Raw genomic sequence first — 144,179 nt, 5'->3', positions numbered from 1 at the left:
TAGTCATCTTCCTAGAGTGCTGTTTATATTTCCATACAGTTGCCGATTTGCATCGTTAGTTGATGTATCTTTCGGCGTTAAAATAATTTATGTGTTGTATCAACCTAACTTTGATGCAATTCATATGAGGTAGGATTTCTAGGAAACATACACAAACAAGGATTGTATCAATATAGGCTTTCGTAAATTTTTGCTTTTGGTATTACTTTAATATTGAAAAAATTCATCTCTTGATTCTTTTGTATATTATGTGTTATCCAGATAATTAAATCACTAAGGTGTTTCTATATGTGTAGGTTATAGCCAATAACAAAGTTGTAATAAGAAGATGGCAAAGTGCAGCCTTTCTACTTCCGATAATTTTTTATTTGTTCAGAGTTTGAGCTTTTGTACAATACTATAGTTCCCATATCATATTGCTGTTCCTTTCAATTCAAATTATTTCAATATCAATGAAGTTTACTTATTTAAAATGCAACATTTAAATAACTGAAATATCAAAATATAGATTGTTTAGTAAAACCCGTGAGATCACAGGTCATTAACATGTACATTGTAAAAGCCACTCTAAAATAACTACTACTTCACTAGTAGGCTATCATTAGATAAAACAAAACAAAAAAAATTAATATAGTTTTAAAGATGAATATACCTGGTATTTTTTGCAAGTAGCAATAATCCCAAAATAGTTGCAAAATAACCCATCTGTATATCTCCTCCATAGAAAAATTGATACTCCATATATGATAGACATTTATTCCGAGGCTAAATCTCCTAAAAACATAAATTTGGAAAATATAAGTGGTATTACTAACATTAAAATACAAGTGATATTAAAACCTAGAAGGTAAAGCCCAATAGTCACCAATGAAAGACTTTTAAGTGAGCACCATTCTTTAGCCAAAACAACAACAACAACAATACCCAATCCCGCAAGTGCGAGGTATGGGGGAGGTGAGATGTAGACAATCCTACCTCTACCCTATAGTAGAAGAGAAGTCATTTCTCCGTCCACAGGCAGGACCCGTGTTCGAAGAAAGTCGTCCCTCTCTGTACTCGAGAGTAGAGAGATTGCTTCCGGTGGACCTCCGGCCAGAACTGTAACAATACTAAAAACAGAAAGCGAACTAAGCATTCAGAAAACGTCCTTCCTGTTTCAATTAACCAACAAGAGTAATTTATCCATGGAGTAATAATAATTCAAATTTTAAATATTAATATTATTATTTTATTTTATAATATCAAATAAAAAAATTTAAAACATAATTCATCTCATCTAACCATACTCCAAATACCATACCATTAACTTTTTATTTTGCATATGTAAAATAGATCTAACACTTGAACTGCTATTTAGATTGAAACAATAAACAATCATCATCAAAGTATTGCAAGATCTAAAACAAAGAAAACATAAGATGTTATTTAATTCCCAGACCAAACTTGTTCGGTTCGGTTCAGTTCCGAATCCCAATTTGAAGCAAAAACATGGACCGAGGACCGGACCAAATAATATCAGTTCATTTCGGTACGGTTCAAGTATTTTTAGTGTTTTTTCGGTTTTGGTCCGGACCAAAGACCGGAAACCCGTAAAATTATGGACCAAGGACCGGACCGAAAAACCTTGGTTCGGTTCGAAATCGGTTCAGTCCGGTACGGTATTCAGTTCTTCCAACTTCCTGTACCAGGCACACCCCTATTGGCTAAACAAAGCGATAAGCTACACTATAAATTGGATATAAAATTTTTCAGAACAAAAATAAATATACCTTGTATTGTTTCCCCCTTCCATATTGTAAATGTCCTTCATAACAACTTTTTATTCAAAGTCTATCTATTCTTCTTGATTGGATGAAAATCAGCAATACATCCTCTCTATACATTGTATAAAATAAACCAAAAAAAAATAAACAATTACAAGTCATTTATAAAATGGAAAAACAAATGTACTTATGAGAGACGAACTATCTTACTTTTGTGTTAAAACACTTCAATTGTAGAACCCAACTCTGAGCACCACTTGGAATAAAGTTATGATTCAAAATATCACTAAATATTAACCCTCTTCCCTGTTTCAGTTTACAAAATAAAAAGGACAAAATCAAACACAAATTTTATCCACTTAAATCTATCAATAAGTGATGTTACCGAGTACAAATATTAAAAGAATATATATCAAATAAAAAAATTTAACAAATAATTCACCCATCCATATGATAAACCAAACCAAAGACCATGAAATTTTTATTTTGAATATGTATCATAGATCTAACACTTGTTTTGCTATATAGATTGAACCGATTAACAATTGCCATCAAAAGATTGCAAGATCTAAAACTAAGAACATAGATGTTGTTAACTTTGTTACAAGGAGAAAATTAATAGTGTAATTACAAAAATCCCTCGATCTGATCTGTAGTATTTCGATTGTTAGAAAAACATAACCAGATCCATACATAAACAAATCTTTATACTAATATACGATTATACTATACTGGATAAATCAAAAAATATATATATATATATAAAAAGAGAGAAAGAGAGAGGAGGATATGATTTACCTTAAAGGTGAAGAAGAAGAAGAAGAAGGATGGTGTATATATTAGATAAAGATAAAGATCTATAACGGTGAGGTCAAAGATCGGGAACCGGAACGGCAGGAGGGAGGGAGGGAGGGAGAGAGGAAGGTAAGTGTGTATACAAAGTCCAAGGAAAACACGTTTATTAGATTACATTAGATTGATAGGGTTAGAGTAGGTGTCAGACGCTTCAAAGTACATCACGGTATATTACGGAGTAGAAAATTAATTAAATTAAAATTTAAATAATATTATTATAATAATATTATAATATAAAAATAAAGAAATATAAATATACATACATATAAATATACATACATATAAATATAAATACAAATACAAGTAGTAAATAAATGAATATATACATATAATATAATGATAATAAATAATAAATAATAATAATAATAATAATAATCACTTCACTCCACTCTATCACTCTTCACTCTTCACTCTTCACTCTTCACTTCACTCTATACATTAAAATAGAGTAATTATTAAGTAATAAATTATTAAGAAATTGCCTTAATCACCATTAGATTAAAAAAATACTTGATAATACCCCTTAATCTAATAACCATTAATTATAATCTAAAATTATTAGGTAATAAAACATCACTGGCTAAGTTATCTGTCGATAATAACCTTCTAATTAAAATAAACACTGGATATCTACATAGTCAATTAGATTCGTGAAACCCTAAATATTCATTCAAGCTTTTTTTTCTCTCCCAAACTCACTAATTCTTTTTTTCGACGATATATCTTCTTCAAATTCAATGACACCAAATTCCAATCTCTGGAACCTGTAACAGTTACGTCACAACCTTTACTTTTTCGACTAGGTTTTCATAACCTAAATTGAAAGAATTTCAATTCCTATATGATAAGCAACGTATTTTTTTGTCAAGTCTTAATAAGACTTTGGATATTCATAAACATTTTTATGAAAATGTACCTAAACTCGAATCCATACCGTGACTACGATAAAATATTTAACACTTATATATATAGTTTATATATATATATATATATATATATATATATATATATATATATATATATATATATATATATATATATGTATATATATATATATATGTAAATAAGCATTTATAAATATTTATTAAGTAAAAATACAAGACTTTATTTGTTAAAATAGAAGTAAACTATATACATACACACATTAACCTTAATCAAAAACTAGTACACACACACACATTAAGCCATAAACACCACCATTAACCTTAAGTTTATGATGACTAGCACCATTAACACCTTAATCACTTTTGCATGGGATTAACACCCGATTACCTCTCACCTAATTTCATGAAAGACCAAACTCACCAAACCATTAATGTATGCATAAGAAAAAGATTCTTGCCCCCCCCTCCCCCTTTTACTCCCTTGGCCTTCCTATTTATACACATGCACATTCACCACACTTTATTTTACAACATTTTCTCTCTAATTCTCAAGAACACTTTCATACATCTTCATCCCATCTTCATCTTCTTCATCAAGAACACCATCAAAAATTGTAAGAACTATCTCAAATACATATGATTTTCTTTATGATTCCTAGTCCATTTTATGTTAGCAGGGATGTAAATGCCAAAAACATAGTGTGTTATCAACACACAAGGATTGTTCAAGAGCTTTTCCACTATCTTAACATTAAAAGGGCCGAGATCATTCATTTACAAGTTTTATTTTAGTTATTACATTAAGTTATAACAAGGGTCTTCATCAACTAGATCCTAATGAATATAAAAGCTAAAACATAATGTTTCAAACACCATGATTGTTCATAAGGCCTATTATTGATCTAGCATGATGAGACTTCAAAACATAAAGTTTAATATGTAATAAGACTAATAACTAATTTAACTTATAGATCTATACAATTAAAATCAAGAGAAAATAGTTAACACTCAAGAACACACATTTTCTTAAAATAGTCTAAAATTACTACTTTAAGTTCATGACTTAAATACTAACTTATACTTGGTTTCAGGAACTCATATTTTGATATGTTGTTCATATATATGTTCATGACTTCCAATACAATTTTCATGAATTTTCTCAAAGAAAAAGTCATTTTTCAATTTTATTTTGTGACTCAAGTTCAGATTTGAGCCAATCTGACAAAGGTCCAAAAGAACATGTGTAAACCAAAATATAAGATAGATTTGGAAATATAGGCTTATGATTTGAAATGTATACATAATAAGAAAAATATGGCAAGTTGAATCATCAAAATCCATTAAGTAATCATTGAGAAATAGTCCCAACAACTTGATACAAGATTTTGTTCTAATCAGATTTGAGTCAAAAAGAACATTATTAAAACTTATGTTAAAAGCAACCTGGGAATAATTCCTTTTTCATATGTCTTTATTAGTATCATAATAATCCTCTGTAAAAAATATTAAAGGAAACAAATGAATTTTGCTACTCCTTTCGTCCCAATTTAATTGTCCCCGAACAAAAAACACACAGTTTAAGGAAATGTCATAAAAGTACTGTACTTTCTGTTTACTTTCCAGTATTACCCTTACTTTTTCTTTCTCCTTTAATCCTATTCACATACATTAAGGGCATAATAGAACATAATCTTCTTATTATTTTCTATTTATGGAAGTGGACAATTAATTTGGGACATCCTAAAATGGAATATTGGACTATAGATTTGGGACGGAGGTAGTATTTTTAAGCTTGTTTCGAAGCTTATAGTGTAAAACAAGACTGTTTTGCACACTCATGAAAATGGTCATTTTAACTAACTTTTACTTAGAATTAAGATACCACACTTACATGGATGTTTAGAGAACTCATAAATCTAACTTTGAGAAGTGGAATCAACTGATATAAGTAATAACTCGATGATTTATGCTTGTGGGAAGTTCGTATTTCAAATCATAATACTTAAGAATGATGACTATAAGGCTAAAGTAAAATAATAAATCGAGAACGTGAATACGTAAAACTCATAAACTCAGTTTATAAACTTAATAAAACACTATATTTGTGTATAGTATAGCCTCTGACTATGACCTATTATCTAGGTCCCGAACCCAGATCACCGCAAACTGCTTAAACTGCACATTCCGAGCTTACATCGTATTTCATCACTAGTGAGTTTGTAGTCCCACATTTTAAATAATTTTATCTTATGGTATGAGAAAATGCTTGTTTATTGTTTTACATTATGGACTCAAGTACATTAATCATATTCTATGTTAGAGTAACTAAGGTCATTTGAAAGCCCGATTCTGATATCGTTAATTACTTGTGATGGTAAACGCGAATACTAAGGATGGATCTATTTGAGGGTGACTCCTCATATCAGGATAGGCCTTTTAGGCTATCGGATGCATAACTTTCGACTTTTGACTTAGACCTTAAGTGACGCTTGTTTTCGGTTAGTTATTATCGTTAACGTTCGATATCGGAAGCTCATTAACTAGAATATATTTTTACTGTTTTGTAGTTAAATCTTGAGGTCCATTAACATTACTCTTATAACTAAACCTATGAACTCACCAATATTTATATTGACTTTTTAAGCATTTTTCTCATGTACCTAAACATTTTCAGGAGCATAACAGGTCGGGCATCGTGAGTCTAAAAGTCCAAATGCATTTAACTAGTGTAGTATAAACTAGTTGACATACTTTGATGTATTTTGTAATGTATTTTGGGATGTATTTTCTACCAACATTGTACCAAAAACTAAAACAGAGACCGCGATTTAGTAATGTTTAAAACGTTTTCGCTACTTGTTACTTATAACCTCGGATACTAAGTTCATGCCACGTCTCGGGAAATTAAGTTGGTGGTCGTTACAGACTTGGTATCAGAGCCTAGGTTATAGGGAACCATGATTGCATTAGTGTGTCTAACCCGATTACTAGGATGCATTAGTGAGTCTGGCCTATAACCGAGTCGTTTTCCGGTCTCTCTTTTTCGAGTCATGTTTATTATTTTTACTTGTCGGAAATTATAAGTACTAACTTGTATGTTGTGTGTGTTTCTTCATGGGTTTTATAGAATTGATTTGTGTTTAAGATATAATTGAGAGGTGAACATCAGTTGTTTGATAAAAGTTTTTCTCTACTCTACATAAAAGTGATGACTTTGGTCATGTAAAATTAAATCAAATCAACTCGCACATCAAATATCTATTAAAGTATTGATGCTGCCTTTGTAGCTTTGTTATCGACATTGGTAACTTCTGATTCTGTAACTTTATTGTTATTATTTTTGTCAATAGTTGTATGATATATGACATCAGAATAGCTCCATCTTTTTTTATCAACAGGTCAACAACTTTTTTTGTACTTCTAACATATCAGTTCAACTACAGTCCTTTGATATATATGGATTGAGGTTCGTGGGTGAAATCCCTTGCATTCTTGGCACATCATTTTGGCATTTTTAGTTCAAGGGTCAAATGACTTGTATAATTTGTAACAGACTGAAACGGGGTTAGAAGTAAGATTACTAAATTACCCTTAGGTTTATATTTGTGTTTAAAATATACTTTTATTTTAATAATATGTTTATTATTAATTGAATATGTGTTTAAGACTAGTTTGTGACAAGGGTCACAGAAATGATTTGTTTGTTGAATTTGGACTCTGTTAGGGTTGCCAAATTAAGTACGAAAGATATTAGACAACTGATAAATACACGTGTGTTATGGGGTGTGGGTTTATAACCCACATAAGTGTGTAATATCTGGATGTTTCCATCCATTTCTTCAAACTTCCAAAGAAGCTCGTATCTACTTCACACCTTCACAAAACCCTAATCTAATCCAAGCTAGAAATTGAATCAAGAGGCTTTAGGAACTGAATCATATCATCCTTGTGATCATTTATCCAGGTTTGATTGATTGAATTCGTGCTTTAATTCATAAAAATTGGGTTTTGGGTGTAAATGGGTTTTTGATGAATTTTGAGCTTGAATCTTCATGATTTGTGTTAGTTATGCTTAATTGATGTTAGAAATAGTTGCTATATAGTTTAAATGATGTTTTTGAAGTGGTTTTGGTGTTAGAACTTACAAAAATCAAGATTTGGAGTCAAAAACGCGAAAAACAGCGAGTTGTAGCTGTTCATCAGCTCCCACACGTTTGAGGGCTCAACCACGCGGTTGAGAATGCGTTTGAGGCTCAACCACGCGGTTAAGGACTCATCCGCGCGAGTGAGCACTGGTCAGCGTTTAGTAAAATTGAAAAGGGCGTAACTTTCGAACCGTAACTCCGTTTTCAGTGAATAAACTATCGTTGGAATTTTCTTGAGATTTACTTTCCAATGATATAGTTTTAAGAATCCAGATCAAACTTTATTTTGGTCAAAAAAAGAGGTTTTAGTGCGTATATCTTTCGTAACATGCATTTATATGTCACTATTGATGGAGATTATGATATAGACTTATCAATTAGTGATAGTATGATTGTATGATGTGATTTAGAACTTGATATTATGACCTTGGGTGATTTTAGGTTAAAAAATCATCATAACAGCTGTTGTTGTTGTTCTTCTCCACCCGCACGAGTGAACCTTCACATGTACGGTTGAGGCGGTCAACCGCATGGTGAACCACACGAGTGAATAGTTACTTGAACTGTTATATTTTCTAGTTGGATCCTACGTTTGAGATGTGACTCGTACGAGTCATATGTCACTCGTATGGTCAACCGTACGGATCTACTGTTGTCTAATTAGATATTTGGCCAAGGACCAAACGTGCGAGTGAGGTATCAACCGCACGGTTGAGGTTTCTCAGATGTGCGGGTGAGTGTCACTCGTACAGTTGACAGGTCAGGTTGATTAAGTGTTCAAGTACTTGTTTATTGATGCTATTGTCTTGTTATTGGGATGATATCAAGACATGATTACTGACTTGATTATGTCTATTATCAGGTGGAAAAGAGAAAGAGAAGACTCAGAAAATTAGACCTCTGAGAATCTTCAGTTGCTGGTAATTGTTAATTTAGGTTTGTTTAATTGCACAAGTTTTAGTTGTTAGTTAATATCAATCAACCCCCCCCCCCAGTCAAACAAACCCTAGGACAATTGTTAGTTTCAAATAACCAACTTACATCGCTTCTCTTGGGACGAACTTGATAAGAATACTTACATTAAAGTGCTATAATAACCGGGTTTTAAGTGTTCTTTAGTTTTATGTGCTTGATTGTAGTGTTTAAGTCAAATATAAATTTAGAGGGTAAAAAGATGTATTGTAACGCACACATCAGGTTTCCCCTGACACGCAGGCCAAAACCGAAATTTGAAACTTCGGATATGGCAAAACCGAAGTTTCAAACTTCGATTTTACCATTTTTGTAACGAATTTTGTAAAATTTCTATTTTTGCAAGATACTTTAATAAAATTACTATTTTAAAAAAAAAATCTTACAAAATGTATACATTACTAAAAAATATGTAACATAAAATCACCAAAAATCATCGTTTCCGGTCGCTGGTGAAAGCAATTGCCGAGCTCTGTTGCCGGTAACCATCAACATCCAACAGATCGGTCGTGGAAACCATCAAGACCACCACATACAGTGACAGAAACCAACAATGTGACGATCGCTCCAAATTCATATGGACGAATACGTCATTCATCGATTTCAATGCGAGGTATTTGACCTCTATATGATACGTTTTATAAACATCGCATTCTTTGGAAAAGGCATGCCATAATGAATATTTAAATCCAAGGTTTTCGACATCTGATGATTTCTACATATAGACAATCACCGTAAATAATAGTTTACAATAATACTTCCGTTGACAATGCAGTCAAAATAGATACATGATGATGGTTTTGTGAATGCAACGTTTTCTTGAATAAATTGTCTAACATATAAGCAAACAGCAGAAGACTTCTAGGGAACCTGAGAATAAACATGCTAACAAGTGTCAACACAAAGGTTAGTGAGTTCATAGTTTTAATGTATCGTATAATCTGTATATAAAGGTGGATCACAAGATTTCAGTTGTTTCATCCTGAAATGTTTATCAAAATATTCTAGGAAATTGAGCACCCTGGTAACTAAACTTAACGTATATATAATTTGTACCCTTTGTATAATCATCTTAATAATACACACAAACCAACGTGTACGCTTCTCAAATAGCATACGTCCGTTAAAAGGCTAGCGCTCTAGCTCGGATGGGGATATCAAGCCCTATGGATCCATATACTACTACTCGCGCCCACCAGTTCTTATAACCGGCAGTTACTAGTTACCAAAGCTAAGGGATTTTCGGTTCAAACTCAGTATAGAATTTAGTATGTACTTGTGTCCATTGTTTTTAAAATAAAGTGCATGTATTCTCAGCCCAAAAATATATATTGCAAAATCATTTAAAAAGGGAGCAAATGAAACTCACCTTAGCAGCATATAAAGTCGTTCACCGAAATGTGACCGAAACTCGGAATACCAAATAACCGTAGATCTCAACCTAGAGAACATATGTTGGTCAATAAATGTCTATCAAGCTAGGTCTGGTCATAGTGTATCACAATCCTAATGCTCGAGATCGACATACAAAAGTTATCAAAAGTCGTTTCAAAAAGTCAATCTGACTCAATACTATAGTTGAATGATCAGGGCAATCGAAACATTTTAACATTTCACATAGTTTCCCAATTCTTATAAAATTAAACTATAGTTTTTGTAAGGCTTTAAAATATGATAAGACAATCAATTTTGACAATTGTTCAACAAAACGAGACGTGCCTTATATATAAATTCATTTACTCGATTAGTAATATCTAAAATTCCAATTTATCAATCTCATAGACAAGTTGTTTAAATATTAATTTCAGATTCAAAAGTAATTCCAATTAACGTTGATCATAATTCAGTTGCCCATATCTTTAAATTCGTTCATCGAAATTTCGCGATTTCTAAATGAAAAGTTATTGATTTTTCGCCAGCTTTCCAAAAACATGCATATCATATACCTTTTATCAGTAATATATGTATTAATTCGTGATTCATCATAAACTGTTTAACGACGAAATTTAGCATACTAGCATGCATAAACATATATACTCGAGCACTAGACATGTATACACTATTAATATATAAAAGATAAGATATGAATGCTTACGTATCAATATTGTGATTCAATATTGCAGGAAAGTACGTAGACGCAACGGAGATGATAAACACTAGTTTGACTTACGAGCAATACCCCCGAATAATACCCATCACCTCCTTAGCTATAACTCATAATTTCCTTAGCTCTTTCTCGCTCGAAAAATCATTTAGAAATCATTTGAACATAACCTCATCGTAGTATTTTATGTATAATACTAATAATTATTATACTACTGATAATAATAATAAGATTAATAATAATATTAATCTTAATAATAATAATAATAATAATAATAATAATTAAAATATATATAAATTAGAGAGACAGAGAGATTGAGATGAGATTGATGATATGAACTGGCCAAAAATGATCGAGCTTTATAGTTGTCTTCTGTCCCCAGCATCCATGCGATCGCATGGGAAATGTGAGGGGAACCCATGCGATCGCATGAGCCCCAGTTCCAGCTCACATCTATTTTGTTTCTTTGTTCGTCGACATAATTTTATATAATATATATAATATATTTAATTTATATAATTAATTATATATTATATTATATTCACGTGCATAGTTGACTTGTAATTTCTGGTCCGTTGACTCGTACGTTGTCACTCGACTTATGTCCCGGTTCCAGTTTCTCGAATGCATTTTCGTACGCTTAGAAAACTAGTACTTTTCGTTACGCAACGTGTACCTTTATCAAAAATTAAACTTAATCATTGATAAACTATGTCACTCGAAGTGTAGCTTTAATCAATTAAGTGTTTTGGTTATTTTCTTCTATAAATCATCGTCTCGTGTATATACATATATATATATATATATATATATATATATATATATATACATACATACATACATACATATTCATTTTAAAATAGTGTTTTACTGTAGCAAAGTTCTTGTAGCAAAGTTTTTTTTACTGTAGCAAATAGTGATTTTCGAAAACACTGTAGCTTTTCGGGTACTGTAGAAATTCGAAAATACTGTAGTAAATTAGTGTTTTACTGGTTCATCTTAAACGTTTTAGTTAACTTATCTAAATATCAATCGAATCAATAATCGAATGTTACTATCGTTTACTAAATAACTTGAAATCATATATATATATATATATATATATATATATATATATATATATATATATATATATATATATATATATATATATATATATATATATATATATATGCACATTAAGTTATATATATATTGTTCGTGAATCTTCGAGAACAGTCAAAGAATAATTGATTACATGAATATAGTTCCAAAACTTTCGTGACTCAACATTACAGACTTTGCTTATCGTGTCGAAAACATTAAATCATTTAAAGATAAAGTTTAAATTTGGTCAAAAATTTCCGAGTTGTCACAGTACCTACCCGTTAAAGAAATTTCGTCCCAAAATTTGGTTGGGATGGTCATGGATGACAATAAGTATGTTTTCATGACTCATACGAGTTGAAAATTAGAGTTTTATCATCATTGAGTAATATGGATAAAACAATTTGTTTATGTGAAGTGTACGAGTGAATTTATCACAAAAGAGTGAAATGAGAAAAAGTAAGTTTCGTCATATCTTTTGACGTAGATGGGTTGATTTCCGGAGTTCAAGAGATTTGGAGAAAATCTTCGTAATAAGATTTGATTCTTCGGTAATTAAGGAAATTATTGTAGTGACCCGAACTTTTCCATGTTTATATATATTAAATGAAATTGATATTTACATGATTAAGTGTTTCCAACATGTTAAGCAATCAAACTTGTTAAGACTTGATTAATTGAAATAGGTTTTATATAGACAATTGACCACCCAAGTTGACCGGTGATTCACGAACGTTAAAACTTGTAAAAACTATATGATGACATATATATGATTATATATATAGTTAACATGATATTATGATAAGTAAGTATCCCATTAGGTATTTTAACAATGAGTTATATACATAAAATTGAGTTTATTGAATTAAGAAACTCGAAACGATATATATAACGATTATCGTTATAACAACGTCTTACTAAATACATATGAATCATATTAAGATATTGTTACACTATGTTTAATCATGATAAATGATAAGTAAACATGTCATTATGTATAATAACGATGAACTACATATGTAAAAACAAGACTACTAACTTAAGAATTTCAAAACGAGGCATATATGTAACGATTATCGTTGTATCGACATTTTAATGTATATATATCATATTAAGATATATTAATATATCATAATATTATGATAATATAATAATTTAACATCTCATTAGATATAATAAACATTGGGTTAACAACATTTAACATGATCGTTAACTTAAAGGTTTCAAATCTACAATTACATGTAACGACTAATGATGACTTAACGACTCAGTTAAAATGTATATACATATAGTGTTTTAATATGTATTTATACACTTTTGAAAGACTTTAAGACACTTATCAAAATACTTCTACTTAACAAAAATTCTTACAATTACATCCTCGTTTAGTTTCATCAACAATTCCACTCGTATACACCCGTATTCGTACTCGTACAATACACAACTTTTAGATGTATGTACTATTGGTATATACATTCAATCATCTGATCTTAGCAGCCCTAAATGACTCATCATCCATTATAACAACATGTAGGGATCATCCTTTGTCATTTACCATGAATGATTAAGCTAAATTACAAACTAATGAATCCTTTATCTATATCTAAAGTTCACGTGAACTTTCATCACCACAAACACATTTTCATTCAACTTACTTGCATCAAATTACTCTCTCTAAATTACTCTATTAGTGTTCTAAGTGTTCTTCATCTTGTTCTTCATAATCTAGCTCAATCTAGTTCAATCTAGGTAACCTAGATCAACATACAAAACCACTACTCAAGAACACACCAACAACACTTCCAAGTTTTCTAGCTTACTTCCAATCTTGTAAAGTGATCATCCAATCTCATGAAATCTTTCTTATTTACAGTAATATATCTTTCTAATACAAGGTAATACTCATATTCAAACTTTGGTTCAATTTCTATAACTATAACAATCTTATTTCAAATGATGATCTTACTTGAACTTGTTTTCGTGTCATGATTCTGCTTCAAGAACTTTCAAGCTATCCAAGGATCCTTTGAAGCTAGATCCATTTTTCTCATTTCTATTAGGTTTATCCACAAAACATGAGGTAGTAATGATGTTCATAACATCATTCGATTCATACATTTAAAGCTATCTTATTCGAAGGTTTAAACTTGTAATCACTAGAACATAGTTTAGTTAACTCTAAACTTGTTCGCAAATAAAAGTTAATCCTTCTAACTTGACTTTTAAAATTAACTAAACACATGTTCTATATCTATATGATATTCTAACTTAATGATTTAAAACCTGGAAACACGATGAACACCGTAAAACCGGACATACGCCGTTGTAGTAACACCGCGGGCTTTTTTGGGTTAGTTAATTAAAAACTATGATAAACTTTAATTTAAAAGTTGTTCTTCTGGGAAAATGATTTTTATTATGAACATGAAACTATATCCAAAAATCATGGTTAAACTCAAAGTGGAAGTCTGTTTTTCAAAATGGTCATCAAGACGTCGTTCTTTCGACTGAAATGACTACCTCTTACAAAAATGACTTGTAACTTATATTTCTGACCATAAACCTATACTTTTTATGTTTAGATTCATAAAATAGAGTTCAATATAAAACCATAGCAATTTGATTCACTCAAAACGGATTTAAAACAAAGAAGTTATGGGTAAAACAAGATTGGATATTTTTGATTGTTGTAGGTACGGGAAATATTGTAACAATTCTATACAAATCATATCCTAGCTAAATCATATTGTATCACATGTATTCTAATATATTATGTAATCTTGGGATACCATAGACACGTATGCAAATGTTTTGACATATCATATCGACCCATGTATATATATTATTTGGAACAACCATAGACACTCTATATGCAGTAATGTTGGAGTTAGCTATACAGGGTTGAGGTTGATTCCAAAAATATATATACTTTGAGTTGTGATCTAGCCTGAGACGTGTATACACTGGGTCGTGGATTGATTTAAGATAATATATATTGATTTATTTCTGTACATCTAATTGTGGACAACTAGTTGTAGGTTACTAACGAGGACAGCTGACTTAATAAACTTAAAACATAAAAATGTATTAAAAGTGTTGCAAATATATTTTGAACATACTTTGATATATATATATATATATATATATATATATATATATATATATATATATATATATATATATATATATATATATATGTGTGTGTGTGTGTGTGTGTGTGTGTGTGTGTGTGTACATATTTGTTATAGGTTCGTGAATCGACCAGTGGCCAAGTCTTACTTCCCGACGAAGTAAAACTCTGTGAAAGTGAGTTATAGTCCCACTTTTAAAATCTAATATTTTGGGATGAGAATACATGCAGTTTTATAAATATTTTATGAAATAGACACAAGTAATTGAAACTACATTATATGGGTGAATGATCGAAGCCGAATTTGCCCCTTTTGCTTGGTAACCTAAGAATTAGTAAACCAATCTACTAATTGACGCGAATCCTAAAGATAGATCTATTGGGCCTAACGAACCCCATCCAAAGTACCGGATGCTTTAGTACTTCGAATTCGTTTTTATCATGTCCGAAGGATTTCCCGGAATGATAGGGGATATTCTTATATGCATCTTGTTAATGTCGGTTACTAGGTGTTCACCATATGAATGATTTTTATCTCTATGTATGGGATGTATATTGAAATATGAAATCTTGTGGTCTATTATTATGATTTGATAATATATAGGTTAAACCTATAACTCACCAACATTTTTGTTGACGTTTTAAGCATGTTTATTCTCAGGTGATTATTAAGAGCTTCCGCTGTTGCATACTAAAATAAGGACAAGATTTAGAGTCCATGCTTGTATGATATTATGTAAAAACTGCATTCAAGAAACTTATTTTTGATGTAATATATTCTTATTGTAAACAATTATGTAATGGTCGTATGTAAACGGTATATTTTAGATTATCATTATTTGATAATCTACGTAATGCTTTTTAAACCTTTATAGATAAAATAAAGGTTATGATTGTTTTAAAATGAATGCAGTCTTTGAAAAACGTCTCATATAGAGGTCAAAACCTCGCGACGAAATCAATTAATATGAAACGTTTATAATCAATATGAACGGGACATTTCAGTTGGTATCCGAGCGTTGGTCTTAGAGAACTAGAAATTTGCATTAGTGTGTCTTATCGAGTTTGTTAGGATACATTAGTAAGTTTGGACTTCGACCGTATTTTCTTTAAAAACGATTGCTTAACACTTTTGTTGGAAACTATATATTATTAACATGTAAATATTATGTGATATATTAACCTCTTTATGTGTTTGATATTGTGTGATAGATGTCTACCACTAGTACAAATCCCATCGATTCACCTAATAATAATGAAGAGTCGAATATATTTTGGGAAGATTCACAAATTCCCGAAGAGGAACCGGAAGAAGAGGAACCGGAAGAGGAGGAACCGGAAGAAGAGGAACCGGAAGTGGAGGAACCGGAAGAAGAAGAGGTTCTGGAGGAAGAAATATTGATACCTATAGTAAAATGATTAAATAAAAGAAAATCCTCAACCAACGGACCAAAGTTAATAATGGTCAATGGTGTTTCCGCCGAGGAAGCAAAATATTGGGAAGATTACCAATTTTTAGATGAATCGGATCCCGATGAGGATTCTGATGATCTTATAGAAATTACCTCGACCCAATTTAATAAAACGAAAGAAAATAATAAGGGAAAAGGTATAAAAATAGAGAAACCCGATTCCAACTCCGATGAACTTTATATGTATCGACAACATCTGTATTTCCTAAAATGTAATAATGACCCGGGAACCTCTAAACCGCCAGGTTTTTCTAAACCATTGTGGAAAACGACGGCTCGTATTAGAGGAACACCATATATTTCTGGAAAATTAGGAAAACAAACCAAGTCCGAAGAAGAAGAAACCAGTGATTCAGATTAGAGGGTTGTAATCATGTTGTGTATTATATGTATGGTAGTGTGCTTGTACTTTTAAGTTCTATGTAAAAAAAATTGCTTGTATTGTTTGTTAATTATCTTTTACGAATCTAATCCTTGTCTATTTTACAGTATAAAAACAAAATGGACATTAAGGGTAGACAACCGAATATTTTAGAAGATCTACCAGAGGATATGATTGAGGAAATATTGTCTAGAGTCGGTCAGAATTCATCAGCACAATTAATTATGGCAAAATTAACTTGTCAAACATTTGAAAGACTTTCCAGAAATGCCTTAGTTTATAAAAGACTTTCCTTTGATAGGTGGGGTATATCACATTGGGGAGACCGTAAGTTACGCCGTGTTTTTTTTAAAGCGTTAAATGCGGGGAACCCAAATGCAATTTTACGCTACGGGTTAAGAACCTATTTTGACTCAACATATGCCAACATAGGATTTCGTAAATTAGAAAGAGCTTCTAACATGCAACATAAAGAAGCATGTTATGCTTACGGGTTAGTGATGTTCGCTTCTTACCAAAATGAGAAAAAGAACATCGGATTGCAGCTTTTAAATAAAACCTTCCCACACGTGACGGATTCAGTAGTTGGGGTGAGAAACAAGGTTTTTAGATTATTACGGGGCTGTTGGACATTACGAAACCCTCGTCCTTTTGACGACATTACAACATGCTGCCTAACCAATGGTCATAACGGTTATTTTCCACAAGACCAAGGATGAGAAGTCCTCTTAGTAAAACCAGAATGCATGACTTGTTTCTGGACTTATGAACTACGTGTCTTTATTTCCTTTGCTGAACAACTTGCGTATTAACTAGGTTTATCTTCAAAAATTGTCCTGTATCAAAGTGTACTATATTTCATGTTATATGTAATATAACAAAGTTGTAAGTTTGAAGAATATTTGTATGTGATATATTATTATAATCAGTTTTTCATATGGAATTGTAGTAGTTGAATTGTATATTAGCTACTAAGTATGAACTTAACGGGTAGGTAGTACCCGAATTTAAACTTATAAAACGCTAATATGAAGAAAAAGCTTTTATAAATGAGTTCATATTATGCTACGAAATACTATTGACTACTCTTAATATTCTGTATGATTAACTCGATTAAGTTGGTTATTTTGTAGGAAATGGCACCGACTACTCGACACACCATGAATATGAGCGAAGAGAAATTTCGTACCTTCTTGCTGCAAACATAGCCGCAGTACAGGCTGCGCTACATACCAATAATAACTCTGAATCTAGCAATGCAGCTAACAGCGCAAGAAATCGTGTAGGATGCTCCTACAAAGAATTCACTGCCTGCAAACCTTTGGAATTTGATGGAACCGAAGGACCAATTGGATTAAAACGGAGGACCGAAAAAGTGGAATCGGTGTTTGCCATAAGTAAGTGTACTGAAGAGGACAAAGTTAAGTACGCTACGCATACCTTCACAGGTACTGTGTTAACGTGGTGGAACACCTATCTTGAACAGGTAGGACAAAATGCTGCTTACGCACTACCGTGGTCAGCATTCAAGCAATTGATGAACGAGCAGTACCGTCCAAGAAACGAAGTTAATAAACTCAAGGCAGAACTTAGAGAGTTACGAACATAAGGGTTCGACGTTACCACATATGAACGACGATTCACAGAATTGTGCCTATTGTGTTCGGGAGCATTCGAAGATGAAGAAGAGAAGATCGACGCGTTTGTAAAAGGGATACCAGTAAGGATTCAAGAAGATGTGAGTTCACACGAGCCCGCTTCTATACAGAAGGCAAGTCGAATGGCTCATAAACTCATAAATCATATTGAGGGAAGAATTAAAGAGCAGGCGGCTGAAGAAGCTAACACGAAACAACTCAAGAGGAAGTGGGAGGAAAACGGTGACAAGAGTCACCAGTACAACAACAACAACAACAATTACAACCACAATCGCAACAACTTTCTCAACAACCGCAACAACAATCGCAACAATAACCGCAATCCTAACAATAACTACAACAAACATCCCAACAACAACAACAACAACTAAAACAACCGTTTTAACAACAATAACAATTCCAACAACAACCTCAATAACAACAACGACAAAAAAAACCAAAAATAGCCATGTCATAGGTGTGAAGAAAATCATCAGGGGTTTTGCACGGCCTTTTGCAACAGGTGTAAAAGAAATGGTCATAGCACGACAAAGTCTGAGGTCTATGGACCAAAGTTTAACAGAACTAAAGGAACAAATAATGTCAGAACAAGTAATGCCGAAACAAATAGTGTCGGAGCAAGTAATACCAACGATGTTTGTTATAAATGTGGAAAACCAGGCCACATTATTAGAAATTGCCCGAATCAGGGGAATACTAATGGGCAGTGTGACGACCCGGAAATTTACGACTAAATTTAAACTTAATCTTTATATAGTTTCGACACGATAAGCAAAGTCTGTAATGTTGAGTCTCGAAAATTTTGGAACGATGTTCAAATATTCAATTGACCATTGGATATTCCCGACGATTCACGAACAATTGTGTGTAAATAAATCTGTAAATAAAAATGTAAGTACATATATAATAGATGGGAAATAATAAATATAATATAAACATTAAAGTTAAAATATGATTATTATATTAATGTTATTACCTTTATTATTATTAATGTTTGTATTATTAATGTTATTAATTCTAATATGAGATATAAATATATATATAATAGCAAATTCCTGCAATTGGGCGGTTTTCACTCGAACTCTAATACCAAGTAAGAAACAAGGACTCGAGGTATATATATATATATATATATATATATATATATATATAACAATTTGATATGAATAAGTTGTCATATTATTATTATTAATATTATTATTATCATTAATAATGTTAATGTTAATTTTGATGAGTACTAATATCATTAATAACATTATTATTATTATCATTTTTATTATTATCATTAACATTAATTATTATTAAACTTATTAAAATTAACATTTTTATTATTTTAATATCATCATATTATTATTAGTATTCTTAAATTTATTAGTATCTTATCACTAATATTATAATTATAATTACTACTAATATAATTATTATTAAATAGTATTATTATTATTAATATATTTATTTATTATTAATAATAATTATTAATTATATAATTTAGAAAATCAGGAAAAGGAGATTTGATTCAGTTTCACGTATCCATCAAACTACAATACAATTTTGTTTCTGCTCCCACTCCATTACATATCACTTTCCATCGTACCAATCTAATTAACAACTCGGTTTGTTTTTTTTAAAAGAGGTTCTGTTCTTGATTGAATTAAACCTGTCGACATTGGATTATATAATAAACGAGTACAAGGTGAATTGGATTAACATACACTCAATTATTTTATGATCATTATCAATTAAAACCAACCACAAACACCATTGTAAAAGAAACTACAATTGCCATTCGTTTCCTGGTTCGGTTTTATATAATCACCATTACACCAAAATACCAACCCAAAACGAACCTCACCACCGTATACCACGAACCATCATAAAACCATTGAAAACTCAACAACACCACTGTTATACCTTCTAATCTTTTGTTCCTGTTCGACTTCATCACACCCGAGACCATGAAACAACTATAGTACACCACCTTGTAAACCAGCAACAACTGTGAGACAACACTCTCTCACTCTATCCTCTCTCTTAATTTTTCGTGAGCCAATAATCCGTTGATACATTTTTTTTCTTCTTCTCTTTGTCTTCTGTTTCGGTTGTCAACATAGAATACAATCCAACCCTTCATCACCATCGACACCACTATCATCATAGTCTTATGTATCTTTATTTCCATTTCTTCTTCCTGTCTCGATGGAGTAATCTGCAAAAATCACCACTTTATGTCCCTCTTCTCTTCGTGAAATATCAAACAAACCAACTGACTATTTTCTTCTATATTATCAAAACAGCACCAACAAGACAAACTTTGAAATCTCGTGATAACGAAAGTGTACATAATTCGAGCTGCAGTTGCATCTTATTCTCCTCTTTATAACAGAAAGTTACCAAAAAAAATAATTCCACTTCAAACATTTTAACCCCACTTGGTCATTAAAAGAGATGGAGATCGAGATAGTGGAGTCGTTATCTTCCTTTTTGCTAAATTTCTATATTACTTAAACAGACAAAGACAATCTTCGTTTACTTTCTTTATAGCCGACAACCTTTAAACCCCAATGCCTCATTTAATTATCAAAAGAGACAGGAGCAGGTTAGTGAAATATTTAAACCACTCATTCCATGTTGCCGAGCACATGGTGGAAATAAAAGGGGTACTTTTGGCATTAATTTTTTTTTTGTGTAGTGGTTGACAAGAAGCAATCAAGCAACCCACTTGATTTAAATTATTGCAAGCTTTATCTCGGTATAATCCTCAGCCGACACATTGATATTTTCTATATATTCTGTTTTAGAAACCGAACCCCACAACCACTAAAGGTGTTACACGATATTATATATAGTTCCAGCTTTCTGTACGTCTTTTGGTTAAGCTGTTAAGGCACGAGACTAGTTCCAGATTTCTATTGCTGCTAGGCTTATCAAATGGGTATATGGGTTTACTAATTGGGCTAACTTATTTACATCCTTTTGGGCCGTGAACTAGTGGGTGTTGTTGTGCCAAAACCTGATACCCGTTTCCTTGAAATGAAGTGGTGATATTGCTAAACACTTCCGTTTCTATTTCTGTTCTATCACTTTTATCAATGATGATACATATACATAGACGACACTGATTATGGTATGTATGTGAAGATGGGTTACAACAATTATCGAGTAAAAAGAAGAAGGAGAGAAACATATAATCACGCTAATGATGTGATTATGATACATATGATGATGACACAGAAAAGATGATACATGATATTGATGATGAAAATCATGATATGAAATGTACATAAAATTGATACCGTATGATGATAAGGTGTAATGACAATATAAAAGATGATAATGATAAATGAATCACGAAATGTTATGATATTTTTATGATCAAGATAATGATGATATTGATGATGAAGATATCAAAGGGGTTTTGAAATTGAAGAAGAAGATGAATTAGAGGAGGGTTAAGTATTTTTAAGTTGGTAATAATTTCAGAAAAATGTAAATCAGGGGAGTGGTTTTGAGGTGTTATGGGTGAGCAAGAGGTCTCGGGTTCGAGTCCTGTTCATGGCGTTTTCTTTTTAGGAAGCTATTAAGGTAGTTATTACCATGTTTATTTATTAATATTATAGTTGTTATTATTATTATTATTATTATTATTATTATTATTATTATTATTATTATTATTATTATTATTATTGTTATTGTTATTTATTATTATTATTACAACATATGTTACTTACATGAAAATGGATTTAACACATATAAAATACTTACGTTAATATTACAAACTATTTTGTTTTCAAATAAAATATTAGTAGCTATTATTAATTAAATTACCTATAAGATACAAATATATTTTTATATATCCTTATATATAAATTTTAATATATCATATATGTTTTAATTAAAATACTTTAATAATAATCTGATATATGTATATATTAACTATGTAAATAAAATATATCACTATTTTAAATAAGTAAAATATTATATATAAATGATATATATAAACTGGTTTGATTTCCATTATATGCTCATTATAGGTTTTAATATATATATATATCTGATATAGGTTCGTGAATCCGAGGTCAAACCTGCATTATTCAGTTCTGTCATATGTATTTTTACTACAAAATACAGTATGGTGAGTTTCATTTGATCCCTTTTACTCTTTACATTTTTGAGACTGAGAATACATGTGCTGTTTTTACAACTGCTTTATTAAATGCTTCTGAAATGTATTTTGAACTGCGAATACATGAAATGCTTTTATAAATGTTTGACGAGATAGACACAAGCAAAACATTCCTCGAATGAATTATTATGCAGACAGAAGTTCTGCGGATTATTATTGAATTATGTGGACATGATAATTGCCACCATTGAATTATGCGGACATGATAATTGCCACCATTGAATTATGTGGACATGATAATTGCCACCAGTTGATGTGAATATTATATATCGAGAGAATGATTTTATACACAGGTTATGTGTATGTTATTTTTATGCAAAAGATATGTGTACGGTTACTATGATTTATGAAAATGGTTCGTACACGAGAAAGAAGCACTGTATTTAAAAGATATAGCATGTACATTACAGGTGGGTATAGGATTCGGGCCCATTTGTACCATGCAGCATTTAAATTTTGTGGTCTATCAAAATGATGAATTTTATTGTTTCATGATAAACCTATGAACTCACCAACCTTTTGGTTGACACTTTAAAGCATGTTTATTCTCAGGTATGAAAGAAACCTTCCGCTGTGCATTTGCTCATTTTAAAGACATTATTTAGAGTCGATCACCGCAATGGGACCAGATGTTGGTGACTTCGTCCGGATGGATTAGGATGGGTCTCTACAGTTGGTATCATGTAACAACCCAAACCAAACCACGTTCGAACCCGCTTAAAGTATCACAAATTTTTTTTTTTATTGTTCAGCTACTGGCGCGGCGCGCCAAACTGGTCTGTCCAAAAAGTCTTTAAATGCGAAAAAGATTGACCACTTCCCGACGTATTTAGACAAAACGCTTTTCACAACATATTCATATATGAAAAACTAACACGTTCCATTCATAAAATAAGTTTTACGAGACCGGGCCCACATCGGCCGTTTTACGACTTTCGTACAAAATACAAGTTTTCAACCACATGATTTTTAATATAAAATAAAGCCGAGCATGGCGATTGGGGATACGCTACCCAATCCTAATCGAATCCAAAAGCATTGCCTTTAAAGCAACTACACAAGTCCACTAGTCCCCGCGCTTACCCGAGCCACCGCATCCATGCAAATCTATAAAAAAGTCAACTACGAGAGGGTAAGCTAAAGCTTAGTGAGTGCAATAGTTACACATGTACATATATAATTTACCTACTTGCACTCCCTTACCCAAACCACACATTAATCCCGCATGTCAAAGCATAAGAAACTAGCATAATCAATCTTACCACAATGAACTCGTTTAACAAGCGTAAAAGCTAGTAACATCAAATGCACCATAAATACCTCGTGTATCAATTCGCACAAGCTAGTAACATCAAACGTATAACTAGCATAACCTTAGCATAATCTCGCATATCATCTCGTAACAAAGCTAGTAGCATCATAATCGTACAACTAGCAACACCATTAGCATAATAGTCATAATAATAATTAAATGCTATACAACAACTATAATCCATGGTTAACCAACTCTTCGCAGGGGAATGACTTCGCGAAACAAGTCATCGATGTTCATAACAACCGTTAGCTCCCAAAAATGGCTATGGTATGCTAACCCCCGAGGTGTTCCAAAAACGGCTATGGCATCACCCCCAAGTGTTCCCAAAAACGGCTATGGCATCACTTGATCAACGTGTGAGTAAAACACGGCTATTACTCACAATCACGTGCACAAACACGGCTATGTGCAACAATTAATACGGGAAACAACGTGGGAGTAAAACACGGCTATTACTCGCCACCATATGCACAAACACGGCTATGTGCATAATTATCAATTGGACAAAGCGGCTATGTCCCACAACTATGGTCACAAAAACGGCTATGTGACACCATTAATTAATGTGTGCAAAAACGGCTATGCAACACCTCAATGGTCACAAAAATGGCTATGTGACTCATCGTCAAATAATAACATTACAATAAATATATCGAGTCCACAATCTTAAGTCGCATGTAGTGCACAAAATCCGGCTATTGCGACACTATTCCCAAAGGTGTCTAAACGGCTATCGTCGCATCGATGTGCCCCAAAACCCGGCTATTGTGCACATCACGCACAAGCAAATAAATTATATACATACATGTATAATTATTCCACTCACCTTGAAGTCTTGATGAGAACAAGCCAAATCCGATGATCCATCAATGAACGTACCTAAATCCATTATCATAATAATAAACAGCACAATTAGGGTGGATTACAAACCAACCCATATTGACACCTAGTGCAATATCGACCCGATTGTACTTCCAAGTACAAATCGCGCCCAAATTAACCAATAATCACTAACACAAGTGAGAATGGTCCTAATACGCCAATTAAACCCAATCATAGGTGTTAAACACCTATCTTGCCCATAATGACACTTAAACCCTAATTTTGACCCAAAGGAGTTAACATCGCGCCATTAGCGAGTTTTGACACCAAAACATATTTAACTCGGTTCTATGCTTCAACTTAATCCATTTTAAGTTTATAAACCTTATTAAATCGATAATTGGGTCATAATCATCACCAAACCCTAATTTTGACTCAAGTCAAAATTAGTCAACCCAAATTCACCTAAAGTGATTCCAACACTTCCATAATCACTAAACCTAGTGATTAAACTCAAGATTAAAGCCTAATCAAGGCCAAATCGTCAACCAACCCAAAACCCGCCAAGTGACAAGAATAACTAGTCACCATAAACCCATTTCATCATCTAAGAGGGTTTCACTACAAATCAAACTCAAACCCTAACTTGAATATCAAATCTAACAAATGTAATTCGGAGTTTGAACTTACCAATACCACCAAAATGATGCCGTTAAAGAGTAGAACAACTTTAAAACTCGAGCTTTGGTGAGAATCCAACTCCTTCTTCTCCAAATCAAGCTCTCTCTCACTAAAAGTGGGTTTCTCTCACTAGGGTTTGAAGAGAGTGTTTGTGTGGGTGAGAAATGAGCTCCAATGGAGTTCTAGATCAGTCTTGATGACCCTAAACCGACCCTAAATGAAAAGACCAAAGTACCCCTCATTTAGACCTTTTAAAAAGGCTGAAAATTGCATCAGACGGGTTCGGCGCGCCGCGCCGAAAGGTGGAGCGCTGCTCCAACCTACAGGTCAGTTTTCAGAAATTTGTTTTGGCCATAACTTTTTGACCGTAGCTCCGTTTTCGATGAATCAAATATCGTTGGAAACGTAATAAGATTTCCTTTCCAATGGTAAGGCTTTGAAACATCAACACAAACTTTATTTGGGGTTGAAAAGATACGTACACACCTTGCTACTTCAGACAACGTCTAGTTTCCTTCGGCGTTCGAGCAAGCAACACGTACACTTCATACACGCATCGTATACCATAAATACATTATGTACAATAAATATTTAGGTCTTACAACTCTCTCCCACTTAAACTCGATCACGTCCTCGTGATCTTCTCCACTTAACCAATCCGGAACTACTCAATGGCCCTCAATCCTAAGTTCCAATCCGAACTTTCCTAGACAATTCTTCCCAATGAATCACCTTTAACAACTAAAATCATCACCCGCGATTTATCAAAACCACCATCCGAGCACTAAAACCTGCTCTTTTCCCTATGTCGGGAAAAACTCAACCATTCTCGTACCGAGATATCAATTCCTTAGCGTACCTTTACCAAGGACAACGCTAAAAGTGACCAAGTCTCAACCTAAAGTCAACGATCCGAACGTTGAAGATCGAACCACATGAATCCTTACGGATTACACTTACCACTAAACATCCTTTGTAGTGCGCAATACAACCAATACGCCACTATCCTAACATCATAAGCAACGGCTAAAACCAAAAGCGCCCAAAATGACTATGGCTACGCTAAACCTAAGGTGTACAAAATCGACTATTGTCACACCCGTAACAACATGTGAGCGAAACACGGCTATCGCCTCACTAATCCCACGACGTGGTCCTCACGACCCCACTCTCGGCGTATAAAACCACCAATAGATCACACATCCAACAATCATGAAGACTGGCCCAAAACTACATACATCAAAGATAGTCAACATCCGTGACTCTTCTTGCACACATACTTGGTCAACGTAAACGCCTCTCGAACGGCATACCATTTCTACGCTAACCATTATGGAGAACAATACAAGTAACCCACTAACCACCTCGTGGTTACACCCGACTTGGTTAAGCCTCCACACCAAAACAATTAACCCGAACTCGTTAGTCAAACACACTTGGTCAACCCGCCTCGATCAACACCTATCACCTAATTGATTAACCCGACTTGGTTAAGTCAAACTTACTTGGTTAACCCGCCTCGGTCAAACCTCTAACGACAAATGATTAACCCAACTTGGTTAGTCAAACGCATTCGGTCAATACCTAACATCAAATTGACTAACCCGACTCGGTTAGTCAAATACCCTAGGTCAACCCGACTCGGTCAATGCCTATCATCTAATTGATTAACCCGATCCGGTTAGTCAAACTGCAATGGACTAATTCGACCTAGCTAGACACTACATCACACTAGAATACCTTCGTGCGAGAGTATAAACTCCCCCACCTAGAACTCCATTCCGTAAACACATCATCGAAATAATAGCATCCCATGGAATGGCCACTCATCAACATACACAACCAATATCCTCATTGGTCACAGTCCTCGAATTCTCACGAATTCGTCTCCAACAATAGCTCCCGACGATAAACACATGCTCACTCTCAAGGAAAGAGTGACCACTAATCCGACAACTAATGCGCCAATCGCATTATCATAACTCCTAAAAGAAAGACGAGGTTCACCCGTCTTGCATCTCTTAATACGCACGTCAACAAACCTTGCTCCAACCTTGAGCATACGAAGGATTTCGGATTATCCTTTGCTACTTCAACCGAAGCACTTACCGAACCGTACGGGTATTACTCTAGCAATCATCGAGTTGTTATCGCTTGTAACTTCCACACCGCCACTCAAACACCTAAGGGTTTTCTTGCCGGTACCCTATGCTCAATGTAACCGTAACACCATCGGAGTCGAATACCACGCTAGTAGGTATGAAAGAGGCACCTAACGTTGCGTCCCGTAGACTCCATTACCAACATTCATCTAGATCAAACACTTGATCTCAGGGGTTTCATCCACCCGACGAACCTCATGGATCATCAACTTCAACACGAAAGCGAACACGCTCTAACATCCTAATACTACTACAATCGCCTAACATACGTGTAACTCTAGCTTTAAACTCAGCGTCGTTCATCTCGATCCCATTTCCCGTCGCCATTATAAGGAATGCAAAGCAATTAGATCACGAACGTATAAAGCACACACACAATACCACCCCATCTTGCTAAACACTCGTCGTACATCACTTGCTAGACACGATTTGCACCCGTAATAAGGTTTGCAAGTCCTTATTACGCATACACGTCGTATCGACTCGTTAGTACAACGACCGACTCTCTTGATGATATATGCAACCGCAAACACAAACAAAACATAACACAAGAATCATTATCACAGCACAATAGCATATTAATAATATCCGCATTACTAATATAAATGTTAGTCAACCTATAAACAAGGCACTAACTAAACCCATTCTGACCCGTAATCCTACAAGTCCCGCAACAAATTTAGCACACACAAAAGTCTAAGTCTAGGCACCTATCTCAAGTCACCTAAATCCCTTAGACCATGCTCTGATACCACTTGTAACAACCCAAACCAAACCACGTTCGAACTCACTTAAAGTATCACAATTTTTTTTTTGATTGTTCAGCTACTGGCGCGGCGCGCCAGAACCTCGCGCGGCGCGCCAAACTAGTCTGTCCAAAAAGTCTTTAAATGCGAAAAAGATTGACCACTTCCCGACGTATTTAGACAAAACGCTTTTCACAACATATTCATATATGAAAAACTAACACGTTCCATTCATAAAATAAGTTTTACGAGACCGGGCCCACATCGGCCGTTTTACGATTTTCGTACAAAATACAAGTTTTCAACCACATGATTTTTAATATAAAATAAAGTCGAGCATGGCGATTGGGGATACGCTACCCAATCCTAATCGAATCCAAAAGCATTGCCTTTAAAGCAACTACACAAGTCCACTAGTCCCCGCGCTTACCCGAGCCACCGCATCCATGCAAATCTATAAAAAAGTCAACAACGAGAGGGTAAGCTAAAGCTTAGTGAGTGCAATAGTTACACATGTACATATATAATTTACCTACTTGCACTCCCTTACCCAAACCACACATTAATCCCGCATGTCAAAGCATAAGAAACTAGCATAATCAATCTTACCACAATGAACTCGTTTAACAAGCGTAAAAGCTAGTAACATCAAACGCACCATAAATACCTCGTGTATCAATTCGCACAAGCTAGTAACATCAAACGTATAACTAGCATAACCTTAGCATAATCTCGCATATCATCTCGTAACAAAGCTAGTAGCATCATAATCGTACAACTAGCAACACCATTAGCATAATAGTCATAATAATAATTAAATGCTATACAACAACTATAATCCATGGTTAACCAACTCTTCGCAGGGGAATGACTTCGCGAAACAAGTCATCGATGTTCATAACAACCGTTAGCTCCCAAAAACGGCTATGGTATGCTAACCCCCGAGGTGTTCCAAAAACGGCTATGGCATCACCCCCAAGTGTTCCCAAAAATGGCTATGGCATCACTTGATCAACGTGTGAGTAAAACACGGCTATTACTCACAATCACGTGCACAAACACAGCTATGTGCAACAATTAATACGGGCAACAACGTGGGAGTAAAACACGGCTATTACTCGCCACCATATGCACAAACACGGCTATGTGCATAATTATTAATTGGACAAAGCGGCTATGTCCCACAACTATGGTCACAAAAACGGCTATGTGACACCATTAATTAATGTGTGCAAAAACGGCTATGTGACACCATTAATTAATGTGTGCAAAAACGGCTATGCAACACCTCAATGGTCACAAAAATGGCTATGTGACTCATCGTCAAATAATAACATTACAATAAATATATCGGGTCCACAATCTTAAGTCGCATGTAGTGCACAAAATCCGGCTATTGTGACACTATTCCCAAAGGTGTCTAAACGGCTATCGTCGCATCGATGTGCCCCAAAACCCGGCTATTGTGCACATCGCACACAAGCAAATAAATTATATACATACATGTATAATTATTCCACTCACCTTGAAGTCTTGATGAGAACAAGCCAAATCCGATGATCCGTCAATGAACGTACCTAAATCCATTATCATAATAATAAACAACACAATTAGGGTGGATTACAAACCAACCCATATTGACACCTAGTGCAATATCGACCCGATTGTACTTCCAAGTACAAATCGCGCCCAAATTAACCAATAATCACTAACACAAGTGAGAATGGTCCTAATACGCCAATTAAACCCAATCATAGGTGTTAAACACCTATCTTGCCCATAATGACACTTAAACCCTAATTTTGACCCACAGGAGTCAACATCGCGCCATTAGCGAGTTTTGACACCAAAACATATTTAACTCGGTTCTATGCTTCAACTTAATCCATTTTAAGTTTATAAACCTTATTAAATCGATAATTGGGTCATAATCATCACCAAACCCTAATTTTGACTCAAGTCAAAATTAGTCAACCCAAATTCACCTAAAGTGATTCCAACACTTCCATAATCACTAAACCTAGTGATTAAACTCAAGATTAAAGCCTAATCAAGGCCAAATCGTCAACCAACCCAAAACCCGCCAAGTGACAAGAATAACTAGTCACCATAAACCCATTTCATCATCTAAGAGGGTTTCACTACAAATCAAACTCAAACCCTAACTTGAATATCAAATCTAACAAATGTAATTCAGAGTTTGAACTTACCAATACCACCAAAATGATGCCGTTGACGAGTAGAACAACTTTAAAACCTGAGCTTTGGTGAGAATCCAATTCCTTCTTCTCCAAATCAAGCTCTCTCTCACTAAAAGTGGGTTTCTCTCACTAGGGTTTGAAGAGAGTGTTTGTGTGGGTGAGAAATGAGCTCCAATGGAGTTCTAGATCAGTCTTGATGACCCTAAACCGACCCTAAATGAAAAGACCAAAGTACCCCTCATTTAGACCTTTTAAAAAGGCTGAAAATTACATCAGACGGGTTCGGTGCGCCGCTCCGAAAGGTGGAGCGCCGCTCCAACCTACAGGTCAGTTTTCAGAAACTTGTTTTGGCCATAACTTTTTGACCGTAGCTCCGTTTTTGATGAATCAAATATCGTTGGAAACGTAATAAGATTTCCTTTCCAATGGTAAGGCTTTGAAACATCAACACAAACTTTATTTGGGGTTGAAAAGATACGTACACACCTTGCCACTTCAGACAACGTCTAGTTTCCTTCGGCGTTCGAGTAAGCAACACGTACACTTTATACACGCATCGTACACCATAAATACATTATGTACAATAAATATTTAGGTCTTACATATTAGAGCTGGTATAATGCTGTCCATGTGTGGCGGGTTAGTCGTAAAGGAGGTTCTCACAGTGTTACCTGTGACGAAGCATTGGCTCTTACTCCTTGCAATCCCTTATAAGGGTTGGCAGTAGCCGAGAGGCAGGCCCTAAAATCAGTATCTGAGGTACACTCAGTGGTCACCAGGCGGTTAGCTGGGAAGGCACTGGGTGGGACGGTGGTTGTCCCCACTCTATTTATAGTTGGTATCAGAGAGGTGGTCTTAGCGAACCAGGTCTTGCATAAGTGTGTCTAACTGATAGTTGTTTAGATGCATTAGTGAGTCTGGACTTCGACCGTGTCTGCATGTCAAAAGTTTTGCTTATCATTCCGTGTCGAAAATCATCTACTTATCATCCTTAGGAAATTACCTGCTTATCATTCCTAAAGTCTAGACATGTCTTACTGCCTCTATTGCATAGACAGTGTATAAATAAATTCATATCTTAAGCGTATCTATTATTGTTACCTTTGCCTGACAGTTTTCGTAGATTCCTCCATAACTTATGGGATTTTAGTATTATATATGCATATGTAAATTATGTATTGCAGGGTACTAATCTACATCCTATAATCTATTTCTTATCAAAATCTTTCATCTGATCGTACGAGATGAATCCCTCAACTAGTTCGAGTCCCTCAAACTCCGATAGCTATTCCGACAGTTATTCCGACAGCTATTCCGATATGGAGTTTCACTCAAGCTCCGAAAGCAGCATCACCAGAATAAATCCATCAATCAGCCACCCCCAATTCATCTGATGGGTTCGTAGTCGATTTAATCAATGGAGACGCGAAGAAGGCGATCCTTTTCACCAACCAATCTACCTCTTGACGAAGAACCCGAAGCACTTACCAGTGAACTAGTCCGAAACACCATTTTCACCCTCATTTCCCAAATATCTTGCCATGATTATATTCTATCTAAAATTCTAAACCTCATTCATCCGCTCATCCGAACCGACAATCATCCCGACGTAATAGAAGAAGTCAATGAGCTTGGCACTCGAGTAGTGGCTTTGGAAAATATGGTGCAAAACGTACCAGCATCAGCAACATCACCGGCACCAACAATATCACCAATATCAACACCAGTACCACCAACAACCCAAGTTTCAATATCACATGCCTCAACATCGCAATCTATACCTCGAGTATAATTTTCGTTCTACATCTTGTCCTACATCGATTATCTTCGTTCTACGTATCGTTCTACATCCTTGATATTCATTCGACATGACGATTATGTAATCTCTAATATTTTAGAGATTATGTATTCTTATTCTAACGGTAAAGTAAATGAGATTAATATCATATTAACCCATTAAATCCATGATTACATATGAAGAAAATATATATGTATACATATTTTCACAAAGATTGTAATTGAAAATTCTTTTGTACAAACTGTTAATGACGAAAATATTTTAACGGGTAGGTAATACCCGAGGAATATTCAGATTTCACATTAATAAGTTACACTGTACATTCTTCAAACCTGATTCAACAGTCGTTTACTATCCTACTTACATCCACCGATATACAAATCCGTTCACCACAGAATAACCATTTTCATCCAATTTCATATTTGGATTTTGATTTATCAGAATCCAACAAGTGGCATAATGAAGAAAACATTTGACAAAATAAAATTTGTTAGAAACAAACAAATTAACTATGAGAAATTTTGTTAAGAATCTACGCTAACTGTTCCTAGCTAATTGTTCCTAGCTAACTGATTATATTTTATTTATCGCAATTTATTTATCGCAATTTAAATTCTCGCAATTTTATTTATCGTCATTTAATTTCTGTTATTTATTTTACGCACTTTAAATATCGGGACACGTATACAAAGTTTTGACATATCATATCGACGCATCTATATATATTATTTGGAATAACCATAGACACACTATATGCAGTAATGCGAGAGTTATCTATACAGGGTTGAGGTTAATTCTACAATAATATATATAGTTTGAGTTGTGATTGAGTCTGAGACATGTACACGGGTCACGATATGTATTAATTAATTATAATATTATAAATTAAACTATATATGAATTATTGGACTGTTAACTGTGGACTATCGACTGTGGACTAATAACATTGGACAATTAAAATGAATTAAAATATTAATTATAACATATTAAACTAAAAAATTCTTCAAGTTTGCCACTTGATTTCATCTTAAACCTCATTTGTATCTTGACGATTACAATCTGCGTTCAAACCTTTCATGATTCTTGAAAACACCTCAATCGAGAGGATGAACCAACCGCACTTCATCTACGGAAGAAAAGATTAATGCATATAGTTATGCACCTGAAAATATTCGGAACTTGAGTAAACGTTTAACACGTATCTGTGCTAACTTCTTTGGCGTTGTTATTACCGAAAATAACTTTGCAAGTCTTTTTCAAATTAGCCAATTTTGTCACAGCTCCAGCAAGTCAACTTCGACTTTTCATTCGAAACAACCTTATTATAACCTTGATATATATGCGTGCTCATTTATTGTTACTAGAAAACCTTTTATATTCCACCATACTACCATCAGCGTTTAATCATCTAAAAACACAATTCTCCTGAAAACCACTTCGGATTGATAACCGACGATTCAGATATCGTAGCATTAAATGCAGAGGAAACAGAAAAATTGTAGATGGTCTAAACGGCCAAAAGTTTGATGATAAAGAATAGAGTGTTGGAAACACTCAATGGAAAATTGATACTGGAAAGCGGATTATGCGAAACTATGAAGGAGACTGTGGACAAATCACAAGGACAAAACCTGTACATACAGAATCCAGATAATTCTGTATCCGATGAAATCTTTAGAGAATATCTTGCTCCGTACTCATGTTAAACCTTGTGGAAAATCTTTTTTTATCGACCTTAGATCTTAGAAATTCTAAAAATATCATCATAAATATCTTTGATATTTCTGAGGATATTTTCATAACTCTTCTTGTCCAAAATTAGTTATCTTCTCGTGCTATCTATATTACATCATAAAAGAAACTGTTTTAGTTTCTATCCTTATGTAAAATTTAAGTTTAAAGTTATGAATGAATTCCTAGAGAAGTGTTGGGAATTGAAGCATGAGTTAGTATAATATAATGACGCTTGGCCGACGTGATTATATTACAGTAAGTCATGCTGAGTTTCTAATGAAAAGTAATGATGGTTCACAGTAAATCATACCATCATCATGTGTCATGTTACATAACTCTTTCATTCTACTTAACCTTTGCACATATCAAGAAAAATATATTCTTGATAGTTCTACCTTCCGTAATTTCGGTAATCTATAAATCAAATCGTACTATTACCTTTCATTTCTGCTTAGAATCTTAATCATGTTCATCCGAACTTTATACCTACAAAACCGAGACGTCTTGATCGGTATACTTTAAGTCAGAAAGAAAACAGAAGCATGAAGCTTCAAAATAGAAGGAAGTAGAGGAGTTGTGAAAATAATGGAACAGGAGAAATGAATTTATAGTAAAATATCGGACATAGTAATCGAGGTAGATTACCCGCATTAAATTTAAGAGAATCCTAACTTCCTTAATTATTGAAGAATCAAATCTTATAAAGATTTCGAAGATTTTCTTTAAATTCCTTGAATTCCGGAATTCAACCAAAACAACGTCAAAATTTAAGACGCACCTTATTTTTCTAAATTCAACCGTGACTACGTCAAAAGTTAAGACGAAACTTTATTTTCTCATTTCACTCTTTTGTGACAGCTTCACTCGTACGCTTCACATAATCGAATCGTTTTATCTATATTAATCAATAATGATAAAACCCTATTTATCAACTCATATTCGTCATAAAGACATTTTATTGTTAGTCATGACCACCTCACTCAAATTTCGGGACGAAATTTCTTTAACGGGTAGGTACTGTGACGACCCGGAAATTTACGACTAAATTTAAACTTAATCTTTATATGGTTTCGACACGATAAGCAAAGTCTGTAATGTTGAGTCTCGAAAATTTTGGAACGATGTTCATATATTCAATTGACCATTGGATATTCTCGACGATTCACGAACAATTGTGTGTAAATAAATCTGTAAATATAAATGTAAGTACATATATAATAGATGGGAAATAATAAATATAATATAAACATTAAAGTTAAAATATGATTATTATATTAATGTTATTACCTTTATTATTATTAATGTTATTAATTCTAATATGAGATATATATATATATATATATATATATATATATATATATATATATATATATATATATATATATATATATATATATATATATATAACAATTTGATATGAATAAGTTGTCATATTATTATTATTAATATTATTATTATCATTAATAATGTTAATGTTAATTTTGATGAGTACTAATATCATTATTAACATTATTATTATTATTTTTATTATTATCATTAACATTAATTATTATTACACTTATTAAAATTAACATTTTTATTATTTTAATATCATCATATTATTATTAGTATTCTTAAATTTATTAGTATCTTATCACTAATATTATAATTATAATTACCACTAATATAATTATTATTAAATAGTATTATTATTATTAATATATTTATTTATTATTATTAATAATTATTAATTATATAATTTAGAAAATCAGGAAAATGAGATTTGATTCAGTTTCACGTATCCATCAAACTACAATACAATTTTGTTTCTGCTCCCACTCCATTACATATCACTTTCCATCGTACCAATCAAATTAACAACTCGGTTTGTTTTTTTTAAAAGAGGTTCTGTTCTTGATTGAATTAAAACTGTCGACATCGGATTATATAATAAACGAGTACAAGGTGAATTGGATTTACATACACTCAATTATTTTATGATCATTATCAATTAAAACCAACCACAAACACCATTGTAAAAGAAACTACAATTGCCATTCGTTTCCTGGTTCAGTTTTATATAATCACTATTACGCCAAAATACCAACCCAAAATGAGCCTCACCACCGTATACCACGAACCATCATAAAACCATTGAAAACTCAACAACACCACTGTTATACCTTCTAATCTTTTGTTCCTGTTCGACTTCATCACACCCGAGACCATGAAACAACTATAGTACGCCACCTTGTAAACCATCAACAACTGTGAGACAACACTCTCTCACTCTATCCTCTCTCTTAATTTTTCGTGAGCCAATAATCCGTTGATACATTTTTTTCTTCTTCTCTTTGTCTTCTGTTTCGGTTGTCAACATAGAATACCATCCAACCCTTCATCACCATCGACACCACTATCATCATAGTCTTATGTATCTTTATTTCCATTTCTTCTTCCTGTCTCGATGGAGTAATCTGCAAAAATCACCACTTTATATCCTTCTTCTCTTCGTGAAATATCAAACAAGCCAACTGACTATTTTCTTCTATATTATCAAAACAGCACCAACAAGACAAACTTTGAAATCTCGTGATAACGAAAGTGTACATAATTCGAGCTGTAGTTGCATCTTATTCTCCTCTTTATAACCGAAAGTTACCAAATAAAATAATTCCACTTCAAACATTTTAACCCCACTTGGTCATTAAAAGAGATGGAGATCGAGATAGTGGAGTCGTGATCTTCCTTTTTGCCAAATTTCTATATTACTCAAACAGACAAAGACAATCTTCATTTACTTTCTTTATAGCCGACAACCTTTAAACCCCAATGCCCCTTTTAATTATCAAAAGAGACAGGAGCAGGTTAGTGAAATATTTAAACCACTCATTCCATGTTGCTGAGCACATGGTGGAAATAAAAGGGGTACTTTTGGCATTTTTTTTTGTGTAGTGGTTGACAAGAAGCAATCAAGCAACCCACTTGATTTAAATTATTGCAAGCTTTATCTCGGTATAATCCTCAGCCGACACATTGATATTTTCTATATATTCTGTTTTAGAAACCGAACCCCACAACCACTAAAGGTGTTACACGATATTATATATAGTTCCAGCTTTCTGTACGTCTTTTGGTTGAGCTGTTAAGGCACGAGACTAGTTCCAGATTTCTGTTGCTGCTAGGCTTATCAAATGGGTATATGGGTTTACTAATTGGGCTAACTTATTTATATCCTTTTGGGCCGTGAACTAGTGGGTGTTATTGTGCCAAAACCCGATACCCGTTTCCTTGAAATGAAGTGGTGATATTGCTACACACTTCCGTTTCTATTTCTGTTCTATCACTTTTATCAATGATGATACATATACATAGACGACACTGATTATGGTATGTATGTGAAGACGGGTTACGACAATTATCGAGTAAAAAGAAGAAGGAGAGAAACATATAATCACGCTAATGATGTGATTATGATACATATGATGATGACACAGAAAAGATGATACATGATATTGATGATGAAAATCGTGATATGAAATGTACATAAAATTGATACCGTATGATGATAAGGTGTAATGACAATATAAAAGATGATAATGATAAATGAATCATGAAATGTTATGATATTTTTATGATCAAGATAATGATGATATTGATGATGAAGAGATCAAAGGGGTTTTGAAATTGAAGAAGAAGATGAATTAGAGGAGGGTTAAGTATTTTTAAGTTGGTAATAATTTCAGAAAAATGTAAATCAGGGGAGTGGTTTTGAGGTGTTATGGGTGAGCAAGAGGTCTCGGGTTCGAGTCCTGTTCATGGCGTTTTCTTTTTAGGAAGCTATTAAGGTAGTTATTACCATTTTTTTATTAATATTATGGTTATTATTATTATTATTATTATTATTATTATTATTATTATTATTATTATTATTATTATTATTATTGTTGTTGTTGTTGTTGTTGTTATTTATTATTATTATTACAACATATGTTACTTACATGAAAATGGATTTAACACATATAAAATACTTACGTTAATATTACAAACTATTTTGTTTTCAAATAAAATATTAGTAGCTATTATTAATTAATATAAGATACAAATATATTTTTATATATCCTTATATATAAATTTTAATATATCATATATGTTTTAATTAAAATACTTTAATAAGAATCTGATATATGTATATATTAACTATGTAAATAAAATATATCACTATTTTAAATAAGTAAAATATTATATATAAATGATATATATAAACTGGTTTAATTTCCATTATATGCTCATTATAGGTTTTAATATATATAGCTGATATAGGTTCGTGAATCCGAGGTCAACCCTACATTATTCAGTTCTGTCATATGTATTTTTACTACAAAATACAGTATGGTGAGTTTCATTTGATCCCTTTTACTCTTTACATTTTTGGGATTGAGAATACATGTATTGTTTTTACAACTGCTTTATTAAATGCTTCTGAAATGTATTTTGAACTGCGAATACATGAAATGCTTTTATAAATGTTTGACGAGATAGACACAAGCAAAACATTCCTCGAATGAATTATTATGCAGACAGAAGTTCTGCGGATTATTATTGAATTATGTGGACATGATAATTGCCACCATTAAATTATGTGGACATGATAATTGCCACCATTGAATTATGTGGACATGATAATTGCCACCATTGAATTATGTGGACATGATAATTGCCACCAGTTGATGTGAATATTATATATCGAGAGAATGATTTTATACACAGGTTATGTGTATGTTATTTTTGTGCACAAGATATGTGTACGGTTACTATGATTTATGAAAATGGTTTCGTACACGAGAAAGATGTACTGTATTTAAAAGATATAGCATGTACATTACAGGTGGGTATAGGATTCGGGCCCATTTGTACCATGCAGCATTTAAATTTTGTGGTCTATCAAAATGATGAATTTTATTGTTTCATGATAAACCTATGAACTCACCAACCTTTTGGTTGACACTTTAAAGCATGTTTATTCTCAGGTATGAAAGAAACCTTCCGCTGTGCATTTGCTCATTTTAAAGACATTATTTGGAGTCGATCACCGCAATGGGACCAGATTTGGTGACTTCGTCCGAATGGATTAGGATGGGTCTCTACAGGCAGGGCCGTGGAAGAGTTTTCAATATTAATGCGGCAGAAGCACAGGAAGACCCGGAGCTTGTTACGGGTACGTTTCTTATTGACGATAAATCTGCTTATGTTTTATTTGATTCGGGTGCGGATAGAAGTTATATGAGTAGAGAACTTTGTGCTAAATTAAGTTGCCCATTGATGCCTTTGGATAGTAAATTCTTACTCGAATTAGCAAACAGTAAATTAATTTCAGCAGATAATATATGTCGGGAGAGAGAAATTAAACTGGGGGATGAAATGTTTAAAATTGATTTAATACCAGTCGAGTTAGGGAGTTTTGATGTAATAATTGGCATGGACTGGTTGAAAAAGGTGAAAGCAGAAGTCGTTTGTTACAAAAATACGATTCGCATTATGCGTGAAAAAGGAAAACCTTTAATGGTGTACGGAGAAAAGAACAACATGAAGTTAAATCTTATTAGTAGTTTGAAGGCACAAAAACTAATAAGAAAAGGTTGTTACATCATTCTAGCACACATCGAGGAAGTTAAACCTGAAGAAAAGAACATCAGTGATGTTCCCGTCGCAAAAGAATTTTCCGATGTATTTTCGAAAGAATTACCGGGATTACCCCCACATCGATCTATTGAATTTCAAATAGACCTTGTACCAGGAGCTGCACCAGTAGCTCGTGCTCTATACAGACTCGCACCCAGCGAAATAAAAGAATTACAAAGTCAGTTACAGGAACTTTTAGAGTGTGGTTTCATTCGACCAAGTACATCACCATGGGGAGCTCCTGTTCTGTTTGTCAAGAAGAAAGATGGTACATTCAGGTTGTGTATCGACTACCTAGAGTTGAACAAACTTACCATCAAGAACCGTTACCCATTACAGAGAATCGACGACTTATTTGATCAACTACAAGGCTCGTCGGTTTATTCGAAAATCGATTTACGTTCTGGATATCACCAAATGCGGGTGAAAGAGGATGACATTCTGAAGACTGCTTTTAGGACGCGTTACGGTCATTACAAGTTTATGGTTATGCCGTTTAGATTGACTAACGCACCAGCTGTGTTCATGGACCTCATGAACCGAGTGTGTGGGCCATATCTTGATAAGTTTGTCATTGTTTTCATCGATGACATACTTATTTACTCGAAGAATGATCAAGAGCACAAAGAACATTTGAGAAAAGTGCTATAGTTGCTGAGAAAAGAAAAACTGTACGCTAAGTTTTCAAAGTGTGCATTTTGGTTGGAAGAAGTTCAATTCCTCGGTCACATAGTGAACAAAGAAGGTATTCAGGTGGATCTAGTAAAGATTGAAACCGTTGAAAAGTGGGAAACCCTGAAAACTCCGAAACACATACGCCAGTTTTTAGGACTAGCTGGTTACTACAGAAGGTTCATCCAAGACTTTTCCAGAATAGCAAAACCCTTGACTGCATTAACGCATAAAGGGAAGAAATTTGAATGGAAATATGAACAAGAGAAAGCATTTTAATTGTTAAAGAAAAAGTTAACTATGACACCTATATTGTCATTACCTGAAGGGAATGATGATTTTGTGATATATTGTGACGCCTCAAAGCAAGGTCTTGGTTGTGTATTAATGCAATGAATGAAAGTAATTGCTTATGCGTTTAGACAATTGAAGATTCACGAACAGAATTATACGACGCATGATTTGGAATTAGGCGCAGTTGTTTTTGCATTAAAGACTTGGAGGCACTACTTATATGGGGTCAAAAGTATTATATATACCGACCACAAAAGTCTTCAACACATATTTAATCATAAACAACTGAACATGAGGCAGTGTAGGTGGATTGAATTGTTGAATGATTTCGACTTTGAGATTCGTTACCACCCAGGGAAGTCAAATGTGGTAGCCGATGCCTTGAGCAGAAAGGACAGAGAACCCATTCATGTAAAATCTATGAATATAATGATTCACACTAACCTTACTACTCAAATAAAGGAGGCGCAACAAGGAGTTTTAAAAGAGGGAAATTTAAAGGATGAAATACCCAAAGGATCAGAGAAGCATCTTAATATTCAGAAAGACGAAACCCGGTATAGGGCTGAAAGGATTTGGGTACCAAAATTTGGAGATATGAGAGAAATGGTACTTAGAGAAGCTCATAAAACCAGATACTCAATACATCCTGGAACGGGGAAGAAGTACAAGGATCTCAAAAAACATTTTTGGTGGCCAGGTATGAAAGTCGATGTTGCTAAATACGTAGGGGAATGTTTGACGTGTTCTAAGGTCAAAGCAGAGCATCAAAAACCATCAGGTCTACTTCAATAACCCGAAATCCTGGAATGGAAATGGGAAAACATTACCATGGATTTCATTACTAAATTGCCAAAGGCTGCAAGTGGTTTTGATACTATTTGGGTAATAGTTGATCGTCTCACCAAATCAGCACACTTCCCGCCAATAAGAGAAGATGACAAGATGGAGAAGTTAGCACGACTATATTTGAAGAAAGTCATCTCCAGATGTAACATCCCGTTTTCCCGTGCTTACTTAAAGGTACAAACTTGATTATTAGCACGTTTATAACTTGTTCGTTTATGTGATTAAATGAGCCAAAGTGTTAGCTTATGAGTTAGTACATGTATGTGTGTGTATATATATATGTATATATATATTTAAGAATGCGTGCGTGAGCGTGTATATTGATGTGTCGCGTTGGCGTTGAGTCATGTGAGACTTAGGGTTGAAACTTAGTCATGAATGGGAAGAGCAAATGAGGTGGACTAGTTGTTGGAACCTTGGTTTGTGTTAAATGGTCGAAGTGACCAGGATCAGGCTAATGCCGCGCCACGACGAATTGGGTTGCGACGTGACAAACAAAGCAAACCTGGACCAGAAGTTGTCTTAAGAAGGGTATATTTTCCCTTTATGTGTCGCGCCGCGACGATTAAGGTCGCGCCGTGACAGTTCTACAGTTCTGATTCCGGTTTTAGCTTAAATTAAATGACTTTGAGGGACAAAATGGTAATTTGACATATAAATCTGATAGGAGCTTTAACTCTCAACCACACATTCATTTATTTCCTTTCCTTTTTCATTTTCTTTCCATTTTCTCTCCCAAAACACAAAAACCCACTTAGCTTAAGCTTGAGATTTGGAGTTGAAGAATTGTGAATCAAACCTAGGAGCGAGACTTAAAGTTGTTCTCCTTGTTACTAGCTACGCGTTGATAGTCTCGGTAAGTTCTAACTCTAAGTTTTGAGTTTTAATTGGTTAATGACTAGGGTTTGGGTTACTAGGGATTTGTATGACCCATTTGAGGGTAAAATGGGTGAGTTTGAGCTATGTCGTTGTAATTAAACCCTAATAGCCATAACCTAGGGTTTTGACATTGTGATTTGAGGTTGTAAGTGTCAATTGGTGTTGTTAGTCACTAATGCACTTTAAGATTTGTGAGAGAAGTATAAATGGGTAAGTTTGACTTGAAAGTGAGTTAAAATGGGTCAAAATGTTCTAGTTGACCTAATGTGATGGAATGGCTATGGATTACCCTAGGTTTTGTGTTAATTGAAGTTAATAGACTTTAATTCACTAGTCTTAGTAATCAAAGTCGAGACTTGGCCATTTATGGGCGGTTGTGAGTAGTTGGGTCATTTAATCTAAATTGGGTCATTAAATGCTCAAGTGGGTGTATTATGGTTAATTTCACTAGTTGTGAAATTGAATGTGTACTTAATGATTTAGGTACATTGCATTGAAGCTCGGAAGGGATAAATCATCGTCCTTGGGATAAGGTGAGTGGAATAATTATACGTTCATGTATATGGCGTGTTTATTTGTGAATGTTATGGTATGAACCATGTGCCGGTAGTGCCATAACATGTATGGGACGGATATAGGATGTGAACTACGTGCCAGTAGCATCGAGTGTGAACCACGTGCTGGTAGCACTATAAAATGAGGCGTGAACCACGTGCCGGTAGCCTCAAAGTGTGAACCATGTGCCGGTAGCACTATAAAAGAGTGAGAATCAAATGCGTATGGTGTGAACCACGTGCCGGTAGCACCATAGCGTTATGGTTAACCATATTGTGTTGTGATTCGTTTAGCATTATATATATATATATATATATATATATATATATATATATATATATATATATATATATATATATATATATATATATATATATATATATATATATATATATATATATATATATATATGGTGTTGAGTATATGCTAATGAGATTTTGTGTCAATGTACAACTTGTGGGTATTTCGGGTATGATTGACTTGCTATGTGAGTTACATGTTCGTACGAGGTATTTGGAATTTGTGATTGCGAATAGATGGGTTATATATATGTATGTATAATTGTTGCACTCACTAAGCCTTGCTTACCCTCTCGTTGTTTACCATTTTATAGGTTCCGGCATGGACAAGGGTAAGGGCATACGGTTGGATTAGTTGTCTCCCGTTTGTGTTGACAGGGGATGCTTTTGGGATAGCTTTTGAAGTGACCGAACGTTTTGGGTAGTTTAGCCCCAAACCATGCTCGAGTGTTGTTTGGATTATAAACTATCATTTGTTGTTGGTCAAACTTGTATCACATTCGTTAATGGCCTTTGTGCCTTTTTGTAAACATTAAACTCGTAGTATGTTTTGACGAATCGTGTGGAATGGGTTACATATTTAATTGGCGCGTAAATGTGTATTATATATAAAAAAAAAAATTTATCGTACGGAGTACGGGTTGGGTTGTTTCACCAGACATGGAATACCAATCTCTATTATCTCTGATAGGGATGGCAAATTTATTTCAAGATTCTGGCAGACATTACATCAAGCATTAGGAACTCGTCTAGACATGAGTACTGCCTATCATCCACAAACTGATGCGCAGAGCAAAAGGACGATACAAACGCTTGAAGACATGCTACGAGCATGTGTTATTGATTTCGGAAACAGTTGGGATCGACATCTACCGTTAGCAGAATTTTCCTACAACAACAGCTACCATTCAAGCATTGAGATGGTGCCGTTTGAAGCACTTTATGGTAGAAAGTGCAGGTCTCCGATTTGTTGGAATGAAGTGGGGGATAGACAGATTACGGGTCCAGAGATAATATAAGAAACTAACGAGAAGATCATCCAAATTCAACAACGGTTGAAAACCGCCCAAAGTCGACAAAAGAGCTACGCCGACATAAAAAGAAAAGATATAGAATTTGAAATTGGAGAGATGGTCATGCTTAAGGTTGTACCTTGGAAAGGCGTTGTTCGATTTGGTAAACGAGGGAAATTAAATCCAAGGTATATAGGACCATTCAAGATTATTGATCGTGTCGGACCAGTAGCTTACCGACTTGAATTACCACAACAACTCGCGGCTGTACATAACACTTTCCACGTCTCAAATTCGAAGAAATATTTTACTAAATAAGATCTCACTATTCCATTAGACGAAATCCAAATCAACGAAAAACTTCAATTCGTCGAAGAACCCGTCGAAATAATGGATCGTGAGGTTAAGAGACTTAAACAAAACAAGATACCGATTGTTAAGGTTCGATGGAATGCTCGTAGAGGACCCGAGTTCACCTGGGAGCATGAAGATCAGATGAAGAAGAAATACCCGCATCTATTTCTAGAAGATTCGTCAACACTTTCAACAGCTTAAAATTTCGGGACGAAATTTATTTAACGGGTAGGTACTGTAGTGACCCGAACTTTTCCATGTTTATATATATTAAATGAAATTGATATTTACATGAAGTGTTTCCAACATGTTAAGCAATCAAACTTGTTAAGACTTGATTAATTGAAATAGATTTTATATAGACAATTGACCACCCAAGTTGACCGGTGATTCACGAACGTTAAAACTTGTAAAAACTATATGATGACATATATATGATTATATATATATTTAACATGATATTATGATAAATAAGTATCTCATTAGGTATTTTAACAATGAGTCATATACATAAAATTGAGTTTATTGAATTAATAAACTCGAAACGATATATATAACGATTATCGTTATAACAACGTCTTACTAAATACATATGAATCATATTAAGATATTGTTATACTATGTTTAATCACGATAAATGATAAGTAAACATGTCATTATGTATAATAACAATGAACTACATATGTAAAAACAAGACTACTAAGTTAAGAATTTCGAAACGAGGCATATATGTAACGATTATCGTTGTAACGACATTTTAATGTATATATATATCATATTAAGATATATTAATATATCATAATATTATGATAATATATCATATTAATATATCATATTAATATATCATAATATTATGATAATATAATAATTTAACATCTCATTAGATATGATAAACATTGGGTTAACAACATTTAACATGATCGTTAACTTAAAGGTTTCAAATCAACATTTACATGTAACGACTAACGATGACTTAACGACTCAGTTAAAATGTATATACATGTAGTGTTTTAATATGTATTTATACACTTTTGAAAGACTTCAAGACACTTATCAAAATACTTCTACTTAACAAAAATGCTTACAATTACATCCTAGTTCAGTTTCATCAACAATTCCACTCGTATACACCCATATTCGTACTCGTACAATACACAGCTTTTAGATGTATGTACTATTTGTATATACACTCAATCATCTGATCTTAGCAGCCCTAAATGACTCATCATCCATTATAGCAACATGTAGGGATCATCCTTTGTCATTTACCATGAATGATTAAGCTAAATTACAAACTAATGAATCCTTTATCTATATCTAAAGTTCACGTGAACTTTCATCACCACAAACACATTTTCATTCAACTTACTTGCATCAAATTACTCTCTCTCAATTACTCTCTTAGTGTTGTAAGTGTTCTTCATCTTGTTCTTCATAATCTAGCTCAATCTAGTTCAATCTAGGTAACCTAGATCAACATACAAAACCACTACTCAAGAACACACCAACAACACTTCCAAGTTTGCTAGCTTACTTCCAATCTTGTAAAGTGATCATCCAATCTCAAGAAATCTTTCTTATTTACAGTAAGATATCTTTCTAATACAAGGTAATACTCATATTAAAACTTTGGTTGAATTTCTATAACTATAACAATCTTATTTCAAGTGATGATCTTACTTGAACTTGTTTTCGTGTCATGATTCTGCTTCAAGAACTTTCAAGCTATCTAAAGATCCTTTAAAGCTAGATCCATTTTTCTCATTTCCAGTAGGTTTATCCACAAAACCTGAGGTAGTAATGATGTTCATAACATCATTCGATTCATACATTTAAAGTTATCTTATTCGAAGGTTTAAACTTGTAATCACTAGAACATAGTTTAGTTAACTCTAAACTTGTTCGCATATACAAGTTAATCCTTCTAACTTGACTTTTAAAATCAACTAAACACATGTTCTATATCTATATTATATTCTAACTTAATGATTTAAAACCTGGAAACACGATGAACACCGTAAAATCGGACATACGCCGTCGTAGTAACACCGCGGGCTGTTTTGGGTTGGTTAATTAAAAACTATGATAAACTTTGATTTAAAAGTTGTTCTTCTGGGAAAATGATTTTTCTTATGAACATGTAACTATATCCAAAAATCATGGTTAAACTCAAAGTGGAAGTATGTTTTTCAAAATGGTCATCAAGACGTCGTTCTTTCGACTGAAATGACTACCTCTTACAAAAACGACTTGTAACTTATATTTCCGACTATAAACCTATACTTTTTCTATTTAGATTCATAAAATAGAGTTTAATATGGAACATAGCAATTTGATTCACTTAAAACGGATTTAAAACGAAGAAGTTATGGGTAAAACAAGATTGGATATTTTTGATTGTTGTAGCTACGGGAAATATTGTAACAATTCTATACAAATCATATCCTAGCTAACTCATATTGTATTACATGTATTCTAATATATTATGTAATCTTGGGATACCATAGACACGTATGCAAATGTTTTGACATATCATATCGACCCATGTATATATATTATTTGGAACAACCATAGACACTCTATATGCAGTAATATTGGTGTTAGCTATACAGGGTTGAGGTTGATTCCAAAATATATATACTTTGATTTGTGATCTAGCCTGAGATGTGTATACACTGGGTCGTGGATTGATTCAAGATAATATATATCGATTTATTTCTGTACATCTAATTGTGGACAACTAGTTGTAGGTTACTAACGAGGACAACTGACTTAATAAACTTAAAACATCAAAATGTATTAAAAGTGTTGTAAATATATTTTGAACATACTTTGATATATATATGTACATATTTATTATAGGTTCGTGAATTGACCAGTGGCCAAGTCTTACTTCCCGATGAAGTAAAAATCTGTGAAAGTGAGTTATAGTCCCACTTTTAAAATCTAATATTTTGGGATGAGAATACATGCAGTTTTATAAATGTTTTACGAAATAGACACAAGTAATTGAAACTACATTATATGGGTGAATGATCGAAGCCGAATATGCCCTTTTGCTTGGTAACCTAAGAATTAGTAAACCGATCTACTAATTGACGCGAATCCTAAAGATAGATCTATTGGGCCTAACGAACCCCATCCAAAGTACCGGATGCTTTAGTACTTCGAATTCGTTTTTATCATGTCCGAAGGATTTCCCGGAATGATAGGGGATATTCTTATATGCATCTTGTTAATGTCGGTTACCAGGTGTTCACCATATGAATGATTTTTATCTCTATGTATGGGATGTATATTGAAATATGAAATCTTGTGGTCTATTATTATGATTTGATAATATATAGGTTTAACCTATAACTCACCAACATTTTTGTTGACGTTTTAAGCATGTTTATTCTCAGGTGATTATTAAGAGCTTCCGCTGTTGCATACTAAAATAAGGACACAATTTGGAGTCCATGCTTGTATGATATTATGTAAAAACTACATTCAAGAAACTTATTTTTGATGTAATATATTCTTATTGTAAACCATTATGTAATGGTCGTATGTAAACGGTATATTTTAGATTATCATTATTTGATAATCTACATAATGCTTTTTAAACCTTTATAGATAAAATAAAGGTTATGGTTGTTTTAAAAATGAATGCAGTCTTTGAAAAACGTCTCATATAGAGGTCAAAACCTCGCGACGAAATCAATTAATATGGAACGTTTATAATCAATATGAACGGGACATTTCAATTATGATTCTTTTCGATTTAATGCGATGATCTGTCTCGATTTTCCTGTCTGATATTATACTATAAATCTATCCCCTTCATTTCCTTATTTTTCACAGCCCATACCATTTATTCTTTCTCCCTCAATTCTTATTTTAAAGCATTCGTCAATATGCTCCATCCAGTTCTGATTCTTGATATACTTCTAACCTTCATATCCGTCATTCTTCTTTTCCATCTGCCGCCAGAAGAATCTATCCACTTCTACTATACTTTTGGTTTTATAGTGTTTTTAGTCCTCCCTTGTCTTTATATTGCTATATTCATCGATATATACAGTTTATAATTTCTGGGTGGTTGTTGGGTTTTATACCTTCCCTTATATTTCAATGTCTCTGCTTCTGTCTTTCCATAATCATTGACATCTACAGTTAATACTCTCTCCAATTTACTATGATTTATATATATACTCCCATTGATATTTTGAAGCTTCATGCTTTTGTTTTATCTTCCCAACTTTAAATAAGGCGAATAATGGTCAAGAATTCGTAGGTATGAATTTCGGAATGAACATAATTAATGTTCTAAAAAAGAAATGGTAATAGCACAATCTGACTTGTCAAATTACTAGAATACCTCGAAAAAGACCGAATCATTAAGAAAATATTTTCTTGATAGTTTAGAGGTTAAATAGAATGAAAGAGTTATGTAACATGGTTTATAATGAGGGTATGATCTGTGAACCTTTATCACATTCCATTAGAAACTCAGCATGACTTACTGTAATATAATCACGTTGATCAAGTGTCATTATATTATACTAACTCATGCTTCAGTTCCCAACACTGCTTCAATATATTCATAATTTAAACTCGAAGGTTTACAGAATATAGAAACTAAACAATTTCCTTTATGATGTAATACAGATAACGCGAGGAGATAAATGACTTCAGATAAGGATAGTTATGAAAATATCTTCAAAAATATCGAGGATATTTATAATGAAATATACGATGATATCTTAAAATTTCTAATATCGAAGGATGATGAAGAAGATTTGTTCGTAAAAGTTTAGAGTTAGGAGCAAGGTATTCGTTAATATCTTCAGCATATACTGAATCATTTGGATTCTTTGAAGGCAGATTTAGTCTTTGTGATTTGTCCACAGCCTCCTTCATGTTTTGCTCAATCAGTTTTCCAGTTCCAAACCTTCTCTTTTTCTGAGCTTTGCCAACACACAATTCTTTATCATCAAACTTTTGGCTGTTAAAGTCGTTTATAGTTTTTGCTGCTTTATCAACTTTTTCAACATTCAGGATATTGATTCGTAGACTGGTTGCTTTTCAGAATTTCAGAATGAATGCTCATAATTCTAAGAGATGAATGTTATATGTATACATATGATGTTCTAGTACAGTTTTGAATTCAAAGTATGGCATTTAAAAGATGTAAGAATCTAAGAGTGATGTTTTCTGTTAAATATGGGCTTGGATTCTGATTTTTTTTCAAAATCAGAATATGTAATCAAATTTTGATGCGAATGGTTGTTTTGATTTTTATGAAAGAATGTATATTGTTGTGAATATAGTTGATGATTGATGAATCAGATTCGAAGAATGTAACATTTTATTTGTGAATTTATATTTCTTTTGGGTATTATCTACCCGTTAAAAGTTTCACAAATAATATTTTGTACAAGAGAATTTTATCACAATTTTTATGAAAATATTAGTATGTATATTTTCTTCAAATGTAATACAGATTTAATGAGTTAATATCATATTAAGCTCATTTAATTTTCAGCTGGAACTAGAAATGAATAATCTCTAAAACTTTAGAAATTTTGTAATCTTCGTGGATTATCTCTTCAACATAAATGAAATTATGAATCAATACTTCGTTATTCATTTTTATTGATATTTCCTCGATGAATGATGTTAGTGCTCGTGGAATTCTTATGAACTTCATAAGATATAAATGATGTTTTCTAGAAAGTTTCGAGTACATCGAAGATAAAAGTGTAAAATCAAACATGTAGTTGATTAATACACTAAGTTCATTATGAAATGGAATTCATTGAGTTGAAACAGATATTGTAGTTAACGATGGTTAAGTCGTTAACGAAGAATGTACATCATAGCATATTAGTAATATGAATTAACCGAGTAGTACCTACTAGTTAAGATTCACACGTAATAGCTTAGTACGAAAAGATTTATTTTGATCTCAGAATTCATATATATATAAAATATACATATAATTTCTTTAGAGGGAATGAGTTAATACTTCATAACTCGTTGATACGATATACGCGTTGTTGATTAGTGATGATGTTTGCAGTGATGATGGATCTGGCGGAGCTTGTGGTTGTTGTAGATGCTGCTGATGCTGACGATGCTGATGGTACTAACGGTGCTGCTGCTAACAGATCTATGATGTTCCCCAAATACGAGCCGTCGTTTTCCACATTGGTTTAGAAAAACCTGGTGGTTTAGAGGTTCCCGGGTCATTGTTACAACTTAAGGACTTTGGGGGTTGACGATACATATAAAGTTCATTGGGGTTGGAATTAGATTTCTCTATTTTTGTGACCTTTCCCTTATTATTTTCTTTTGCCTTTTTAAATTCAGTTGGGGTAATTTCTATAACATCATCGGAATTCTCGTCGGAATCCGATTCATCGGAGAATTGGTAATCCTCCCAATATTTCGCTTCCTTGGCGGAAACACCATTGATCATAATTAACCTTGGTCGGTTGGTTGAGGATTTTCTTTTACTTAACCATTTTATTATTTCCCCCACCGGTTCTATTTCTTCTTCCGGTTCCTCCTCCTCCGGTTCCTCCTCTTCCGGTTCTGATTCTTCTTCCGGTTCTGATTCTTCTTCCGGTTCCTCTTCGGGAACTTGTGAATCAGTCCAATATATATTCGACTCTTCGTTATTATTAGGTGAGTCAATGGGACTTGTTCTAGAGGTAGACATCTATCACATAATATCAAACACGTTAAGAGATTAATATATCACATAATATTCACATGTTAAAAATATATAGTTTCCAACAAAAATGTTAAGCAATCATTTTTAAAGAAAACACGGTCGAAGTCCAGACTCACTAATGCATCATAACAAACTCGATAAGACACACTAATGCAAATTTTCTGGTTCTCTAAGACCAACGCTCGGATACCAACTGAAATGTCCCGTTCTTATTGATTAAAAATGTTCCATATTAATTGATTTCGTTGCGAGGTTTTGACCTCTATATGAGACGTTTTTCAAAGACTGCATTCATTTTTAAAAAAAACCATAACCTTTATTTCATAAATAAAGGTTTAAAAAGCTTTACGTAGATTATCAAATAATGATAATCTAAAATATCCTGTTTACACACGACCATTACATAATGGTTTACAATACAAATATGTTACATCGAAATCAGTTTCTTGAATGCTGTTTTTACACAATATCATACAAACATGGACTCCAAATCTTGTCCTTATTTTAGTATGCAACAGCGGAAGCTCTTAGTATTCACCTGAGAATAAACATGCTTTAAACGTCAACAAAAATGTTGGTGAGTTATAGGTTTAACCTATATATATCAAATCGTAACAATAGACCACAAGATTTCATATTTCAATACACATCCCATACATAGAGATAAAAATCATTCATATGGTGAACACCTGGTAACCGACATTAACAAGATGCATATATAAGAATATCCCCATCATTCCGGGACACCCTTCGGATATGATATAAATTTCGAAGTACTAAAGCATCCGGTACTTTGGATGGGGTTTGTTAGGCCCAATAGATCTCTTTAGGATTCGCGTCAATTAGGGTGTCTGTTCCCTAATTCTTAGATTACCAGACTTAATAAAAAGGGGCATATTCGATTTCGATAATTCAACCATAGAATGTAGTTTCACGTACTTGTGTCTATTTTGTAAATCATTTATAAAACCTGCATGTATTCTCATCCCAAAAATATTAGATTTTAAAAGTGGGACTATAACTCACTTTCACAGATTTTTACTTCGTCGGGAAGTAAGACTTGGCCACTGGTCGATTCACGAACCTATAACAAATATGTACATATATATCAAAGTATGATCAAAATATAATTACAACCATTTTTTATGTTTTAAAGATTTGAGTGTATTAAGTCAGCTGTCCTCGTTAGTAACCTACAACTAGTTGTCCACAGTTAGATGTACAGAAATAAATCGATATATATTATCTTGAATCAATCCAAGACCCAGTGTATACACGTCTCAGGCTAGATCACAACTCAAAGTATATATATTTTTGGAATCAACCTCAACCCTGTATAGCTAACTCCCACATTACTGCATATAGAGTGTCTATGGTTGTTCCAAATAATATATACACATGGGTCGATATGATATGTCAAAACATTTGCATACGTGTCTATGGTATCCCAAGATTACATAATATATTAGAATACATGTATAATACAATATAAGTTAGCTAGGATATGATTAATATAGATTTGTTACCAATTTTCACGTTGCTACAACAAGAAAAATTATCCAATCTTGTTTTACCCATAACTTCTTCATTTTAAATCCGTTTTGAGTGAATCAAATTGCTATGGTTTCATAATGAACTCTATTTTATGAATCTAAACAGAAAAAGTATAGGTTTATAGTTGAAAATATAAGTTACAAGTCGTTTTTGTAAAGGTAGTCATTTTAGTCGAAAGAACGACGTCTAGATGACCGTTTTAGAAAACATACTTCCACTTTGAGTTTAACCAGAAATTTTGGTTATAGTTTCATGTTCATAAGAAAAATCATTTTCTCAGAAGAACAACTTTTAAATCAAAGTTTATCATAGTTTTTAATTAACTAACCCAAAACAGCCCGCGGTGTTACTACGACGGCGTATGTCCGGTTTTACAGTGTTCGTCGTGTTTCCAGGTTTTAAATCATTAAGTTAGCATATCATATAGATATAGAACATATGTTTAGTTGATTTTAAAAGTCAAGTTATAAGTATTAACTTTTGTTTGCGAACAAGTTTAGAATTAACTAAACTATGTTCTAGTGATTACAAGTTTAAACCTTCGAATAAGATAGCTTTATATGTATGAATCGAATGATGTTATGAATATCATTACTACCTCAAGTTCCTTGGATAAACCTACTGGAAATGAGAAAAATGGATCTAGCTTTAAAGGATCCTTGGATGGCTTGAAAGTTCTTGAAGCAGAATCATGACACGAAAACAATTTCAAGTAAGATTTCCACTCGAAATAAGATTGTTATAGTTATAGAAATTGAATTAAAGTTTGAATATGATTATTACCTTGTATTAGAAAGATAAACTACTGTAAATAACAAAGGTTTCTTGATCTTGGATGATTACTTGGAATGGATTTAGAAAACTTGGAAGTAAACTTGCAATCTTGGAAGTATTCTTGATTTTATGAAACTAGAACTTTTGGAATTTATGAAGAACACTTAGAACTTGAAGATAGAACTTGAGAGAGATCAATTAGATGAAGAAAATTGAATAATGAAAGTGTTTGTAGGTATTTTTGGTCGTTGGTGTATGGATTAGATATAAAGGATATGTAATTTTGTTTTCATGTAAATAAGTCATGAATGATTACTCATATTTTTGTAATTTTATGAGATATTTCATGCTAATTGCCAAATGATGGTTCCCACATGTGTTAGGTGACTCACATGGGCTGCTAAGAGCTGATCATTGGAGTGTATATACCAATAGTACATACATCTAAAAGCTATGTATTGTACGAGTACGAATACGGGTGCACACGAGTAGAATTGTTGATGAAACTGAACGATGATGTAATTGTAAGCATTTTTGTTAAGTAGAAGTATTTTGATAAGTGTCTTGAAGTCTTTCAAAAGTGTATGAATACATATTAAAACATTACATGTATATACATTTTAACTGAGTCGTTAAGTCATCGTTAGTCGTTACATGTAAATGTTGTTTTGAAACCTTTAGGTTAACGATCTTGTTAAATGTTGTTAACCCATTGTTTATTATATCAAATGAGATGTTAAATTGTTATATTATCATGATATTATGATATATAATATATCTTAGTATGATATATATACAGTTAAATGTCGTTACAACGATAATCGTTACATATATGTCTCGTTTCGAAATCATTAAGTTAGTAGTCTTATTTTTACATATGTATTTCATTGTTAATACACTTAATGATATATTTACCTATCATTTAACATAATTAACCAAGTGTATCAATATCTTAATATGCTTCATATGTACCTAGTAAGACGTTGTTATAACGATAATCGTTATATATATCGTTTTTGAGTTTCTTAATTTAATAGTCTAATTTTTATGTATATAACTCATTGTTAAAATACCTAATGAGATACATACTTATAATAAAATCATGTTAACTATATATATAACCATATATATATCATCGTATAGTTTTTACAAGTTTTAACGTTCGTGAATCACCGGTCAAATTGGGTGGTCATTTGTCTATATGAAACCTATTCCAATTAATCAAGTCTTAATAATTTTGATTGCTTAACATGTTGGAAACACTTAATCATGTAAATATCACTTTCATTTAATATATATAAACATGGAAAAGTTCGGGTCACTACAGTACCTACCCGTTAAATAAATTTCGTCCCGAAATTTTAAGCTGTTGAAAGTGTTGACGAATCTTCTAGAAATAGATGCGGGTATTTCTTCTTCATCTGATCTTCATGTTCCCAGGTAAACTCGGGTCCTCTACGAGCATTCCATCGAACCTTAACAATCGGTATCTTGTTTTGTTTAAGTCTCTTAACCTCACGATCCATTATTTCGACGGGTTCTTCAATGAATTGAAGTTTTTCATTGATTTGGATTTCGTCCAACGGAATAGTGAGATCTTCTTTAGCAAAACATTTCTTCAAATTCGAGACGTCGAAAGTGTTATGTACAGCCGCGAGTTGTTGAGGTAGCTCCAGTTGGTAAGCTACTGGTCCGACACGATCTATAATCTTGAATGGTCCAATGTACCTTGGATTTAGTTTCCCCCGTTTACCAAATTGAACAACGCCTTTCCAAGGTGAAACCTTAAGCATGACCATTTCTCCAATTTCAAACTCTATATCTTTTCTTTTACTGTCTGCGTAGCTCTTTTGTCGACTCTGGGCGGTTTTCAATCGTTGTTGAATTTGGATGATTTTCTCGGTAGTTTCTTGTATTATCTCCGGACCCGTAATCTGTCTATCCCCCACTTCACTCCAACAAATCGGAGATCTGCACTTTCTACCATAAAGTGCTTCAAACGGTGCCATCTCAATGCTTGAATGGTAGCTGTTGTTGTAGGAAAATTCTGCTAACGGTAGATGTCGATCCCAACTGTTTCCGAAATCAATAACACATGCTCGTAGCATGTCTTCAAGCGTTTGTATCGTCCTTTCGCTCTGCCCATCAGTTTGTGGATGATAGGCAGTACTCATGTCTAGACGAGTTCCTAATGCTTGCTGTAATGTCTGCCAGAATCTTGAAATAAATCTGCCATCCCTATCAGAGATAATAGAGATTGGTATTCCATGTCTGGAGACGACTTCCTTCAAATACAGTCGTGCTAACTTCTCCATCTTGTCATCTTCTCTTATTGGCAGGAAGTGTGCTGATTTGGTGAGATGATCAACTATTACCCAAATAGTATCAAAACCACTTGCAGTCCTTGGTAATTTAGTGATGAAATCCATGGTAATGTTTTCCCATTTCCATTCCGGGATTTCGGGCTGTTGAAGTAGACCTGATGGTTTCTGATGCTCAGCTTTGACCTTAGAACACGTCAAACATTCTCCTACGTATTTAGCAACATCGGCTTTCATACCCGGCCACCAAAAATGTTTCTTAAGATCCTTGTACATCTTCCCCGTTCCAGGATGTATTGAGTATCTGGTTTTATGAGCTTCTCTAAGTACCATTTCTCTCATATCTCCAAATTTTGGTACCCAAATTCTTTCAGCCCTATACCGGGTTCCGTCTTCCCGAATATTAAGATGCTTCTCCGATCCTTTGGGTATTTCATCCTTTAAATTCCCCTCTTTTAAAACTCCTTGTCGCGCCTCCTTTATTTGAGTAGTAAAGTTAGTGTGAATCATTATATTCATAGATTTTACTCGAATAGGTTCTCTGTCCTTTCTGCTCAAGGCGTCAGCTACCACATTTGCCTTCCCTGGGTGGTAACGAATCTCAAAGTCGTAATCATTCAACAATTCAATCCACCTACGATGCCTCATATTCAGTTGTTTCTGATTAAATATGTGTTGAAGACTTTTGTGGTCGGTATATATAATACTTTTGACCCCATATAAGTAGTGCCTCTAAGTCTTTAATGCAAAAACAACCGCGCCTAATTCCAAATAATGTGTCGTATAATTTTGCTCGTGAATCTTCAATTGTCTAGAGGCATAAGCAATCACCTTCGTCCGTTGCATTAATATACAACCGAGACCTTGCTTTGATGCGTCACAATAAATCACAAAATCATTATTCCCTTCAGGCAATGACAATATAGGTGCCGTAGTTAGCTTTTTCTTCAATAATTGAAACGCCTTCTCTTGTTCATCCTTCCATTCAAATTTCTTCCCTTTATGCGTTAATGCAGTCAAGTGTTTTGCTATTTTGGAGAAATCTTGGATGAATCTTCTGTAGTAACCAGCCAATCCTAAAAATTGGCATATATGCTTCGGAGTTTTTGGGGTTTCCCACTTTTCAACGGTTTCGATCTTTGCCGGGTCCACCTGGATACCTTCGTTGTTCACTATGTGACCGAGGAATTGAACTTCTTCCAACCAAAATGCACACTTTGAAAACTTAGCGTACAGTTTTTCTTTCCTCAATACTTCTAGCACTTTTCTCAAATGTTCTTCATGCTCTTGATCATTCTTTGAGTAAATAAGTATGTCATCGATGAAAACAATGACAAACTTGTCAAGATATGGCTCACACACTCGGTTCATGAGGTCCATGAACACAGCTGGTGCGTTAGTCAACCCAAATGGCATAACCATAAACTCGTAATGACCATAACGCGTCCTAAAAGCAGTTTTCGGAATATCATCCTCCTTTACTCGCATTTGATGATATCCAGAACGTAAATCAATCTTTGAATAAACTGACGAGCCTTGTAGTTGATCAAACAAGTCGTCAATTCTCGGCAGTGGATAACGGTTTTTGATGGTAAGTTTGTTCAACTCTCTGTAGTCAATACACAACCTAAATGTACCATCCTTCTTCTTGACAAACAAAACAGGAGCTCCCCATGGTGATGTGCTTGGTCGAATGAAACCACGTTCTAATAGTTCTTGCAGTTGGCTTTGCATTTCTTTCATCTCGCTGGGTGCGAGTCTATAAGGAGCACGAGCTATTGGTGCAGCTCCTGGTACAAGATCTATTTGAAATTCAACAGATCGATGTGGAGGTAGTCCCGGTAATTCTTTCGGAAATACATCGGGAAATTCTTTTCGAGGGGAACATCATTGATGCTCTTTTCTTCAGTTTGTACTTTCTCGACGTGTGCTAGAACAGCATAGCAACCTTTTCTTATTAGTTTTTGTGCCTTCAAATTACTAATAAGATGTAGCTTCGCGTTGCCCTTTTCTCCATACACCATTAAGGGTTTTCCTTTTTCTCGTATAATGCGAATTGCATTTTTATAACAAACGATCTCTGCTTTCACTTCCTTCAACCAATCCATACCGATTATCACATCAAAACTCCCTAACTCTACTGGTATCAAGTCAATCTTAAATGTTTCGCTAACCAGTTTAATTTCTCGATTCCGACATATATTATCTGCTGAAATTAATTTACCATTTGCTAATTCGAGTAAAAATTTACTATCCAACTGTGTCAATGGACAACTTAATTTAGCACAAAAATCTCTACTCATATAGCTTCTATCAGCACCCGAATCAAATAAAACGTAAGCAGATTTATTGTCAATAAGAAACGTTCCCGTAACAAGCTCTGGGTCTTCCTGTGCCTCTGCCGCATTAATATTGAAAACTCTTCCACGGCCTTGTCCATTCGTGTTCTCCTGGTTCGGGCAATTTCTAATAATGTGGCCCGATTTTCCACATTTATAACAAACTACATTGGCATAACTTGCTCCAACACTACTTGCTTCGCCATTACTCATTCCGACACCATTTGTTCCTTTCGTTCTGTTAACCCCTGGTCCGTAGACCTCACACTTCGCCGCACTATGACCATTTCTTTTACACTTGTTGCAAAATTTGGTGCAGAACCCCGAGTGATACTTTTCACACCTTTGGCATAGCTGCTTCTGATTTTTGTTGTTGTTGTGGTTGTTATTATTGTTGGGATGATTGTTGTAGTTGCTATTGTTGTTGTTATTGTTGTTGTTGTTGTTGTTGTTGTTGTTGTTGGGCCGTTTGTTGTAGTTGCGATTGATGTTGCTATTGTTGGGATAGTTGTTGCGATTATTGTTGTAATTGCTGTTGTTGTTGTATTGGTGATTCTTATCACCGTTTTCCTCCCACTTTCTTTTGACTTGCTTCACATTGGCCTCTTTAGCCACCTGTTCTTTAATTCTTGCCTCAATCTGGTTCACTAGTTTGTGAGCCATTCTACATGCCTGTTGTATGGAGGCGGGCTCGTGTAAACTTATATCTTCTTGGATTCTTTCCGATAATCCTTTCACAAACGCGTCGATCTTCTCTTCCTCATCTTCGAACGCTCCTGGACACAATAGACACAATTCTGTGAATCGTCTTTCGTATGTGGTAATATCAAATCCTTGGGTTCGTAACCCTCTAAGTACTGTCTTGAGCCTATTGACCTCGGTTCTGGGACGGTACTTCTCGTTCATCAAGTGCTTGAATGCTGACCACGGTAGTGCGTAAGCATCATCTTGTCCCACTTGCTCTAGATAGGTATTCCACCATGTTAATGCAGTACCTGTGAAGGTATGCGTAGCGTACTTCACTTTGTCCTCTTCAGTACACTTACTTATGGCAAACACCGATTCGACCTTCTCGGTCCACCATTTTAATCCGATCGGTCCTTCGGTTCCATCAAATTCAAAAGGTTTGCAGGCAGTGAATTCTTTGTAGGTGCATCCTACACGATTTCCTGTACTGCTAGATCCAAGGTTATTGTTGGTATGTAGCGCAGCCTGTACTACGGCTATGTTTGAAGCAAGAAAGGCACGAAATTCCTCTTCGCTCATATTCAAGGTGTGTCGAGTAGTCGGTGCCATTTCCTTCAAAATAGTCAAATGAAGTAAGTTAATCATACAGAATATTAAGAGTAGTCGATAGTATCTCGTAGCATAATATGAACTCATTTATAAAAGCTTTTTCTTCATATTAACATTTTATAAGTTTAAATTCGGGTAGTACCTACCCGTTAAGTTCATACTTAGTAGCTAATATACAATTCAACTACTACAATTCTATATGAAAAATTGATTATAATAATATTTCGCGTTCAAACTTTTATACAATATTTTACAAACTTACAATACCGCTTATTTTACATATAGCATGAAATTATAGCACACAATAACTTTGATACAAGATAGTTGTGAAGATAATTCTAGCTAGTACACAAGTCGTTCAACAAAGGCAATAAAGACACGTAATTCATACGTCCAGAAACAAGTCATGCATTCTGGTTTTACTAAGACTACTTCCCATCCTTGGTCTTGTGGAACATAACCGTTGTGACCGATAGTAAGACAACGTGTTGTAACGTCGTCAAAAGGATGAAGGTTACGTAATGACCAACAGTCTCGTAACAACCTAAAAACCTCATTTCTTACCCCAATTACCGACTCCGTTACTTGTGGGAACGTTTTGTTTAATAGTTGTAGCCCGATGTTCTTTTTCTCACTTTGGTGAGAAGCGAACATTACTAACCCGTAAGCATAACATGCTTCTTTATGTTGCATGTTATCCGCTTTTTCTAAATCACCAAGTCCTATATTCGGATACATTGAGTCAAAATAATTTCTTAACCCGTTGCGTAAAATAGCATTTGGGTTCCCCGCAATATATGCGTCAAAGTAAACACATCGTAACTTATGGATTTCCCAATGTGATATCCCCCATCTTTCGAACGAAAGCCTTTTATAAACCAAGGCATTCTTGGAACGGTCTTCAAATATCTTACAAACTGATCTCGCCTTAAATAGTTGTGCTGAGGAATTCTGACCGACTCTAGACAGGATTTCATCAATCATGTCTCCGGGTAGGTCTCTTAAAATATTGGGTTGTCTATCCATTTTGTGTTTTTATACTGTAAAATAGACAAGAGTTAGATTCATAAAAAAAATACTTATTAATACAAGCAATTTTTACATATATCATAAAGCATAAGCATACTATATTACATATATTACACCACACGAATACAACTATATTATTCCGACTCGCTCGTTTCTTCTTCTCCGGTTTTGGTTCGTTTTGCCAAGTTTCTAAGGATATATGATGTTCCCCTAATACGAGCAGTCGTTTTCCACATTGGTTTAGAAAAACCTGGTGGTTTAGAGGTTCCTGGGTCATTGTTACAACTTAAGGACTTTGGGGGTTGACGATACATATAAAGTTCATCGGGGTTGGAATTAGATTTCTCTATTTTTGTGCCCTTTCCCTTATTATTTTCTTTTGCCTTTTTAAATTCAGTTGGGGTAATTTCTATAACATCATCGGAATTCTCGTCGGAATCCGATTCATCGGAGAATTGGTAATCCTCCCAATATTTTGCTTCCTTGGCGGAAACACCATTGACCATAATTAACCTTGATTGGTTGGTTGAGGATTTTCTTTTACTTAACCATTTTATTATTTCCGCCACCGGTTCTATTTCTTCTTCCAGTTCCTCCTCCTCCGGTTCCTCCTCTTCCGGTTCTGATTCTTCTTCCGGTTCTGATTCTTCTTCCGATTCCTCTTCGGGAACTTGTGAATCAGTCCAATATATATTTGACTCTTCGTTATTATTAGGTGAGTCAATGGGACTTGTTCTAAAGGTAGACATCTATCACATAATATCAAACACGTTAAGAGATTAATATATCACATAATATTCACATGTTAAAAATATATAGTTTCCAACAAAAATGTTAAGCAATCATTTTTAAAGAAAACACGGTCGAAGTCCAGACTCACTAATGCATCCTAACAAACTCAATAAGACACACTAATGCAAATTTTCTAGTTCTCTAAGACCAACGCTCGGATACCAACTGAAATGTCCCATTCTTATTGATTAAAAACGTTCCATATTAATTGATTTCGTTGCGAGGTTTTGACCTCTATATGAGACGTTTTTCAAAGACTGCATTCATTTTTAAAACAAACCATAACCTTTATTTCATAAATAAAGGTTTAAAAAGCTTTACGTAGATTATCAAATAATGATAATCTAAAATATCCTGTTTACACACGACCATTACATAATGGTTTACAATACAAATATGTTACATCGAAATCAGTTTCTTGAATGCAGTTTTTACACAATATCATACAAACATGGACTCCAAATCTTGTCCTTATTTTAGTATGCAACAGCGGAAGCTCTTAGTATTCACCTGAGAATAAACATGCTTTAAACGTCAACAAAAATGTTGGTGAGTTATAGGTTTAACCTATATATATCAAATCGTAACAATAGACCACACGATTTCATATTTCAATACACATCCCATACATAGAGATAAAAATCATTCATATGGTGAACACCTGGTAACCGACATTAACAAGATGCATATATAAGAATATCCCCATCATTCCGGGACACCCTTCGGATATGATATAAATTTCGAAGTACTAAAGCATCCGGTACTTTGGATGGGGTTTGTTAGGCCCAATAGATCTATCTTTAGGATTTGCGTCAATTAGGGTGTCTGTTCCCTAATTCTTAGATTACCAGACTTAATAAAAAGGGGCATATTCGATTTCGATAATTCAACCATAGAATGTAGTTTCACATACTTGTGTCTATTTTGTAAATCATTTATAAAACCTGCATGTATTCTCATCCCAAAAATATTAGATTTTAAAAGTGGGACTATAACTCACTTTCACAGATTTTTACTTCGTCGGGAAGTAAGACTTGGCCACTGGTCGATTCACAAACCTATAACAAATATGTACATATATATCAAAGTATGATCAAAATATAATTACAACCATTTTTTATGTTTTAAAGATTTGAGTGTATTAAGTCAGCTGTCCTCGTTAGTAACCTACAACTAGTTGTCCACAGTTAGATGTACAGAAATAAATCGATATATATTATCTTCAATCAATCCACGACCCAGTGTATACACGTCTCAGGCTAGATCACAACTCAAAGTATATATATTTTTGGAATCAACCTCAACCCTGTATAGCTAACTCCCACATTACTGCATATAGAGTGTTTATGGTTGTTCCAAATAATATATACACATGGGTCGATATGATATGTCAAAACATTTGCATACGTGTCTATGGTATCCCAAGATTACATAATATATTAGAATACATGTATAATACAATATAAGTTAGCTAGGATATGATTAATATAGATTTGTTACCAATTTTCACGTTGCTACAACAAGAAAAATTATCCAATCTTGTTTTACCCATAACTTCTTCATTTTAAATCCGTTTTGAGTGAATCAAATTGCTATGGTTTCATATTGAACTCTATTTTATGAATCTAAACAGAAATATTATAGGTTTATAGTCGGAAATATAAGTTACAAGTCATTTTTGTAAAGGTAGTCATTTCAGTCGAAAGAACGACGTCTAGATGACCGTTTTAGAAAACATACTTTCACTTTGAGTTTAACCATGAATTTTGGATATAGTTTCATGTTCATAAGAAAAATCATTTTCTCAGAATAACAACTTTTAAATCAAAGTTTATCATAGTTTTTAATTAACTTACCCAAAACAGCCCGAGGTGTTACTACGACGCCGTATGTCCGGTTTTACTGTGTTCGTCGTGTTTCCAGGTTTTAAATCATTAAGTTAGCATATCATATAGATATAGAACATGTGTTTAGTTGATTTTAAAAGTCAAGTTAGAAGGATTAACTTTTGTTTGCGAACAAGTTTAGAATTAACTAAACTATGTTCTAGTGATTACAAGTTTAAACCTTCGAATAAGATAGCTTTATATGTATGAATTGAATGATGTTATGAACATCATTACTACCTCAAGTTACTTGGATAAACCTACTGGAAATGAGAAAAATAGATCTAGCTTCAAAGGATCCTTGGATGGCTTGAAAGTTCTTGAAGCAGAATCATGACACGAAAACAATTTCAAGTAAGATTTCCACTCGAAATAAGATTGTTATAGTTATAGAAATTGAATTAAAGTTTGAATACGATTATTACCTTGTATTAGAAAGATAACCTACTGTAAATAACAAAGGTTTCTTGATCTTGGATGATTACTTGGAATGGATTTAGAAAACTTGGAAGTAAACTTGCAATCTTGGAAGTATTCTTGATTTTATGAAACTAGAACTTTTGGAATTTATGAAGAACACTTAGAACTTGAAGATAGAACTTGAGAGAGATCAATTAGATGAAGAAAATTGAAGAATGAAAGTGTTTGTAGGTGTTTTTGGTCGTTGGTGTATGGATTAGATATAAAGGATATGTAATTTTGTTTTCATGTAAATAAGTCATGAATGATTACTCATATTTTTGTAATTTTATGAGATATTTTATGCTAGTTGCCAAATGATGGTTCCTACATGTGTTAGGTGACTCACATGAGCTACTAAGAGCTAATCATTAGAGTGTATATACCAATAGTACATACATCTAAAAGCTATGTATTGTACGAGTACGAATACGGGTGCATACGAGTAGAATTGTTGATGAAACTGAACGAGGATGTAATTGTAAGCATTTTTGTTAAGTAGAAGTATTTTGATAAGTGTTTTGAAGTCTTTCAAAAGTGTATGAATACATATTAAAACACTACATGTATATACATTTTAACTGAGTCGTTAAGTCATCGTTAGTCGTTACATGTAAATGTTGTTTTGAAACCTTTAGGTTAACGATCTTGTTAAATGTTGTTAACCCATTGTTTATTATATTAAATGAGATGTTAAATTGTTATATTATCATGATATTATGATATATAATATATCTTAGTATGATATATATACAGTTAAATGTCGTTACAACGATAATCGTTACATATATGTCTCGTTTCGAAATCATTAAGTTAGTAGTCTTATTTTTACATATGTATTTCATTGTTAATACACTTAATGATATATTTACCTATCATTTAACATAATTAACCAAGTGTATCAATATCTTAATATGATTCATATGTACCTAGTAAGACGTTGTTATAACGATAATCGTTATATATATCGTTTTCGAGTTTCTTAATTTAATAGTCTCATTTTTATGTATATAACTCATTGTTAAAATACCTAATGAGATACATACTTATAATAAAATCATGTTAACTATATATATAACCATATATATGTCATCGTATAGTTTTTACAAGTTTTAACGTTCGTGAATCACCGGTCAACTTGGGTGGTCATTTGTCTATATGAAACCTATTCCAATTAATCAAGTCTTAATAAGTTTGATTGCTTAACATGTTGGAAACACTTAATCATGTAAATATCACTTTCATTTAATATATATAAACATGGAAAAGTTCGGGTCACTACAGTATCTATGGGGCGTATGACGTTGATGTTCGAGGTACAGATTGTGATGTTGAGGTGTGGGATGTGGATGTTGTTGTTGGTGGTGGTGATGGTACTGTTGGTGTTGCTGATGGTGGTATTGTTGTTGCCGGTGCTGGTGCTTGTAACCTTTGCACCATGTTTTCCAAAGCCACTACCCGAGCGCGAAGCTCGTTGACTTCTTCTATTACACCGAGATGATTGTCGGTTCGGATGAGCGGGTGAGTGAGATTCAGAATTTGAGATAGTATATTATCGTGATGAGATACTCTAGAAATGAGAGAGAAAATGGTGTCTCGAACAGGTTTGCCAATGACTAAAGGGATCACCTTCTTCTTGTCTCCAATGACTAAGCATGCTGCGAACCCATCCCCAATTCATCTAGAATAGGTGATGGCTGATTGGTTGATCCATTCCGATTACACTGTCTTCGAAATTCAGGTGAATATCCATATCGGAATAACTGTCGGAGTTTAAGGAATTTGAACTGGATACGGGATCCATCTTGTATAATTAGGGAGATGATTTTTGATATGAATTAGATTATAGAATTTAGTTTGGTATTCTTCAATACATAATTTACATATGTATATATAATACCAAATTCCATAAATCACGGAGAAATTTTCAGAAGATGTCAGGAAAAGTTTACAGAAACAGATACGCTAAGATATGAATTTTTGTCTATACACTATTTATGCAATAAATGCAGGAAAACGTGTCTAGACTTAAGAATGATAAGCATGTAATTTCCGACAAGAAATGATAAGCAAAACTTTTCACATGCAGACACGGTCGAAGTCCAGACTTACTAATGCATCCTAACAACTATCAGTTAGACACACTCATGCAAGACCTGGTTCGTTAGGACCAACGCTCTGATACCAACTGTGATGATCGCTCTAAATTCATATGGACGAATACGTCATTCATCGATTTCATTGCGAGGTATTTGACCTCTATATGATACGTTTTATAAACATTGCATTCTTTGGAAAAGGTATACCATAATGAATATTTAAATCCAAGGTTTTCGACATCTGATGATTTCTACATATAGACAATCACCGTAAATAATAGTTTACAATAATACTTCCGTTGACGATGCAGTCAAAATAGATACATGATGATGGTTTTGTGAATGCAATGTTTTCTTGAATAAAGCATGTATGACTCCATGCACAAAGCTTGTCTAACATATAAGCAAACAGCGGAAGACTTCTAGGGAACATGAGAATAAACATGCTAACAAGTGTCAACACAAAGGTTGGTGAGTTCATAGTTTTAATGTATCGTATAATCTGTATATAAAGGTGGATCACAAGATTTCAGTTGTTTCATCTAGAAACGTTTATCAAAATATTCTACGAAATTGAGCACCCTGGTAACTAAACTTAATGTGTATATAATTTGTACCCTTTGTATAATCATCTTAATAATACACGCAAACCAACGTGTACGCTACTCAAATAGCATACGTCCGTTAAAAGGCTAGCGCTCTAGCTCGGACGGGGATATCAAGCCCTATGGATCCATATACTACAACTCGCACCCACCAGTTCTTATAATCGGCAGTTACTAGTTACCAAAGCTAAGGGATTTTCGGTTCAAACTCAGTATAGAATTTAGTATGTACTTGTGTCCATTGTTTTTAAAATAAAAAACATGTATTCTCAGCCCAAAAATATATATTGCAAAATCATTTAAAAAGGGGGCAAATGAAACTCACCTTAGCAGCACATAAAGTCGTTCACCGAAATGTGATCGAAACTTGGAATACCAAATAACCGTAGATCTCAACCTAGAGAACATATGTTGGTCAATAAATGTCTATCAAGCTAGGTCTGTGAAAGGACCCGTTCATATACATTATAAACGATTCACAATAGTTGATTACATTGCGAGGTATTTGACCTATATATGATATATTTTACAAACATTGCATTCGTTTTTAAAAGACAATCTTTCTTTACATCAAAAATTGACAGGCATGCATACCATTTCATAATATCCACTATCCAACTATAAATTGATTTAATAATAATCTTTGATGAACTCAATGACTCGAATGCAACGTTCTTCGAAATATGCTATGAAAGACTCCAAGTAATATCTTTAAAATGAGCAAATGAACAGCGGAAGATTTCTTTAACACCTGAGAATAAACATGCCTTAAAGTGTCAACCAAAAGGTTGGTGAGTTCATTAGTTTATCATAATCATTTATTTCCATCATTTTAATAGACCACAAGAATTTCATTTCCAGTTCTCATAAATATACGTCCCATGCATAGAGACAAAAAATAATCATTCATATGGTGAACACCTGGTAACCGACATTAACTAGATACATATAAGAATATCCCCTATCATTCCGGGATCCTCCTTCGGACATGATATAATTTCGAAGTACTAAAGCATCCGGTACTTTGGATGGGGTTTGTTAGGCCCAATAGATCTATCTTTAGGATTCACGTCAATTAGGGTGTCTGTTCCCTAATTCTTAGATTACCAGACTTAATAAAAAGGGGCATATTCGATTTCGATAATTCAACCATATAATGTAGTTTCGATTACTTGTGTCTATTTCGAAAAACATTTATAAAAATTGCGCATGTATTCTCAGCCCAAAAATATAAAGGGTAAAAAGGTAAATGAAACTCACCATACTGTATTTCGTAGTAAAAATACATATAACGTCATTGAACAAGTGCAAGGTTGGCCTCGGATTCACGAACCTAAATTAATTATATATATTTATGTGTTGGTCAATATTTGTCTAACAAATTAGGTCAAGTCATAGTGTACCACAATCCTAATGCTCGAGACTAATATGCAAAAGTCAACAAAAGTAAATTTGACTCAAAATAATTTCCAAAAATTTATACATGATTAATATATAGTTTAAATATCGTCGTTTTATATTTTTAAAAGATTTATTAGAGTAAATAATATAATTTATTTATTAATAAATAAAATTTTATATTATATTTATATAATAAAATATACTTTTATATATATTAAGTAATAAAATTTATAGGGTTCATTTAATATTATAAAGATAATATGATACGTATTATTAAAGTAAGTTATTACACGTAGTAAAATATGTTTGTATCAAATATTTATTTGATAAAATAATATCTATAATGATAGTAAGTAAAAGTTGTATTATTTTGTAATAATAATTATTATTATAAAAATATCAATATTTATAATTACTAAGATGACATTATGATAAAACGATAATTCTAATTATGATAACTTTAATATTTACGATAATTTTTAATATTATCTTTAAAATAATAATTCTATTTAAAATAATAATAATAATGATATTTTATAGTAACAATGACATTTCTATTAAAATGATAATTTTTGTTAAAATGATAGTTTTAATACTAACGATAATTTTAATAATAATAGTAATGATAAAAATAATAAGAACGATAATTTTATCTAAATCAATATCTTATAATATTTTAATTTCATCATGATACTCTTACCCATTATTTCCTAATCGTTTCGTTTAATAGCTTTTAATCGTCTTTTATATCGTGTTGGTAATAATGATAATAATAGTAATCAAAATAATTAGGTGTTACAATTATTTGTTTTAATTACACTAATATTAATAATGATAGTTACTATAACATTATTAACGATAATACTAATAATTATCTTAATGATAATATAGTAATAATAATAATAACAATAACAATAACCATTTTTAAATAATGATATATATATTAATAATGATAATAATAATAATAATACCAATAATAATAATAATAATAATAATAATAATAATAATAATAATAATAATAATAATAATAATAATAATAATAATAATAATAATAATAATAATAATAATAATAATTGGATAATAATAATAATACTAATTATAACTTTAACGATAATAACGATAGTAATAATAAAAAAAAATAACAATTTTTAATAATAAATCCTTTTATTAATAAAGATAATAATAATAATAATAATAAGAAAAAAACTAGAACGACGATAATAACGACGATAATAATAATCATTTTTAATAATAATACAAAAATTCGATGGACTATAACTTCAAATCCGTTCATCGAAATCATTCGATATCTAAATGAAAAGTTCTTAATTTTTCGCTAGCTTTCCAACGACATGCATATCTTATACCTTATCTCAGTCGCATATATAACTAATTCAGGATTCAACATAACCAAACTAAAGGCAATATCAAAAGTACAAACATGCATAATCCTATATACTCGAGCACTAGTCAGGGATACACTATTAGTATGTAAAAGTTAAATTATGAGTACTCACGTATTAATATTGAGATTCAATATTGCAGGAAAGGTACGTAGACGCAACGGAGATGATAAACACTATATTGACCTCACGAGCATACCCATGAACCATACCAATCACCTCCATAGCTATAACCCATAATTTCCTTAATCCAATCCCACTCGAAAACAATTTCGAAATCACTCGGACAGCACTCTGACGTAATATTTTATGTATATTAATAATATCTTGAAATAATACGGAGTAAATATATATATGTAAATCGATTGAGAGAGTTTAGAGAAAAATATTTTCAAGTTTCTATGAAATAATGAAACCTATTGAATTCTATTTATAATAGATTTTTGAATTATTAACGTGAATTATTAAAGTATGAATTATTAAAGTGAATTATTAAAGTATGAATTATTAAAGTGAATTATTAAAGTATGAATTATTAAAGTGAATTATTAAAGTATGAATTATTAAAGTGAATTATTAAAGTATGAATTATTAAAGTGAATTATTAAAGTTAAAGTAAAGTAAAAATAAAGTAAAGGTAAAGTTTAAGTATAGTAAAAGTATAAAACTATGTACGTATAATACGCGTATAAATATATGTAATATTAATTTAAATCGTTATATATATTTAATAAAATAAAATATAAATATCGTTATCTTTATCATACTGGTTAAGTAATGAGTTGTCAAAAGTAGTTATAGATATTTATAAAAGTTATATACGTTTTAATAATAAAGTTCTTTTTAAACTGAAAACGTTTTTGTACGTTTGAAACTAAATCAAATAAATATAATAATTTTGTTTTCCAAAACCAAATATATTTTTAAGAATCATTTTGTTTAAAGGTTAAAATAATGGAAATCGTTATATCATAAAATGTTTTAAAAAAAGTAGAATCATATATATTCATAATAGGTTTCAAGTTTTTAAATTACAGTTTGTTGGTGAAGCATGGGATAAAGTTCAAAGGTTAAATAAACGTATGAAATCATCTTAATGAAAAATGTCGAGTTACTTAACTTGTCGATATCCAACATCTAAGTTATTTACACTTCACGTTCTTACTTATAAATCACTTTACCATTTTCCGAATGTTGTCAAAAAGAATAGATTTCTTAAATCACAGTGGACCTCATAACATAGACCCGTAATCATATCATAATGTATCTGATAAATCAACAATTTGATATTATCTTCTAATTCCATCGATAAACATATTGAAACAAATACGATCATGTAAAGTATTATACGTTTAATACTTTATTAATATTCTCAAGTTATAATATATATATATACATATATATACATATTTATTTATATATAACGGTTCGTGAATCGTCTGAATTTGGTCGAGGTTATAATGAATGTATGAACACAATTTAAAATTCTTGAGATTTAACTTAACAAACTTTGCTTATCGTGTCGGAATAATATAAAGATAAAGTTTAAATTTGATTGGAAATTTCCGGGTTGTCACAGTCTGGTCATAGTGTATCACAATCTTAATGCTCGAGATCGACATACAAAAGTTATCAAAAGTCATTTCAAAAAGTCAATCTGACTCAATACTATAGTTGAATGATCAGGGCAATCGAAACATTTTAACATTTCACATAGTTTCCCAATTCTTGTAAAATTAAACTATAGTTTTTATAAAGCTTTAAAATATGATAAAACAATCAATTTTGACATTTGTTCAACAAAACGAGACGTGCCTTATATAGAAATTCATTTACTCGATTAGTAATATCTAAAATTCCAATTTATAAATCTCATAGACAAGTTGTTTAAAAATTAATTTCAGATTCAAAAGTAATTCCAATTAACCTTGATCATAATTCAGTTGCCCATATCTTTTAATTCGTTCATCGAAATTTCGCGATTTCTAAATGAAAAGTTATTGATTTTTCGCCAGCTTTCCAAAAACATGCATATCATATACCTTTTATCAGTAATATATGTATTTAATTCGTGATTCATCATAAACTTTTTAATGATGAAATTTAGCATACTAGCATGCATAAACATATATACTCGAGCACTAGACATGTATACACTATTAATATATAAAAGATAAGATATGAATGCTCACGTATCAATATTGTGATTCAATATTGCAGGAAAGTACGTAGACGCAACGGAGATGATAAACACTAGTTTGACTTACGAGCAATACCCCCGAATAATACCCATCACCTCCTTAGCCATAACTCATAATTTCCTTAGCTCTTTCTCGCTCGAAAAATCATTTAGAAATCATTTGGACATAACCTCGTCGTAGTATTTTATGTATAATACTAATAATTATTATACTACTGATAATAATAATAAGATTAATAATAATATTAATCTTAATAATAATAATAATAATAATAATAATAATAATATTAATAACAATAATAATAATAATAATAATAATAATAATAATAATAATAATAATAATAATAATAATAATAATTAAAATATATATAAATTAGAGAGACAGAGAGATTGAGATGAGATTGATGATATGAACTGGCCAAAAATGATCAAGCTTTATAGTTGTCTTCTGTCCCCAGCATCCATGCGATCGCATGGGAAATGTGAGGGGAACCCATGCGATCGCATAAGCCCGAGTTCCAGCTCACATCTATTTTGTTTCTTTATTCGTCGACATAATTTTATATAATATATATAATATATTTAATTTATATAATTAATTATATATTATATTATATTCACGTGCATAGTTGACTTGTAATTTTTGGTCCGTTGACTCGTACGTTGTCACTCCACTTATGTTCCGATTCCGGTTTCTCGAATGCATTTTCGTACGCTTAGAAAACTAGTACTTTTTGTTACGCGACGTGTACCTTTATCAAAAATTAAACTTAATCATTGATATACTATGTCACTCGAAGTGTAGCTTTAATCAATTAAGTGTTTTGGTTATTTGCTTCTATAAATCATCATCTCGTAGTATATACATATATATATATATATACATATTCATTTTAAAATAGTGTTTTACTGTAGCAAAGTTACTGTAGCAAAGTTTTTTTACTGTAGCAAATAAAGATTTTCGAAAACACTGTAGCTTTTCGGGTACTGTAGAAATTCAAAAATACTGTAGTAAATTAGTGTTTTACTGGTTCATCTTAAACATTTTAGTTAACTTATCTAAATATCAATCAAATCAATAATCGAATGTTACTTTCGTTTACTAAATAACTTGAAATCATATATATATATATACATATATATATATATATATACATATATATATATATATACATATATATATATATATACATATATATATATATATACATATATATATATATATATATATATATATATATATATATATATATATATATATATATATATATATATGCACATTAAGTTATATATATATTGTTTTTGAATCTTCGAGAACAGTCAAAGAATAATTGATTACATGAATATAGTTCCAAAACTTTCGTGACTCAACATTACAGACTTTACTTATCGTGTCGAAAACATTAAATCATTTAAAGATAAAGTTTAAATTTGGTCAAAAAATTTCCGGGTTGTCACAAACAATAACCAACAACTATGAAAGTAGATGACGATTTAACCATTTAAAAAGGTCAAAAAAATCCAGATCTAAAAAAAGATGGCGTTTTTTGGCTCTAAGCAAAGATGTCCAGGTAGAGAAAGTGACCGATGATCAGTTGATCGGCAGTTTCGAGAAAAAAGAGAGGGATATGGCCGATGGTTTAGTGGTTGATGAAGAAAATGATCGGCAGAGAGTGGTGGTTTTAGCTGCTGATGGTGTCTGAGTTGGGTGGCAGCTAAAAGTGGTTCCGTCAGCCGTTCAACTCCTGATTACATGTTAAAAAGATCATGTAAAATTGTAAAAAGTAAGAGAGGATAAAAGTCACTCCGTACAAGTTTAGTCGGTAATGAGTAAATGAAATACTAATATATAATAAAACCCTAGATGACTATTGGACTTTTTGATGGGCCGGTAAAAAATTACAGAGTAAAAGCCCGTGTTAATATATAAACTACAATAGTCTGGACTAAATAACATTTACTCCGTATATTTCTACTTCTACGTCAATTTACAAATTATAAATTTCAACAATAAGAAGGTTGAAAATTAGGTTTTATACTTCGTATAATTTTATAACACAATTTAAACCGGCACAAAGATTAACGAACCGCAGCAAAGCGCGGTAGCTACATACTAGCATATATCTAATAGACAAAAATGATAAATAGTAAATGGGCATTTTTGTCATTTCACACACAAGGAAAAAACTATTTTTTTTAACTTCACCCTTTTATGTCCTCAAATGTCTTTTAGCACCAACTTTCAAGGGCACTTTGGTCATTTAGTATCCTCCTACACCTTCCTAGAAACATCTCCCAACTTCTACCCTCTTCCTCATCCCTCTCTCCTGCCCAAAATTCTTGCACACAAAACAACATTCACAAAACTAACACCCTCCATAAAAAGGAAAGAAAAAAAAAACACGGTCGTTGACCATTGTTACGACGACAGGAGGCCCACCGACGGTCGAAGACTGAAATATTCCGTTCATATTAATTATAAACGTTCCATATTAAATGATTTCGTTGCGAGGTTTTGACCTCTATATGAGACGTTTTTCCAAGACTGCATTCGTTTTTAAAACAAACCATAACCTTAATTTTATCAACAAGGTTAAAAGGACACCACCTAGATTATCCAGAAATGATAATCTAAAAATATCACACTTACACACTACCAATACATATTGGTTTACAATATTAATATGTTACAACAAAGTAAATCTCGAATGCAGTTTTAAAAAATATTATACAAACATGCTGACACCAAATCTTGTCTATATTTTAGCATGCAATAGCGGAAGCTCTTAATAATTATCTGAGAATAAACATGCTTTAAACGTCAACAAAAATGTTGGTGAGTTATAGGTTTAACCTATATATTTATCAAATCGCAATAATAGACCACAAGATTTCATATTTCAATATACATCCCATACATAGAGATAAAAATCATTCATATGGTGAACACCTGGTAACCGACCTTAACAAGATGCATATAGAATATCCCGTATCATTCCAGGACTCCCTTCGAACATGATGAATTCGAAGCACTAAAGCATCCGGTATTTGGATGGGGCTCGTTGGGCCCAATAGATCTATCTTTAGGATTCGCATCAATTAGGGTGTCTGTTCCCTAATTCTTAGATTACCAGACTAAAAAGGGGCATATTAGGTTTAATAATCCAGCCATAGAATGTAGTTTCGATTACTTGTGTCTATTTCGTAAAACATTTATAAAACTGCATGTATTCTCATCCCAAAATATTAGATTTTAAAAGTGGGACTATAACTCACTTTCACAGATTTTTACTTCGTCGGGAAGTAAGACTTGGCCACTGGTCGATTCACGAACCTATAACAAATATGTACATATATATCAAAGTATGTTCAAAATATATTTTACAGCATTTTTAATACATTTTGCTGTTTTACGTTTATTAAGTCAGATGTCCTCGTTAGTAACCTACAACTAGTTGTCCACAGTTAGATGTATAGAAAATAAAGCAATATATATTATCTCGAATCAATCCACGACCTCATGTATACAAGCCTCAGGCTAGATCACAACTCAAAGTATATATATATATATATATATATATATATATATATATATATATATATATATATATATATATATATATATATATATATATATATATATAATATTTTGGAATCAACCTCAACCATGTATAGCTAACTCCAACATTACTGCATATAGAGTGTCTATGGTTGTTCTGAAATATATATAGATGGGTCGATATGATATGTCAAAACATTGTATTCGTGTCTATGGTATCCTAAGATTACATAATATATTAGAATACATGTATAATACAATATGAGTTAGCTAGGATATGATTAATATAGATTTGTTACCAATTTTCACGTAGCTACAACAAGAAAAATTATCCAATTTTGTTTTACCCATAACTTCTTCGTTTTAAATCCGTTTTGAGTGATTAAAGTTGCTATAGTTTCATATTGAACTTAAGTTTATGAATCTAAACATAAAAAGTATAAGTTTATAGTCTAAAATACAGGTTACAAGTCGTTTTTGTAAAGGTAGTAATTTCAGTCGAAAGAACGACGTCTAGATGACCATTTTAGAAAACATACTTCCACTTTGAGTTTAACCATAATTTTTGGATATAGTTTCCTGTTCATAATAAAAATAATTTTCTAAGAATAACAACTTTTAAATCAAAGTTTATCATAGTTTTTAATTAACTAACCCAAAACAGCCCGCGGTGTTACTACGACGGCGTATATCCAGTTTTACGGTGTTTTTCGTGTTTTCAGGTTTTAAATCATTAAGTTAGCATATCATATAGATATATAACATGTGTTTAGTTGATTTTAAAAGTCAAGTTAGAAGGATTAACTTTTGTTTGCGAACAAGTTTAGAATTAACTAAACTATGTTCTAGTGATTACATGTTCAAATCTTCGAATAAGATAGTTATACATATATGAATCGAATGATGTTATGAACATCATTACTACCTCAAGTTTAGTAGGTAAACCTACTAGAAATGATGAAAAAAATAACTTGAGCTTCAAAGGATCTTTGATGGCTTGAAAGTTCTTAAAATAGAATCATGACACAAAAACAAGTTCAAGTAAGATTATTACTCGAATTAAGATAGTTATAGTTATAGAAATTGAATCAAAGCTTGAATATGAATATTACCTTGATTTATAAAGATAACCTACTATAAATAACAAAGGTTTCCTGATCTTAGATGATTGCTTGGAATGGATTAGGAAACTTGGAAGTAAACTTGTAAACTTGAAAGTGTTCTTAATGTGTTCTTGAGTAATTGTTTTTATGATGATTATAGGTAATAACCAAAGCTTGTATTTGATGATTTTTGCTAAAAAAAAATAGTAACTTAGACGTTCATGGAAGAGTGTGTGTGTTTTGAGAGAGAATTGGGAAGATAATTGGAAGTGAAATGGAGTAGGTGGTGAGTGGTGAAGGTGAGTGGGGTTAAAAGGAGTTCTTGTTTTTGTTTTCTTGCTCATAAGTCATGCTAGATGTTAAATGATGGTTCCCACATGGTTAGGTGACTCACATGGGCCGCTAAGAGCTGATCATTGGAGTGTATATACCAATAGTAAATACATTTAGAAGCTGTGTATTGTACAAGTACAAATACGAGTAGAATTGTTGATGAAAATGAATGAGGATGTAATCGTAAGAATTTTTGTTAAGTAGAAGTACTTGGATACGTGTCTTGAAGTCTTTCAAAAGTGTATGAATACATATTAAAACACTACATGTATGTAAAGACCCGTCCTAATCCATAAGAACGAATACGATAACATATGATTACATCGCGAGGTATTTGACCTCTATATGATACATTTTACAAACATTGCATTTGTTTTAAAAGAAAAACTTTCATTACATCGAAAGTTGACAGACATGCATGCCATTTCATAATATATCCAACTATAATTGACTTAATAATAATCTTGATGAACTCAACGACTCGAATGCAACGTCTTTTGAAATATGCAATGAATGACTCCAAGTAATGTCTCTAAAATGAGCAAATTTACAGCGGAAGATTTATTTCATACCTGAGAATAAACATGCTTTCAAGTGTCAACCAAAAGGTTGGTGAGTTCAATAGTTTATCATAAACGATCATTTTCATCATTTTAATAGACCACAAGATTTTCATTTCCATTTCTCATAAATATACGTCCCATGCATAGAGACAAAAATCATTCATATGGATTGAACACCTGGTAACCGACATTAACAAGATGCATATAGAATATCCCCATCATTCCGGGACACCCATCGGACATGATAAAATCGAAGTACTAAAGCATTCCAAATTCCAAAATGGGGCTTGTTGGTAAGTTTACTGCTAATTTAGTGAGATATAAACGGTTTTTCGGTAACGATGACGAAAAGACAACGTATATATCAAGGTTATAATAAGGTTTATTTGAACAAATGGTCGATGTAGATTTGCTGGAGCTGTGACAAAATTGGCTAATTTGGAAAGGAATTGTAAAGTTATTTTCGGTAATAACAACGCCAAAGGAGTTAGCACAGATACGTGTTAAACGTTTATTCAAATTCCGAGTGTTTTCAGGTGCGTAATTATATGCATCAATCTTTTCTTCCGTAGATGAAATGCGGTTGGTTCATCCTCTGGATTGAGGTGTTTTCAAGAATCATGAAAGGTTTGAACGCAGATTGTAATTGTCAAGATGCAAATGAGGCTTAAGATGACAACAAGTGGCAAACTTGAAGAATTGTTTAGTTTCATATGTTATAATCAATATTTTAATTCATTTTAATTGTCCAATGTTGGTAGTCCACAGTTAGTAATTCAATAATTCATATATAGTTTAATATATAATATTCAAATTAATTAATACGTATCGTGAGCCGTGTACATGTCTCAGACTCGATCACAACTCAAAATATATATATTATTGTAGAATCAACCTCAACCCTGTATAGCGAACTCGAACATTACAACATATAGAGTGTCTATGGTTATTCCAAATAATATATATATCTACGTCGATATTATATGTCAAAACTTTGTATACGTGTCCCGATATTTAAAGTGCGTAAAATAAATAACAGAAATTAAATTGTAGTGACCCGAACTTTTCCATGTTTATATATATATTAAATAAAATTGTTATTTACATGATTAAGTGTTTCCAACATGTTAAGCAATCAAACTTGTTAAGACTTGATTAATTGAAATAGGTTTCATATAGACATTTGACCACCCAAGTTGACCGGTGATTCACGAACGTTAAAACTTGTAAAAACTATATGATGACATATATATGATTATATATATAGTTAAAATGATATTATGATAAGTAAGTATCTCATTAGGTATTTTAACAATGAGTTATATACATAAAATTGAGTTTATTGAATTAAGAAACTCGAAACGATATATATAACGATTATCGTTATAACAACTTCTTACTAAATACATATGAATCATATTAAGATTTTGATACACTATGTTTAATCATGATAAATGATAAGTAAACATGTCATTAAGTGTATTAACAATGAACTACATATGTAAAAACAAGACTACTAACTTAATAATTTCGAAACGAGACATATATGTAACGATTATCGTTGTATCGACATTTAAATGTATATATATCATATTAAGATATATTAATATATCATAATATCATGATAATATAATAATTTAACATCTCATTATATATAATAAACATTGGGTTAACAACATTTAACAAGATCGTTAACTTAAAGGTTTCAAATCAACATTTACATGTAATGACTAACGATGACTTAACGACTCAGTTAAAATGTATATACATGTAGTGTTTTAATATATATTTATACACTTTTGAAAGACTTTAAGACACTTATCAAAATACTTCTACTTAATAAAAATGCTTACAATTACATCCTCGTTCAGTTTCATCAACAATTCTACTCGTATGCACCCGTATTCGTACTCGTACAATACACAGCTTTTAGATGTATGTACTATTGGTATATACACTCCAATGATTAGATCTTAGCAGCCCATGTGAGTCACCTAACACATGTGGGAACCATCATTTGGCAACTAGCATGAAATATCTCATAAAATTACAAAAATATGAGTATTCATTCATGACTTATTTACATGTAAACAAAATTACACATCCTTTATATCTAATCCATATACCAACGACCAAAAATACCTACAAACACTTTCATTCTTCAATTTTCTTCATCTAATTGATCTCTCTCAAGTTCTATCTTCAAGTTGTAAGTGTTCTTCATAAATTCTACAAGTTCTAGTTTCATAAAATCAAGAATACTTCCAAGTTTGCTAGCTTACTTCCAATCTTGTAGAGTGATCATCCAACCTTAAGAAATCTTTCTTATTTATAGTAAGATATCTTTCTAATACAAGGTAATACTCATATTCAAACTTTGATTCAATTTCTATAACTATAACAATCTTATTTCGAGTGGAAATCTTACTTGAACTTGTTTTCGTGTCATGATTCTACTTCAAGAACTTTCAAGCCATCCAAGATCCTTTGAAGCTAGATCCATTTGTCTCTTTTCTAGCAGGTTTATCCATAAAACTTGAGGTAGTAATGATGTTCATAACATCATTCGATTCATACATATAAAGCTATCTTATTCGAAGGTTTAAACTTGAAATCACTAGAACATAGTTTAGTTAATTCTAAACTTGTTCGCAAAAAATAGTTAATCCTTCTAACTTGACTTTTAAAATCAACTAAACACATGTTCTATATCTATATGATATGCTAACTTAATGATTTAAAACCTGGAAACACGAAAAACACCGTAAAACCAGAGATACGCCGTCGTAGTGACACCGCGGGCTGTTTTGGGTTTGATAATTAAAAACTATGATAAACTTTGATTTAAAAGTTGTTCTTCTGGGAAAATTATTTTTCTTATGAACATGAAACTATATCCAAAAATTATGGTTAAACTCAAAGTGGAAGTATGTTTTTCAAAATGGTCATCAAGACGTCGTTCTTTCGACTGAAATGACTACCTCTTACAAAAATGACTTGTAACTTATATTTCCGACTATAAACCTATACTTTTTCTGTTTAGATTCATAAAATATAGTTTAATATGAAACCATAGCAATTTGATTCACTCAAAACGGATTTAAAATGAAGAAATTATGGGTAAAACAAGATTGAATATTTTTTGATTTTTGTAGCTACGGGAAATATTAACAATTCTATAAAAATCATATCCTAGCTAACTTATATTGTATTATACATGTAATCTAATATATTATGTAATCTTGGGATACCATAGACACGTATGCAAATATTTTGACATATCATATCGACCCATGTATATATATTATTTGGAACAACCATAGACACTCTATATGCAGTAATGTTGGAGTTAGCTATACAGGGTTGAGGTTGATTCCAAAAATATATATACTTTGAGTTGTGATCTAGCCTGAGACGTGTATACACTGGGTCGTGGATTGATTCAAGATAATATATATCGATTTATTTCTGTACATCTAACTGTGGGCAACTAGTTGTAGGTTACTAACGAGGACAGCTGACTTAATAAACTTAAAACATCAAAATGTATTAAAAGTGTTGTAAATATATTTTGAACATACTTTGATATATATGTACATATTTGTTATAGGTTCGTGAATCGACCAGTGGCCAAGTCTTACTTCCCGAAGAAGTAAAAATCTGTAAAAGTGAGTTATAGTCCCACTTTTAAAATCTAATATTTTGGGATGAGAATACATGCAGTTTTATAAATGTTTTACGAAATAGACACAAGTAATTGAAACTACATTATATGGGTGAATGATCGAAGCCGAATATACCCCTTTTGCTTGGTAACCTAAGAATTAGTAAACCGATCTACTAATTGACGCGAATCCTAAAGATAGATCTATTGGGCCTAACGAACCCCATCCAAAGTACCGGATGCTTTAGTACTTCGAATTCATTTTTATCATGTCCGAAGGGAGTCCCGAAATGATAGGGGATATTCTATATGCATCTTGTTAAGGTCGGTTACCAGGTGTTCAACATATGAATGAATTTTATCTCTATGTATGGGATGTATATTGAAATATGAAATCTTGTGGTCTATTATTATGATTTGATAATATATAGGATAAACCTATAACTCACCAACATTTTTGTTGACGTTTTAAGCATGTTTATTCTCAGGTGATTATTAAGAGCTTCCGCTGTTGCATACTAAAATAAGGACAAGATTTAGAGTCCATGCTTGTATGATATTATATAAAAACTACATTCAAGAAACTTATTTTTGATGTAATATGTTCTTATTGTAAACCATTATGTAATGGTCGTGTGTAAACGGTATATTTTAGATTATCATTATTTGATAATCTACGTAATGCTTTTTAAACCTTTATCGATAAAATAAAGGTTATGGTTGTTTTAAAAATGAATGCAGTCTTTGAAAAACATCTCATATAGAGGTCAAAACCTCGCGACAAAATCAATTAATATGGAACGTTTATAATCAATATGAACGGGACATTTCAGTTGGTATCCGAGCGTTGGTATTAGAGAACCAGAAAATTGCAATAGTGTGTCTTACCGAGTTTGTTAGGATGCATTAGTGAGTCTGGACTTCGACCGTGTTTTTAAAAAAAAAAAAAAAAAACGATTGCTTAACATTTTTTTTGTTGGAAACTATATATTATTAACATGTAAATATTATGTGATATATTAATCTCTTAACGTGTTTGATATTGTGTGATAGATGTCTACCTCTAGTACAAATCCCATTAATTCACCTAATAATAATGAAGAGTCGAATATATTTTGGGAAGATTCACAAATTCCCGAAGAGGAACTGGAAGTAGAGGAACCGGAAGAGGAGGAACCGGAAGAGGAGGAACCGGAAGAAGAGGAACCAGAAGAGGAGGAATCGGAAGAGGAGGAACCAGAAGAAGAAGAGGTTCCGGAGGAAGAAATATTGATACCTATAGTAAATTGATTAAATAAAATAAAATCCTCAACCAACAGACCAAAGTTAATAATGGTCAATGGTGTTTCCGCCGAGGAAGCAAAATATTGGGAAGATTACCAATTTTCCGATGAATCGGATCCCGATGAGGATTCCGATGATGTTATAGAAATTACCTCGACCCAGTTTAATAAAGTGAAAGAAAATAATAAGGGAAAAGGTATAAAAATAGAGAAACCCGATTCCAACCTCGATGAACTTTATATGTATCGACAACATCCGTATTTCCTAAAATGTAACAATGACCCGGGAACCTCTAAACCACCAGGTTTTTCTAAACCATTATATAATACGACGGCTCGTATTAGAGGAACACCATATATTCCTAGAAAATTAGGAATATGAACCAAGTCCGAAGAAGAAGAAACCAGTGATTCAGATTAGAGGGTTGTAATCATGTTGTGTATTATATGTATTGTAGTGTGCTTGTATTTTTTTGTTCTATGTAAAAATTGCTTGTATTGTTTGTTAATTATCTTTTACGAATCTAATTCTTGTCTATTTTACAGTATAAAAACAAAATGGACGTTAAGGGTAGACAACCGAATATTTTAGAAGACCTACCAGAAGATATGATTGAGGAAATCTTGTCTAGAGTAGGTCAGAATTCATCAGCACATTTAGTTATGGCGAAATTAACTTGTCAAACATTTGAAAGACTTTTCAGAAATGCCTTAGTTTATAAAAGGCTTTCCTTTGATAGGTGGGATATATCACATTGGGGAGACCGTAAGTTATGCCGTGTTTTCTTTAAAGCGTTAAATGCGAGGAACCCAAATGCAATTTTACGCTACGGGTTAAGAACCTATTTTGACTCAACACATCCCAACATAGGATTTCGTGAATTAGAAAGAGCTTCTAACATGCAATATAAAGAAGCATGTTATGCTTATGGGTTAGTGATGTTTGCTTCTTACCAAAGTGAGAAAAAGAATATCGGATTGCAACTTTTAAATAAAACCTTCCCACAAGTGACGGATTCAGTAGTTGGGGTGAGAAACAAGGTTTTTAGATTATTACGGGGCTGTTGGACATTACGAAACCCTCGTCCTTTTGACGACGTTACAACATGCTGCCTAGCCAATAGTCATAACGGTTATTTTCCACAAGACCAATGATGGGAAGTCGTCTTAGTAAAACCAGAATGCATGACTTGTTTCTGGACTTATGAATTACGTGTCTTTATTTCCTTTGCTGAACAACTTGCATATTAACTAGATTTATCTTCAAAACTGTCCTGTATCATAGTGTACTATATTTCATGTTATATGTAATATAGTGAAATTGTAAGTTTGAAGAATATTTGTATGTGATATATTATTATAATCAGTTTTTCATATGGAATTGTAGTAGTTAAATTGTATATTAGCTAATAAGTATGAACTTAACGGGTAGGTAGTTCCCGAATTTAAACTTATAAAATGCTAATATGAAGAAAAAGCTTTTATAAATGAGTTCATATTATGCTATGAAATACTATTGACTACTCTTAATATTATGTATGATTAACTCGATTCAGTTGTCTATTTTGAAGGAAATGGCACCGACTACTCGACACACCATGAATATGAACGAAGAGGAATTTCGTACCTTTCTTGCTGCAAACATAGCCGCAGTACAGGCTGCGCTACATACCAACAATAACGCTGAATCTAGCAATGCAGCTAACGGCGCAAGAAATCGTGTAGGATGCACCTACAAAGAATTCACTGCCTGCAAACCTTTGGAATTTGATGGAACCGAAGGACCAATTGGATTGAAACGGTGGACCAAGAAAGTCGAATCGGTGTTTGCCATAAGTAAGTGTACTGAAGAGGACAAAGTTAAATACGCTACGCATACCTTCACAGGTACTGCGTTAACGTGGTGGAACACCTATCTTGAACAGGTAGGACAAAATGCTGCTTACGCACTATCGTGGTCGGCATTCAAGCAATTGATGAACGAGCAGTACCGTCCTAGAAACGAAGTTAATAAACTCAAGGCAGAACTTAGAGAGTTACGAACACAAGGGTTCGACGTTACCACATATGAACAACGATTCACAGAGTTGTGCCTATTGTGTCCGGGAGCATTCGAAGATGAAGAAGAGGAGATCGACGCGTTTTTAAAAGGGTTACCAGTAAGGATTCAAGAAGATGTAAGTTCACACGAGCCCGCTTCTATACAGAAGGCAAGTCGAATGGCTCATAAACTCATAAATCAGATTGAGGGAAGAATTAAAGAGCAGGCGGTCGAAGAAGCCAACACGAAACAACTCAAGAGGAAGTGAAAGGAAAACGGTAACAAGAGTCACCAGTACAACAACAATAACAATTACAACCACAATCGCAACAACTATTCCAACAACCGCAACAACAATCGCAACAATAACCGCAATCCTAACAATAACTACAACAAACATCCCAACAACAACAACAACAACAACTATAACAACCATTTCAATAACAATAATAATCCCAACAACAATCTCAATAACAACAACGGCAAAAAAAACCAAAAACAGCCATGTCATAGGTGTGAAGAAAATCACTAGGGGTTTTGCACGACATTTTGCAACAGGTGTAAAAGAAATGGTCATAGCGCGACAAAGTGTGAGGTCTACGCACCAAAGTTTAATAGAACTAAGGGAGCAAATAATGCCGGAACAAGTAATGCCGAAATGAATAGTGTCGGAGCAAGTAATACCAACGCTGTTTGTTATAAATGTGGAAAACCGGGCCACATTATTAGAAATTGCCCAAATCAGGGGAATACTAATGGGCAGGGCTGTGGAAGAGTTTTCAATATTAATGCGGCAGAAGTACAGGAAGACCCGGAGCTTGTTACGGGTACGTTTCTTATTGACGATAAATCTGCTTATGTTTTATTTGATTCGGGTGTGGATAGAAGCTATATGAGTAGAGAATTTTGTGCTAAATTAAGTTCCCTATTGACGCCTTTGGATAGTAAATTTTTACTCGAATTAGCAAATGGTAAATTAATTTCAGCAGATAATATATGTCGGAATCGAGAAATTAAACTGGTTAGCGAAACATTTAAGATTGACTTGATACCAATAGAGTTAGGGAGTTTTGATGTGATAATTGGTATGGACTGGTTGAAAGAAGTGAAAGCAGAGATCGTTTGTTACAAAAATGCAATTCGCATTATACGAGAAAAAGGAAAACCCTTAATGGTGTACGGAGAAAAGAGCAACGCAAAGTTAAATCTTATTAGTAACTTGAAGGCACAAAAACTAGTAAGAAAAGGTTGCTATGCTGTGCTAGCACACGTCGAGAAAGTCAATTCCGAAGAAAAGAACATCAATGATATTCCTGTCGCAAAAGAATTTCCCGATGTATTTCCGAAAGAATTACCGGGACTACCTCCACACCGATCCGTTGAATTTCTAATAGACCTTGTACCAGGAGCTGCACCAATAGATCGTGCTCCATACAGACTCACACCTAGCGAAATGAAGGAACTTCAGAGCCAATTACAAGAACTTTTAGAGCGTGGCTTCATTCGACCAAGCACATCACCGTGGGGAACTCCTGTTTTGTTTGTCAAGAAGAAAGATGGTACATTCAGGTTGTGTATCGACTACCGAGAGTTGAACAAACTTACCATCAAGAACCGCTACCCACTACCGAGAATCGGCGACTTATTTGATCAACTACAAGGCTCGTCTATTTATTCGAAGATCGATTTACGTTCTGGATATCATCAAATGCGGGTGAAGGAGGATGATATTCCAAAGACTGCTTTTAGGATGCGTTACGGTCATTACGAGTTTATGGTTATGCCATTTGGATTGACTAACGCACCAGCTGTGTTCATGGACCTCATGAACCGAGTGTGTGGGCCATATCTTGACAAGTTTGTCATTATTTTCATCGATGACATACTTATTTACTCGAAGAATAATCAAGAGCACGAAGAGCACTTGAGAAAAGTGCTAGAGTTGTTAAGGAAAGAAAAACTGTAAGCTAAGTTTTCAAAGTGTGCATTTTGGTTGGAAGAAGTTCAATTCCTCGGTCACATATTGAACAAAGAAGGTATTCAGGTGGATCCAGCAAAGATTGAAACCGTTAAAAAGTGGGAAACCCCAAAAACTCCGAAACACATACGCCAGTTTTTAGGACTAGCTAGTTACTACAGAAGGTTCATCCAAGACTTTTCCAGAATAGCAAAACCCTTGACTGCATTAACGCATAAAGGGAAGAAATTTGAATGGAAGGATGAACAAGAGTGAAACAACCCCAAACCGTTTAACCAAAAACGGAGTACTTTTTTTTTTTTTTTTTTTTTGTTAGGTCCCAATATCACCCAAGTATACAAACCATTTCGAAATAGTTATCCATATACAATTTATCATAATAACACGTTAAACATTTTATCTCGACTCTTGGTTTACAATGACACCATACATCCTTACGAGAATGTATTTCACATACAAGGTTTGACTCGACACAACCAAACGGTGCGACCTCGAAACATTTATACAACACCACGGTTAAGACACAATAGCCCAACCCGATACCAAGAGCATAATCCCGAGGATCTACAAAATCCCCAATCCACATCCATATCCGAAAGCTACCCCATAGAGCCCAAGCGCTACTACGCAACTAGTCTATCAACTAGCTAGCTTCACAATCACAATACCTGTAAAAAGGTAAACAACGAGAGGGGTAAGCTAACGCTTAGTGAATGCAATAATTATACATATACATATATAATCTACTTACTTGCAAACACTTACACAATACCGCATACAAGCTAGCAATTCGACAGCCATGCAAACATCATGCATAAACTACTATCCACAATTCACAAGAAGCTAGCAACAACAATAGCATATAGTTCACAATTTAATATGCTAAATACAAATTCACTCAACCATGGTTAACCAATCGTACAAGGGAACGGTACTTGAAAGACCATCGGAGTTCATAACATCCATTAGTGTTACTTAAACACTGCGTAATCACTAATCCCCCGGGTGATGTCTTGAACACCGCGACTAACTCACCCTCATGACAATGTGGCGTCTTGAACACCGCGACGATTCCACATGTCAATCAAAACAATGAGTGGTGTCTTGAACACCGCGACAATTCCACTCCCATGACAATGTGATGTCTTGAACACCGCGACAATACCACATGTCAATCAAACAATGAGTAGTGTCTTGAGCACCGCGACAATGCTACTCGTTACTTAGAATGTGGTGTCTTGAACACCGTGACAATTCCACATTCATATCCCACAAATAAATACATTATATACGTACACGCATAATTATTCCACTCACCTCGAGATGCATGCACAAGTCATGTATGTAAAGTCGCCACCAAACGCAATCGAGCAAGCTTTTACCTATAATATACATATAGGTATTCACACAATCAACACACATTCCCTTCAAGAGAATTTGACGCAAACACCCTTAACCAAGGGTTTATACCTACCTCCACAATCCACCCATTTAGACACCTAAGTGCAAAATACACCTTTTTATACATTTAACGACACCCGAAGGTCCAAAACTAACGAGACTAGTTCCCGCGTTCCCGAAATACCCAAATACATCAACTTTAGCCATTAAATGCATACTATCTTGTATATTGCCCAAAAACCCGTTTCATGGTTGACCAAGTTTGACTTTATGGTTAAAATACCAATTTCAACCCGAAATCATTTCTCACGTTCACTTTCATTCAAAAATGCCATTTAACACTTAACAAAAAGTGTTTAACATCCATTTAATTCAATTTAGTGTCATTACCAAATTTGACCCAATCAAAGTCGACCCATTTTGACCTAAGTCTCAAAAACGCCCAAAATCACTAACGACTAGTGATTATATTACCAAAACACCAAATAACACCTAAAACAAGTATTTACATACTTAATTCACCAAAACTTGACTCAAAACCCATTTTGACACATAAACCCTAATTTTGACCCATTACAAAATTAGTCAACTCAAATACACCCAAAAAGGGTTCCAACGCTTCCAAAATCACTAAACTAAGTGAGTACACCCAAAACCAAAGCCTAATCATGGCCAAAACGTCAATCAACCCAAAACCCGCCATGTATCAAAAATAACTAGTTTCCATAAACCCACTTCATCATCTAAATGGGTTTTACAACTAAAAATCTAAAAACCCTAACTTGAATATTAAATCATAAAGATGAATTTCGGAATTAGAACATACCATTACTACCACAACGTAGCCGTGAACGAGGAGAACAACTTTAACTCTTGTGACCCGACCCAAAACACTCTTCTTCTTCCCCGATTTGAGCTTTCTCTCTCTAAACCCTTTACTCTCTCTCTAGGGTTTGGTGTGTGAGTGGGAGGGAAGGAGAATGAAGAGAATGAGGTTTGGATAAGATTGGGATCAGTTTTATGGCCAAAAACCCGTCCATATGTGAAATACCAACTTTGCCCTTCATTTAACTCATTAAAAGGCTGAACAGCACCAGATCGTGCCTATTGTCGCGCCGCGGAGCAATTTGTCGCGCCGTGGCCCAAAGGGTGATTTTAGAACATGTTTTTCAAGCTTTCTGACCTTCAACATAGGCATTTGTCGCGCCGCGGAGCAATTTGTCGCGCCGTGACAATTGCCTGTTTCATCCGAACTTCAGCAAACTTGTTTTGGCCATAACTTTTTGACCGTAACTCCGTTTTCGATGAATCAAATATTGTTGGAAACGTAATAAGATTTCCTTTCTAATGGTAAGGTTTTGAAATGTCAACTCAAACTTTATTTGGGATCGAAAAGGTACGTACACATCATGTAACTCAAACAACGTCCAGTTTTCTTCGACATTCGAACAAGCAACACGTGTAAGCTTGGTACACTTCATGCACTCATCGTACAATCATCTTTATACTATTATACAACCAAGTATGAATATTCTAAAGATCAATCAAGTACCTCAGACATGTATGAAGAAAAACGGGATGTTACAACTCTCCCCCACTTAAATTCAATCACGTCCTCGTGATCCTAGTCACTTAACTAATCCGAACCTACACTCTATAGTCCTCCGACACACATCCAAACTCGATGTCTGCAACAATTCCATTAACAATTTCCATTAATCCGAAGTTTTCACCACACGCTAATAATCCCTAGCGTGCATTACCGCAACAAGCGATATTTCACGCGCTCAACGTTCAAGCTGCCTCCATTAAAACTCTGCACTTTAACAGTCCATAACGCAACACTCAACCGGTCAATCAAGTATGTTCTCTATTTCAAGAACCAACCTCCCTCATTTCCGCAACCGGATTATTCCTTCAACGAAGAAATTTCGGTATCACCAAAATAATCACTCTAGGGAACACAAACTTTCCCATCGATCGATCCGCACACGATCACCAGTCTCTGGATTAATCCAGGACGACAATAATACACCACGAACCAGGAAAATCATCAACACTCGACACAGGGTTTCTCCTCCAAACCCTACAACGCATCCATACCCTACGGCTCCTTAGTACTAGCATGGAAACTATTCGTGTACTAGAATCCTGTCAATGGCGAATTATTATCCCGACAATTCGCAATTCGTCACACGACCCTTAAAATATTCACCGACGTCGGGTGAACCCTACTACCTAGACCGTCCATAAAGGATGGCCTTGACATTTCCATGCAACCAACGGGTCGCATCACTAGGGAACACACTCTCGCAAACAAACAACAACCGCGTGTCTCGACGTGAGACAAACAGAACCGGCGCTCCCCGCCTCACAACCATCCACAAAGTGGAATAATCCACTGAAAATTCTCACGATCACGTTTCCCGACAGGGAAAATACAGTATTCACTGTCATCTCGAACTCGTACTCACTTGACAGTACTATCCGAGTTTCACATCTACCCAAATTATTATCACGAGAGCACCCACAATAACAATTACATTCTCTCACTTCCGTGATCTCAAACTTCACACTTGGTCTCATACTGCACCTTGGTACTACACGACCACCTTACTTAAGAGGTCTTACACTTCACTTGATCTAGTACCACGGGAGCTTCCTCGGGTGGCAGTAAAAACTCCCCCACTTAGGATCTAGCTCCACATTCTTACCGCAAAGATGATAACATCCCGCGGAATTACCATTCCACAACACACATGATCATTCTCATCACTAATCATAAACACCGAATCACTGCAAATTCACTTTAGGCTCTCAGATCCGTCATACAAAATTACCGGAGGTGTCGTACACGCGACGACTTCGCACCTTCATACCACAAATCACAATCGACTGCCTTAATCGTTCGCAAGGCGAACTCCGCCAAAGTCCCACATACGTCTCTATGCCTAAGCATACGTCATTCCGATTAATCAATCGTACATCTCAGTCGAGATCGCCCGACCTTCCACGCAACGAACCCTTACCAACAATTGCTCACTCCCATGGAGAAGAGTGACCAATCCGACACAATAATTGCATCGACCGCAATATCAACACTTCATCTTAACCTTCGGCCTAACCGTCCATGAACTCCATTACCAGCTCACCGGTTATCTTCACCCATATAACACTTAAGAGCAACAAGATTCGCTCATCAGTCACTTCCCAAGAAGTATTTACCGAAATGCTCTTAAACTCCGACTTTCTTAACCGTCGAATTACAATCACTCGTCGATCACTGTTGTAATCTCCGCTACTTCTAAGGGCATCTCACGGGCACCCTAAGCACAGAGTGATCACACCATCACCGGAGTTGAACATTACACTAGCAGGTATAAGAAGGCACCTGACGCAGTGTCATGCAGACTCCCACCACAATCTACCGAAATTTAGAAACTTGATCTTTGGGTTTCATACACCCGATGTCACCCATTTTACCACAATAATAACTCGAAGTCACACCTATCCGACAAACCTTACAGTTTATTGTCTTCTTGAAAGTTTCTAGCGATCACACGCTACACACACCACAAGGCCAAAACAACATAGCCTAACGAAACCTTTCATCCAATCACTAAGGGGATGCTTGGAAACACCAAGTCTTACATCCTTTCTACACCTCGATAAAACCACTACTACAAGGGGTATTCCCTTAAGAATGTTGCCCTATAATCAACAACACACTAACGCAACCATCGTCATACGGGTCCCACTCCCATGAGTTTAATGACCCAAGGACTCCCCGATTCGCCAATTCCAAGGCGACACACACAACAAGAATCCTAACACGATTCTCTAACCACACACTCTACCGAGTGTAACTCAAAGCTACAATCATTAAACTTGTCGCATTCCATTACGGAATTCAAGTCCTCGTCGCACACACACAAGAGTAATTTCGTCATCCCAGTTACGATGGGTAACTAAAACCAATAACAATCTCAACAGTGCACCCACTACCCAGGGTGACTAAGCACGCACCAAAGTCGTGAGTTGGCTCGCTCACTTAACTAACCGAATCCATCGTACACTTCCCGACTCACAAAGAACCTGATGTGACAACAAGCACATCACTCGAGACTACTATACCCTAGGAACCAATAGAAGATTCCTAATTCGTCCCGTTCTACCCCAACCATGCCACGTTTCCTCCGTTCGGTACTTGTCATGTCATGCTTAGTGTCAAGATACACTTTCGTAATAATGGTGATCGGTCATTATTACAAATGTGTACCTTACCATTTCCACACGGTCACGCAAAGTACTTTACCCGGACTGACGCAACATTCACACAAAATAACACGCGATAAATTCTAGTACCCGAATGACCAAAGTCCTTACGTGAACTTGATCACTCAAAACCGTCAAACATACGAATCTCTCTAATAGATTCATTCCTAGGATACCACACAAAAGATACCTGTATATATATATACACCTATATACAATATAATAATAAATGTACACAAGTACACTGCAACCACAAGTCAACCTACATCCTAGGTGACTATCACTAAAACAATGTCCACGTTCGCCTACTTATATTAGGCACTAGCTATCTAAGGCACTAATTCACACACGAAATAAGGCCCCACATAATCACACTTTTGACAAAAATAAGTCCTAGTTAGTCACCTACTCTAAGGCACTAACAAATCTCAATCCGACCCGTATTCCTACAAGTCCCGCAAATAACGCACATCCGTCAAAAGTCTAAGACTAGGCACCTATTCCAAGGTCACCTAATTCCCTTAGACTATGCTCTGATACCACTTGAAACAACCCCAAACCGTTTAACCAAAAACGGAGTACTTTTTTTTTTTTTTTTTTTTGTTAGGTCCCAATATCACCCAAGTATACAAACCATTTCGAAATAGTTATCCATATACAATTTATCATAATAACACGTTAAACATTTTATCTCGACTCTTGGTTTACAATGACACCATACATCCTTACGAGAATGTATTTCACATACAAGGTTTGACTCGACACAACCAAACGGTGCGACCTCGAAACATTTATACAACACCACGGTTAAGACACAATAGCCCAACCCGATACCAAGAGCATAATCCCGAGGATCTACAAAATCCCCAATCCACATCCATATCCGAAAGCTACCCCATAGAGCCCAAGCGCTACTACGCAACTAGTCTATCAACTAGCTAGCTTCACAATCACAATACCTGTAAAAAGGTAAACAACGAGAGGGGTAAGCTAACGCTTAGTGAATGCAATAATTATACATATACATATATAATCTACTTACTTGCAAACACTTACACAATACCGCATACAAGCTAGCAATTCGACAGCCATGCAAACATCATGCATAAACTACTATCCACAATTCACAAGAAGCTAGCAACAACAATAGCATATAGTTCACAATTTAATATGCTAAATACAAATTCACTCAACCATGGTTAACCAATCGTACAAGGGAACGGTACTTGAAAGACCATCGGAGTTCATAACATCCATTAGTGTTACTTAAACACCGCGTAATCACTAATCCCCCGGGTGATGTCTTGAACACCGCGACTAACTCACCCCCATGACAATGTGGCGTCTTGAACACCGCGACGATTCCACATGTCAATCAAAACAATGAGTGGTGTCTTGAACACCGCGACAATTCCACTCCCATGACAATGTGATGTCTTGAACACCGCGACAATACCACATGTCAATCAAACAATGAGTAGTGTCTTGAGCACCGCGACAATGCTACTCGTTACTTAGAATGTGGTGTCTTGAACACCGTGACAATTCCACATTCATATCCCACAAATAAATACATTATATACGTACACGCATAATTATTCCACTCACCTCGAGATGCATGCACAAGTCATGTATGTAAAGTCGCCACCAAACGCAACCGAGCAAGCTTTTACCTATAATATACATATAGGTATTCACACAATCAACACACATTCCCTTCAAGAGAATTTGACGCAAACACCCTTAACCAAGGGTTTATACCTACCTCCACAATCCACCCATTTAGACACCTAAGTGCAAAATACACCTTTTTATACATTTAACGACACCCGAAGGTCCAAAACTAACGAGACTAGTTCCCGCGTTCCCGAAATACCCAAATACATCAACTTTAGCCATTAAATGCATACTATCTTGTATATTGCCCAAAAACCCGTTTCATGGTTGACCAAGTTTGACTTTATGGTTAAAATACCAATTTCAACCCGAAATCATTTCTCACGTTCACTTTCATTCAAAAATGCCATTTAACACTTAACAAAAAGTGTTTAACATCCATTTAATTCAATTTAGTGTCATTACCAAATTTGACCCAATCAAAGTCGACCCATTTTGACCTAAGTCTCAAAAACGCCCAAAATCACTAACGACTAGTGATTATATTACCAAAACACCAAATAACACCTAAAACAAGTATTTACATACTTAATTCACCAAAACTTGACTCAAAACCCATTTTGACACATAAACCCTAATTTTGACCCATTACAAAATTAGTCAACTCAAATACACCCAAAAAGGGTTCCAACGCTTCCAAAATCACTAAACTAAGTGAGTACACCCAAAACCAAAGCCTAATCATGGCCAAAACGTCAATCAACCCAAAACCCGCCATGTATCAAAAATAACTAGTTTCCATAAACCCACTTCATCATCTAAATGGGTTTTACAACTAAAAATCTAAAAACCCTAACTTGAATATTAAATCATAAAGATGAATTTCGGAATTAGAACATACCATTACTACCACAACGTAGCCGTGAACGAGGAGAACAACTTTAACTCTTGTGACCCGACCCAAAACACTCTTCTTCTTCCCCGATTTGAGCTTTCTCTCTCTAAACCCTTTACTCTCTCTCTAGGGTTTGGTGTGTGAGTGGGAGGGAAGGAGAATGAAGAGAATGAGGTTTGGATAAGATTGGGATCAGTTTTATGGCCAAAAACCCGTCCATATGTGAAATACCAACTTTGCCCTTCATTTAACTCATTAAAAGGCTGAACAGCACCAGATCGTGCCTATTGTCGCGCCGCGGAGCAATTTGTCGCGCCGTGGCCCAAAGGGTGATTTTAGAACATGTTTTTCAAGCTTTCTGACCTTCAACATAGGCATTTGTCGCGCCGCGGAGCAATTTGTCGCGCCGTGACAATTGCCTGTTTCATCCGAACTTCAGCAAACTTGTTTTGGCCATAACTTTTTGACCGTAACTCCGTTTTCGATGAATCAAATATTGTTGGAAACGTAATAAGATTTCCTTTCTAATGGTAAGGTTTTGAAATGTCAACTCAAACTTTATTTGGGATCGAAAAGGTACGTACACATCATGTAACTCAAACAACGTCCAGTTTTCTTCGACATTCGAACAAGCAACACGTGTACGCTTGGTACACTTCATGCACTCATCGTACAATCATCTTTATACTATTATACAACCAAGTATGAATATTCTAAAGATCAATCAAGTACCTCAGACATGTATGAAGAAAAACGGGATGTTACAAAGAGAAAGCGTTTCAGTTATTGAAGAAAACGTTAACTACGGCACCTATATTGTCATTACCTGAAGGGAATGATGATTTTGTGATATATTGTGACACCTCAAAGCAAGGTCTCGGTTGTGTATTAATGCAACGAACGAAAGTAATTGCTTATGCGACTAGACAATTGAAGATTCACGAACAAAATTATACGACACATGATTTGGAATTAGGCGCGGTTGTTTTTGCATTAAAGACTTGGATGCACTACTTATATGGGTCAAAAGTATTATATATACCGACCACAAAAGTCTTCAACACATATTTAATCAGAAACAACTGAATATAAGGCAGCGTAGGTGGATTGAATTGTTGAATGATTACGACTTTGAGATTCGTTACCACCCGGGGAAGGCAAATGTGGTAGCCGACACCTTTAGCAGGAAGGACAGAGAACCCATTCGAGTAAAATCTATGAATATAATGATTCACAATAACCTTACTACTCAAATAAAGGAGGCGCAACAAGGAGTTTTAAAAGAGGGAAATTTAAAGGATGAAATACCCAAAGGATCGAAGAAGCATCTTAATATTCGAGAAGACGGAACCCGGTATAGGGCTGAAAGGATTTGGGTACCAAAATTTGGAGATATGAGAGAAATGGTACTTAGAGAAGCTCATAAAACCAGATACTCAATACATCCTGGAACGGGGAAGATGTACAAGGATCTCAAGAAACATTTTTGGTGGCCGGGTATGAAAGCCGATGTTGCTAAATACGTAGGAGAATGTTTGACGTGTTCTAAGGTCAAAGCTGAGCATCAGAAACCATCAGGTCTACTTCAACAACCCGAAATCCCGAAATGGAAATGGGAAAACATTACCATAGATTTCATCACTAAATTGCCAAGGACTGCAAGTGGTTTTGATACTATTTGGGTAATAGTTGATCGTCTCACCAAATCAGCACACTTCCTGCCAATAAGAGAAGATGATAAGATGGAGAAGTTAGCACAGCTGTATTTGAAGGAAGTCGTCTCCAGACATGGAATACCAATCTCTATTATCTCTGATAGGGATGACAGATTTATTTCAAGATTCTGGCAGACATTACAGCAAGCATTAGGAACTCGTCTAGACATGAGTACTACCTATCATCCACAAATTGATGGGCAGAGCGAAAGGACGATACAAACGCTTGAAGACATGCTACGAGCATGTGTTATTGATTTCGGAAATAGTTGGGATCGACATCTACCGTTAGCAGAATTTTCCTACAACAACAGCTACCATTCAAGCATTGAGATGGCGCCGTTTGAAGCACTTTATGGTAGAAAGTACAGGTCTCTGATTTGTTGGAGTGAAGTAGGGGATAGACAGATTACGGGTCCGGAGATAATACAAGAAACTACCGAGAAGATCATCCAAATTCAACAACGGTTGAAAACCGCCCAAAGTCGACAAAAGAGCTACGCTGACATTAAAAGAAAAGATATAGAATTTGAAATTGGAGAGATGTTCATGCTTAAATTTGCACCTTGGAAAGGCGTTGTTCGATTTGGTAAACGAGGGAAATTAAATCCAAGGTATATTGGACCATTCAAGATTATTGATCGTGTCGGACCAGTAGCTTACCGACTTGAGTTACCTCAACAACTCGCGGCTGTACATAACACTTTCCACGTCTCGAATTTGAAGAAATGTTTTGCTAAAGAAGATCTCACTATTCCATTAGATGAAATCCAAATCAATGAAAAACTTCAATTCATCGAAGAACCCGTCGAAATAATGGATCGTGAGGTTAAAAGACTTAAGCAAAACAAGATACCAATTGTTAAGGTTCGATGGAATGCTCGTAGAGGACCCGAGTTCACCTGGGAATGAGAAGATCAGATGAAGAAGAAATACCCGCATTTATTTCCAGAAGATACGTCAACACCTCCAACTGCTTAAAATTTCGGGACGAAATTTATTTAACGGGTAGGTACTGTAGTGACCCAAACTTTTCCATGTTTATATATATATTAAATGAAATTTTTATTTACATGATTAAGTGTTTCCAACATGTTAAGGAATCAAACTTGTTAAGACTTGATTAACTGAAATAGGTTTCATATAGACATTTGACCACCCAAGTTGACTGGTGATTCACGAACGTTAAAACTTGTAAAAACTATATGATAACATATATATGATTATATATATATTTAACATGATATTATGATAATTAAGTATCTCATTAGGTATTTTAACAATGAGTTATATACATAAAATTGAGTTTATTGAATTAAGAAACTCGAAACGATATATATAACGATTATCGTTATAACAACTTCTTACTAAATACATATGAATCATATTAAGATATTGATACACTATGTTTAATCATGATAAATTATAAGTAAACATGTCATTAAGTGTATTAACAATGAACTACATATGTAAAAACAAGACTACTAACTTAATGATTTCGAAACGAGACATATATGTAACGATTATCGTTGTATCGACATTTAAATGTATATATATCATATTAAGATATATTAATATATCATAATATCATGATAATATAATAATTTAACATCTCATTAGATATAATAAACATTGGGTTAACAACATTTAACAAGATCGTTAACTTAAAGGTTTCAAATCAACATTTACATGTAACGACTAACGATGACTTAACGACTCTGTTAAAATGTATATACATGTAGTGTTTTAATATGTATTCATACACTTTTGAAAGACTTCAAGACACTTATCAAAATACTTCTACTTAACAAAAATGCTTATAATTACATCCTCGTTCAGTTTCATCAACAATTCTACTCGTATGCACCCGTATTCGTACTCGTACAATACACAGCTTTTAGATGTATGTACTATTGGTATATACACTCCAATGATCAGCTCTTAGCAGCCCATGTGAGTTACCTAACACATGTGGGAACCATCATTTGGCAACTAGCATGAAATATCTCATAAAATTACAAAAATATGAGTAATCATTCATGACTTATTTACATGTAAACAAAATTACACATCCTTTATATCTAATCCATATACCAATGACCAAAAACACCTACAAACACTTTCATTCTTCAATTTTCTTCATCTAATTGATCTCTCTCAAGTTCTATCTTCAAGTTCTAAGTGTTCTTCATAAATTCTACAAGTTCTAGTTTCATAAAATCAAGAATACTTCCAAGTTTGCTAGCTTACTTCCAATCTTGTAGAGTGATCATCCAACCTCAAGAAATCTTTCTTATTTACAGTAAGATGTCTTTCTAATACAAGGTAATACTCATATTCAAACTTTGATTCAATTTCTATAACTATAACAATCTTATTTCGAGTGGAAATCTTACTTGAACTTGTTTTCGTGTCATGATTCTACTTCAAGAACTTTCAAGCCATCCAAGATCCTTTGAAGCTAGATCTATTTGTCTCTTTTTTAGTAGGTTTATCCACAAAACTTGAGGTAGTAATGATGTTCATAACATCATTCGATTCATACATATAAAGCTATCTTATTCGAAGGTTTAAACTTGAAATCACTAGAACATAGTTTAGTTAATTCTAAACTTGTTCGCAAACAAAAGTTAATCCTTCTAACTTGACTTTTAAAATCAAATAAACACATGTTCTATATCTATATGATATGCTAACTTAATGATTTAAAACCTGGAAACACGAAAAACACCGTAAAACCGGAGATACACCGTCGTAGTGACACCGCGGGCTGTTTTGGGTTTGATAATTAAAAACTATGATAAACTTTGATTTAAAAGTTGTTCTTCTGGGAAAATTATTTTTCTTATGAACATGAAACTATATCCAAAAATCATGGTTAAACTCAAAGTGGAAGTATGTTTTTCAAAATGGTTATCAAGACGTCGTTCTTTCGACTGAAATGACTACCTCTTACAAAAATGACTTGTAACTTATATTTCCAACTATAAACCTATACTTTTTCTGTTTAGATTCATAAAATAGAGTTTAATATGAAACCATAGCAATTTGATTCACTCAAAACGGATTTAAAATGAAGAAGTTATGGGTAAAACAAGATTGGATATTTTTTGATTTTTGTAGCTACGGGAAATATTAACAATTCTATACAAATCATATCCTAGCTAAATTATATTATATTATACATGTATTCTAATATATTATGTAATCTTGGGATACCATAGACACGTATACAAATGTTTTGACATATCATATCGACCCATGTATATATATTATTTGGAACAACCATAGACACTCTATATGCAGTAATGTTGGAGTTAGCTATACAGAGTTGAGGTTGATTCCAAAAATATATATACTTTGAGTTATGATCTAGCCTGAGGCGTGTATACACTGGGTCGTGGATTGATTCAAGATAATATATATCGATTTATTTCTGTACATCTAACTGTGGACAACTAGTTGTAGGTTACTAACGAGGACAGCTGACTTAATAAACTTAAAACATCAAAATGTATTAAAAGTGTTGTAAATATATTTTGAACATACTTTGATATATATGTACATATTTGTTATAGGTTCGTGAATCGACCAGTGGCCAAGTCTTACTTCCCGACGAAGTAAAAATCTGTGAAAGTGAGTTATAGTCCCACTTTTAAAATCTAATATTTTGGGATGAGAATACATGCAGTTTTATAAATGTTTTACGAAATAGACACAAGTAATTGAAACTACATTATATGGGTGAATGATCGAAGCCGAATATGCCCCTTTTGCTTGGTAACCTAAGAATTAGTAAACCGATCTACTAATTAACGCGAATCCTAAAAATAGATCTATTGGGCCTAACGAACCCCATCCAAAGTACCGGATGCTTTAGTACTTCGAATTCATTTGTATCACGTCCGAAGGATTTCCCGAAATGATAGGGGATATTCTTATATGCATCTTGTTAATGTCGGTTACCAGGTGTTCAACATATGAATGAATTTTATCTCTATGTATGGGATGTATATTGAAATATGAAATCTTGTGTTCTATTATTATGATTTGATAATATATAGGATAAACCTATAATTCACCAACATTTTTGTTGACGTTTTAAGCATGTTTATTCTCAGGTGATTATTAAGAGCTTCCGCTATTGCATACTAAAATAAGGACAAGATTTGGAGTCCATGCTTGTATGATATTATGTAAAAACTGCATTCAAGAAACTTATTTTTGATGTAATATGTTCTTATTGTAAACCATTATGTAATGGTCGTGTGTAAATGGTATATTTTAGATTATCATTATTTGATAATCTACGTAATGCTTTTTAAACCTTTATCGATAAAATAAAGGTTATGGTTGTTTTAAAAGTGAATGCAGTCTTTGAAAAATGTCTCATATAGAGGTCAAAACCTCGCGGAGAAATCAATTAATATGAAACGTTTATAATCAATATGAACGGGACATTTCATAAATGACGATAAATAAAATTACGATAAATAAATTGCGATAAATAAAATGTAACCAGTTAGCTAGGAACAGGTAGCTAGGATTTTGTTAGCGTGGATTCTTAACAGAATTTCTCATAGCTAATTTGTTTGTTTCTAACAAATTTTATTTTGTCCAATGTTTTCTTCATTATGCCACTTGTTGGATTCTGGTAAATCAAAATCCAAATATGAAATTGGATGAAAATGGTTATTCTGCGGTGAACGGATACATATATCTGTGGATGCAAGTAGGATAGTAAATGACTATTGAATCAGATTTGAAGAATGTACAGTGTAACTTATTAATGTGAAAACTAAATATTCCTCGGGTATTACCTACCCGTTAAAATATTCTCATCATTAATAGTTTGTACAAGAGAATTTTTTAATTACAATCTTTATGAAATCATATATACATATATATTTTCTTCAGATGTAATCATGGATTTAATGAGTCAATGTGATATTAAACTCATCAGATTTACGGCTAGAACTAGAGTACATAATCTCTAAAACATTAGAGATTACATAATTACCATGAAGGACGAAGATAGTTTATGTAGAACGATTCGTAGAACGATGATTATGCTGGAGGTATAGATTGCGAGGTTGAGACGTGTGATGATGTTGTTGTTGTTGTTGGTACTGGTTATGCTGCTGGTGCTGCTGATGGTGGTACTGTTGATGTCGGTGCTACAAGTGTTGTTGGTGCTGAGGTTGGTGATGATGTTGGTGTAGTAAGTATAGCTTGTAAATCACGCACCATTCTTGTCAGGGTTTCTATCCTACCCTCTATCATTTCTATCCATCCACTCATCTTAATCGATAGATCTTGATTATCAATTCGAAGTTCCCTAACTTCTTCTAATATTCCCCTTCGATTGGTATTCGGAAGTAGAGGTTGAATATTTTCTGAGATTGCAGTAATGCGGCCTTTGAGGTGGAAAACTTTAGCAAGAAGGGTGAATACAGTGTTGCGCATAGGTTCACCGGTGAGTACATCGTTTTCTACGATGTTAGGAGGTAAGTTTGGTTCGCGGTAGGGCTCGCCTTCTTCATTTCTCCATCGAGTGAGTAAGTCTCGGACCCACCCCCATCTCCTCCAGAAAGAAAAATAGCTAAATAGTGGAGACACTTCGGGTTCATTGATTTCGGAGTCTACTTCAATACGCATCTCGAAATTGCTTCCGGAACTAATGGAATCCAAGCTAGGTGTAGGATCCATCTCTTATAATCAGTTAGAAGATTTTCGATATGAAATGATTTTCAGTTATCGGATAATATTCTAGTTATATAGAATATCTAATATTGTACAGAAGATCCCGTAGATTACGGAGGAAATTAAGGAAACATGTCAGATAAAGTCTACAGTAACAGATACGCTAAGATATGGATTTGTTTATACACTATTCATGAATCAATGCAGTAAGATGTGTCTAGACTAGGAATGATAAGCAGGTAATTTCCTAAGGATGATAAGTAGGTAATTTTCGACACGAAATGATAAGCAAAACTTTTGACATGCAGACACGATCAAAGTCCAGACTCATTAATGCATCTAAGCAACTATCAGTTAGACATACTAATGCAAGACCTGGTTCGCTAAGACCACTGCTCTGATACCACATGTCATATGTGGGGACGCATCCCACTCAGTGCCTTCCCAGCTAACCACCTGGTGACCACTGAGCGTACCTCAGACACTGATTTTACAGCCCTGCCTCTCGGCAAAGCCAACCATATTCGGACCGCGAGGAGTAAGAGCCAATGCTTCATCACAAGTAACACTGTGAGAACCCCCTCTACGATTAAGCCGATGACACATGATTACATCGCGATGTATTTGACCTCTATATGATACATTTTACAAACATTGCATTCGTTTTAAAAGAAAAACTTTCATTACATCGAAAGTTGACAGACATGCATACCATTTCATAATATATCCAACTATAATTGACTTAATAATAATCTTGATGAACTCAACGACTCGAATGCAATGTCTTTTGAAATATGTCATGAATGACTCCAAGTAATGTCTCTAAAATGAGCAAATGCACAGCGGAAGATTTCTTTCGTACCTGAGAATAAACATGCTTTCAAGTGTCAACCAAAAGGTTGGTGAGTTCATTAGTTTATCATAAACGATCATTTTCATCATTTTAATAGACCACAAGATTTTCATTTCCATTTCTCATAAATATACGTCCCATGCATACAGACAAAAATCATTCATATGGATTGAACACCTGGTAACCGACATTAACAAGATGCATATAGAATATCACCATCATTCCGGGACACCCATCGAACATGATAAAATGGAAGTACTAAAGCATTCCAAATTCCAGAATGGGCTTGTTGGGCCCGATAGATCTATCTTTAGGATTCACGTCAATTTAGAGGTCTGTTCCCAAATTCTTAGGCTACCAAGCTAAAAGGGGAATATTCGGCTTCGATCCATTCAATCATATAATGTAGTTTCAATTACTTGTATCTATTTCGTAAAACAGTTATAAAAATAGCGGATGTATTCTCAGTCCCAAAAATATATATTGCAAAAGCATTTAAAAAGGGAGCAAATGAAACTCACCATACTGTATTTTGTAGTAAAAATACGTATGACGACATTTAACAAGTGTAGGGTTGGTCTTGGATTCACGAACCTATATCATTTGTATATATATTAAAACACGTACTTAATTAACAAATATATCTATATTAATATTAATGCTATACTTTTTATATTGATAACTTATATTCTTTTTATATAGTTAAATAAGAAAAAATTTAAATTTTGTTATGTTATATGTATTAAAAATATTATTAGTAATGATAAAATTAATAATAATAATAATATTACTAATAATAATAATGATAATAATATTAATGATTATATTCATGATAATAAAAAGACAGTTTTAATAATAAAGGTAGTCTTATTAAAAATGTTAATTTTAATACATATGAAAAATTTTAATATTAATAATAAGAATGATAATAATAATAATAATAATAATAATAATAATAATAATAATAGTAATAATAATAGCTATAATATCTATAATAATAATACTTTTACTAATAATGATAATTATAATGATATTAATAATAATAATACTTATAATAATAATGAAAATGATAATTTTAATAGAAATACTTTTGTTAATAGTAATAATTTTAAAAATGAATATTTTGATGATAATACTAATAATGGTATTAATAATAATAATAATAGTAACGATGATCATAATACTTATTTTAATGATAATAATAATAATAAGTATAATATTTGTGCTAGTATAGTAATAATAATAATAAAAATAATAATAATAATAATAATAATAATAATAATAATAACAACAACAATCCTAATAATAATAATAATAATAATAATAATAATAATAATAATAATAATAATAAAAATAATAATAATAATAATAATAATAATAATAATAATAATAATGAAAATGATAAAAATGAAGTGTATACCGTTTAAAGAGTCATTCTAAAAAGAATTGCCCAAGACCGGGCTCGAACCCGAGACCTATCGTTAACTTGGTAACACACCAAACCATCCTTCCAACTCTAATTTTCTGATTTTATATGAAACCAATTATAATTAACCTGCTTATCAAGCCCAACCGAATAGCATGGAAATCGGCCCATCAGAATATTTAGTCTTCAGCCCAAATCAACTACGGCCCAACAGAAATAGGTAGTCCAATATCAAGTTGTTATTGTTTATTTAAATAAATAAAAAAACTGCAGGAGACTAGGCTCGAACTCAGGACCTCTTCTATAACCCAAACATCCCAAACCATCTCTCTACTCTATCATATCTATTTTAATTCATCGAAATATAACCTTTGTATTTAAATGTATCTTCATCAACAATCATCATCAATCATTTAATTCTTGATCGTGCTTATTTATTTTTATCAACGAGTAATCATCATCAATACCCTATCGAATTATAATCATCTTCATACATTCGTATACATATAGTAATTCATCATCATCATTCTCACATAAAATCATAAACTTAACATCGTTGTCTAAACCCGTTACCCATTATCATACTCGATACCCTACATTCCAACATCATGATAATCGATCAAATCACAATCTTATTCTAATTAAAAGAGTGTTTGGCCAACTTAATCATGGCAGTCAAGGCATCAATTACTAATTCCACAAATCACGGTTCTAATAAAGAAGAAAAAAAATGGTGGCCCAATAAAGAATTACATCGGTTCCTTTTTTTTTTCCTTTGTCAATTATGTGGGGTTGTCCACTTTGAAATTGTCGGCTCAAAACAAAATATAAAGAAGCAATACTCGAGTAGGTTTATATTGAGCAAAAGAGGGCTGTTGGGTTTGATTGAAAATCGAAACAAACATAACTATATAGCAGTGATTGTAGTCGTTGAAAAAGTGGTGGAATTGATGCTGGATATATGCACATATGTATGTATAAAGAAGGAGATGGTGTGCGTGTGTTTGCATCTGCAGAAACAGGAAGGAAAAAAAATATATGGGTGTTGGTGTTTATGTTCTCGGTTGTAGCTGCGGTGGTACAAGGTGGTCGTGTTTGCAGCAGTAGCAGGTGCAAGTTGTTGGTGGTTGCTAGAAAATAGAACATAGAATAATGAGAAGAGATTGAGCAGCAAGAAGGTGTGAAGGTGATTCATAAAATAAGGAAGAGGGAGAGATGGAAAGAGAAAATAGCCAGTGGATGGTTTACGATTTCTACAGCAGAATAATACCAACTGAATTTGCAGTTGCAGTAGTAGTACTTAACCATGATAGGTGTTCTTGGTGGTCTCCAAAGGTGGCTTGATTTTGGGTGATGTTCATGATGGTTTTAAAGAAACGTAATGGTTGTAGTGATTATGATCATGGGTTGGCGATAGTGGTGGTTTAAGGTGCTAAAAGAGCTCGATGGTTGTAGGGTGTGGTAGTGGTGATTGTTTAGTCCTATTAAAAAGAGACAGGAAGGAGTGGGTTGTAGGGAAAGGGGTAGAAAAGAATAGAAGTGCTCGTGTTGTGTTTGATCAAATTTTGAAAATTAAAGAAAATGTAAGTGAGTTGATTAAGGGTGATCATTCATATTGATTACATATCTCTAAAGATATGATGTCTATACAGGTTAAAGAGAGTGAGAACAAACAACACAGCAAATCATATCATATTATATTAAATAATTCATTCAATTAAAACAGACAAAAAATGAAAATTGTGATTGAGGATGTGTAGTTGGTTGAATGTGGTAATGACTTTTAATAATTCAATTGTCTTGTAGCAATAGGGTACAAAAGTAAACAGAACCGATTCTAATACATTTTTTCTGTGTTTGTGATAATTGATTCAAGTTGTTTAAATTTAGCAGACAAATTAAGCAGTTAAGACAATGATAGGAACAAAATATGTATATGTTTAAAATAGGTATTTGTATCTATATTTACTTATAATCAGTATTTACGTATATATATTTTCCGTATATACTTTTATATATGTAAACTTGCTCTTCATATATGTATAGGTATATATTTGTATCTGCATTATCATATATATATATATATATATATATATATATATATATATATATATATATATTGTATATTAATTATGTAAAGAACAAAATAATATTAAATATATACACATTAGTATTTAACATTAATTTTATTAATAATAATGAGACTAGTACTAATATTAATAACAATAGAGATAATAGTGATAATAATATTATGATAATGTTAATATTAACAATAATAATAACAACTTATATTATAACTTGTAATTAAGTTTGATATATTAATATTATATTTTATATAATATTTACTAATCTATATATACACATATTTATTTACAAACAATTGTTCATGAATCGTCGAGAGCAGTCAAAGGGTAAATGAACAGTTCACAATTTTGTGACTCAACCTAACAGACTTTGCTTATCGTGTCGAGATCATATAAAGATTAAGTTTAAATTTGGTCAGAAATTCCCGGGTCGTCACAATGTATATATATTTTAACTGAGTCGTTAAGTCATCGTTAATCATTACATGTAAATGTTGTTTTGAAACCTTTAAGTTAAATATCTTGTTAAATGTTGTTAACACATTGTTTATTATATCTAATGAGATGTTAAATTATTACATTATCATGATACAATGATGTATTAATATATCTTAATATGATATATATACAGTTAAATGTCGTTACAATGATAATCGTTACATATATGTCTCGTTTCGAAATCCTTAAGTTAGTAGTCTTGTTTTTACATATGTAGTTCATTGTTATTATACTTAATGATAAGTTTACTTATCATTTAACATGTTTATATATAATGTATCAATATCTTAAAATGATTCATATGTAATTAGTAAGACGTTGTTATAACGATAATCGTTATATATACCGTTTTCAAGTTTCTTAATTCAATAGTCTCATTTTTATGTATATAACTCATTGTTAAAATACTTAATGAGGTACATACTTATCATAATATCATGATAACTATATATAAATATATATATATATATATATATATATATATATATATATATATATATATATATATATATCCATATGTATGTCATCATATAGTTTTTACAAGTTTTAACGTTCGTGAATTGCCGGTCAACTTGGGTGGTCAATTGTCTATATAAAACCTATTTCAATTAATCAAGTCTTAACAAGTTTGATTGCTTAACATGTTGGAAACATTTAATCATATAAATATCAATTTCATTTAATATATATAAACATGGAAAAATTCGGGTCACTACAGTACCTACCCGTTAAATAAATTTCGTCCCGAAATTTTAAGCAGTTGGAGGTATTGACGTATCTTCTGGAAATAGGTGTGGGTATTTCTTCTTCATCTGATCTTCTCGTTTCCAGGTGAACTCAGGTCCTCTATGAGCATTCCATCGAACCTTAACAATTGGTATCTTGTTTTGCTTAAGTCTTTTAACCTCACGATCCATTATTTCGACGGGTTCATCGATGAATTGAAGTTTTTCGTTGATTTGGATTTCGTCTAACGGAATAGTGAGCTCTTCTTTAGCAAAACATTTTTTTCAAATTCGAGATGTGGAAAGTGTTATGTACAGCCGCGAGTTGTTGAGGTAACTCAAGTCGGTAAGCTACTGGTCCAACACGATCAATAATCTTGAATGGTCCAATATACCTTGGATTTAATTTCCCTCGTTTACCAAATCGAACAACACCTTTCCAAGGTGTAAATTTAAGCATGACCATCTCTCCAATTTCGAATTCTATATCTTTTCTTGTAATGTCAGCATAGCTCTTTGGGCGATTTTCAACCGTTGTTGAATTTGAATGATCTTCTCGGTAGTTTCTTGTATTATCTCCGGACCCGTAATCTATCTATCCCCCACTTCACTCTAACAAATCGGAGACCTGCACTTTCTACCATAGAGTGCTTCAAATGGCGCCATCTCAATGCTTGAATGGTAGCTATTGTTATAGGAAAATTCTGCTAACGAAAGGTGTCGATCCCAACTGTTTCCGAAATCAATAACACATGCTCGTAGCATGTCTTCAAGTGTTTGTATCGTCCTTTCGCTCTGCCCATCAGTTTGTGGATGATAGGCAGTACTCATGTCTAGACGAGTTCCTAATGCTTGCTGTAATGTCTGCCAGAATCTTGAAATAAATCTGCCATCCCTATCAGATATAATAGAGATTGGTATTCCATGTTTGGATACGACTTCCTTCAAATACAGTCGTGCTAACTTCTCCATCTTGTCATCTTCTCTTATTGGCAGGAAGTGTGCTAATTTGGTGAGACGATCAACTATTACCCAAATAGTATCAAAACCACTTGCAGTCCTTGGCAATTTAGTGATGAAATCCATGGTAATGTTTTCCCATTTTCATTCCGGGATTACGGGTTGTTGAAGTAGACCTGATGGTTTCTGATGCTCAGCTTTGACCTTAGAACACGTCAAACATTCTTCTACATATTTAGCAACATATACTTTCATACCCGGCCACCAAAAATGTTTCTTGAGATCCTTGTACATCTTTCTCGTTCCAGGATGTATTGAGTATATAGTTTTATGAGCTTCTCTAAGTACCATTTCTCTCATATCTCTAAATTTTGGTACCCAAATTCTTTCAGCCCTATACCGGGTTCCATCTTCCCGAATATTAAGATGCATCTCCGATCCTTTGGGTATTTCATCCTTTAAATTTCCTTCGTTTAAAACTCCTTGTTGCGCCTCCTTTATTTGAGTAGTAAGGTTATTGTGAATCATTATATTCATAGCTTTTACTCGAATGGGTTCTCTGTCCTTTCTGCTCAAGGCGTCGGCTACCACATTTGCCTTCCCCGGGTGGTAACGAATCTCAAAGTCATAATCATTCAACAATTCAATCCACCTGCGCTGCCTCATGTTCAATTGTTTCTGATTAAATATGTGTTGAAGACTTTTGTGGTCGGTATATATAATACTTTTGACCCCATATAAGTAGTGCCTCCAAGTCTTTAATGCAAAAATAACCGCGTCTAATTCCAAATCATGCGTCGTATAATTCTGCTCGTGAATCTTCAATTGTCTAGACGCATAAGCAATTACCTTCGTTCGTTGCATTAATACATAACCGAGACCTTGCTTTGAGGCGTCACAATATATCACAAAATCATCATTCCCTTCAGGTAATGACAATATAGGTGCCGTAGTTAACTTTTTCTTTAACAATTGAAACGCTTTCTCTTGTTCATCCTTCCATTCAAATTTCCTCCCTTTATGCGTTAATGCAGTCAAGGGTTTTGCTATTTTGGAAAAATCTTGGATGAATCTTCTGTAGTAACCAGCCAATCCTAAAAATTGACGTATATGCTTCAGAGTTTTTGGGGTTTCCCACTTTTCAACGGTTTCAATCTTTGCCGGATCTACCTGAATACCTTCTTTGTTCACTATGTGACCGAAGAATTGAACTTCTTCCAACCAAAATGCACACTTTGAAAATTTAGCGTACATTTTTTCTTTCCTCAACAACTCTAGCACTTTTCTCAAATGTTCTTCGTGCTCTTGATCATTCTTTGAGTAAATAAGTATGTCATCGATGAAAACAATGACAAACTTGTCAAGGTATGGTCCACACACTCAGTTCATGAGGTCCATGAACACAGCTGGTGCGTTAGTTAACCCAAACGGCATAACCATAAACTCGTAATGATCGTAACGCGTCCTAAAAGTAGTCTTTGGAATATCATCCTCCTTCACCCGCATTTGATGATACCCAAAACGTAAATCCATCTTCGAATAAACCGATGATCCTTGTAGTTGATCAAATAAGTAGTCGATTCTTGGTAGTGGGTAGCGGTTCTTGATGGTAAGTTTGTTCAACTCTCGGTAGTCGATACACATCCTAAATGTACCATCCTTCTTCTTGACAAACAAAACAGGAGCTCCCTATGGTAATGTGCTTGGTCGAATGAAACTACGCTCTAAAAGTTCTTGTAACTGACTTTGTAATTCTTTCATTTCGCTGGATGCGAGTCTGTATGGAGCACGAGCTATTGGTGTAGCTCCTGGTATAAGGTCTATTTAAAATTCAAAGGATCGATGTGGAGGTAGTCCCGATAATTCTTTCGGAAATACATCGGGAAATTCTTTTGCGACAAAAACATCATTGATGTTCTTTTCTTCGGTTTGTACTTTCTCGACCTGTGCTAAAATAGCATAGCAACCTTTTCTTATTAGCTTTTGCGCCTTCAAATTACTAATAAGATTTAGCTTTGCGTTGCTCTTTTCTCCGTACACCATTAAGGGTTTTCCTTTTTCCCATACAATGCGAATTATTTTTTTGTAACATACGATCTCTGGTCTCACCTTTTTCAACCAGTACATGCCAATTATCACATCAAAACTTCCTAACTCTACTGGTATCAAATCAATCTTAAATGTTTCACTAACCAGCTTAATTTCTCGATTCTGACATATATTATCTGCTGTAATTAATTTACCGTTTGCTAATTCGAGTAAAAATTTATTATCCAAAGGTGTCAGTGGACAACTTAATTTAGCACAAAAATCTCTACTCATATAGCTTCTATCTGCACCCGAATCAAATAAAACATAAGCAGATGTATTGTCAATAAGAAACGTACCCGTAACAAGCTCCGGGTCTTCCTGCGCTTCTGCCGCATTGATATTGAAAACCCTTCCGCGGCCTTGCCCATTAGTATTCCCTTGGTTTGGGCAATTTCTAATAATGTGGCCCGGTTTTCCACATTTATAACAAACTACGTCGGCATTATTTGTTCCGACCTTATTTGTTTCTTTATTTTTGTTGTTCTTTGGTCCGTAAACCTCACATTTTGCCGCGCCATGACCACTTTTCTTACACTTGGTGCAAACTGTTGTGCAAAATGCATTCGGATGGTACTCTGCACACCTGAAGCATGGTTGTTTCTGTTATTTATTGTTATTGAGGTTGTTGTTGGGATTGCTATTGTTGTTGAAACGGTTATTGTAGTTGTTGTTGTTGTTGGGATGTTTGTTGTAGTTATTGTTAGGATTGCGGTTATTGTTGCGATTTTTGTTGCGGTTGTGGTTGTAATTGTTATTGTTGTTGTACTGGTGACTCTTGTCACCGTTTTCCTCCCACTTCCTCTTGAGTTGTTTCGTGTTAGCTTCTTTGGCCGCCTGTTCTTTAATTCTCCCCTCAATCTGATTTATGAGTTTATGAGCCATTCGACTTGCCTTCTTGTATGGAAGCGGGCACATGTGAACTCACATCTTCTTGAATCCTTACTGGTAACACTTTTACAAACGCGTCGATCTTCTCTTCTTCATCTTCGAACGCTCTCGGACACAATAGGCACAACTTTGTGAATCGTCGTTCATATGTGGTAATGTCGAACCCTTGTATTCGTAACTCTCTAAGTTCTACCTTGAGCTTATTGACATCGTTTCTAGAACGGTACTGCTCGTTCATCAATTGCTTGAATGCCAACCACGGTAGTGCGTAAGCAGCATTTTGTCCTACCTGTTCAAGATAGGTGTTCCACCACGTTAACGCAGTACCTGTGAAGGTATGCGTAGCATACTTAACTTTTTCCTCTTCAGTACACTTACTTATGGCAAACACCGATTCAACTTTCTCAGTCCACCGTTTCAATCCAATTGGTCCTTCGGTTCCATCAAATTCCAAAGGTTTGCAGGCAGTGAATTCTTTGTAGGAGCATCCTATACGATTTATTGTGGAATTAATTCCATTGCTAGATCCAGAGTTATTGTTATTTTGCATCGCAGCCTGTACTGCGGCTATATTTGCTGCAAGAAAAATACAGAAGTCTTCCTCGCTCATGTTCAAATTCTGACGAGTCGTCGGTGCCATTTCCTTCAAAAATAGCCCAAAAGAATTAAGTTAATCATATAGAATATTAAGAGTAGTCAATAGTATTTCGTAGCATAATATGAACTCATTTATAAAAGTTTTTTCTTCATATTAGCATTTTATAGTTTTAATTCTGGTAGTACCTACCCGTTAAGTTCATACTTAGCAGCTATTATACAATTCAACTACTACGATTCTATATGAAAAACTTATTACAATAATACTTCGCGTTCAAACTTATACAATATTTTACAAATTTACAATACCGCTATTATACATATAGGATGAAATATAGCACATAATAACATTGCTACTCGGCAGCTATAAAGGCAATTCTAGTTAATACGCAAGTTGTTCAGCAAAAGAAATAAAGATATGTAATTCATAAGTCCAGAAACAAGTCATGCATTCTGGTTTTACTAAGACGATTTCCCATCCTTGGTCTTGTGGAAAGTAACCGTTATGACCATTGGCTAGGTAGCATGTTGTAATATTGTCAAAAGGACGAGGGTTTCGTAATGTCCAACAGCCCCATAATAATCTAAAAACCTTGTTTCTCACCCCAACTACTGAATCCATCACTTGTGGGAAGGTTTTATTTAAAAGTTGTAATCCGATATTCTTTTTCTCACTTTGGTAAGAAGCGAACATCACTAACCCGTAAGTATAACATGCTTCTTTATGTTGCATGTTAGAAGCTCTTTCTAACTCACGAAATCCTATGTTGAGATATGTTGAGTCAATATAGGTTCTTAACCCGTAGCGTAAAGTTGCATTTGGGTTCCCTGCATTTAACGCTTTAAAGAAAACACGGCATAACTTACGGTCTCCCCAATGTGATATACCCCACCTATCAAAGGAAAGCTTTTTATAAACTAAGGCATTTCTGGAAAGTCTTTCAAATGTTTGACAAGTTAATTTCGCCATAACTAAATGTGTTGATGAATTCTGACCGACTCTAGACAAGATTTCCCCAATCATATCCTCTGGTAGGTCTTCTAAAATATTCAGTTGTCTACCCTTAACGTCCATTTTGTTTTTATACTGTAAAATAGACAAGGATTAGATTCGTAAAAGATAATTAACAAATAATACAAGCAATTTTTACATAGAACATAAAAGTACAAGCACACTACAATACATATAATACACAACATGATTACAACCCTCTAATCCGAATCACTGGTTTCATCTTCTTCGGACTTGGTTCGTTTTCCTAATTTTCTAGGGATATATGGTGTTCCTCTAATATGAGCCGTCGTTTTTCACAATGGTTTAGAAAAACCTGGTGGTTTAGAGGTTCCCGGGTTATTGTTACATTTTAGAAAATAAGGACATTGTTGATACATATAAAGTTCATCGGGGTTGGAATCAGGTTTCTCTATTTTTATACCTTTTCCCTTATTATTTTCTTTTTCTTTATCAAATTGGGTCGAGGTAATTTCTATAACATCATCGGAATCCTCATCGGGATCCGATTCATCGAAAAATTGGTAATCTTCCCAATATTTTGCTTCCTTGGCGGAAACACCATTGACCATTTTTAACTTTGGTCCGTTGGTTGAGGATTTTCTTTTATTTAATCGATTTACTGTAGGTATCAATATTTTTTCCTCTGGAACCTCTTCCTCTTCCGGTTCCTCCTCTTCCGGTTCCTCCTCTTCCGGTTCCTCTTCGGGAATTTGTGAATCTTCCCAAAGTATATTCGACTCTTCATTATTATTAGGTGAGTCGATGGGATTTGTACTACAGGTAGACATCTATCACACAATATCAAACACGTTAACAGATTAATATATCACATAATATTTACATGTTAATAATATACAGTTTCCAACAAAAAAATGTTAAGCAATCATTTTTGAAGAAAAACACGGTCGAAGTCCAGACTCGCTAATGCATCCTAACAAACTCGGTAAGACACACTGATGCAAAAATTCTGGTTCTCTAAGACCAATGCTCGGATACCAACAGAAATGTCCCATTCATATTGATTATAAATGTTTCATATTAATTGATTTCGTTGCGAGGTTTTGACCTCTATATGAGACATTTTTCCAAGACTGCATTCGTTTTTAAAACAAACCATAACCTTAATTTTATCAACAAGGTTAAAAGGACACCACCTAGATTATCCAGAAATGATAATCCAAAAATATCACACTTACACACTACCAATACATATTGGTTTACAATATTAATATGTTACAACAAAGTATATCTCGAATGCAGTTTTAAACAATATTATACAAACATGCTGACACCAAATCTTGTCCATATTTTAGCATGCAACAGCGGAAGCTCTTAATAATCACCTGAGAATAAACATGTTTTAAACGTCAACAAAAATGTTGGTGAGTTATAGGTTTAAGCTATATATTTATCAAATCGCAATAATAGACCACAAGATTTCATATTTCAATATACATCCCATACATAGAGATAAAAATCATTCATATGGTGAACACCTGGTAACCGACCTTAACAAGATGCATATAGAATATCCCCTATCATTTCGGGACTCCCTTCGGACATGATGAATTCGAAGTACTAAAGCATCCGGTACTTTGGATGGGGCTCGTTGGGACCAATAGATCTATCTTTAGGATTCGCGTCAATTAGGGTGTCTGTTCCCTAATTCTTAGATTACCAGACTAAAAAGGGGCATATTCGGTTTAGTAATCCAGCCATAGAATGTAGTTTCGATTATTTGTGTCTATTTCGTAAAACATTTATAAAACTGCATGTATTCTCATTCCAAAATATTAGATTTTAAAATTGGGACTATAACTCACTTTCAAATATTTTTACTTCGTCGGGAAGTAAGACTTGGCCACTGGTCGATTCACGAACCTATAAAAAATATGTACATATATATCAAAGTATGTTCAAAATATATTTTACAACATTTTTAATACGTTTTGCTGTTTTAAGTTTATTAAGTCAGCTGTCCTCGTTAGTAACCTACAACTAGTTGTCCACAGTTAGATGTACAGAAAATAAAGCAATATATATTATCTCAAATCAATCCATGACCTTGTGTATACAAGCCTCAGACTAGATCACAACTCAAAGTATATATAATATTTTGGAATCAACCTCAACCCTGTATAGCTAACTCCAACATTACTGCATATAGAGTGTCTATGGTTGTTCCGAAATATATATATAGATGGGTCGATATGATATGTCAAAACATTGTATTTGTGTCTATGGTATCCCAAGATTACATAATATATTAGAATACATGTATAATATAATATGAGTTAGCTAGGATATGATTAATATAGATTTGTTACCAATTTTCATGTAGCTACAACAAGAAAAATTATCCAATCTTGTTTTACCCATAACTTCTTCGTTTTAAATCCGTTTTGAGTGATTCAAGTTGCTATGGTTTCATATTGAACTTAAGTTTATGAATATAAACATAAAAAGTATAAGTTTATAGTCAGAAATACAGGTTACAAGTCATTTTTTTAAAGGTAGTCATTTCAGTCGAAAGAACGACGTCTAGATGACCATTTTGGAAAACATACTTCCACTTTGAGTTTAACCATGATTTTTGGATATAGTTTCATGTTCATAAGAAAAATCATTTTTCCAGAAGAACAACTTTTAAATCAAAGTTTATCATAGTTTTTAATTAACTAACCCAAACAGCCCGCGGTGTTACTACGACGGCGTATATCCAGTTTTACGGTGTTTTTCGTGTTTTCAGGTTTTAAATCATTAAGTTAGCATATCATATAGATATAGAATATGTGTTTAGTTGATTTTAAAAGTCAAGTTAGAAGGATTAACTTTTGTTTGCGAACAAGTTTAGAATTAACTAAACTATGTTCTAGTGATTACATGTTCAAATCTTCGAATAAGATAGTTATACATATATGAATCGAATGATGTTATGAACATCATTATTACCTTAAGTTTAGTAGGTAAACCTACTGGAAATGATGAAAAAATAACTTGAGCTTCAAAGGATCTTTGATGGCTTGGAAGTTCTTGAAATAGAATCATGACACAAAAACAAGTTCAAGTACGATTATTACTCGAATTAAGATAGTTATAGTTATGGAAATTGAATAAAAGCTTGAATATGAATATTACCTTGATTTAGAAAGATAACTTACTGTAAATAACAAAGGTTTCTTGATCTTAGATGATTGCTTGGAATGGATAAGGAAACTTGGAAGTAAACTTGTAAACTTGGAAGTGTTCTTGATGTGTTCTTGAGTAATTGTTTTTATGATGATTATATGTAATAACCAAAGATTGTATTTGATGATTTTTACTGGAAAAATAGTATCTTAGACGTTCATGGAAGAGTGTGTGTGTTTTGAGAGAGAATTGGGAAGATAATTGGAAGTGAAATGGAGTAGGTGGTGAGTGGTGAAGGTGAGTGGGGTTAAAAGGAGTTCTTTTTTTTGTTTCCTTGCTCATAAGTCATGCTAGATGTTAAATGATGGTTCCGACATAGTTAGATGACTCACATGGGCTGCTAAGAGCTGATCATTGGAGTGTATATACCAATAGTAAATACATTTAGAAGCTGTGTATTGTACAAGTACAAATACGAGTGCATACGAGTAGAATTGTTGATGAAAATGAACGAGGATGTAATCGTAAGCATTTTTGTTAAGTAGAAGTACTTGGATAAGTGTATTGAAGTCTTTCAAAAGTGTATGAATACATATTAAAACACTACATGTATATACATTTTAACTGAGTCGTTAAGTCATCGTTAGTCGTTACATGTAAATGTTGTTTTGAAACCTTTAAGTTAACGATCTTGTTAAATGTTGTTAACACATTGTTTATTATATCTAATGAGATGTTAAATTATTACATTATCATGATATAATGATGTATTAATATATCTTAATATGATATATATATATACAGTTAAATGTCGTTACAACGATAATCGTTACATATATGTCTCGTTTCGAAATCCTTAAGTTAGTAGTCTTGTTTTTACATATATAGTTCATTGTTATTATACTTAATGATATGTTTACTTATCATTTAACATGTTTATATATAATGTATCAATATCTTAAAATGATTCATATGTAATTTGTAAGACGTTGTTATAACGATAATCGTTATATATACCGTTTTCAAGTTTCTTAATTCAATAGTCTCATTTTTATGTATATAACTCATTATTAAAATACTTAATGAGGTACATACTTATCATAATATCATGATAACTATATATATATCCATATGTATGTCATCATATAGTTTTTACAAGTTTTAACGTTCGTGAATCGCCGGTCAACTTGGGTGGTCAATTGTCTATATAAAACCTATTTCAATTAATCAAGTCTTAACAAGTTTGATTGCTTAACATGTTGGAAATATTTAATCATGTAAATATCAATTACATTTAATATATATAAACATGGAAAAGTTCGGGTCACTACAAAGACAACCATCGGAAACACGACAGAAGCTGGGATTCACCAGAGTAACCACCACCAGCGTAACCACCACGAAAGGTTTGTAAAATAGGTTGAAATGTAATTCGGGTTAGGTTTTTTTGATATTGATATAGTAATTTATTTTGAAGGTTACTTCACTTTATGATGATCAAATGGTTGTTCTTTATAATATTGTTTGTCTCTTATGTTACAACCAAAAGTTGTGCTTAAGGTTTATCAAATTTGATGATTGCAATTTGTGGTCCTTGAAGTTATAAATTGGACACAACAGTCCTCCTTTTATGGTTTTGTAATATCAAACTTAGAAGCCTTTGTATTAATTTTCATGCGATATTACAGATGTAAGATAAGTAAAGTAAGGTTATATAACATAAATTTATAAACTCTAATCTATGTAGAAGCCTATCGTTCATGAAATTCCGCAGAAACCAGTACCGGACCACGACGTCTACCTAAACGTAAACTATCATTGGTTTATAAACCCGTCACAACGCAAGGGTGATACTACTAGTTAAGACTAAACATGTCATCAAGTTGCCTCTATTCATAGCATACCCAATGCTCTTCTTTATTAAATGATTTGTTTATTCTGACATTTATTCATAGCTTGGTGATTTATCTATTAAATTTTGTTTCAGTTCTTTGTACCCGTTGACCCGAGATTGGTTGTCTTTAAAGGTTTATATTGCCTCTCTGATACTACCACATGTCTATAGTTTATATCATTGTTCTTGGTTGACTTTGAAAATATAATGAGATGTTGCAATACAAGCTTGATTGAGTAGGTATAGTTTTAAAATAAGATAATGTAGATAGTAGGTTATGATGGGGTATCATTTGCAGTTCTTTTTAGGTATTTGAATCTTTCAAATGAGGTAAGTGTATCTTTTTATAATGAGTAATAGGTGATTTGGTTTTCTTCATCTTCTCCATCTCAACATCAAGACATGACAAGTTCTTTCAGGTAAATCATAGAGTTGTTCTTTTGTATTTCTAAACATAGGTATTTGTTAACATGTTTGGTACACTAAAACTTTATGGACATATTGTATAGATATGTTCAAGAAGTACTATATGCTGAATTGACTTGCTTTCTTTCTATGGTAGTAACCCACCCCTCTGCCCATTTTGCCACTTATATTGGTTGGGTCAATTTGTTGAAGCATTTTTGTTTTCAATTTTGTTGAAAGTGTTTCGCCTATCTTTGAGATTCTATTTGCCTTTTTAGACCTTGAAAGTGTTTTTCTTCTTTTCCCATCGGTCTATGTTATCTTTGTTTTGTATTAGATATATTGTTTTCTTTTCAGGCTTTGGAATGAAATTTTGTTTGCTATGAACAATAAATTTGTTATTTATGAACTGCGACTTGATTCTTGTATATTTGGCAGCTTTGTTTTCAATTTTGTTATAATATGTTACATAAGAGTTTGGCTAACTTTGATTGAAGCATTTAGCAAAATTATTTAAGAATTTTTCTTCTATAAATCTATGGTTTCACGGTGTAGAGACCTGTCCCAATCCATCTGGACGAAGTCTTCAACATCTGGTTACATTATGAGATACTGACCTCCATATGATACGTTTTACAAACATTGCATTTGTTTTTAAAAGACAAACTTTCATTTCACCGAAAATTGACGGCATGCATACCATTTCATAATATATCCAACTATAATTGACTTAATAATATTCTTGATGAACTCAACGACTCGAATGCAACGTCTTTTGAAATATGTCATGCATGGCTCCAAGTAATATCTCTAAAATGAGCAAATGCACAGTGGAAGATTTCTTTCATACCTGAGAATAAACATGCTTTCAAGTGTCAACCAAAAGGTTGGTGAGTTCATTACTTTATCATCAATATTCATTTCATCATTTTTAATAGACCATAAGATTTTCATTTTCATTTCTCATAAATATAATCTCATATCAGGCATTTCGCACGGCATAGAGATAAAAATCATTCATATGGATTGAACACCTGGTAACCGACATTAACTTAATGCATAGAATATTCCCAAACAGAACCTCTAATTTGTATAATAATCTCGAAGTACTAAAGCCATCCATAACCTGAATGGGGGGTTGTTAGGCCCAATAGATCTATCTTTAGGATTCGCATCAATTAGGGGCCATTTCCCTAATTCTTAGGTTACCAGACTTGAAGGGTGATATTCGGTTTAATAATCCAACCATAGAATGTAATTTTAAGTACTTGTGTCTATTTCTTAAAACATTTATAAAAGCAGCGCATGTATTCTCAGTCCCAAAAACATATATAAAAAGGGAATAATGAAACCCACGATACGATATTTTGTAGTAAAAATATGCATACGACGGAACTAAACAATGCAAGGTTGGCCTCGGATTCACGAACCTATATCAGTTATGTAACGACCCGGAAATTTCCGACCAAATTTAAACTCTAATCTCTATATGGTTCCGACACGATAAGCAAAAACCCTAAAGTTGACCCGCACTTTTTCGATCGTTCTATACTTATAAGATTAATATTTACATAAATTAAACCTTACCAACATGATAAGCAATCCAAATTGTTGAGACTTATGTTTTCGAAAAGAGTTTTACACAACGTTTGACCGTCTAGTTTGACCGATGATATCACGAACTATACAATATATGATAATTATACGTTTGTGTATATATATGTATATATACATATTTAACATGATCTAAGAATGTTTTAATATCTCATTTTGTATTAATAACAATAAGTTATAAGTATATTTTGAAACTACTAACTTAAGTTTTCAAAACGATAACCATACGTAACGTTATTTGACTTAAATACTTATGACCTATAATGTTTATACATATATCGTATAAGTAATGTATTTAATCACTTTTAAAGACTTAAATACATAAAACAATATAAGTATATTTACAAAAGATAGCTATATTTGAATCCTCATTCCGTTTTCTCAAAGATTTCTATACGTATACCTAGGGTATATGTACCCGTATCATACGCAGCTTCTAGATGTATTTACTATTGGTATATACCAATAAAAATCTGCTCCTTAGCAGCCTTAAATGATTAAGAAACATGTGGAACCAACCATTTGTCAAGTAGCATGAATTATTTAGCAAGAAAACAAAGTTAGGTATTTTTTTTTCCTTTATAACCTAAAAACGTTTTTATGCATGCACACCATTTCTTCACCCCATTTTCTTATACTTACACTTCCATTTCTCTCTCAAAATACTCTTAACTTCATACTTGATCATCTCCAAGCATTTTCCCCATCATTTAGCTTCAAAAACCTTACTTAAACACCATAAGAAAACCATACAAAAACACTTCAAGAAATCCTTCCAAGAACACAAACTTACTTCCAATCTTTCATCCAATTCCATCACCCTTTTGGTTCTAGCTTTTTACTCCTCTTTTACAGAAACCTTGTCCAAGGAACTTGAGGTAGTATCTATGTTCATAACCTTATTCGATTCATATATATATAGCTATCATATTTTGTGGTATACAATTTTAACAACAAGAACATAGTTTGAAAGTTTTCAAACTTGTTTGCAAACTAAATAGATCCTTCTAACTTAACTTTTAAAATACTTAAAGACCTGTAATATAACTTAAATATATGCTAACTTAACAAGGTATAACTTGGTTTTTCAAAGAATATCTTAAAAACTGTTTTTACGACGTCGGAGTGTAACCGGGGACTGTTTTGGGTTGGATAATTAAAAACTATCTTAAACTTTGAATTGGAGGTTTATGTTCTGGAAAAATGATTTTTACTATAAATATGTTAACACATAGAAATTTCATGATTTAATTCAAAGTATAAGTATTTTTAGAAAAATGGTCATTAAGTGTTATTTTTTTGTAACAAAAATGTTTACCTTCATAAGTTTCACTAAAGTTTCACCTATGCCGTGTGATTTTGAATACAAACCAAGGTATTTTCAGTTCATAGTCTTAAAGAGGGACTCGATCCAAGGAGATGGCAAGTTGAATCAACGAAAACGGATTTGTAACGAAGAAACTATGACCGAAACAAAATTGGTTATCCTAGACTTGTTTAACTTCGGGATTAATTGGGAAAAATTAAATAAATCACATATTTCTAAGATAACATGATATTTTATATATATGTACTTATAATTCAATTTTATATGGTTCAGGATCACCCGTAAACAACACGAGAAGATTAATCATAAGATCCCATGTTTGTACGCAACACGTCATTTGACAACACCGGTACTTTATGTACGCAACACGTCATTTGACAACACCGGTACCGTGGGTCAAGATTAATCTCGACCAATACATATACGATGGGGTTTTATTTATTTCGTTGGGGGTTTTATTTATTTCATTGCGGGTATATTAAACATCTAAAAATGAACCATTAAAATTGAATTACTAACAACGAGCTGCTAACTACGGACTAAGGAATTATTCAAAGTATTAAAAGTATAACAAGTATATATATGTGACGTTTGTTTAAAAAGAAAAGGTATTGATATATTATATATGGATAGGTTCGTGATATCAACCGGAGACCAAGTCAAATTATATATATCTTCAAGACGAAAGTGAGTATATAGTCCCACTTTTAAACTCTAAATATTTCGGGATGAGAATACATGTATTTTATGTTTTACATTATGGACACAAGTAACTGAAAAATATATTCTACGTTGAGTTGTACCACTGGCATACTTCCCTGTAGCTTGGTAACTAATATTTACAGCGGTATTGTAAACGCGAATCCTGTTGATAGATCTATCGGGCCTGACAACCCCAACCGGACTGGACGACCAGTATTCAACGGTTGCACAGTACTTCATTTCGTGACTACACTTGGTACAGTGTAGTAAGATTTCATATTAAAGGGAATATGCGACGTGATTAATTGTTAAGTATGGTTACCAAGTGCTCAACCACTTAGAATATTTTTATTAAAATGTTTATATATGAAATCTTGTGGTCTATATTTATATCGCTGTCGACATTAAACCTATATCTCACCAACTTTATGTTGACATTTTAAAGCATGTTATTCTCAGGTATGAATTAAGTCTTCCGCTGTGCATTATCTCGTACTAAGGATACTACTTGAGGCCATTAAGGACTTATATCATAAGGCGTTGCATTCGAGTCATTGAAGTTCATAGAGACTATTATTAAGTAAATGGCGGTTTAGGTCATTTGAATATTATGAAATGTCAGGCGAATATGTCAATTATGGATGTAACTATAGATTGTCTTTTAAGAATAAATGCAACGTTTGTAAGATGTATCATATAGAGGGCAAGTACCTCGCAATGTTATCAACTATTGTAATTCGTTTGTAATCAATATGGACAACGTCCGGATGATTAGTTTCGGATCCTTTCAAGTTATATATATTAAAACATATAACAAAAATCAAATAATTCCATCTATTAATTATATAGTATCATATATTTAGTGTTGTAGTTCATATATAATTTGTACTAAATTCTATTATATATATTATATCTTAAATTACATGTTATATACGTATATATTTTATATAAACATAATAGAAATGTTAATATTTTTAATATATAATTATAGATAATATTAATATAATTATAGTATAAGTATATTTTTATATACAACATATTTATATGTTATAATAATATAATAATGATAATGAAGTTTTAAATAAAAAGGTAGTTTTAATAATAATAAAAAAATAATAATGTTTATAAAAATGAAAATATTTATAATACTAATAATAATGATAATGCTAGTAAAAATAAATAAAATGTTATAAGTTAATAATAATAATGATAATCCTTATATTAATTCTTAATGATAATACTAATACTAATGTTAATAATAATAATAATAATAATAATAATAATAATAATAATAATAATAATAATAATAATAATAATAATAATCTTAAAATCATGTTAATACTAATAATAATAATAATACTAATATTAATAATAATAATAATAATACTAATAATAATAATACTTATATAAATGATAATAATGTAAACTATATTAATAATAATAATAATTTTGGTATTGAAAACTACCTTCCAAGCTTTCTAAAAAGAGATGCCCCGAACCGGGCTCGAACCCTAGACCTCTCGCTCACCCGATAACACTCTTAACCATTCCTCCATTTCATTTTATCTGTTTTATTACCCGAATGAAGTATATAACTTAAATCTATCTGTTATCCATTTTCTTTTCTTTACAACTCATTATCATTATTTTTTTACCATTCTATAATCATAACCATCATTCTCGTCATCATTAACATAATCAAACCTTATCATCTAATCATTCCGATCATCTTAATCATATTTATTGTTATGGTTATTTCATATATCATTAACGAATCATAATCATTCGTCATGCATTACTAACATCATTATCATACTTGCATCCGTATCATCATCGTGTTCATTTATCACTCATTTATCACGATCTCGTTTATCATCATTCAACTCGGTTATTATTTTCTATGTTCATCTTTTTCGTTTATCACCGTTAAACTTTATCATCTTGCCTTATTGTCACCTTCATCATTATACCCATAACATCTTAATCTTCCCTATCATCATAAACCTTCATCATTTTCATAATGTATTTCATTTACAGTAAAAGCAATTATATGATCGTTTTGGGTTTTCGAACAACAACAAAATCAATGGCATAGCAACAGCCCAATAGAAGAATGGTAATTGTATTTTGGCCCAATAGCAGTCCATTAAGGTAATCCAGTAATATTTAAATGGCAGCCTATTTAGAATCCATCGACTAGTCCCCTTAATCTAATAAAAAGGAGTTAGGTTTATTATATAAAAAAATACCGGAACAAATTAATAATTGGAAGAGTGGGGCTGCTGCACCATTATTCTTCTTCCCGTCATCATCAACTTTATACCCCATACACTATTTATCATCTTCTCTAGTCATCATCACGTTTCATCACATCATCATCGTCGTCATATAACAGAAAGAGAGACAAAAAAAAATACAACTACAATTGCCGTTTAATGGTGTGTGTGGTGTCGTTCTACTTGCCAGGAATCAAACAGAAATTATATATATGTAACAGCAATTTTGTAGTAGTTGCTGCAGTAGTAGTTTGATTGTGAGGTGGTGATCGGATTGTTAAACAGAAGCAAGTAGATTTGTTAATGATTTTCGAATGAAACGAGAAATAGGAATGAAATGGTAATAATAATACCAGTATAGCAGTCGTGTAGCAGCTTTAGAAACAAGATCGAATTATACGATGGTTCTTGGACAGAATATGGAAACAGATAGCAGCAACCATGGTGATCACGATGATGATCATGATGGGGTTGGTGAAGGTGATAGTTTAATGTGGTGTTTAAGCTACACAATATTCGAAACAAAAAAAGACTAGCTGCAGTAGCTGTCCTTAGGTTGAAAAGGTGGTTGATGGTTCTAATGGTGGTTTACGGTTGGTGAAGGTGTTTGAGGGTGGTGATGGATTCGGTTGTGATGATGGTTTAGTCGATCAAGAAAAGAAAGAGAAGGCAAAGTGGTGGGTTTGTTTTGGTTGCTGAAATCGAGCAGGGATAAGTATCAAGAGTGTGTGTTTAGAGTAGAGACAGGATACATAAGTAGTTAGAAGGTGATGGGTTGTTATTATTCGTGAAGATGTTATTGGTTTTAGGTGATCATTCAGTGTCATAGTGGTGGCTTAGTTTGCGGTGGTGTCGACAAAGAAAGGGATAGGGAAGAAATTCAAGTGTTTTTCATGGATGATGAAGTTTGTTATCATGTATCTATCTTTATATATAATATCTCTTGTCTCTTATGTAAGTAAAAATATATATAAATTACTAGATGGTGATTGCTTGTTTGGACAGTAAACGAAACAAAATAAGTGGGTGTGTGTGATTGGTTATTAGACAGAAAGCAAAGTTGGATGTTGGATGGATAGAGTAAGGTGATGGCTTGTGTTAATATAATGTATCTTTAAATGTATGTATATTATATACACGTAAAAGTTATACTAAAAAGAATCAAAACGTCCCCACTTGCAAATAATAGAAAGGTTCTCGTGAAATATATTTGTTGGTATTGTGAAAAGAAATTAATGGTTGGTGGAATGTGTATGATTAAAGGTTTGATGTGGATAGAATTGGGAATGTAAAGTAGCAGCACACGGTTTGTGATACGGGCCAAATATTTATGTAAACTCATTTGGAAGCCCTTTGTAACTAGTGGGCCGAATGGATGGGTCTTTACTTAATTTATTAGTAGTATTTGTGTTTTGCAGTTAACAAATAAATTAGGTGTACATGTCATGAGTTGAATGTTCATGTCAGTGCATCATGCATGTTTTATTTTAGCTGCCCATGATCTATATCATGTTGACAGAAGTTATTAAGCAGTTTTAGTCCCAAGTTTTGAATAATATTTATTTTATTTTCTTAGTAATTGTTGGTAAAGGTTATGAAGAATGAAAATTTGGTTTAGACCAAAGACTCTTTTCCACAAGTCTATAATTTATATAACTCAATTTCGGATCACCGTTTATTTTAAAATCATATAAGTTTGAATTTAGTTTGCTTATTATTAATCGGACATCGAACGAGTGTTACAATCATTTAATATTTATTTTTAATATACTTTATTTATATATAATTATGTTGTAAATAATAATTATTATAATATCCTATTTTTATTTTATTCTTCATAATTCGTTCTAATAACAACATCATATAATATTATATTCCAATTACCATTTATATACACATATCTATTTACAATTAATTGTTTGTGAATCGTCGAGAACAGTCAAAGGTTAATTGAATATATGAAAACAATTTAAAAATTTTGAGACTCAACCTAATAGACTTTGCTTATCGTGTCAAATCATATAAAGATTAAGTTTAAATTTGGTCGGAAATTTCCGGGTCGTCACAGTACCTACCCGTTAAAGAAATTTCGTCCCGAAATTTGAGTGAGGTCGTCATGGCTAACAATAAAAATGTTTTCATGACGAATATGAGTTGTTAAATAGAGTTTTATCATTATTGATTAATATATATAGAACGATTCGATTATGTGAAGCGTACGAGTGAAGCTGTCACAAAAGAGTGAAATAAGGTAGTAGATATTCGTCTTTACTTTTGACGTACTCACGTTTGAATTTAGAAAATAAGGTGCATCTTGACTTTTTATGTTGTCTTGGTTGAATTCCGGAATTCAAGGGATTTAAAAGAAAATCTTCGAAATCTAAAAGATTTGATTCTTCAGTGAATAAGGAAGTTATGATCTCCATAATAAGGAAATTAAGATTTCCATAATTAAATGCGGTCATCTGCTTCGATTGCTTTATCGAATACTTCCATTATAAATCAACCTCTCCCATTTCATTGATTTTCACCACATCGCTACTTTCTTTCTTAATTCATATTTCCAAAGATTTTGAAAACGCTTAATCTAGTACTAATCCTTAATATCTTATTGATTATCGTATCAATCACTCTTCTTTTTCAACTACCACCAGAGGATTCTATTCACTTCTACTATTACCTTGGGGTTATAGTATTTCTAATTCTCATGTGTCTTTGGCTTGCTATACGTATTGATATACATGGTTTGTAATTTCTGTGTTTGTGATCGGCTTTATATTTCTTGTTATGTTTCAGAGCTCCATGCTCTTGTTTTTTTTCCTTCCCGACTTCAAGTCAAGCGAATAATGGTCCAAAATTTGTAGGTACGAAGTTTCGATTAATCGTCATGTTCTAATCAAGAAGGAACGTAATAGCACGATTTGATTTGCTAAATTACCAGAATCACTGAGAATGGAACTATCAAGAATATAATTTCTTGATACGTTCAGAGATTAAGCAGAATGAAAGAGTTGTTTAACATGGGACATGATGATGGTATGATCTGTGAATCATCATGTTTCATTAGAACTTCCAGCATGACTTACTGTAATATAATCACGTTATCCAAGCGTCATTATATTATACTAACTCACGCTTCAGTTCCCAACACTACTTCAAAAGCATTCTTATTTTAAACTCGAAGGTTTATAGAATATAGAAACTAAAACAGTTTCCTTTTACGATATAACACAGATAGCACGGAGAATTAATATTGGACGAGAATATTTATGAAGATATCTTCAGAAATATTGAGGATATTTATAATGAAAGATACGATAATATTTTAGAATTTCAGAATCAAATTGTGATGAAGAAATTCATTCACGATGATTTAGAGCGATTAAGGAGTAAGATATTCGTTAAAGATGTCATCAGAAACAGAATCATCAGGATTTCTTAAATACAGAGTTTGGTCCTTGTATTTGTCCTTGGTCTCCTTCATGGTTTTCTCAATCCGTTTTTCAGTATCAAAACTTTTGAGCTTTTTCAGTATGTTGCTCTTTTTTATCAAACGTTTGATTATTTAAACAGTCTTCAATTTTCGCTACTTCATCAGCTTTTTTAGAACTCAGAGACCTGATTCGTAAGCTAGAGTGCTTTTCAGGAATTCAGAATGGGAGATCATAATTCTAAGAGATAAATGTTATATGTATACATATAACTTTTGATATAGAAATGCTGCGAGATTCAAAATACTGATTGCTAATTTCTGGTAATTGGTATGGCAATTCTCGTTACAAGATGTAGATGAGTACATGATGGGGTTTCAATGAATATAATGATTTTTCGAAAAGTCAATTATTAATGGAGTTGCTGGTAAGTTTTCTGCTAATGTGGTGGAATATAAACGGTTCCCCGATAACAATGACGAAAGGCAAACTTATTTATCAAAATTATAGTAGAGTTCATTCGAATGAAAAGTCGAATTTGATTTGCTGAAGCTGTGACAAAATTCGCTATTTTGTAAAGGGATTGTAAAGTTATTTTCGGTAATAAGTACGGTTGGTTCATCCCCTCGATTGAGGTGTTTTCAAGAATCATGGAAGGTTTGAACGCAGATTGTAATCGTCAAGATACAAATGAGGTTTAAGATGAAATCAAGTGGCAAACTTGAAGAATTGTTTAGTTTCATATGTTATAATCAATATTTTAATTCATTTTAATTGTCCAATGTTGGTAGTCCATAGTTAGCAGTCCACAATTAGTAATTCAATAATTCATATATAGTTTAATATATAATATTTGAATTAATTAATACGTATCGTGACCCATTGTATATATGTCTCAGACTCGATCACAACTCAAAGTATATATATTATTATAGAATCAACCTCAACCCTGTATAGCTAACTCTATAATTACCGCATATAGAGTGTCTATGGTTATTCCAAATAATATATATAGATGCGTCGATATGATATGTCAAAACCTTGTATACGTGTCCCGATATTTAAAGTGCGTAAAATAAATAACAGAAATTAAATGACGATAAATAAAATTGCGAGAATAAAAATTGCGATAAATAAAATGTAATCAGTTAGCTAGGAACAGTTAGCGTGGATTCTTAACAAAATTTCTCATAGTTAATTTGTTTGTTTCTAACAAATTTTATTTTGTCCAATGTTTTCTTCATTATGTCACTTGTTGGATTCTGATAAGTCAAAATCCAAATATGAAATTGAATGAAAATGGTTATTCTGTGGTGAACGGATTCGTATATCTGTGGATGTAAGTAGGATAGTAAATGACTGTTGAATCAGATTCGAAGAATGTACAGTGTAACTTGTTAATGTGAAATCTAAATATTCCTCGGGTATTACCTACCCGTTAAAATATTTTCATCATTAACAGTTTGTACGAAAGAATTTTTAATTACAATCTTTATGAAAACATATATACATATATATTTTCTTCAGATGTAATCATGGATTTAATGAGTTAATATGATATTAATCTCATTTTCTTTTCAGTTAGAGCTAGAATAAGTAATCTCTAAAACTTTTAGAATCCACATATTCTTCACAGAATATTTCTTAAATAAAGTTATGGATCAATACTTCATCGTTCATTGTTGTTGGTATTCCTTGGTATCTATGGTGCGTATGGTGTTGATGTTCGTGGGATAGATTGTGAAACTGAGGCTTGGGATGCGGATGTTGTTGTTAGTGGTACTGGTGCTGCCGGTACTGATGTTGGTGGTACTGTTGGTGCCGGTGATGCTGCTGGTGCTTGTAAGTTTTGAACCATATTCTCCAAAGTCACTACTCGAGCGCGAAGCTCGTTGACTTCTTCTATGACCCAGGGATGATTGTCAGTTCGACCGAGCAGATGAATAAGATCTAAAATTTGAGATAGTATATAATCGTGACGAGATACTCTGGAAATGAGAGAGAAGATGGTATTACGAACAGGTTCGTCGGTAAGTGCTTTAGGTTCTTCGCCCAGAGGGGAATGTGGTGGATGGAAGGGATCGCCTTCTTCTTGTCTCCAATGATTTAGTAGACTACAAACCCATCCCCAATTCATCCATAATTGATGATGGCTGATAGGTTGATTCATTTCGGTTACACTTCCTTCGGTGCTCGAATGAAAATCCATATTGGAATAGCTGTCGGAATTCGAGGAATTTGAACTAGTTGTGAGTTCCATCTTGTATGGTTAGATTAAGGGTTTTTGATATGAAATGATTTTCGGATATCGAATGATATTCTAATTACATAGAATACCTATCTATAGTACAGAAGATCCCATAGATTACGGAGGAAATTAAAGAAACGTTTCAGATAAAGTTTAATGTGATGGGATATGAATTCGTCTATACACCATCTATGCATTAATTGCAATAAGACGTGTCGAGACTAAAAATGATAGGTAGATATTTTTCAACACACAACGGTAAGCAAAACTTTTGACATGCAGACCAGGTTCAAGTCCAGACTTATTAATATAACCTAACAACTACTAGGCCGAAGTCTAGACTCATTAATGCATCCTAACAACTCCTAGTTAGACACATTAATGCAAGACCTGGTTCGCTACGACCACCGCTCTGATACCACCTGTAGAGACCCGTCCTAATCCATCTGGATGAAGTCTTCAACATCTGGTTACATTATGAGGTACTGACCTCCATATGATATGTTTTACAAACATTGCATTCGTTTTTAAAAGACAAACTTTCATTTCACCGAAAGTTGACGGCATGCATACCATTTCATAATATATCCAACTATAATTGACTTAATAATATTCTTGATGAACTCAACGAATCGAATGCAACGTCTTTTGAAATATGTCATGCATGACTCCAAGTAATATCTCTAAAATGAGCAAATGCACAGCGGAAGATTTTTTTCATACCTGAGAATAAACATGCTTTCAATTGTCAACCAAAAAGTTGGTGAGTTCATTAGTTTATCATCAATATTCATTTCATCATTTTTAATAGACCACAAGATTTTCATTTTCATTTCTCATAAATATAATCTCATATCAGGCATTTCGCACCGCATAGAGATAAAAATCATTCATGTGGATTGAACACCTGGTAACCGACATTAACTTAATGCATAGAATATCCCCAAACAGAACCTCTCGTATGTATAATAATCTCGAAGTACTAAAGCCGTCCATAACCTGAATGGGGGGTTGTTAGGCCCAATAGATCTATCTTTAGGATTCGCGTCAATTAGGGGTCATTTCCCTAATCCTTAGGTTACCAGACTTGAAGGGCGATATTCGGTTTAATAATCCAACCATAGAATGTAGTTTTAAGTACTTGTGTCTATTTCGTAAAACATTTATAAAAGCAGCGCATGTATTCTCAGTCCCAAAAATATATATAAAAAGGGAATAATGAAACTCACGATACGATATTTTGTACTAAAAATATGCATACGACGGAACTGAACAATGCAAGGTTGGCCTCGGATTCGCGAACCTATATCAATTATATATATTAAAACATATAACGAAAATCAAAAAATTCCATCTATTAATTATATAGTATCATATATTTAGTGTTGTAGTTCATATATAATTTGTACTAAATTCTATTATATATTATATCTTAAATTACATGTTATATATGTATTTATTTTGTATAAACATAATAGAAATGTTAATATTTTTAATATATAATTATAGATAATATTAATATAATTATAGTATAAGTATATTTTTATATACAACATATTTATTTGTTATAATAATATAATAATAATAATGATAATAAAGTTTTAAATAAAAAGGTAGTTTTAATAATAATAAAAAAAATAATGTTAATAAAAATGAAAATATTTATAATACTAATAATAATGATAATGCTAGTAAAAATAAATAAAATGTTATAAGTTAATAATAATAATGATAATCCTTATATTAATTCTTAATGATAATACTAATATTAATGTTAATAATAATAATAATATTAATAATATTAATAATAATAATAATAATAATCTTAAATTCATGTTAATACTAATAATAATAATAATAATACTACTATTAATAATAATACTAATAATAATAATACTTATATAAATGATAATAATGTAAACTATATTAATAATAATAATAATTTTGGTATTGAAAACTACCTTCCAAGCTTTCTAAAAAGAGATGCCCCAAACCGGGCTCGAACACTAGACCTCTCGTTAACCCGATAACACTCTTAAACATTCCTCCATTTCATTTTATCTGATTTAATACCCCGAATTAAGTATATAACTTAAATCTATCTGTTATCCATTTTCTTTTCTTTACAACTCATCATCATTATTTTTTTACCATTCTATAATCATAACCATCATTCTCGTCATCATTAACATAATCAAACCTCATCATCTAATCATTCCGATCATCTTAATCATATTTATTGTTATGGTTATTTCATATATCATTAACGAATCATAATCATTCATCATGCATTACTAACATCATTATCATACTTGCATCCGTATCATCATCGTGTTCATTTATCACTCGTTTATCATAATCTCATCTATCATCATTCAACTCAGTTATTATTTTCTATGTTCATCTTTTTCTTTTATCACCGTTAAACTTTATCATCTTGCCTTATTGTCACCTTCATCATTATACCCATAACATCTTAATTATCCCTATCGTCATAAACCTTCATCATTTTCATCATGTATTTCATTTACAGTAAAAGTAATTATACGATCGTTTTGGGGTTTCGAACAACAACAAAATCAATGGCATAGCAGCAGCCCAATAGAAGAATGGTAATTGTATTTCGGCCCAATAGCAGTCCATTAAGGTAATCCAGTAATATTTAAATGGCATCCTATTTAGAATCCATCGACTAGTCCCCTTAATCTAATCAAAAGGAGTTAGGTTTATTATATAAAAAAATACAGGAACGAATTAATAATTGGAAGAGTGGGGCTGCTGCACCATTATTCTTCTTCCCGTCATCATCAACTTTATACCCCATACACTATTTATCATCTTCTCTAGTCATCATCATGTTTCATCACATCATCATCGTCGTCATATAACAGAAAGAGAGACAAAAAAAATATACAGCTACAATTGTCGTTTAATAGTGTGTGGTGTCGGTCTACTCGCCAGGAATCAAACAGAAATTATATATATGTAACAGCAATTTTGTAATAGTTGCTGCAGTAGTAGTTTGATTGTGAGGTGGTGATCGGATTGTTAAACAGAAGCAAGTAGATTTGTTAATGATTTTCGAATGAAACGAGAAATAGGAATGAAACGGTAATAATAATACCAGTATAGTAGTCGTGTAGCAGCTTTAGAAACAAGATCGAATTATACGATGGTTCTTGGATAGAATATGGAAATAGATAGCAGCAACCATGGTGATCACAGTGATGATGTGGTTGGTGAAGGTGATAGTTTAATGTGGTGTTCAAGCTGCACAATATTCGAAACAGAAAAAGACTAGCTGCAGCAGTAGTCCTTAGGTTGAAAGGGTGGTTGATGGATCTAATGGTGGTTTACGGTTGGTGAAGGTGTTTGAGGGTGGTGATGGATTCGGTTGTGATGATGGTTTAGTCGATCAAGAAAAGAAAGAGAAGGCGAAGTGGTGGGTTTGTTTTAGTTATTGAAATCGAGCAGGGACAAGTATCAAGAGTGTGTGTTTGGAGTAGAGACAGGATACATAAGTAGTTAGAAGGTGATGGGTTGTTATTGTTCGTGAAGATGTTGTTGGTTTTAGGTGATCATTCAGTGTCATAGTGGTGGCTTAGATTGCGGTGGTGTCGACAAAGAAAGGGATAGGGAAGAAATTCAAGTGTTTTTCGTGGATGATGAAGTTTGTTATCATGTATCTATCTTTATATATAATATCTCTTGTCTCTTGTGTAAGTAAAAATATATATAAATTACTAGGTGGTGATTGCTTGTTTGGACAGTAAACGAAACAAAGTAAGAGTGTGTGTGTGTGATTAGTGATTAGACAGAAAGCAAAGTTGGATGTTGGATGCATAGAGTAAGGTGATGGCTTTTGTTAATATAATGTATCTTTAAATGTATGTATATTATATACACGTAAAAGTTCTACTAAAAAGAATCAAAATGTCCCCACTTGCAAATAATAGAAAGGTTCTCATGAAATATATTTGTTTGTATGTAAAGTAGCAGCACACAGTTTGTGATACGGGCCAAATATTTATGTAAACCCATTTGGAAGTCCGTTGTAACTATTGGGCCGAATGGATGGGTCTTTACTTAATTTATTAGTAGTATTTGTGTTTTGCAGTTAACAAATAAATTAGGTGTACATATCATGAGTTGAATGTTCATGTCAGTGCATCATGCATGTTTTATTTTAGCTGCCCATGATCTATATCATGTTGACAGAAGTTATTAAGCAGTTTTAGTCCCAAGTTTTCAATAATATTTATTTTATTTTCTTAGTAATTGTTGGTAAAGGTTATGAAGATTGAAAATTTGTTTAGTCCAAAGACACGGGTCCTTCAACTAGTCCACTATAAACAAAGTTCCATCAAAACACTTTCCAAGAGCGGGCCACCCTCTTATTACGTGTTATAACTTGCTACTAATACATATGAGTTGAAGGCCTAAGATTTATTTGGTAAATAGAATGCAAGTGCTTAGTGCTTTGAATCACTTGTATAATCTGAATAGATGGTACATACATACATACATACATACATACATACATACATACATACATACATACATACATACATACATACATACATACATACATACATACATACATACATACATACATACATGATAAGTTTGATGGATTTATCAATTTTGTCTGATGGAAATATCATCAAACGACATGGTGGTATCCCCTTGGCAATGAACATTATGAAACGAACCTATGAACCTCTTTGGTATTATTCTGCCAACATCTGCAAAAATGTCACATTTCTATCATATTACTCTTATTGATTACTTGAATGAACCAACAACTCTGTTATCAGATTTGTTATGTGACAACCCGGAAATTTCCAACCAAATTTAAATTTAATCTTTATATGTTTCTGACACGATAAGCGAAGTCTGTAATGTTGAAATCTCAAAAACTTTGAACTGTGTTCATATAATCAATTACTTTTGGCTGTGCTCGATGATTCACGAACATTTATGTGTATAGATATTTATATATTATATATAGTTATATTAATTGGAAAACGTTAACAAAGTATTAAGTGTATAATACTTTACATTAAACGTATTTGTCTCAATATATGTTTTATATGACGGAATTAAAGGATATTATCAAACGACCGAAGTAGAAGATACTTTGTTAGCACCTAACATGATTGTTACGGGTCTCTGTTGTGAGGTCCACTTCGATTTAGAAAATCTTTCCCTTTTGATTATATTTGGAATTAAATATATAAAATAACCTGCAACGTGTATTTAAAATAAATTTATATATATTGTATATGTAGATCCAAAAATATTTTTATGTTTGATAATAGCACTCGTTTATGGTATTATATTTAAATAAATATTTCATTTATATTAAGGTGTACAAATTTATATTTTTATTTTACAATGTGATAATATATAATACTCCCTCCGTCCCACTACAAGTGCCCACTTACTTTTTGCACAAAGTTTTAGAAAATTCCACTAACTTCATTCTCCACCAATCAGAAATCTTCTCTCTCCAGAATAACCTCTTCTCATTGGTTGAAACATCAAGTGGACACTTGAAATGGGACAGCCCAAAATAGAAAGGTGGACACTTTAGATGGGTCGGAGGTAGTAGTAATTTAGAGATAAAACGTTCTGATTTAAAATAATGTATATATCTATATGTATATACTACGAGACGATGATTTATAGAAGCAAATAACCAAAACACTTAATTGATTAAGCTACAATTCGAGTGATATAGTTTGTCAATGATTAAATTTAATTTTTGATAAAGGTACACGTCGCGTAACGAAAAGTACTAGTTTTCTAAGCGTACGAAAATGCGTTCGAAAAACCGGAATTGGTACGTAAGTCGAGTATCAACGTACAATCCATCGGTGCTAAAATTACAAATCAACTATGCACGAGAATATAATATAATATTTAATTAATTCTAAAGATTAAATATATTATATATTAAATAATATATATTTAGTGTCGGTAGCCTAAAATTATGGAATATGGCTGTCATTTGAGTCCATGCGAGTGCATGGTTAAGACACTCAATCCTCATGCGATTTCATGGGGAGTAGGTTGAGGCAACATGTCTATAAAACTCGATCTTGTCACAATTGAATTCATACATCTCGATCTCTCAATCTCGCCCTCGATATCTATATTCATATTTATATTATTATTATTATTATTATTATTATTATTATTATTATTATTTATTATTAGTAGTATTATACATAAAATATTACGACGAGGTCATGAGCGTGTTATTTCAAAACGGGTTTTTCGAGCGGGATAGAGCTAAGGAAATTATGAGTTATAGCTATGAAGGTTATGGGTATTGTTCGGGGTATGCTCGTGAGGTCAATCTAGTGTTTATCATCTCCGTTGCATCTACGTACTTTTTTACAATATTGAATCACAATATTGATACGTAAGCATTTATATATTATCTTTTATATATTAATAGTGTACCAATGTCTAGTGCTCGACTATATATGTTTATGTATGCTTGTATGCTTTAATTTTGTCATTAGATAGTTTATGATGAATCACAAATTTGATACATATATTATTGATAAAAGGTATATGATATGCATGTCGTTGGAAAGCTGTCGAAAAATTAATAACTTTTCATTTAGAAATCGCGTGATTTCGATGAACGGATTAAAAGATATGGTCAACTAAATTATGATTGACGTTAATTGAAATTGTGTTTAAAACTGTAAATTATTATTTCACAACTTGTCTATGAGATTGATAAAGTGGATTTTTAGATATTACTAATCGAGTAAATGAATTTCTATATAAGGTATGTTTTGTTTTGTTGACCAATTGTCAAGTTGACTGTCTTATCATGTTTTAAAGCTTTATAAACACTATAATCTGGTTTTACAAGTATTGGGAAACGATATGAAATGTTAAAATATATATTCAATTTCCATGATCATTCAAATACAATATAACTCTTGAAATAAATAATGCTTTGAGTTTGATAAACTATAAATTCGTTCAACTATCAAGACTTATACTATGTTAATATAATAAACATGTATAGATTTAAAGATCATATTGGGTCAGGTTGACTTTTGAAATGACTTTTGTTAACTTTCACATGTCGGTCTCGAGCATTAGGATTGTGATACACTATGACCAGACCTAGTTTGTTAGACATGTATTGACCAACATATGTTCTCTAGGTTGAGATCTACGGTTATTTTGCATTTTGAGTTTCGGTCACATTTCAGTGAATGACCTTATGTGCTGCTAAGGTGAGTTTATAGATCCCTTTTTAATTGCTTTTGCAATCTATATTTTTGGGCTGAGAATACATACACTTTATTTTAAACGTAATGGACACAAGTACATACTAAATTCTACACCGAGTTTGAACCGAAAATCCCTTAGCTTTGTAACTAGTAACTGCCGGTTATAAGAACCGGTGGGCGCGAATAGTGGTATATGGATCCATATGGCTTGACATCCCCGTCTGTTCCAGGTATAGAAACCCTAGTCTGAACTATAAAACAGACGTATACTATTTGAGTTTAGTACACGTTAGATTACGTGTATTGTACATGTTGGTTGTATGTATGTTAAAACAGGGGCACTTATTATAACGTTAAAGTTTAGTTACCAGGGTGCTCAATCTTGTAGAATAATTTGATAAACGTTTCTGGATGAAACAACTGAAATCTTGTGATCTACCTTTATATACAGATTATGCGCAACATTAAAACTATGAACTCACCAACCTTTGTGTTGACACTTTTAAGCATGTTTATTCTCAGGTTCCTAGAAGTCTTTCGCTGTTTGCTTATATGTGATACAAGCTATGTGCATGGAGTCATACATACTTTATTCGAGAAAACGTTGCATTCACAAAATCATCACCATGTATCTTATTTTGACTACATTATCAACGGATGTAGTAATTTAAACTATTATTTACGGTGATTGTCTATATGTAGAAATTATCAAATGTCAAAAACCTTGGAATTTGATAATCAATTATGATGTACCTTTTCAAAAGAATGCAATGTTTACAAAACGTATCATGTAGAGGTCAGTACCTCACTGTGAAATCGATGAATGATGTATTCATCCAAAAGGGATTTGATCTGATCATCACAGTTGGTATCAGAGCTTGAGGTCATAGGGAACCAGAATTTGCATTAATGTGTTTAACTGGTAATTGTTAGGATGCATTAGTGAGTCTGGACTATGACCGTATCTGTTTTTACCAATTTTTGTTGTCATTTTTGAGTCTAGACATGTTTTCTTTCAATTATTGCATATATAGAATACAGACAAATTCATATCTTAACATATCTGTTACTGTAAACTTTTCCTGACATCTTCCAAAAATTTCTCCGTAATTTATGGGATTTTGGTATTATATATACATATGTAAACTAAGTGTTGAAGAATACCAATCTAAGTCCTATAATCTATTATATATCAAAAATCAATTCCCTGATTATACAAGATGGATCCCGTATCTAGTTCAAATTCCTTAAATTCCCGATATGGATATTCACCTAAACTCCGAAGACAGTGTAACCGGAATGAATTAACCAATCAACCATCACCTATTCTGGATGAATTGGGGATGGGTTCGTAGCCTACTTAGTCATTGGAGACAAGAAGAAGGTGATCCCTTCCATCTACCACATTCCCCTCTTGGCGAAGAACCTGAAGCACTTACTGGCGAACATGTTCGTAATACCATTTTCTCTCTCATCTCCAGAGTATCTCATCATGATTATATACTATCTCATATTCTGGATCTTATTCATCCGCTCGTCCGAACCGCCAATCATCCCGGTGTAGTAGAAGAAGTCAACGAGCTTCGCGCTCGGGTAGTGGTTTTGGAGAATATGGTGCAAAGATTACAAGCACCAGCAGCATCACCAGCATCAACAGTACCATCATCATCAACACCAACAGTATCATTACCACCACCAAGAACAACATCCGCATCCCACACCTCAATATCACAATCTGTACCTTGAACATCAACGTCATACGCACCATAGATACTAAGGAATACCAACAACAACAAACGATGAAGTATTGATTCATAACTTCATCGAAGAAATATTCTGCAGAGAATATGTAGTTTCTAAAAGTTTTAGAGATTACTTATTCTAGTTCTAATTGTAAACCAAATGATTGAGCGAATAGAAATGATGAAATAAAACCCTGATCGGAATGGTGCACGATTTACAAACTAGATATGTTTTACCAGCAGCATCAACAGTACCGTCAGCATCACCAGCACCGTCAGTACCATCAGCATCATCAGCATCAGCAGCATATACAACATTACAAGCTCCGCCAGATCCATCATCACTTCAAACATCATCACTAATCAACAACGCGTATATCATATTAACGAGTTATGAAGTATTAACTCATTCCCTCTAAAGAAATTATATGTATATTTTATGTAACGACCCGTCAAAATCGCTATTGACGCAGCACGTTAATCATTGATTCCACAGTGAGGTTTTGACCTCTATATGATACGTTTTGATAAAATATTGCATTCATTAAAATAAGTGACTTTCTAAACATAGAAAGTTATAAACATGTAGGCGAGTGCTTAGGTATAAGCAAAACCCCAAAATACATAAGTCTTTAATTTACAGGTTGACTTCACAGTCCAATTATTTATTACACAACGCAGTTTTATTTTGAATGCAATAAACTTTGTACAAAGCATGAGAGACTTCATGCAGGCAACAAGCACATCACAGCGGAAGCATTCTAAGGACCTGAGAATAAAACATGCTAAAAAGTCAACACGAATGTTGGTGAGTTATAGGTTTAATTGCTCGAGTCATAAACATATATAAAGATAGACCACAAGATTTCATCAAAAGTTTATCAATAGATTCTACGTAACAGAGCACCCTGGTAACTAAACTTAACGCTATAGTGATAATTACCCCATTCGTTTTAATACACGCAAACCAACGTGTCTTAAACTCAAATAACATACGTCTGTTAAAAGGCTAGCGCTCTAGCTCGGACGGGGATGTCAAGCCCTATGGATCCATATACAATTATTCGCGCCCACCAGTCCATATCCTATGTACTGGCAGCTACTAGCTACCAAAGCTAAGGGATTTTCGGTTTAACTCAGTGTAGAATTTTGTATGTACTTGTGTCTTATTGCGTTTAAAATAAATTGCATGTATTCTCAGCCCAAAAATATTTAAAGTATTTAAAAAGGGGGACTATAAACTCACAGTTCAATATTGAGACTCAATATTGTAGGTAAATTGCGTAGACGTAATGATGGTAGACGACTGTATGGTTGGCCTTGGATTCAAGAACAATACCCCGAACAATACCCAATATTTCCTTAGCTTAAAGCGGTTTGAAACCCGAATTAAAACACCCTCAAATATACCTTATTATTATTAAACTTAAATTAAAATTATAATTATAATTATAAATATAAATATAAATTTATAGAAGAAATAAAAAGTGATTATATTTCGTCGAGTAAGCTGGCCTTTTATAGGCATGTTTCCTGATTTTGGTCCCCATGCGATCGCATGGATTTTCAGTGCTTTTGCCATGCGATCGCATGGCCGCCTGAACCCCTTTTGTTTGCTAGTTTGTCGACATCAAATAGTATTTACTGTAGCAAATAGTGTTTACTGTAGCAAATAGTGTTTACTGTAGCAAATATTGTTTTACTGTAGCAAATAGTGTTTACTGTAGCAAATCACTGTAGCAAAGTCGTTTTTACTGTAGCACTGTAGCAAAATACGGTTTCACTGTAGCAAATAGTGTTTTACTGTAGCAAAGTCATTTTTACTGTAGCAACTAGGGTTTTACTGTAGGAAAGTCGTTTTTACTTGTACATATATATATATATATATATATATATATATATATACATACATATAATTGTTCATGAATCGTTGAGAGTAATCAAAGGTAATTGTATATATGAACAGTTCTAAAATTTTGAGACTCAATCTAACAGACTTTGTTTAACGTGCCAAAATAATAAATCGTATAGAGAATTGGTTTAAATTAGTTGAAATTTTCCGGGTCATCACATTTTATATATATATATGAATTTGAGATCAAAATAAATCTTTTCATACTAAGCTATTACGTGTGAATCTTAACTAGTAGGTACTACTCGGTTAATTCATATTACTAATATGCTATGATGTACATCCTTCATTAACGACTTAACCATCGTTAACTACAATCTATGTTTCAACTCAATGAATTCCATTTCATAATAAACTTAGTGTATTAATCAACTACATGTTTGATTTTACACTTTTATCTTCGATGTACTCGAAACTTTCTAGAAAACATCATTTATCTTATGAAGTTCATAAGAATTCCACGAGCACTAATATCATTCACCGAGGAAATATCAATAAAAATGAATAACGAAGTATTGATTCATAATTTCATTTACGTTGAAGAGATAATCCACGAAGATTACGAAATTTCTAAAGTTTTAGAGATTATTCATTTCTAGTTCCAGCTGAAAATTAAATGAGCTTAATATGATATTAACTCATTAAATCTGTATTACATTTGAAGAAAATATACATACTAATATTTTCATAAAAATTGTAATAAATTCTCTTGTACAAAATATTATTTGTGAAACTTTTAATGGGTAGGTAATACCCAAAAGATATATAAATTCACAAATAATATGTTACATTCTTCAATTCTGATTCAACAAATTATCAACTATACTCACTACTTTCACAACGATATACATTCTTTCCTAGAAATCAAAACAACCATTCACATTCAAATTTGATTACATATTCTGATTTTGAAAAATCAGAATCCAAGCCAAGATTTTACAGAAAACATCACTCTTAGATTCTTACATCTTTCAAAGCTATACTTTGACTTCAAAACTGTGCTAGAACATCACTTCTACTCATAAACCCAAAAAAAAAAAAAAAATTTGTATCATTCAAAATTCTAGAACATCATATATATCTTGACAATTACAATCTTCATGCAAACCTTTCAAACTTTTGAAAACACCTCGGATTGATAATCGACGATTCAGTTATGATAACTTTGAATGCCGATGAAGCAGCAAAAACTGTAAATGACCTTATCAGCTAAAAGTTTGATGATAAAGAATAGTGTGTTGGCAAAGCTCAGAAAAAGAGAAGGTTTGGAACTGGAAAATGGATTGAGCAAACTATAAAGGAGGCTGTGGACAAATTACAAAGAAGGAATCTACCTTCAAAGAATCCAAATGATTCAATGTCTGCTGAAATCCTTAGCAAATACATTGCTCCTTACTTTAAAACCCTTGCGGACAATATTCTTCATCATCCTCTGAACTTAAATGTTCTAACATATCATCATATCTTTCATTATAAATATCTTCGATGTTTCTGAAGATATCTTCATAACTATTGTTATCCGAAATCATTTACTTCTTCGTGCTATCTATGTAATATCATAAAAGAAACTATTTTAGTTTCTAAATTCTGAAACCTTTGAGTTTAAAATATGAATGTTTTTAAAGTAGTGTTGGGAACTGAAGCATGAGTTAGTATAATATAATGACACTTGATCAACGTGATTATATTACAGCAAGTCATGCTGGGTTTCTAAATGGAACGTGATGATTCACAGATCATAACATCATCATGTGTCATGTTACACGACTCTGGTATTCTATTTAACCTCTAAAAATATCAAGAAAATATTTTCTTGATGATTCGGTCTTTTTCGGGATATTCTGGTAATTTGACAAATCAAGATCGTGCCATTACAATTTCTTTTTTAGAACACTAACTATGTTCATTCCGAAATTCATATCTGCGAATTCTGGACCACTACATGCGGTGCTTAATGGATAAAAGAGAAAACAGAGCATGAAGCTCCGAAAAAGAAATGGGAGTATAAATCGCAGCAAATAGGAGAGAGCATTAACTGTGGATGTCGATGATTATAGAAAGACAGAAGCAGGGACTCTGAAAAATAAGGAAAGATATAAAACGCGACGACAACACATAAATTACAAACCGTGTATATCAATAAGTATTGCAACGTAAAGACACGAGAGAACTAAAAACACTATAAAGCCAAGAGTATAGTAAAAGTGAATAGATTCCTCCGGCGGCAGATTGATGTGTGAGCGAGGTGTATATGAAATAGCTTATAATTTTTACTACGAAATACGGCGAAATATGATACAAGTTTTAATTAATTTATTTACTTATTTATTTACAAATGGGATATACCTAAACCTTGCTACAACACTATAGGCAGTGTACCTAGTCGTAGAGTAGTATAGTTTTTAGTAAGTCCGGTTCATTCCACAGGGAGACGACTTATTTTACATTATATTTTAAACAACTATATTTGTACAAAATATATATTTTTATATATAATAATAATATAAAAGGGGGTTTACCATTTAATGACTGGTTTGTCGATTTTATATTTTAAGTCACAATTAAAACCTAATGAAAAATATAAGTGACGATAATTTAAGTGCGATAATTAAAAGTGTAATAAATAAAATGATAGTAAATAAAAATGCGATAATTAAAAGTGCAATTAAATATGAAATAAAGGAATTATGCTTATTTAAACTTCCGTAATCATGATGTTTGACGTGTTGATTTTAGTTTATTCCCATGGGTTAATTGTCCTTTGTCCTGGATTATTTAATATGTCCGTCTGGTTTTTGTCCATAACAGTTCATCAGTCATAAATATAAAATGCGAGTGTCCTCGTCAAATTATCCTTATACCCGAAGTTAAATATTTCAACTAATTGGGGACTTAAACTGTAACAAGGTCTTAATACTTTGTTTAATAATTACACCAGGATATCGACTGCGTGTAACCCAAGGTTTTAATACTTTGTTATCAGTTATGCCAAGTGTCCTTGTACATAATTTCACCCCTGTTTTAATAATTCCATAAACTATTAATCCATTCCCGTATCCGGTTAAATGAACGATTATTAGTACATATAAATATCCCGCCCATCGTATCCGATCGAATGTATATAGTTATTTATAGGTACGTCCAATTGTAAATCTTTATATTAAAATTAACAAACTATCATTTAGTTAAACAAATATAAATCCCATTAATAGCCCATAGTCTAATTTTCACAAGTGTCGTTCTTTTGTCCAAACCTCAATTTTGGTACAAAGCCCAATTACCCCGTCTTTAATATTTAGTCCAACATCATGACTACTTCGGCTCAAATAAGCATAATAATAGCTTAAGTACGATACATTAATTTAAAAAGGAGAACATAGCTTACATTGATTATTTATCGCGTAGTGTTACACGGA

Source organism: Rutidosis leptorrhynchoides, chromosome 9 (genome assembly GCF_046630445.1).
Source record: "Rutidosis leptorrhynchoides isolate AG116_Rl617_1_P2 chromosome 9, CSIRO_AGI_Rlap_v1, whole genome shotgun sequence".
Taxonomy (NCBI): Eukaryota; Viridiplantae; Streptophyta; class Magnoliopsida; order Asterales; family Asteraceae; genus Rutidosis; species Rutidosis leptorrhynchoides.
Note: the sequence above shows the minus strand (reverse complement) of the source record.